The sequence below is a fragment of the Anopheles stephensi genome, chromosome X (assembly GCF_013141755.1).
Source record: "Anopheles stephensi strain Indian chromosome X, UCI_ANSTEP_V1.0, whole genome shotgun sequence".
Lineage (NCBI taxonomy): Eukaryota > Metazoa > Arthropoda > Insecta > Diptera > Culicidae > Anopheles > Anopheles stephensi.
The window spans coordinates 18,581,432-18,725,610 of record NC_050201.1 but is presented as its reverse complement, the minus strand read 5'-3'; the positions used below and the strand labels follow the sequence as shown (position 1 = coordinate 18,725,610).

The 144,179-nt window shown below is 42.0% G+C and overlaps 7 protein-coding genes and 3 long non-coding RNA genes across 20 annotated transcripts; 5 read left to right on the top strand and 5 right to left on the bottom strand.

Annotated features, from left to right (window-relative positions):
- Positions 1-34,070: 34,070 nt before the first annotated feature.
- On the bottom strand, positions 34,071-36,189 carry LOC118513161. Its single transcript, XR_004906424.1, has 2 exons — positions 35,616-36,189; positions 34,071-35,533 (listed from the first exon to the last, which is right to left on the bottom strand). It is a non-coding gene; the product is annotated as an uncharacterized LOC118513161 (long non-coding RNA).
- A 1,901-nt stretch (positions 36,190-38,090) lies between these two features.
- LOC118512907 (microsomal glutathione S-transferase 1-like) lies at positions 38,091-40,362 on the bottom strand. Of its 2 annotated transcripts, none has more exons than XM_036058038.1 (3): positions 39,960-40,362; positions 38,492-38,577; positions 38,091-38,414 (listed from the first exon to the last, which is right to left on the bottom strand). In XM_036058038.1, the coding sequence occupies exons 1-3, from the start codon at positions 40,083-40,085 to the stop codon at positions 38,168-38,170; spliced, it is 459 nt and encodes a 152-aa protein (XP_035913931.1). In that variant the 5' UTR covers positions 40,086-40,362; the 3' UTR covers positions 38,091-38,167. The 2 variants fall into 2 exon arrangements, with proteins under 2 accessions (XP_035913931.1, XP_035913941.1); XM_036058048.1 differs by lacking the exon at positions 39,960-40,362 and adding an exon at positions 38,693-39,132 and having other exon boundaries at positions 38,096-38,414.
- An 11,893-nt stretch (positions 40,363-52,255) lies between these two features.
- LOC118513078 lies at positions 52,256-54,920 on the bottom strand. Of its 3 annotated transcripts, none has more exons than XR_004906398.1 (3): positions 54,618-54,919; positions 54,107-54,554; positions 52,256-53,148 (listed from the first exon to the last, which is right to left on the bottom strand). It is a non-coding gene; the product is annotated as an uncharacterized LOC118513078 (long non-coding RNA). The 3 variants fall into 3 exon arrangements; XR_004906399.1 differs by having other exon boundaries at positions 52,256-53,143; XR_004906400.1 differs by lacking the exon at positions 52,256-53,148 and adding an exon at positions 53,854-54,041 and having other exon boundaries at positions 54,618-54,920.
- A 714-nt stretch (positions 54,921-55,634) lies between these two features.
- LOC118512689 (zinc finger protein 91-like) lies at positions 55,635-57,094 on the top strand. Its single transcript, XM_036057483.1, has 4 exons — positions 55,635-55,859; positions 55,930-56,457; positions 56,542-56,693; positions 56,760-57,094. Exons 1-4 carry the CDS (start codon positions 55,722-55,724, stop codon positions 56,977-56,979), a joined length of 1,038 nt encoding a protein of 345 aa, XP_035913376.1. The 5' UTR covers positions 55,635-55,721; the 3' UTR covers positions 56,980-57,094.
- LOC118512913 (microsomal glutathione S-transferase 1-like) lies at positions 57,077-59,141 on the bottom strand. Of its 2 annotated transcripts, none has more exons than XM_036058060.1 (3): positions 58,984-59,141; positions 58,706-58,886; positions 57,077-57,556 (listed from the first exon to the last, which is right to left on the bottom strand). In XM_036058060.1, the coding sequence occupies exons 2-3, from the start codon at positions 58,829-58,831 to the stop codon at positions 57,227-57,229; spliced, it is 456 nt and encodes a 151-aa protein (XP_035913953.1). In that variant the 5' UTR covers positions 58,832-58,886; positions 58,984-59,141; the 3' UTR covers positions 57,077-57,226. The 2 variants fall into 2 exon arrangements, with proteins under 2 accessions (XP_035913953.1, XP_035913963.1); XM_036058070.1 differs by having other exon boundaries at positions 58,706-58,883; positions 58,984-59,132.
- A 6,556-nt stretch (positions 59,142-65,697) lies between these two features.
- LOC118512569 lies at positions 65,698-72,158 on the bottom strand. Of its 5 annotated transcripts, none has more exons than XM_036057210.1 (5): positions 70,724-72,153; positions 70,032-70,122; positions 68,522-69,164; positions 66,761-66,907; positions 65,698-66,632 (listed from the first exon to the last, which is right to left on the bottom strand). In XM_036057210.1, the coding sequence occupies exons 1-5, from the start codon at positions 71,123-71,125 to the stop codon at positions 66,554-66,556; spliced, it is 1,362 nt and encodes a 453-aa protein (XP_035913103.1). In that variant the 5' UTR covers positions 71,126-72,153; the 3' UTR covers positions 65,698-66,553. The 5 variants fall into 5 exon arrangements, with proteins under 5 accessions (XP_035913103.1, XP_035913094.1, XP_035913085.1 ...); XM_036057201.1 differs by having other exon boundaries at positions 65,698-66,635; positions 70,724-72,148; XM_036057192.1 differs by having other exon boundaries at positions 65,698-66,907; positions 68,522-69,152; positions 70,724-72,158.
- Positions 72,159-77,349: 5,191 nt separating this feature from the next.
- On the top strand, positions 77,350-83,354 carry LOC118512702 (lipid storage droplets surface-binding protein 2). Its single transcript, XM_036057537.1, has 3 exons — positions 77,350-79,718; positions 81,571-82,008; positions 82,097-83,354. The coding sequence occupies exons 1-3, from the start codon at positions 79,532-79,534 to the stop codon at positions 82,435-82,437; spliced, it is 966 nt and encodes a 321-aa protein (XP_035913430.1). The 5' UTR covers positions 77,350-79,531; the 3' UTR covers positions 82,438-83,354.
- Positions 79,725-81,455, top strand: LOC118513150. The gene is made up of 2 exons (XR_004906422.1): positions 79,725-81,145; positions 81,227-81,455. It is a non-coding gene; the product is annotated as an uncharacterized LOC118513150 (long non-coding RNA).
- Positions 83,355-99,905: 16,551 nt separating the features above from the next.
- Positions 99,906-139,370, top strand: LOC118512446 (frizzled-3). Of its 2 annotated transcripts, none has more exons than XM_036056914.1 (3): positions 99,906-100,752; positions 136,121-136,360; positions 136,426-139,370. In XM_036056914.1, the coding sequence occupies exons 1-3, from the start codon at positions 100,519-100,521 to the stop codon at positions 138,343-138,345; spliced, it is 2,394 nt and encodes a 797-aa protein (XP_035912807.1). In that variant the 5' UTR covers positions 99,906-100,518; the 3' UTR covers positions 138,346-139,370. The 2 variants fall into 2 exon arrangements, with proteins under 2 accessions (XP_035912807.1, XP_035912815.1); XM_036056922.1 differs by lacking the exon at positions 99,906-100,752 and adding an exon at positions 128,610-129,007.
- LOC118512693 lies at positions 122,226-127,520 on the top strand. 2 transcript variants are annotated; one of them, XM_036057508.1, is made up of 2 exons: positions 122,226-125,112; positions 125,200-127,520. In XM_036057508.1, exon 1 carries the CDS (start codon positions 122,370-122,372, stop codon positions 123,402-123,404), a length of 1,035 nt encoding a protein of 344 aa, XP_035913401.1. In that variant the 5' UTR covers positions 122,226-122,369; the 3' UTR covers positions 123,405-125,112; positions 125,200-127,520. The 2 variants fall into 2 exon arrangements, with proteins under 2 accessions (XP_035913401.1, XP_035913392.1); XM_036057499.1 differs by having other exon boundaries at positions 125,184-127,514.
- Positions 139,371-144,179: the final 4,809 nt, after the last annotated feature.

The window sequence follows — 144,179 nt, the reverse complement described above, 5'->3', positions numbered from 1 at the left end:
TGAGTATATAAACTTAATTAAACTATTTTTTGTTATTTATCAAAAAATGTAAACCTATAGTTAACTAGCCAATAGAACTGAATTCATACAAGATGCGCTAAAGAAAATGAAGAATGTTTTAGAATTGTTGCGAATCTGGAAGGCTAAGATGTTTCAGGTGATATTGTAACGAGACATAACTGGTTCGTGTACCAAGAGTCTTAAACACTTAAATTCTCAGGACTTCCTAAAACTACAACAGGTAGCTACAACCACAACCGGTCACCCAACTCAATAAATGCCTCTTTAAGATGCAACATGTGCTAAATGTACGGGCGTGCCTGAGCTGTTAGGAAGCAGTAGATAGTTACGAACAAATGTCGAAGTAAATTATTTGTTGAGAGAACACCAGAACCAATTTGAGGCCCTAATTGGTGCTGGAACATTTATGATTATTTCGCTAACATTCATAAAAGCTTTTTTTTACAACAAAAATGCGTCTTGACAATATTTATAAAGAGGCAGGAAATAATTAATGAAAATATGAATAATCCTACCCATTCTTAACGCTTTTCTCCTTTAGAATTAATGAATATGGATACAATTTGTAGATGCCATAATTAACCTGCAACTGACATTAACAATTAAACCACTTTAGCTTAGCTTTTAGTAATCTATTTGTAATCTTATATCTTCTAAAATTATTCATTACAATTTTGAACCATGACAACTTTTACATCTAAACAGATTATTGTTTTAATTCAAGATGAGGGATTTTTGAAGTTTTATTTTCAATAAGACTATTAAACTGTTGTTGGTAGATATTTTTTATTTGTAATTTTCTTTATCAAAGGTCTGCCAAAGGTTTAATAATGTTTTTTTTTCTTCAAATTAATAATAAGGGAAGATTAAGGGTTACGCATCAAACTGGGGAAAACACATAAAGCATTTTGACATTTGAGTTGTAAAAAATACGGCGAAGCTAGATTGCGCGTTTTCTTCTTCTTCCTTGGCACTACAACCTTGTAAGGTCTCGGTCTGCCATTTTTGGCTTTCTGTGACTTGATTTTACCCATAGTAAAGTAGTCAGCCCTACGTACGGGGAGACGGTTGGGATGGGATTTGAACCCTGATCCTACCGTATGAAGACCGGTGCCGCTGTCGTCTCTGCCACCGAGCCGCCCCAAACAAAAAGACTTATTTCTTAAATATTAACTTGATAAGTTCTACCACGAAGATAGGATGTTTACCAAGCACTATTCTCTTATCTAGCATCATTTCGCTATTTTTTTTTAATTTTAGCGGGTGGTTAAAGTGTTAAAGATAGTATCAACTAATACTTCGCGGACATATTCATAAAGTAATCTTACGACATTTGTTAAGATTGACTTACTTTCTTTTGTTGAATAAAGGGCTGGATATAATTACTGCCTTTCAAAAAAAAAATTTTTTTCCATCTTGAATGGCATGGCGGTATTGCATAAAATAATTTTGTTCGAGATATCACTTTCGCATAAGCTTCGCTCGAGCAATCGCGTGGAGGACAGGCATGCCATAATGGTGTGACAAAAGGGTTAAAAGCTCAGAAGAAAAGGAAAACTAATAAAAAGAAAAGCTCAGTCTGAAACCAAAAACCGAAGCAACACAACTTAGGAAATTGAAGGGCAATTGAAATAAAAATCCAAATCTTAAAATCGGAATACGTGCCTCGCGTAAAGAGGTTTTGTAGTTAGTGCAAAACAAATTTATATAATTCAATAAATAACACAGAAGAGAACGATTATATTAACCTAACATTAACATATTTCTCTATGGTAAAAGAATAGACATTGCCGACGATTTTAGATACCTAGGAGTTTAGTTTAATTCGAAGCTTAACAGGAATAAGCACATCAGATATTTAGTGCAAAAATTGCATTAAAAGAAAAAAATTCTTAAGAACTATTGCTGGATTCAGGGAGGGTGCACATTCAATAGATGTGTTACGTTTATACAAAACCACAATACGATCCGTTTTGGAGTATGGAAACATATGTTTTCATTGGGCACCCAAAACGCATCTAATAACATTGGATAGAATTCAGTATCGAAGCTAGAGGATCGCCATGGACAGCATGAAATCAACTCATAACATGTCCTTGGAATTGATGTCTGGAATGATGCTCCTAAAAATAAGATTTTTGTATCTTTCGCTGCTCCTGGTTATTCGTTTCGTCGTATCCAACCCTTTGGTAATCAAAAATTTCAAACCCCTGCTAGAGCTACAATCCAAATGCAACATCATGAATGAATATCATGATATTCTTTAACTACAGGCATACCCTAGCGCAATAACATATTCAAATAACATATTCGTGCCGTGCTCCCAGATTCCTACAGTTCAATTTTAAGTGTCGATTCCTCGATGACGCAGGAAATTAGGACTGTCCCGGATAGTCTTCGCTGGATAGTAGTTCCCAGTATTTTTGTGGACAAGTACGGTTATTTAGATAGTAATAAACAATACTTCACTGATGGTTCGTCATCACAGCATGGCATAGGCTTCGGGGTATACAGCACAACCACAGAAGTTTTCCATAAATTGAGGTAGCCGTGTATTATTTATACTGTTGAGGTAGCAGCAATATTTCTTGCGCTACTGCTCATTAATGCCAGACCACCAGATGAGTACTTTATCTTCACTGACAGTCTTAGTGCTGTCGAAGCACTCAAAACGGATAGGTATGTGAAGAGTTGACACTATTTTATGCAACAAATTATTAATGTCCTAAGCTCCCTGTTTAACAAGGCGTTTCGCATTTCGCTTATATGGATTCCGTCTCTTGCTGGTATATATGGTAACGATAAGGCGGATGAATTGGCAAAAAAGGCGCTTATGAAGGAGACTTTTACGAGAGACCTATTCTCATCCACGAGTACGCCCGCTTTCCACAGCAGTTCTGTCTAACTCGTTGGCACAATTCGTGGGACACGGACGATCTTGGTAGATTTCGCTACTCGATATCTCCAACAGTATCCCTACGGCCCTGGTTTAGCGGACTCCCTGAGGGTAGAGCGTTCATACGTATGATGTCAAGACTCCTCAACTGCCACAAATGAAGCTTAAACGACTGGAATGAATGTCCATAAAAAAATAAAAGTTTTAGATCTTCAGTGGTTTGATCACTAGATGGCGCCCTCTCGTTATCCCCGAGTCAAAAAGTCCATATAAAAAAAATCAAGATTCCTTCAGAGGTTTCCTCTCTAGATGGCGTCTTTTCGTTATCCCAGAGACATAAACTCCATATAAAAAGAATGAATGTTTCAAAGCTTCAGTGATGCGCTCAGTAGATGGCGCTTTTGCACTATCGAAAAGCTAAATGATCGAGATTGTTTCTGCTATCCTCCGTTTATATACAGGTTTGCAAGAAGCAAACCTCTTGGCATGAGAGTTTTTTTTCGTTCATATTGAGGTATGCGAGTGTGAGCATGCACGATCGAGCACGCGCTCGTTCTTGAGTGTGAGCTTGCATAATGGGTGACTGCGCGAGTTAACACATCGGTCGAACATCCGATGACCCGGTAATTCCTGCGACGTCAGCTTATGTTTCGTACGGAACCGCCAACAGTGTCGTCAGCTTATGCTTCGCACCGAACTTGCACCAACATCGTTTGCATCGAATGGCTTAGCAACCGAGAAGCTGAATCAGCATCACCTCCGTTTCCTGTTCCAATCCAATTCCCCCAATCCACATACATGTATCAATAGTTCAAATAAATCACTCTTAATTTGACCAGCAGTAAAACCAGACGTCTTAAGTGTATATCCGCGTCCGAACCTTTATAAGTGTAAAGCACAATTTTTAACTGGCGCCCGAATAGGGACCTCTACGTTCAAAGTGAGGTGACAAGTTATCAAAGGAAGCCTACACAATAACGATTAGAGGTACTAGCTAATTGTTCTACGTATACTGAAAAACGAAAGTGAGACGAAAAACAATACAAAAACTCTGCACAAAGTTTTAAGTGTCGTGACAAGCTAGTGAAATCAATATAAGACGTGGACGTACAAGTACCAAAAAGTGAGGTGAACCAAATGAATATAAAACCTGCACAAGTGTACGAGAAGTTGCTGTATTCGAGACTCTCATCCCGAACGACACCGAAGACCCCTAGTAGAAAGACATCCCAAAAGGACCACCTGAAGTGTTACATCAGCCTTCTATCTCGAGACGTTACGAAGACATCGCTACGAGTACAACGCTACGTGGACATCTCTTCGTAGACATCACTTCGTTAGCATCGCTACGTGGACAACGATGAGCTGCACTCGCTTCAAAGTCTTCATGGTTCTACTGTAAGTCATTTTGAGTCAATTGTTATTATTAGTTGCCGTATTTTTTTCCTTCGTAAAATTTTAAATTGTGAATAAGTGAATAATTAGAACTATTAGTGAACAATTAGGAAAAGTTAGAGAAGTGAGAATCTTGTCTGTTTCCATCAATTAAATTTTCAAATCACTAAATCGTTTAAGGCGACGAATTTTTCAAAATTTTCCGTAAAATCAAACGTTTTGAAATACGATCTAGAAACCGAAAAATGAATCCATCAGATCAGTCTCATATTGTGCCACCAGCACAAACTATGACTCATCAGGAATACGTTGAATTAGGTAAAGTGCCAGATTTTGTGAAAGATCTTCCAGAATTTCACGGTCACGGAGCAAGCCTTCCTAGATGGTTTTTAGAAGTCGAAAATGTATTGAAAATCTATGAACGTTTTCCTCGAGATTCAATTGAATACCACATTATCGAGTCAACTATCAGAAGAAAAATTAAAGGTGAAGCTGCTGACGTTTTAGATTTCAATTGTATCGCCCCCGATTGGCATACAATAAAAAGGACTCTTCTCCTTTATTATAAGGATAAAAGAGATCTGAATACATTTGATCATGAATTAACCATGATACGAAAAAAATCGTCAGAGTCACTTAGTTGCTATTTTGGTAGAGTAAATGATCTACTAACAGCGATCGTGACGCATATTCAGTCAGATCCAAAGTATGCCGAAAATCATACAGTACACATCAATTATTTTAGAGAAAAGGCGTTGGACAGTTTTATAAGAGGACTTGAAAAACCATTAAGTTTCCTTTTAAAAAATTATAACCCAAAAACGCTGAGTAGTGGATTTCAATATTGCCTTGACTTCTACAATATAGACATGAGATCTGCTCCATTTAACGATATACCCTACAACAATATTCCTAAACCTAGGGATTTACCCACAGTGCCAATAAAGCATAGGCAACAACCCATACACCAACAAAATTTCTACCAACCTAGACATTATGTTCAACCTAGACCAATTTTCACACCGAACAGAAATCAATTTGTGACAAGGCATGGACATTATCAAAGAAATAATTATCCAACCCCACCACATCCACAGAAATTTCATCTCCCTCAAAATTACAACAGAGTGAATAATAATCTCCCAGTTCCTATGGAGGTTGATCAATCATTGCAGTCAAATGTTAGATCAAATTATAATGCTAAACGCCCCCGTTACGGACATGCAAATGCTATGGATAAAGCAACTGCAAACAATACTAATATGTTTAACACCCCTCTAGAGAATGTAGAAGGTTCACAACCATTAAACGAATCTTATCTAGATAGAAATGAGCAATCCTCTCAAAATCAAAAGCCTTACACAATTTCACAAAGTGTAAATGATCAATATCAAGCTTACGAGAGTCATTTTTTAGAGTGGAACGCGAAATGGTGAGTTCATTCCTCCCTTTCGTCAATTTGCCAACCACACAGGGAGAGTACCCATTTTTGATCGATACAGGCGCTAATATTAATGTCGTATCATCAAAATTAGCAGCCAGTTATGGAGGTAACCGACCTTACAAAATATGTGCAAAAAATATAAGTTCAGTATGTGGGAAATTCAATACCACTCTTGCAATAGATATCAAATTTTTTGCTCCAAAATGCATGACCCCATTTCAATTTCTGGTACACGATTTTCATTCGTTCTTTGCTGGAATAATAGGCACCAACATTCTTGAAAGCATTTGTGCTGATATATCATTTAAAAACTGTGCAATGACAATTAATACTGACGATAGCATACCGTTTACGATACCCCTCAGACGATACGAAAATGGAAAAGCAAGTGACCATATGACCGATTTTCGTACTGACCATTTAAGCAACAATGTGAAAAAAGGTTATGCAAAATTCTCCGCATGAACAAATCAGTTTATTACGAACCTGACACGAAGCTAACCTGTGCAACAAATGTTAAATGTTTTATAAATACCACTGACGAAATTCCAGTGCACCAACGAGTTTACCCTTATCCCGCTGCTTATGTTGAAGAAGTAAATCTTCAAATAAAAAAATTTTTGGAAGATGGTGTAATTAGACCATCGAGATCAGCTTGGACATCTCCTGTATGGATAGTTCCAAAGAAAAATGATGCATCAAAAGAAGTTTAGAATGGTTGTAGACTATAGGAAAGTAAATGAAAAAACAATCAGCGACCGATACTCAATGCCTGAAATTTCATACGTATTAGAGCAATTAAAGGACCACAAATATTTTTCAACCTTGGACCTTGCATCAGGATTTCATCAGATAAAGATGCATGAGCAAGATATTGAGAAAACCGCTTTTGCCGTAAACAACGGAAAATATGAATTCACCAGAATGCCATTTGGCCTAAAAAATGCTCCAGCTATCTTTCAGCGATCTATAGATGATGTTCTGCGTGAATATATAGGAAAAAAATGTTACATCTATATGAACGATGTAATTGTATTAGGAAAAACTCTAGATGAGCATTTCGAAAACTTAGGAATAATTTTAAATATATTGAATTCTGCAAATCTTAAAGTGCGGCTTAATAAATCGGAATTTGTTCACCAAGAAGTAGAATTCCTTGGTCACATTATTTCCCATGAAGGAGTATAACCTAATCCGAAAAAAATCGAAACGATTAAAAAGTTTCCCAAGCCAAGCACAGTAAAAGAATTAAGATCATTTTTAGGTTTAATGAATTATTACAGAAAGTTCGTAAAAGACTTTGCGAAAATTGCAAAACCGCTTACTAACATATTTAGAGGAGAAAATAATCCCGCATCAAATAGAAAAATTACACTAACGTCTGAACAAACGGAATGTTTTGAAAATACAAAATCGATCCTTTCTTCTTCGGATATTTTAATTTATCCTGATTATAATAAACCATTTTTGCTTACAAGTGATGCCTCAAATGACGCTATAGGTGCAGTTTTATCACAGGGCGAAATTGGAAAGGATAAACCAATACATTTTGCTTCTCGATCGTTAACGAAAACTGAAGAAGCATATTCAGTTTCAGAGAAGGAAATGTTAGCAATAATTTGGTCATTGAAAATCTTTAGGAATTATTTGTATGGTAGTAAATTCAAAATTTTAACGGATCATCAGCCGCTTCCTTTTACACTTTCTCAGAGAAATACAAATGCTAAACTAAAGAGATGGAAATCTTATCTCGAAGAGCATGATTATGAAATCATATATAAGCCAGGAAAAGCAAATGTTGTGGCTGACGCATTAAGTAGGATTTGTTGCTCCATGACAGCAACTCAGCATTCCGCACCCGACTGTGGTTTGTTATATATACCCTCTACTGAAGGACCTCTGAATGCTTTTCGTCATGAAGTCATAATAAGAGAAGGTAAGCAAAACGTAGAAATTAAGAATCTCTTTTCGAATTTTAAGAGAGTAATAATACATACAAATGATATGACTGAAAATAATATACTGAATATTTTTAAATCGCACTTTGATGCATCAAAACTAAATGGATTATACACATCGGAATATATTATGGGACAGATTCAGGAAACATATAAAAAGCATTATGGACGACAAAATATGTTAAAAATAAGATTTACACAAAAGTTTTTGGAAGACATTGGATCTCCATCAGATCAAATGGATATAGTTAGTAAAGTACATTCAAGAGCACACAGAGGAACAGAGGAAAATAAACAGCAAATCATTCGGAAGTATTACTTTCCAAAGATGACCGCTATGATCAGAAACTACGTGAAATCCTGTATCACGTGTAATGAATGTAAATACGATAGGAAACCAATTAACAAAGCAATTCAAGAAACGTCCATACCAACAAGACCTTTTGAAATTATGCATGTTGACATTTTATTTTTAGAAAAGAATTATTTCCTGACATGTGTCGATAAATTTTCCAAATTTGCACAAGTCAGGAAAATCAACTCAAGAGCTACCGTGGATGTTTTTCCACCACTAAAGGAAATTATACTCAAACACAAGCCTCCAGATATTATTGTTATGGATGGAGAAAAGTCATTCAATTCTGGCAATATTTTAGAATTTTTCAATGCCTACAACATTACACCTTATGTAACCCCTACTGGTCGCATTGAAGTAAATGGAATCGTAGAAAGGTTTCATTCAACATTTTTAGAAATCTATCGAATAACTAAATCGGAAAATCCTTCTAAGGCACTAATTGATCTTGTAGACCTTACAGTTAACCATTATAATAATTCAATACATTATGTTACAAAATTTACCCCTTTTGAAATAAATACACCTTCAGAAAAAACTTCTGCCATTCTGTTTAAAGTATTTGAAAATTTAAATCGAAAACAGAAACAAGACTTAAATTTCTTTAACAAAAATAAGATAGAAAGAACAATATCGAACTCAGCCCAAGCTTTTATGAAGACGAAACGAAGAACAAAACAAGCAAAACCATACAAAAAACGCTAATACAAAATGTGAATAGAACTACAGTCTTAACAAAAAACGGAAGAAAACTTCATCAAAACGATCATAAAGTAATCAATTCCTGATATTGTATTTTATTACAGATTTTTTGCAACTGTTACAGCACAGAACATGACAATATCAAGTTTATATAAAATTCCACTAATTGCCTTTGACAGAGGTGTTGCTAAAATAGCTATTGCCAAAACATACTACATTCATCATTTTCAAATATCAGATATCCAACGTGAAGTGCAATCACTATTTACCGAGTTTGAGAAAATTGAAGAAAACCAGTTTACTCATGTTGTAAAAGAGGAATTCAATCATGTAACAAAAAAGCTTCAAACTATTTTGACCGATTCGTCAAAAACTATGGGATGCTATTGGAACGGCTTGGAAATTCATTGCCGTGAATCCAGACGCTAACGATCTTAGTATGATTAATTCAACTTTAAATGGACTTATAGCAAAAAATAATGCTCAAGTCAAAATAAATAAAGATATGACACTTCAATTGAATGATAGTCTTGAGAAAATAAAGCAGGCCATTAAAATTTTTAACAGTTCTTCAATGGAATTTTACTCTTTAAACATTTTCTTAAATTTGAAATACCTAGCAGATAGAATTGGAATTATTATTGAAAGTATCACACTAGCTAAATTGGGAATAACGAATATTCAACTCCTTAATCAAGAAGAAATAGACATTGTAGTAGGAGATATGAAACGAAATAATCTTTCAGCTAACACAACTATTGAATTATTTTTGTATACAACCACAAAAGCTGCTGTAAGCAATTCAGAACTCATATTAATGATTATTGTCCCAAAACTCAAAACAAAATTGTATAGGAAAATTCAAATCCCTGTAACCAATAGAAATAAGACAATTCATGTTCCAAATCCCTTTTTCCTATCCTACCAAAACGCTATCTATTCGGTTCCGTCGATGGAGAAAGAAATATACCAATCAGAGGAATTGAAAGAAGAAGAAGAGACGTCGTGTGTTGCAGCAATCTTAAACGGAAATCATGCAGAATGTGACGTTGTGGAAAACCCAACGAAAGAAGAAGTAATACGTTTGGACATGAACCACATATTGAGAAATACCAACATCAACTTTACTTTAAATACAAACTGCGGAGTAAAAGAGAGGACATTAAACGGGCCATTTCTCATAACGCACTCATCCTGTACCATCTCTATGAACGGAAAAATAATATCAAATAATCCCATAGATCTACCAGGATCGATCATACATCTTCCTCTATACGATGCACAGATCAACCTGAAGAGAAACCTAATCAACTTGAGCCTGAATCACCTACACGACCTACATATAGGTTTACGCAAAGAAATGGATCAGATAAAATTACAAAACAATAGTTTATCATGGTCATGGCAATGGTCGTTAACCAGCTCGATCTTCACACCAATTGCAGTAGCTTGTATCATAACTGTTTACGTTTGTTTGAAACGTAAGAAGACCAACGTTAAAGTCGAAGTAGCCGCACAACCAAACCTGCCTACACAGCTGAATAACACAGCTACGCCATATGACATAATCCACCAACAGGCGTTCCACCAACCACCAACATACATGCATACTTTTCGTACGGAACCTCAAAATTAGGGAAGGTCATGTTAGCACATCGGTCGAACATCCGATGACCCAGTAATTACTGCGACGTCAGCTTATGTTTCGTACGGGACCGCCAACAGAGTCGTCAGCTTATGCTTCGCACTGAACTTGCACCAACATCGTTTGCATCGAATGGCTTAGCAACCGAGAAGCTGAATCAGCATCACCTCCGTTTCCTGTTCCAATCCAATTCCCCCAATCCACATACATGTATCAATAGTTCAAATAAATCACTCTTAATTTGACCAGCAGTAAAACCAGACGTCTTAAGTGTATATCCGCGTCCGAACCTTTATAAGTGTAAACCACAATTTTTAACTCGTGCGTCGATCCTTCTCACTATGTGTGCGTGCGTGTGTGTGTGAGTTTGAGCCTTTGCGTATATGTGCATGTATGTTTTTGTGTGTGTCCTTGAAATATGTTTCCGATCGCATACGCATGAAAAAAAAAACTTTCACAATTCCCATAAGAACGGAGGTTTTGAGGAAGAGATCTGAAATATGCGAGTTAACCGATCGTGGGAACAGCGTTATGCTGACAATGCGTCGCGACCAGGAAGCGGACACCATCGGGTTCCGGCCCGTCTGGAGCAACGAGACACCGTGACAACGCGACAACGCAACCCCGGGGTGTGTACGTGCATTCTCTCTCTCTCTCTCTGATTGATGCCGAATAGTTTGTAATAAATAAATTAGTCCGAAACAAAACTCGGTGTTGGTCAGTCGCAAAAGTATTAGAACGAACCCTTAGGGAATTACCCCTCATAACTGGCGCCCGAATAGTAGTAATACCGACAGACCAAATAGTTTGATAACGGGAATAGTATAAAGTGTTTATAAAAACAAAATTTCCTCAAAACAAGATAAAAAAAAAACAATTTCTCAGTGGTGGTCCAAGGAACCATCAATATAAACACCGAAGCGGTGATTTGGACGGAATTTACCTGTATGCTGATTGGAGGACCGCAGTAACCCCACCGGTAAAAAGGAACATCCCCCGCCAGCGGCCAAATATTCCCCCGTGAAACCAACTAGAGTGTAATGGACTCAAAATTAATATTAATGATACTGCTAGTCCTCGGACTAGGCCACGGCAGAACTATATCGATAAAGAAAATTGGAGATGCCCCGTTATTCACTTACAACAAAGAAGAGTGTCGTATCCAAAACGAGTTTAAATATCATCTACATCATTTTAAATAAGATCTGTTGAAAACTAACTTAGACGGATTACAGAATAAATATAATTATCAATCTAATCAATTGGAGCTAATCAATTTACTTCGCTAATCTTAAACAAATTCGATGAAATTATTTCAGCCTACAACATATTACACCAATAGGTAGAAATAAGAGATGGGACACATTAGGAACCGTATGGAAATACATAGCTGGAACTCCAGATGCAAATGATTTAAAATTAATTAACAATTCAATGAACGATTTAATAGCCAACAATAAGGGGCAGATCAGAACTAATACAGAATTATAATACCAAATTAAACAGACAATATTAAAAGCTAAGGAATCTTTATCGGTCATGAATTTGCATACTACTGAATTATTAGTTATCAACTTTTACTTCAATCTAAACATTATACACGAAAAGATAAATTAGATCATCGAAACAATAATGTTAGCCAAGATAGGAATTCTTAATCAAAAAATTTTAAGCGAGACAGAAAAGTATTGAGCTAACGAAGGCGATAAGAAAAGAAAATATTATTGTAAATTCTATAGCAGATGCATTAATCTCGACATCTAAGTTATCGCGGAATGCAGAGGTAGCATGTGCACCAAAGACAGTGCTTGTACCGTCCATCGACTCCACCAGCACGTGGTTTGCAGTGTCACCAAAATCGTCTACCGTGAGAACGCGTAACGCACCATCGGTAATATCGGCGTAACAGGAACCGGCCAGCAACCGTGAGAAGGCGCAACGCACTATCAGCAATATCGGCGTACCCGGCAACCGGCCAGCAGCAAAACGTTACCTGGATTCATCAGTTCTAGTTTAGCAGCACTTGGGAACAGTTCGGTTCGGTACGGTTCGGTTCGTTATCGGTTAAAGTACGAGGGCTGACAATAAAGTAAGGTCTCCAATTTTTTTTTCAGAGAAAATTACATTTATTTACAAATAGCGATACACCGTTGGAAAGGCCAAGTTCTTGGCTTCTTTTCTACAAAATCACAATTTTTTTCCAACACCTTGCACATCCGCACGATAAACTTGTCTTTGCCGGCAGAATACCACTCTCCGTCCGCCTCGCGCAGCCAGGTGTTGACCACTTTCTGAACCTCCGCGTCACTTTCATGTGGTCTTCGGTCAGCTGTTTCGGCACCCATCGGGCAGAAACTTTGTGATACTGCAAGTTGTTCACAAGGATATAACGAATTGTTTCGCTGCAACACACTCCTCCAAGCTTCTCTTCCAAGTCCCTAATTGTCGCACGGCGGTTTTTGAGCATTTCTGCCTCCACTGCTGGAACAATCGCATCCGAGACCGACGGTCGGCCACTTCTCTCCTCGTCGTGAACATTACTGCGCCCGGAATGGAACTCGCGGCTCCACTTACGCACGTTTTTTATGTCCATACACTTTTCCCCGCAAACTTCAACTAGTTGACGATGGATTTCAATACTTACTTACTTATCAGGCGCTACAACCGCTTTGCGGTCTTGGCCTGCTGCAACAATCCTCGATACCGCTCACGGTTCAGCGCCGTCGTCTGCCAATCCGTTATCCCGGCCGTACTGGCGGACGCATCAACGCCATCACTCCATCTCAATTTGGGCCTACCACGCCTCCTCTGTCCGTGTGGACGGCCTAAAAGGACTTTACGGGCTGGGTCTATCGGTGTCATTCTCATGACGTGGCCAGCCCACCGGAGCCTGGCGAGTCTAATTCACTGCGCGATGGTGAGATCATCGTACAGCTCGTAGATCTCGTCATTGTAGCGGCTCCTCCATTGTCCTTCCACACATACGGGGCCAAAAATCCTTCTGAGCATCTTCCTCTCGAACGCGGCTAAGAGGGCTTCGTCAGTTTTGGACAGAGTCCATGTCTCAGAGGCGTATGTGAGTACTGGGACTATAAATGTTCTGTACAGTCCCAGCTTCGTCCGTCGCGACAGGTATTTAGAGTGGAGAAGTTTCCTCAGGCTGTAGTATGACCGGTTGGCAGCCAGCACCCGTGCGCGTAACTGAACATCAATGTTGTTGTCGGTGCTGACTTTTGACCCCAGATAGGTGAAGTTTTGGACGACTTCGAAGGTGCGGTCACCTATCTGTACATCACCTCTGCGTAAATCAGTGTTTGTTAGCAGGGCCGCTGGTGGTGCCACCATCATTTTGGTTTTCGCCTCATTAATCTCCAACCCGAGGTTCTGTGCCGCACGCTCGATCCTTTGATAAGCTTCTGCTACATAGGAGAGCCTCAAACCAATGATGTCTATGTCATCAGCGTATGCCAGGATCTGGATTGACTTATAGAAGATGGTCCCCAAAGTTTCCACCTCTGAGTCACGGATGGCCCTCTCTAGCGCCAGATTGAAGAGGAGACAGTTAAGCCTATCTCCCTGGCGCAGGCCTTTGGTGGGAGCAAAGGGCCCTGAGAGTTTTCCATCCACCTTCACCTGGCATGTGATGTTGGCCATTGTCATTCGTACAAGCCTGGTAAGCTTGGCCGAGATTCCAAAAGAGCTCATTGCGTCGTACAGTTTTACCCTGGCTATGCTGTCATATGCGGCTTTAAAATCTATGAAGAGATGGTATGAGTAAAGTCGCTGCTCCGCCATCTTCTCCAAGATTTGCCGCATCGTGAAGATCTGGTCAGCGGTTGATTTTCGTTTCGGAATCCTCTCTGATAGTTTCCGACTATCTCTTCAACGAATGGGACAAGTCAATCTTGTAAGATTAGGGAGAAAATCTTGTAGGCGGTATTCAACACCTTAATACCACCGTAGTTACTGCACTCTAGCCTATCTCCCTTCTTGTATATGGGATAGATGATACCAAGATTCCAATCACAAGGCATCGATTCGCTATCCCATACCTCAGTAATAATTTGATGAATTTCCTGTTCGAGTGCTGCACCACCGTTTTTGATCAGTTCGTCTACTATTCCGTCGGTGCCTGGTGCCTTGTTGTTCTTGAGCCGACGGATAGCCATTCGTGTCCTTCGCAGTAAACGTATAAGTTCACGGTAGTGAAAAAGCCAGCTTCAGCTGTCCCTCAAGCGGAATTTATTGCCCGGTCCAGAGCACCATCGCCGTATAACCAGCGACTTGTGACAATAGAGCGCGAAGAGCTGCACTGCAACGAAGGTTTCCAGCATCCTCGTTTCCCGCATACTACGAGGATACAAGCTCAACAGCGATGCGAAAGCATTTCCTCATCGTGGGATTAACTTGGTAAATATAACTAACATACTAACTTGATCCGAAAATCAAACATCCGAAAAAGTGTTTACCACTGCGCTTGATTAGATACTCACCCCAACAAAAAAATAACAAACTAACAAGTTCAATCGAAAAAACTGGCTAATCCAGATAAACACAATCCTCTCATAAATCTCATTGAACTGTTTACAAAAAGACAGATCGAAATGAATAGCGATCACGGAGAAAGCTACAACACAAATGGACTAGCATCAGAAGCTGTCCCGAACGGAATGAATTACGTAGTGAATCCAAACCTATCTTTTCACGATACAGGCAAGATCCCAAGAATAGTGTCGAATTTACCCGAATTCAATGGAAATCCGAGAAATCTACCACATTTCATACTTGACGTGGAAGAAATTTTAGAATAGTTCAAAGATTACTGAGAATCTTGTGAATATTACTTGATAGTGAAAACGATTAGAAGAAAGATCAAAGGTGAAGCTAATGACATTTTAGTCACCAATAATACGCCGACAAATTGGTTAGCTATTAAAGAAGTGCTTTGTCTTTATTATTCAGATAAAACAGATCTAATGACATTAGATCATCAGTTGAAGTCCACCACACGAATGCGTGCTGAAAGTATTGTTAGTTATTACAGTAGAATTACATAGTTGATCACTCTAATAAGCTCAGCCATCGTGATGGACGAAACGTGGAAAGGCCACGAACACATGATTATTAAGCTATACAACAAGATAGCTTTAGACACATTCGTCAGAGGCCTAGGTGACCCGCTGTCAATGTTCTGTAAGAATTACAAGCCAGAAAGTTTAGAAAAGCTTACCATTATTGCATTGAGTTTCAAAATGTGAATGCAAGAAATGCACCATATAGAGGACGATCATTCGATCCTGTACTCACACCACGTTGTAACATACCACAACGACCGCCTAAACCAATGCATTTAAATTTTCCGCCAAGACAAAATCCTGTAGAAACTACACCTCAATCCTATCAAAAGACTGCGACACAAAATGTTTTTGTACCAAATCGGACATTCGTGCCGAAACAGAGAATCGAACCAATGGAAGTTGATCGTTCCATTAGGTCTAAACAAATTGATTATGGTAACAGACCAAAATTTGCAAGACCAACCTCATCGTCGATGCAACGGAACATTCCATTCCCGAAAAGAATGGCACACACTTTACAAGATAATTTTGAACTGCATGGAAATGGTGAAGAAGAAACAGAAGAAACCAATTGTGAAGAAGCGGACTATGAAACAAAAGCTGCTTATTTTTTAGAGGAAACAACGGAGTGGAAAAACAAATGGAAAGATTGTTTGAAATTTTGTGTTTAAAAGTTTCTCCACTTCCTTATATAACTGTACCAACTTCAAAAGGCGATATAAAACTTCTTGCTGATTGTGGTGCAAATATCAACTTAATATCTAATGAATGGGCAAATAAGTCCGGAAGAACTATTAACAATATTATGCCACAAACTGTGCATGGCATCGCAGGAAAGGGCAATATATCGAAAGTGACCCAATTAGATATTTTCAAACCAATATTGAAAGAAAATTTTGAATTCCTTGTTTTTGATTTCCACCCATTCTTCGATGGGATAATTGGAACTGAAATAATATTTCACGAAAATGTTAAACTGGTCTCTAGCAAAACAACTCTTCACGTTTTTGGTGAAGAAAGAAATTTGACAATACCACTTGAATTCTATCGGCCCAAAGCTGCAGTACGCAAAGTGAATAATTTAACATTTCAAACTACTGTCCGAACATCGCATCTGGACAGCCATGAAAACGAAACACTGTTAAATATCTTAAACCCTTTTCAACAAATTTTTCACGATCCCGATAAAAAACTTACCTGTACGACGAAAGTAAAATGCAACATTCGTACAACCGACGATGTACCCATTTATCAAAAATCTTACCCATATCCTATTTCATACAAAGATGAGGTAGAAAAACAAATACAAACGCTATTGAACGATGGAATAATGCAACCATCTAGATCCCCATGGAATTCTCCCGTGTGGATTGTACCGAAAAAAAATGGACGCATCAAAAGAGAAAAAAATTCGTTTCGTAATTGACTACCGTAAGTTAAATATAAAAACCATATCGGACAAATATCCTATGCCTAAGATTTCAAATATACTTGATCAGTTAGGAGGTAATGAATATTTTATAACCCTTGACCTAGCTTCAGGGTTTCATCAGATTAAAATGCACCCAAAGGACATTGAGAAAACTGCATTTTCCGCAAATTTCGGGGAAATTAATTATGTGTAAACACCATTTTGAGAGTCTTCGTATTGTCGACAATACGGCATGACCGTACTAACGAAAATGAACAAATAAATAAATAAATTTCAATAGATATGTCTTTTATCCAAATTAATTTCCTAGTGAATTGTTTGAGGCTTCCAGGAAAAAAATCTGAATCTCTTTGCAAGCAATGCAATAAAATCAATAATATTCTCATGGGGACAGCTAGTACAGAGTGTATCGGGTGTAACAGAGTATTGGTCTAGAAATAATTAAACTTTGTACGCGTTGGCAAATTTTCAAATAATGGCCTTTTTTGAAGACTTTGAGGATACTTGTAATAGTATCATTTGTTTTACAAAAGGTATCATTTGTTTACGTAATAGTATCATTTGTTTTACGTTACATTCGACGCCGATTTCCAATAATAAAATATTAAGTTTGAAAACGAACTAGGAAACATCTTGTCTTTTTGAATAATTTTAACAAATTTTGCATTTGAAATGATCAATGTTCAAGAAGGAGCATATACATGATCTAGATGAATCATGTAAATGTCAACAGTTTTTAACGGACAATTGTCAGTGGCAGTTGGGACATACATTTTTTTTATTCATAAAGAACGGCTAGGCCGTATTGCTTACATGCATTTAAAATCCTAAACAATTTCATTTTCTAAAATGCAGTTCAAAGGATTTTCCAACAACTTAGATGTCTTCAGCTTCGAGAACTTTTAGAATAAATAGATGGAAAATAGGAAAAAAGTAGTAAGAATTGCACTCGAAAAAGTCGTTGATGATTTGCACATGAAATGTAATGAGGCAGAACAGCTTAAACGACATATGCCAACAATTATTATTGAATATTTAATTTATGGGAAAAAACATTTAAGTTGTCTGTTCTAAAACGTCCAATAGCTTGCTTAGATATGTTTCGAAATGTTGTAAGTAAAATTAGAAAGATAGAGTTACAGGACAGGTTTATTTATTTATAATTTCAGTATGACGGCTTGAAGCCGTATTGTCAACACCGCATGTGCTGACGATTACAAGTTCACAAATATTAGCAAGGCATTTCCTCTGTTATTTTACCATACCCCGGGCATGCTCGGTTGTGGAGGTGTAGCGATTGCAATGTGGATAACCAGGTGTGGTGTGTAAACGGATCATCATTCTGTGCATCGGATCTGGAATATGAAACAAAAACCAAACCAAAAAAAAAAATAAAAATACAGCGATTAGGTCAGCAAAAACATTTGCCTGCGCACAGTGTTCCTCAAACTGCCCAACAGTAATAGGCCAAGCTCGACCAGCCCGGCACGGAACTCAGAAGCTATCGGCGAGCTACAGGACTTAGATGTTCCAAAAAATATTAATTTTGCGCCGGTAATTGTGAACACTTTAAACAGATGTTTTCTTACGTATCCAGCTCTACAACCGTTTTTTGAACTTACCGACCTGCTTCAGAAGTCATCGATATCGCCTGCATCCGAACGCCGTCGTCTGCCAATTCAGGGAAAAGCGGGGGTCCTGAGTGCAGCTGGGGATCTGATGATCCTTCTGACTTCTAGGTTCTTTCTTCGCTTTCCGTAACCATTGAGGTACTTCAAGGTGACTGGTCCTGCTTGTCCCAGGACAATTCTAAAGACAATCGTCTACATCTTCTTCTTCTTTCTTGGCCTAACGACGGCTTAGGTTACGCCTGCCACTTATGGCATATTAGACATAATGATACCACGTAGTTGGATAGTCAGTCCTCACTATGGGGGTACGGCCCAGATGGGTTATGAACCCAAGTTACCGGATCTGCCATTTACATATGAAAGTTCAATAAAAGGCATCAGCATTGAGACGCCTTGAGTCATAATATCACCGACCATCGATGCTACCTAGAACTGAAAATTGTGAAAGCATATCATTGATACCTGCATATACATCTCACGTCATACCTTCATTTGGCATTAACCATATTCAATCATCTTCATAGTCTTCCTTATTGTTCTGACATGTCGTAAATTAGAGTATTAAAAAAACTAATTCCGCACTTTTAAAAATCCCAAACTCTTTTGGTTAAATCTTTTAAGCCCTCAGGTACTACAGGAGGGCTTCGAGGCATTTAAGTTTATCATTTAGTTACACCTCATCTTCTGTTTAGCCATGCTCCACTATTTGACCAACGGGTTTAGAGCAACCTATATAACCAAGCTTGGATTTTGAGTGCGGTAAATTATCGCTTATAGGGCGATGGCCGATGCGATTACGGCGCCGATCTTCACACGGCAGGATCGGGGTTCAAATCGCTTCCAGACCGCCTCCCCGTACGTAGGGCTGACTACTTTACTACGGGTAAAATTAAGTCACAGAAAGCCAGAAATGGCAGGCCAAGAACTCACGAGCTTGTAGTGCCAAGGAAGAAGAAGAAGAAGTGTTCCTCTTCTCTGTCTAGTCTTGATGGGGCGAGCCCGGCCTGGCTGGCGTTGGGTTTGGAGATGGTCGGCGAGTGCAGCCTCCTGATTAGCAGAGACCCTGGTGTTACCGGATGAATCTCGCCGATAGTTCCTAAATTCGATGCTGGCCTGGTTGAGCACGGGCTATCACTGCTGGGCAGTTTGAGGAGCGCTTTACGCAGGAACACTGTTACTCAAAATAGTCTGTCTCCCTTTTTACCACAGTGCCGGCATTGACCCCGGATGCTCTTGCTTCGTCAACGGATCACCCTTGGCACTACAAAAACGCATACGGCACTACAACACTTAAGACAAAGACAACACAACGAATAAAAAAAAGGAATGGCGGATATGGATTGGAAGGATAATGAGGATGCGGAATCAAAGGATGAGACTGTCGTCTCTGGCGAATCGGAAGATGAGCTTCATGTAAGCGAGGTCTCTGGTCGCCAACACTTCTCTAATTTCTAAACCTGGTCGTCTGCCAATGCTCTCGACTGTGCCCATCAAGGAGGGTCTTGCGGTTTCAAACTCCACGCAGGACCACAGAAGGTGATCCACATCGTGAAATCTGTCACCGCAGCCACACACCTTCGTCTGAGCCAGAGTTATACACTGCAGATGAGCATTCAACGCGAAATGATTCGACATAAGTCGAGACATCATGCGTATGAATGCCCGGTCTACAGAGAGCCCACCGAACCAAGGCCGCAGGGACACTTGCGGAGAGATCGAGAAAAGGAATCGCCCGAGATCATCCGCCTCCCACATGCTCTGCCAGCGAGACAGGAAAAGTTTGCTGTGGTAGACGAAGAAACTCTCGGGCCGAAACGACGAAGAAACTTCGGTCGTAAAATGCGCCTTGTCGGACGCCTGTTTTGGCCAGTAAGTCTGCCTTCTCGTTGCCGGGAATTCCACAATGAGAAGGTACAGAAATTAGAAAAAACCTGAACGCCTTGTCAAATATTTAGCCAATCAATTCTATGATTTTGATGGTAAGGTAATCCTGACTCTTAACAGCCTTCGGGGATCGTAGTGCTTCGATAGCGCTAAGGTTATCTGTGAAGAAGAAGTATTGATCCGAAGGTCTCGCTGCTATAATCAATAGTACGTACAAGATTGCGGCTAGTTCTGCGGTGTAGACACTACACGGAACCCGCAATTTGAAAAATGCTTCGGCGGACTCAACACCGAAGCGGGTACCCCCCTTAGAGGACGATCCATCAGTGTAATACTGGCTCAATTGGTCTAAATGGCCATACTTATCCCTGAAAATGCCCGGAACTACCATCGGGCGAAGATCATTCGGTATGGTCTTAATTTCCTCGTGCAACGAGGAATCTGTTGTGTTAAAAGAGAACTGTAGGTCTCAGGAAGGGCAGCACGGTTTAATGCCTGTGGAGCGCTAGGATGCACTTGTAGGGCAACAAAATCTTCATAGATTTTCAAGATCTTGCTCTTAGAACTTGTCTCTAGAAGCGGTTTAAAATTTTCTTCGATCAAGGGATTTGATACTGAAGAACGGACTAGAAGGCGAAGCGACAGCATTTCAAAACGTAGTTTTAGCGGCATCACTCCGGTCATCACTTCTAGGGACATGTTGTGTGTTGATTTCATGCTCCCTAGTGCGAGTCTAAGACAACGATACTGTAGCCTCTCTAGTTTGAGGATATGCGTGTTGGATGCCCAATGGAAGCATATGCTTCCATATTCCAACGCGGATAGTACCGTTGTCTTATACAGTCGCAGGACGTCTGTTGGATGTGCGCCCCACCAGAATCCTGTGATTGTCCTTAGAAATTTGATTCTTTTACTGCATTTTTACACCAGGTGGGTGATATATGTTCTCCAGTTTAGCCTTGAATTGAACCAAACACCAAGGTATCGAAAATTGTCGGTAGTTGATATCTTTTCACCGTACAAAAAGACATCAATTTTCGTGTCAAATAGTCTTTTCTCCCTGTTTTTCGTCGTGTCGCTAAAAGGAGAAAAGTCTACCATCTCAGTTTTCTTTGCAGAGAACTTGATACCAAGGTTTTCAGACCACTCGGCAAGGTTGTCCAAAGTGGTTTGTAAAGCCAGTTGTATTTTGACGGCGTCCCTGGTTGCAAAAGATATGACGCCGTCGTCAACCAATTGTCTAATGCTGCAGTTCGGAGCTAGGCAAGACTCTGTTTCACTGACATAGAAGTTATATAACAGGGGGCTCAAGCAGCTCAAGGGACTCCTCGGACACGACAGTTACGATATTGGCCGATACGAGTCGTGTCTTGATGGCGATTTGCCAGGCTTCAAGATAGTGACAACTTTCACTTCTCTCCACTCTTGCGGGACGCTGTTGACCTCCAACATATTGTTAAAGATGCTTAACAGACGTTTCCTCCCTACGTCGGGAAGATTTTGAAGCAATTTGCTACCAATCTGATCCAGACCCGGGGAGGAATTTTTGCTTGATAGGAGAGCAAGTGATAGCTCTGCCATTGTGAACGGTGAATCCATCTTAGGGTGACTACCAGGCGCGTGTTGTGTGAAGCTTTGCGCAGGAACGAAATCGGGGCGAAGCTTGTGGGCAAATAAATACAGCCACTCCCCAGGAAAGCTTTTGCTCTCATTGATGTTGTTGCTGTTTCGCATCCTTCTAGCCATTCTCCAAAGCGAATTCAGTGAAGTGGCAGGGTTTAGATTATTGACGTATCTACGCCAATAACCCTTTTTCTTCGCCTTCAACAGGTTTTTGCACGTTCTCTCCAGTCCTTTATATTTTTCATATAAGGACCTCGAGCCCGTGTCCCGGAAGGCTTTAAATGCCTCACGCTTCTTGGTAAAAGCCGCTTGGCAATCCTTGTCCCACCAAGGAGTGGGAGGTTTTTTAAATGTCCTTGCTTGGTGGGAGCGCCTTGTTTGGGCCTCAAGGACGCACTTGTTTATCAGTGAAACAAGTTTTTCGTACTCCTTGACAGGAGACAAATCTTCCAAGTCAAGTGAAAGCGAAGCGGCTATTAATTCGCCGTATCTCGTCCAGTCGATGTTCCTCGTTAAGTCACATTTAACGGGGATTCCTTCTACTGGACATCCTCCCTTGATGTAGGAAATTTCTATCGGCAAGTGGTCACTGCCGATAGAGTCTTGGATCACCTTCCAACTAAAATCCAGGTCCATTGCTGACGGACATAGAGACAGGTCCAGTGCACTCGCCCTACTTTGCAGTGTCCGCATCCTAGTTGCCTCTCCTAAGTTAAGAATTGAAAAACCAAATCTGTCGCACGCCTAGTCGATTCAATGGGAATTAAAGTCTCCCAGGATCAAAAGCGGTCCAGGCAAGACCGCTGCTAAATTTCCGAGATCCTCTTTGAATTTTTCAATTATTTTCCTTTTCATTGTTGGCTATTTGGGGGATATAAATAGATGCAATTGTCACGTGAAGATTATTTCCAAAATAAATGTGATTGAGTAGTAGTAGTAGTAGTAGTAGTTTTTCTATTGTGGATAAAACACAGTTATATGTTTTAACAACAGGTTAAATCATTAACTATATATTTCTATATATATTTCTATATATATAAATATATTTATTTATTTATTTATTTATTTTCGATTATGACGGCTTGACGCCGTATGGTCAGTACCGCATGTGCTGACGAAGTACAAAATTCAAAGACACAAAAAATTACCAAGGCATTTCCTCCCTGATATTTTGCCTTATCCCGGGCGTGCTCGGTTGTAGATGTGTGGAGGTTGTGGTGAGTTTGTCCAGTTCTATTGTTGGTCCGGGTCTATTGCTGTGTAGAGTGTGTTGGTGGTTAAGATGTGTACACACGGGACTCCATCCTTCCGTGTAACGGGTCTGGACTGAAACAAAACAGAAGGAAAACAACAATTGTGACAGCACAAACATTTGCCTGTGAACAGTGGACCTCAATCTGCCCAGCAGTGATAGCCCGAGCTCGATCAAGCCAGCACCGAATTCAGAAGCTATCGGCGAGTTCCATCCCGTAACAGCAGGGTGTCTGCTAATTACGAGGTTGAACCCGCCGACCACCTCCGAACCCAACGCCAACAAGGCCTAATTCGATCCATTAAGGCTAGGTAGAGATGAAAAACACTATTGCAGAAAAGTCTGCCTCCCTTCTTACGATAATGTCGACTTTGGCCCCGGATGCTGTTGCTTCGTCAACGGATCACCCGTGGCACTAAAAAGAACAATTAAGACATAGACAACACAACGAATCACAAAAAACGAAAGAAGAGGAATGTCTTAGGATTGAAAGGATAATGAGGATGCGGAATCAAAGGATAGGACCGTTGTCTTTGGCGAATCGGAAGATGTATGCGAGGTCTCTGGTCGCCAACACTTCCCTAATTTCTATATCCGATTGTCTGCCGATGCTCTCGACTGCGCTTAACAAGGAGGGTCTTGCAGTTTCAAACTCCACGCAGGACCACAGAAGGTGATCCACATCGTGAAATCCGTCACCACAGCCACACACCTTCGTCTGAGCCAGAGTTATACGCTGCAGATGAGCGTTCAACGCGAAATGATTCGACATAAGTCGAGACATCATGCGTATGAACGCCCGATCTACAGAGAGCCCACCGAACCAAGGCCGCAGGGACACTTGCGGAGAGATCGAGAAAAGGAATCGCCCGAGATCGTCCGCCTCCCACATGCTCTGCCAGCGAGACAGGAAAAGTTGCTGTGGTAGGCGAAGAAACTCTCGGGCCGAGATCGGACGGTCGTAAAAGGCGCCTTGTTGGACGCCTGTTTTGGCCAGTGAGTCTGCCTTCTCGTTGCCGGGAATTCCACAATGAGCAGGTACCCAAATTAGCGAAATCCTGAACGCCTTGTCGAACATGGAGCCAATCAATTCTATGATTTTGATGGTAAGGTAATCCTGGCTCTTAACAGCCTTCGGGGATCGTAGTGCTTCGATAGCGCTAAGGCTATCTGTAAAAATGAAGTACTGATCCGAAGGTCTCGCTACTATAATCAATAGTACGTACAAGATTGCGGCTAGTTCTGCGGTGTAGACACTACACGGAACCCGCAATTTGAAAAATGCTTCGGCGGACTCAACACCGAAGCGGGTACCCCCCTTAGAGGACGATCCATCAGTGTAATACTGGCTCAATTGGTCTAAATGGCCATACTTATCCCTGAAAATGCCCGGAACTACCATCGGGCGAAGATCATTCGGTATGGTCTTAATTTCCTCGTGCAACGAGGAATCTGTTGTGTTAAAAGAGAACTGTAGGTCTCAGGAAGGGCAGCACGGTTTAATGCCTGTGGAGCGCTAGGATGCACTTGTAGGGCAACAAAATCTTCGTAGATTTTCAAGATCTTGCTCTTAGAACCTGTCTCTAGAAGCGCTTTAAAATTTTCCTCGATCAAGGGATTTGATACTGAAGAACGGACTAGAAGGCGAAGCGACAGCATTTCAAAACGTAGTTTTAGCGGCATCACTCCGGTCATCACTTCTAGGGACATGTTGTGTGTTGATTTCATGCTCCCTAGTGCGAGTCTAAGACAACGATACTGTAGCCTCTCTAATTTGAGGATATGCGTGTTGGATGCCCAATGAAAACATATGCTTCCATATTCCAACACGGATAGTACCGTTGTCTTATACAGTCGTAGGACGTCTGATGGATGTGCGCCCCACCAGAATCCTGTGACTGTCCTTAGAAAGTTGATTCTTTTACTGCATTTTTGCACCAGATGGGTGATGTGTGTACTCCAGTTTAGCCTAGAGTTGAACCAAACACCAAGGTATCGAAAATTGTCGGTAGTTGATATCTTTTCACCGTACAAAAAGACATCAATTTTCGTGTCAAATAGTCTTTTCTCCCTGTTTTTCGTCGTGTCGCTAAAAGGAGAAAAGTCTACCATCTCAGTTTTCTTTGCAGAGAACTTGATACCAAGGTTTTCAGACCACTCGGCAAGGTTGTCCAAAGTGGTTTGTAAAGCCAGTTGTATTTTGACGGCGTCCCTGCTTGCAAAAGATATGACGCCGTCGTCTGCTAATTGTCTAATGCTGCAGTTCGGAGCTAGGCAAGAATCTGTTTCACTGACATAGAAGTTATATAGCAGGGGGCTCAAGCAGGACCCTTGTGCTAGTCCATGGAAACTGGTCCGCTTTAGTTGCACATGACCATTGTTGAAACTCATAGCTTTTTCCGACAAAAGGTTGAACAGAAAGTTGTTCAACTTTGGACCCAGCCCCACATTTTTTAATTTTTGACTCAGCTTGTATGGTGATACTGAGTCAAATGCCCCCTGTATATCCAGGAAAATAGATGCGTGCACGAGCAAGCTCTATTTCTGTTACCAGAAGGGCTAAGCAGTCATTAGTACCCCTGGCTTTACGAAAACCAAACTGGGTATTCGAGAGAAGGTTGTTTGATTCCAACCATTCTTCTAAGCGAAAAAGAATCATTCTTTCAAGGAGTTTCCTCAGACACGACAGTAACGATATTGGCCGATAAGAATCGTGTCTTGATGGCGGTTTTCCAGGCTTCAAGATAGTGACAACTTTCACCTCTCTCCACTCTTGCGGAACGCTGTTGACCTCCAACATATTGTTAAAGATGCTTAACAGACGTTTCCTCCCTATGTCGGGCAGATTTTGAAGCAATTTGCTACCAATCTGATCCAGACCTGGGGAGGAATTTTTGCTTGATAGGAGAGCAAGTGATAGCTCTACCATTGTGAACGGTGAGTCCATCCTAGGGTCACTACCAGGCGCATGTTGTGTAAAGCTTTGCGCAGGAACGAAATCGGGGCAAAGCTTGTGGGCAAATTCATACAGCCACTCGCCAGAAAAGCTTTCGCTCTCAATGATGTTGTTGCTGTTTCGCATCCTTCTAGCCATTCTCCAAAGCGAATTAAGTGAAGTGGCGGGGTTTAGATTATTGACGTATCTACGCCAATAACCCTTTTTCTTCGCCTTCAACAGGTTTTTGCACGTTCTCTCCAGTCCTTTATATTTTTCATATAAGGACCTTGAGCCCGTGTCCCGGAAGGCTTTAAATGCCTCACGCCTCTTGGTAAAAGCCGCTTGGCAATCCTTGTCCCACCAAGGAGTGGGAGGTTTTTTAAATGTCCTTGCTTGGTGGGAGCGCCTTGTTTGGGCCTCAAGGGCGCACTTGTTTATGAGTGAAACAAGTTTTTCGTACTCCTTGACAGGAGACAAATCTTCCAAGTCAAGTGAAAGCGAAGCGGCTATTAATTCGCCGTATCTCGTCCAGTCGATGTTCCTCGTTAAGTCACATTTAACGGGGATTCCTTCTACTGGACATCCTCCCTTGATGTAGGAAATTTCTATCGGCAAGTGGTCACTGCCGATAGGGTCCTGGATCACCTTCCAACTAAAATCCAGGGCCATTGCTGATGGACATAGAGACAGGTCCAGTGCACTCGCCCTACTTTGAGGTGTCTGCATCCTAGTTGCCTCTCCTGAGTTGAGAATCGAAAACCCAAATCTGTCGCAGAAATCTCGGATGATAGGAGTGCGAATGTCATCCTTATCGCATCCCCAGTCGATTCCATGGGAGTTAAAGTCTCCCAGGATCAAAAGCGGTCCAGGCAAGACCACTGCTAAATTTCCAAGATCCTCTTTGAACTTTTCAATTTTTTCTTTTTCATTGTTGGCTATCGGGGGGATATAAATGGATGCAATTGTCACGTGAAGAACGCCCAGTTTTGCCTTAACTGCGACAGTTTCTATCATTTCTTGTCTAGGGGTAGGTATTCTGGTGAAAGTGTGACTCTTTCGAACACCAATCAGTACCCCCCCACCCCTAGTAACGCGATCTACACGGATTATATTATATCCCGGGAAGGTTAATTTAATTTCATCCGATAGCCAAGCTTCACAGAGGGCAAACACATCGCAGTTGTGTCCGCCCACTAATGCTTTAAAGGAGTTTAGCTTGCCAAGCAAACTCCTACAGTTCCACTGTATGATAGTAGCCGTAGGAGCCATTAATCATCCAAACGGACCATCATACTTAAGCATGGCCATTGAGCCAGCCACTGTTTGATCATTCCCTTCAGGAAAGGAAGGGCCCAAGTAGCGATCATGTGCAGATGCTGCGGGAGGTTAAGGGTCATTAGGAGGGACTCAAGGATCTCGGAAAGGGACGGGGTGGGAGTTCTCGGGAAGCTCGTGGGCTCCGTCGGAAAAGCCAGGCTTTCCACCGGAGCTTCGGTCCGAGAAGATCGCTTCTTCTTGAGCTGCTTCCTGGCAATTTGGGGGGCTGGAGTTTTGGGATCAGCGTCACGTTTTGGACCGGGGGAAGAAACTTTAGCGTGGCGCTGTGGTGCCAAAGGTTTACTTTTCGTCTTTAAAACCTTCCGCTGTACCTTTTTGTAGGGCACTCTCATGATCTTTACCGATCTCAGTGGCACCTGTTCGGGTGCAGTCGGACTAGGCTCGCCATTTGCAGTTGTACCCAAAACTGCAAAAGGGTTCGATGCGTTTGCTCCCTTGAGAGCATCGCTGTACGAGCCGCGTGCCCGCTCGGCTACCGTTTTGGTCTGCTCCTTTTGCAGTTTATATATAAATATATATCTGTATATTTTTATATTAACTATATATATTAGTGCTATATATTTCTTGTATGAATAATCGTTAGTTGTAGACGATAATGTGGGAAAAAATTTCAACAAAAAAAAACCCACTAAAAGAGAAATGTTAAAACTATAACTAAAACATAGGGCGAGACCTAATACTAACAATCGTTTAAAAGCAAATAAGAAAATAAAACGTTACCTAGCCATAATAATCCTAACTTACAGTCGAAAACCTCTTCCTAGGAATAAATAATTGAATTAGGTGTGTTGTGCTAATTGTTGCAAAATCGGATTTACGCTTGAAAAGTACTTATTAATGTATCTCATGCATATTTGATCTATGTGAGATTCTATCATAGGGATATTTGTACGTATGTGAAGTGATCTGGTGCTGTACCATCAGGGCAAATTCATTATTCATTATATTTTTAGCATTTTGTTTTTGGGGCTTTTTAATGTGTGTTTTGGCACAACTTTTAAAAATAGGCGCGGCGTACGTGAGAATTGGCCTGAAGCAGGCTCTATAAAGTAAAAGTTTATTTATTGTGTTCAATTTGGACCTTCGGTTCATGAAAGGGTATAATGCTTTAAGTGTTTTGCTTGATTGCATGGTTGTGTTTTCAATGTGGTTTTTAAATGTTAACCTTTTATTTAATGTCAAACCGAGGTATTTAACGGCATTTTTTCATGGAATCGTATTTGAATTAATGATAAGATTGTTTTGTGGAAGCCTGCGTGAGCATGTGTATCGCGTAAAGTATATAGCTTCTGATTTTGAACCATTAGTTTTCATTTTTCATGTAGTGCAGTATCTGCTGTATGCTTTATATCCTCTGTATAAGGTTCTGATGATGCGTTTGGGATGTTTAGAAGATGAGGATATGGCAAAATCATCTGCATATAAATATTTCTCACAGTTTTGAATTGTTGGTATTTCATTTGTGTAAATGTTAAACAGTAGGGGAGAAAGTGTGCTTCCCTGAGGGACACCCGCCACGGGAACAAAAGTTTCTGATTTGGTTTGTCCAATGTAAATATTATGTTGCCGATTTTTTAGGAAAGAGGCTATTATCTTTATGAGGTGTGTAGGAAATTTTAAAGTAATCAGTTTATATAGAAGGCCTTTGTGCTAGATGGTATCGAAAGCCTTTTCGCCATCGAGAAGGACCAATCCGGTAGATTTTTTAGTCCCTCTGTTACTCTTGATGATTTTGATTAGCCGATCTAGTTGATGTGTGATCGTTGGAACCCGAATTGATATTTTGGGATGATACTTTTACTGTCAGTATGCTCACGTAACTGCACTTTTATATTTTTTTCAAATGTTTTTCCTACTCAGCTCAGCAGCAAATTAATCGGCCTATAGCTTTCAGGATTGGTTCGGTCTTTGCCATGTTTGGGAATTTCAATAAATTTTGACTTTTTCCAAGCTTCAGGAAAATATCCAAATTTTAAGCAACTGTTGTACACAATGCTAAACTAAACTAATGCTTTGTTTGGAAGTCTTTTTAATATCTTGTTGCTTATTCCATCGCATCCAATCGCCTTTCTGTTTTTGAATCTTTTCAATATGTTTCTTATTTCCTTAGGCTTTACTAGTTTTAATTTACTGATTTCTATGTCATTGTTAGATGAGAAAAAAGTATTATTGACTGCGATAGTTTTACACTCTAGCGGATTCGAAGAAAAAAAGGTGATTTTGTGTGCACATTGAAATTGCTGTTTCAGAGCTTCGCATTTTTCAGAATTTACAATTATTGTCTGATCATTAATTTTTAACGTAGGAATTGTTCTTTATCAGTCTCACAAATATCCAAAGTTTATTTTTGTCTTTATTATCTCTATTTATATCCTCGAGAACTTTGGACCAGGAGCGATTAAATGATATTTAATTTGTGATCCAAGATTATAGTAAGCATTTTTGAAGTCTGAGCAAAGCCGGTGTCTTTGCCACTTACATCTAAACATATTGCGAAGCTTTATCAATTTCAATACATATTCAGGGATAATTAAGTTGAATTGTCCTGGGATGATGGTTGGGACTGATCTGTTATGAGCCATAGACAAGATTTCGTTTAGCTGTGCAATCATTATGTTAATTTCATTAGTATTGTTAATGTCAATATGATTGATGTGGTTGATATTTAAGTGACTATTTACATATTCTCTAAATAAGTTCCAATCAGCAGCAGCATAGTTATATATTTTGTTTGGGGGCTTTACACAGGGTACGGAATTTTTAATTTTTAATTGTACAGGAAGATGATCAGAAGATAGGTCTGTGGGCGTTATAGGGATTGACAATTCGTTCAGATTATTTGAAAGGACTATGTCAAGTGTAGAAAGGGATCGGGATGCGTCTGCCGAGTAGAAAGTGGGAGTATTTGGATAATGAACCGTAAAGATACCTCTTTGTATATGATCATAGAGGGTCTTTCCAGCAGAATTTGTACTAGCGCAGTTCCATGCTCTGTTACGCGCGTTGAAATCGCCGCAAATTATTGTACTAGATTTATAACTAGTCAATGTTACCAAATCAGATAAGAAAAATTTCATATTTTTGTTTGACCCCGGGTGGTATGCAGCGATCACTTTTATACTGTGTCCCGCTCGAGTGTTCACATTGATCTGCAATGTTTCTATTGTTTTAGTGACGGGATTTTTCCCTAACGAATGAGCAATATCCGATCTTACTACTGTAGCGACACCGCCTTTAGGGCCTGTAGTTCTATCTAACCTATGAAATACATAATTGATTATTTAAAATGTGACTTCTGGCTTAAGGAAAGTTTCGGTAATGACCATTATGTCAGTATTTGTTGATCTTAAAAAAATACTATTTCTATTTTTTTTAAAAAAGCCGTTGGCAGTCCAGTTTATAACATTTAAAAGTTCGGTTGAGAGTTTCATATTGCAAAGCAGAATTTAGCTACTACTTCAAATATCGCTTTGATTTGATATTGTTTGGTTTTACAGTTTTGTAGTTTGTTGAACACTTCTCCTACTATTGGTATAATCTCATCATGATTAAAAAGGCCATTATTGCCGAGGCTTTGCTTCTCTTCTAATAACGGAACATGATTCTCCGAGGAAGTTTTTTTTTTTCGTATGAGCAAACCATTCGTTTGCTTTATGAGCTTGTGGAAGAGGTGGGAAATGTTACCGTGACAGATTCAGATGCGTTAGCCTGGGTGTGGGCGTCTTTTTAGATTTCGGTTTTTGTATGGGTCTTTTCAGGAACCCATAGTAACCGGCTATGTGGTTTCCCTCGCAGTTAGTACATTTTAATTAGTGTTGAGTAATCTTACCATCACCTGAAGATGGCCCTGCTGTTAGTGGGCAACACTTGAAATCGTGATCACCCGCACAATTGTTGCACTTAACTTGCCGGTTGCAGTTAGCGGTGCCGTGGCCGTATACTTGACACCTCGCGCAACGCATTGGACCAGATTTTTTTGAAAAATAGGTATAGTTATTAATGCCATATTATAGCATGAATAAATTAAAATTCGTTTTTTGAGAACAACTATTCAACTCCTTTTGAGCTTTTTATTTCATTTAAACATTCAACGCTTCTTCGGTTTTTTTATTTGATTAACGATGCCATTTTGATGGAGATTACTGTTTTAAGATCGACAGCGTTTTGTTCAAGCGAAAAAAAAAGAATTTTTAAAACAAAACACCATTATGGAATTTCTTATTTTGAAGCAATAATTTTGATGCGTTGCAACAAGTTAGGACGTGTTGTGCACAGATCATCATTTACTGGCTACGATTAATTCCGGACAGTAGGCGCTCAGCGAGTTAACGTTTTTACCAGATGTTCACTCGTCAATTCATCGCATGCCATAATGTAACTCAAGCATTTCGCGTGCCGATGAACACTTGCATCATCGAACGAGCAAACCGCTGCGTCATGCGGTGTATGGTTCATTGGTCAGATGCAGCATGGAAACTGCGAGCGTAGCTCACCTTGTCCGGCTTCGTCAGTTCTACCGGAAGGGATGGAAATGGCGGGAGTGTGATGAGGGGAGAGCCTTATGGTCATCCTAAATGACAAATCTATATAGGATAGAGGTCGAATCTTAGTAAATGTCATATCCGGCATTTTGAACCCGATTTTTGACGATTAGATCGAATAGAACCCACAATAGAAGCAGCTGCATCGCACAAATCGCATACCAAAGTCTACATAGGACAGAGGTCGAATTTTAGCAAATGTCATGTCTGGCATTGTGCACCCGATTTTTGACGTTTAGATCGAAAACTGTTTACAATCAACAGAAGCAGCTGCATCGCACAATAAGTTTCCCCGGATGTTTTAACGGTGCAAAACGATAAATTTTATCTAAAAAAGTCTTAACAAGACTTCAAAGATCATCAAAACTTCACACACTAGCACTGGAGGTGCTCAAGGATCCGGTACCAACAGCAGCATCAGCTAAAAAAAAACAGTAAACATTTCCTACCTAAACTTCCAGAACATTCCCACAGCATTCTGTCAGTTTGTATGGGATGCGTCGACCTCTGTCCTATATAGACTTTGATGGATACGCTGGTGTTTTCACGGTGGAAAACAATAAATTTTTATCTAACAAAATGTTAACAAGACTAAAAGGATCATCAAAATTTCACACAATAGCAACTGGAGATGTTCAAGGATCCGGTACCAACAGCAGCACCAGCTAAATAACAATAAACATTTCCTACCTAAACTTCCAAAACGTTCCCACAGCATTCTGTCAGTTTGTATGGGATGCGTCGCCCTCTATCCTATATAGACTTTGCTAAATGATGCCGGTATGCGCACACCCGGGTTCACTCCGGAGCGCGTGCTGAATCATCATCGCTCATCGATACCGGGAAAGTATCATGACGTGTTCAACGTTGTTCGATGTTTTGCAGTCCAGCTAGTGTTTAGACGCCACAGTCGATTCACGTAGCTGACCAACCGCTTACCTGGCCCGTTCTCCACCCGTGAAGCGAAATATCACTTCATCGAACACATATACGGCGTCATCGGTGATAAGCCTGTGGGTCGCGTCTTGCTAAATCATGCCCATTTCCGCCTTAGTCATGCTAGTCGGTAAAGTGACTGGTTGAAATATGTATTGCATTATAAGATGCAAGCTGGAGTTGCTCGTAATTTAGTTTCGATCATAAAAAACACCTCACCTAAACCTATTACTTAAATAGTAAAGCTGTTAAATGTTAACCTTTTACGAGGTTGAACATTAAATCCTACTTAAAATGGCAATGAATCCTTACAAAAATGACGAAACAAGGCCAATAAAATAAAACGTAACCAGTGAGTGGTTTTCGTTTGGAATTCTAGATAAAGAAATCATTCGTCTGAATTGTATCGTCGGTGTGATGATTCACACGTACTTTTGCAAATTTTACCACTGATTCATAGATGCCAGTGAAGTATGTCGAAACTATTGCAATAACGTCAGTTATGGCATCAGCACGATGGAGTTACGAAACTTTGCTATCTATTGCATTGTATTGTAATTTTTCTATACATTTTAAAAATAAATTTTTATCTATTTCAGAAATTTAAACTCAACACATGAGTAATCATGTAGGATTTGCTTTTACTTCCTCTTTTTCCCATACACATGAATGTGCAAGAATATCCATGTGTAACAGTCCGCGTCCATAAGTTCGGTAGTCGCTTGAAACTTTCAAACATCCCTTCGAAAACTACGCTAAGCCGCACGCAACAAAATCCGAAAAGATGCTTGTTAGTTCGATAACGAACCGTTTTTGAACCGACCACGCGATAGAATGGACGATTCGGAAACCTCCACGCAGATTCCTTTGCTTTGTTGGAATCGCTAGAGTGAGGCGGTTAACCTGTTGTACTGAATAACCAGGAGAAGTTTTTAAGGGCGGACTCGCGCATCAACTAACGCAGTGTTGGACAACGGGAAGTGCCGTTGCGTGATCAGACGTTTTTTTCTTTTTTTTGGCTTATTTCACCTAATTCTTCCGACGGAGTGGAGAAACACCAAAGTGCGGGACCAACATCCGAAGGGAAGGCAAAGGTGAAACGTTTCCCGGATCTGTAAAAGAAACCCTACTAATGAAACACACAAGCTTCTTTGTTCAGGTCTGAATTACAAGTCGCATTTATTCTCAAAAATCCTGTCTCATATACTAAAATAATCCCGATCCCGAAAGTTCGATTGTAAGAATGAAAAAAAAAAGCTTCGAAAGAGATAGAACCTCTTTCGGCTTGAAGTAACATAAACCTACAGTGTCGGGCGTATGCCGACCATTGAAGCGACGTTTCCAGAGCGTGAAATCGTGTGGGTGACCTTTTTTATGATCCTGGGTAATGCATCGCGCATTGTCCTATGCGTATTTGATAGGCTAAATCTGTAGCTCAAGTGCGTATGTTTATTTTCCTATCTTTTGCCTGTGCGTCGTTTACGCTATTCGTTGAGTGGTCTTTCCTTCACTGCACTACGGATAGTACGATCGCGCCTTGATCTTCGCGTTGATCCCTTTTTCGTGAAACTGATTGCGCAGCGATAATGTATGCGCTGGGCTCTAGCGTTAACCTTTTACGGTCCATGTTCTTTACTCTCGTATTTTGTCACATGGCCTGAGTTTATTTATGATTTCCATATGTATGAATATTTTCAAGCCATTTTATGACGTACCCTGATGCGCTATCATTGTTTGCCATAGTTTCGTTTTTCCTCATGGTATGGTAGGTATTATTCCTAAGATAATATTTGCCTGTGAGAATTTATCCTATACAAAAGATATTTACTTATTTCAAGGTGTTTATGTTTAACTCTTGCATGCCAGTTAGTACAGTTCAATTTTATTTTGTCGCGTTGGCAACAATGCTGTTTGTGCGGGTTTCGTGTCAAAATAACATCAACAAGCACGTGGTGCGTCCCTAGCGTCCGGTTTCGCACGTCACAAGATGAAGAAGGTACCGCAACACGATGACGAAACAGTTACACACAAAATGATCAGCTGTTTTACCTCACCGACTCGATTCATCTTCTGCTGTTGTAATTGCAAATGGTGATGTTTTGAATGCATTTGCAGTTGATCGATTGATTGCTGCATTTGAAAAGTCCGATCCCGCCTTCACTACTTCCGAGTAAGCATTCCGATGAGTAATGTGTTTTTCATGGAACGGTGAATAATCAGCCCGAATGATGGAATTTCCGTCCCCAAAGCTATTGACACGCACATACCCACTTTGCACATTATTCTGTGCAATGACGCAATCTAGCTGCCTGTTATAAACCATTTTTCTCTCTCTCTCTCACTCTCTCTTTCTCTCTCTCTCTCTTCTCTTATAAAGTGTAATAAGCACGCTCAAATTGTTTTGTTATTGCACAGAAAACAATTGCACAATGCCGATGTGTGTGGTAGCGCTTGTTTTGGTAAACTAAAGCAGCAGAGTTTGGAAAACAATTTTACGAAAATAAGAAACAATAATTTTACAATACCCACTAACAGTTGCATCCTACCAGGGTTGCTGCATGTAACATCCGCAATAGCCCGAGGACATCTCACTCCAAGCGGATAGTTTGATAGTGGCTTTGAAAATGAGCGCCATAGCTTCCCGTACTACTGTGCGGAACCTGTACGAACACGTTTTGCACCATGTCGGACTATAGCTTTCACGTGCGAACGCGATGCCGGTTAGTTCCACCGAACGGGCCAATTGCGCAATGTTGAATGTCGCGGATGCTCCAAAGGACTGACGGTGTGGTAGACCACAAACAGTGATTTATCTCTCTGTCGACAAGACTTCTGATAATTCACTTGTTTCGACAGACTAGATAAACCATTGCAGGCAGTAGGTGTTGACAGTCTCTGAGATCACGCTTCTTACATGTATCGTACTCTCGTACGTCACAGTTGCATTACCGTTTGATTGCAGAACACATGCACTCCACACAATAATCACGGTAAGCCTAGTCCTGGCCTGGTACACTGAAGCACTACACGACTGCACTTCACTATTCACCTTGCACGGTTTGAAACTATTAACTTTCGGATTTGTACCGGGCCGGATTGTCCGTTCGTTGCAGATGCTCCCGGAGCTCGCGATGAATTAAATGCAATAGCTAGGCGAAGCCGCGCTTTTATCAACAACACTTCGTAGCGCGTTTATTAGGCACTCACGTACTGCCCATGGGTTTGGAATCCGATGAATACGATGATTCATCCGTTTTGCCCTCACAAAACGCGTGCTTTAAATCGTGCCTTGAGTTCTCGCACGCCTCTGATTCATCTGGTTCAGTTAACCCTGCCATGTCTAATGATGCACAAGTTTTTTTCAAAACCTACCCTAATAAATTTCCTTTTCCTTATAAAAAAATATTTATAATTATTATAAATCATTATTACAACAATGTTTAACACTTTTGCTTAACTTTTACCTAAATTTAAGGTAACTCAGAAGCGAAAAGTGAGTTCCGTGAGTGGGGGGGGGGGGCATCTATTCGGACTTTAGCCCAAAAGTCTCTCGATAGCGGCTCATTTGTTTCTCTGTTCCCCTAAGGGTTAGGTTGGGTTTCCCTCACCAAAGGAAGGTGAGCTGTTTTTCCTGCGTCTGGCTACGTAGCCATTCCGATGGCACTTTCCCTGTGAAGTACCGTACCGCCGGTTCACTCATGGACCCATGAACATGCTGTTGCACAAAGGGAACCCATGATTCGGACGACATGTAACGACACGTTTGGGCACGTTTCTTGCACGTAGCCCATCGCGGCTATGGGAACTACAGCATTTGTATCGTTCCCTTTTTTATTTAGTTTCCACTCTTTGCATGATTGTCTGCAAGACTGCTTTAGGAGATTTCGTTTCGGAATAAAACAAAGCAGTGCGATACTATAGCACATCCCTGCAGCGACGATCGTTTTGCCATCGCTGTTTGTGTTTCAGTCTGCAGCTGTGTTGATTGTCCGTTTCTAGCGAGCAAAAATGATCGCCATTTCCGAGCGCGTAGTACCGGTATTTTTATTAGCGGGTTATGTTTAGAAGCTGTTTCCAGCTTGATGATTAAGCCGGGCATGAATTATGCTTATTGATCGCTTTATAAATTAAACCGTTTTAAAATCATTGTTTGCTCTGGACCTTTGCATTGTTTTAAAAACACGTTTAACCACAGACTGAGAGGCCTTTTTAGTTATTAAGATATATTTATTTATTATTTATTTATTAAGTATTACGGTCCGATGCCTTATTTTCACCACCGCATCTGGTGACTGTGAATTAAATTTACGAAAAAAAAACAAAAAATAATTAACAAAATTAACTAGGCATTTCCTCCTAGTTATTTGCCATATCTCGGGCATGCTCGGTTGTGCAGGGAAGATGGGTGATTGTTGTTCATTTCTATTGTTTGTGTGTGTATGTGTTATTATGATTTACTTTGAATATAATAATAAATAATAATAATCTTAATATATAGATTTTGTTTTAATTTCTCCCTGCTTGTTATAATAGAGAAACATTAGCAGGAGATTAATATTTCACGAAGAAATGTACTAAACACATTATTGATAGCACACAAATAAAGTAATCTTTTACGGAATTAATAAAAGGTAGTACATGTTTGTCACTTGCAATATGCAAGTGTAGTATGTGCACACGGAGAAATCCAATTCCCAGCAAGTTAGTTTAACCGACCAGCATGAATGTGGTGTGTTCTGTGTGAGGTTTGTTTTTTTTTCTTTCCATATGCACTTTTGCATTACTCATCAATGGCGAGCTAATGGAATGCTATGCGTTTGTATATTTTACAACCGTGTCATTCCAATATTATGGTCAAGATAGTTTTTTTTAATCTCAGAAAAACTTCAACGCTGTATCACTACTGACGGTTGGCTCAACAGTAAGGCTATTAATTTAAGTAGTTTTTCTTAATATTAGTCCATTTAATCAACTTACACTTTCTCATTATTGCGTTTCAAGAGAATAATTCTGAACCTATCACAAGTTGCCCCGACCAGTGCCTTAACGGTCGTTAAGTTTATTGTGCGTTTCGAAAATACCGCTTCCAGTAATCACTTTAAATCATAAAGTACAGTATCGTTTGCAGCGTCATGTATACAGTTGGCACCATGCCACCCATGAACGCGAGAAACCGTGCTGGCTGTGGGACGACAACAACGGCATACACCAGCGTATGTAATATCCGTGAGACTGCTACCGCTCGGAACAGATTGATTGCCAGGAACGGTGCAGGATTGGTCAACAGGTACAGGAAGCCAATGACAAAGAATGGCAGAATGTTTTCCAGATCGTTAAGATGTGCCCTAAAACGCGACAGAAAGAAACTGTTTAGTAGTGGTTCGATATGTGTTTAAGAAGCTGGACAAAAGGCACGACTTACCTTCGAACACGCTCAACATCGGGATCGTCCAGTTTTGGCTTTAACTTCTTGCTAACTGCACTTGCATCTTCAGGATTAGCAAAGGCCTGTATACAAGAGTTAAAAAGTAAAAGCGTTAGTTTCAAAGAAAAAAAATGATTACGCAGATAGCACTGTTGCATCATGCCCGCCCTCAGCGTATCTTTTCTATCTGTCCCGTACCATCTTTCGCACACGGGTCAGTGATGTTAGCGGTGACATGAGTAACATTTTCATCACCAGCACCGACGACCAGAAAAGGTACGTTTGGAACACTTCAGCATCAATACTGTCGAATACGCTCGTCATAGCGAAAAAAATTGTACGATCGATTACAAACTGCAACAACACACGGACTATTTCAAGAGCAATCAGCCGAGCTCTACTCTAGGACCTACGCTCTTGAACGGTACACAAAAACTAGTTTTTCTCCCAAAAAATCGACAACACCTGCACATCTGCTTTCCCTTTCCGGTGCGTGTGTGCTCTCCTTGTCCGAAACGTTAAGGTATACTGGCGTTAAATTCGGGGTCGTTCCGCATCGTGGAGGAGAAAGTTTGTCTATTAGTTTCTTTTTCACCGACCGACCGTTATCGCATCTACCACCGTACCACCCCATAGTGAATAGTGAATAGATCGTGAAGATTACATGTATTTCTATCTCCCGTTTAACTCACCACTCTATCGAATGTCAATTGACTTAACCCTGGCCGTCTACAAAGCCGTTATGTACTCAATCGTGCGCGTTGTTGTCTGTTGGATTGGTTTGGTACTCTTGTGACTGGTTAGCGTGTTCCCTATAGGCCTATAAGCAATAGAACACACACAAACAACAACCACGAGCATTAGTAAACAATCACCTACTTCAAAAACAACAGAAAGCTCAACACGCCACTTCATGGACTATTACTGGTAATTCAGTTGTATCGACTTTTTCTCCTAACTCGAATCTTTATGCAACAGTATTTTATATTTTAAAACTGGCGACTACAACCAAGCATGTAAATCGGCTAACATGAACAAGAAAACCATGAGTATGCATAAAATACAATAAGACCTTATGTAACGCAAATACCCTTTTTCCTGATATTTGTACTGATACAGCTCCAAGAGCTGTATACGCGTTTGCTGCTATACGCAACGGTTAGCTGCTTATCGGTTATCGTTTGAGGTGTGTGGTGTTTCTTTTTTCTTTAGTGATAAAAGGATTTTATCACTTTTGAGAAAGGTTTAAAGAAGCACAATGAACCGAATCGAAATATGTTGAACGATAATTAGCGATTTATACAGTTTCCACATTACATGACTTAATTTATGAGACACGAAAGTTTCCCGTTTCAACTAAGTTGTCTAAAATCGTCAGGGCTTGTTGGATCAATCACTGAAACTGGTCCCAGTACATCGATTTGATTGAAAAATACACTTGGCTCGTAACTGTTCCGATACGCACCTTGTTCTTAAACCTCTGCAAAGCCGTCAGTGGGGCCATTAGCAAAATCTTGGCCACCAATACTGCCGACCAGAACACGTACGCCTTATACACGTCTGGATTGCTAGTGTTGAATAGGCTGGTCATTTTGAATTTGATCTGCAGTTGCACTTCGGTACTATACTAACACCACTCTAAGGTTGAAAGGTATAAAACGGATCAATTCACGGACGACACACTACGCGGTAATCGCCAACCGTGCACTGGCCCTTGCCGAATGTTACTGATTGTATGAACGCATTTGCTACTTCATTATTACCGTCACCCCACCTATGGACGGGCAGCGTGTGTACATCGTCCCATATCTCCGCGTTATTCCACCAACAGACCCAAACAAAAAATCATGCGATCGAAGTGGCTTTGATATTCATTGCTGATTCGCCGCTCGGTCTATGAAACGTTGATACGCCGCTTGCTACTTTCAGACCGCTGTTGTAGTTGTTATTAATAGAAGTGAGTTTTACAGTCGGTGTGTAAATAACATCATGCAGTTATGATAGACGTCGCTTTCTAAATTCTTTGTATGTGTTGGATTTCATACGAATTCATACCATCTCTTTTAGGGTTTTCTGGCAGCACTGCCATTACGTTGCGTTTGACGTTTCGAATGTCATTTTGCGGTATGTGTTAGTTCTGTCGCGCCAAAACTCTCCATAGGAAAGGTACAATAAAAGGCAGTTCCAATTGTACGCATAAACCAGCAGAGTGTTTTTCGTCAGAGCTTTTTCCGAAATTACAACAGGTTATGGGCCCAGTATTTGCCCAGCAGAGTGAAGAATGAAAAGTAAAGTTTTGCTGGAATAGAAAGGACAGTTCCCATGATGGGCCAGGACGGCATTAATTTCGACAAATTGGACAGGCGGTCTAACTTCTCGACATGGGAGAAGAAAATGGCTGCATTTTTACGTACAAGAGATTTGTACAAGTGCGTTCTTCCAGCACCACAGACGGAAACAGACGAAGATAAGCTGTCGCGAGCTGCAGGATGGATCTTCCTTGCGTGTGAAGACCATATACGCATCATTTCGGAAAGGATGACTCGCCGCTGCAAATATGGGAAGCGCTTCGAAAAACTTTTGCAGAAACCGGTCAAGGGCTACACCTACAGGCGGTGATGACACTTTCGCACACATACAGGGCCGATTGTGTTTCGAACGATGAATATGTGGGGCGAATGATGGAAGCCTGGAAACGCTGTACCGAAGTGGGCATTAAGTTTGAAGACAATATTGTGGCGTTGTTTATGATCGGAAATTTGGGACCGCAATACGAAGCTTTTCGGCAGAGCCTTATTGGAAGTGGCCAAACCATCACGGTAGATCGAGTAAAGGCAGGGCTTTTGGAATTGACTCCTCTCCAAAGCCAAGTTCCAGACACAGCATACTACAGTGGACCGCGACCGCATAAAGAACAATCACAAAAATACAAATCCCACATAAAGTGCCATAAATGTGGAAAAATGGGACACTATAAGAACAAGTGTCGAAGTGTTAGTGATAGATCGGGAGGTAGCAGCGGTATTAGTGGTAGTGTCAGTGGTGCAGACGCGAACAAAACAGCAGAAGCAAAGTATGCAAGCGCATTGTCTGCTAGTTTCGCAGAAATGTCCGGTGGATGGTACCTGGATAGCGGAGCATCTTGCCACATGACGTCGAGACGCGACATTCTCAGTGACTTTCGTGCTTCGGAGAAGCAAACAATCACTGTTGCCGACGACAGGAAGCTAAAGGTGGAAGGTTGTGGATCAGCCGTCGTAACGATTGGTGGGAAACAATTGCTTCTTAGAAACGTTTTGTTTGTTCCTCAACTTAAAGCTAATTTGATTTCGCTTGATGTGGCATCGCGCATGGGCCATCGGATTATTATTGAAAATGGCGTTTTGAAAGTGATCAAAAACAGTTGTGGATCCGTCCTGATTGAGACGCCGTCGAGTGGAGGTGTTTTCAAAATAGAAGCAAAGCACGTGAAATGTTTGCTTGTTAAGGACGACGGAGTAATCGAATGGCACAGGAAGATGGGTCACATGAGCTACCAAGGTTTGAATAACCTTAAGAAAGTGTGTAGTGACGTTCAATTCGAGGGTACGCAGGAAGACATTCGTGGTTGCATCAGCTGTGCTGAAGGAAAGCAGACCAGAGCGCCGTTTCGCAAGAAAGATGCCATCATCAAAACAACGAGGATTTTGGACCTAGTGCACACTGACGTTTGCGGACCAATGAGCACATCATTAGGTGGATCCAGGTATTTTGTTGTTTTTATTGACGATTTTTCTCGAAAAGTATTTGTTTACTTCTTGAAGGAAAAATCAGCAGTGGTTGAGACGTTCCGCAGGTTTAAGGCGGAAGTAGAAAACCAAACAGGCGTACATATAAAGCGGCTTCGATCGGACAACGGCACAGAGTTCGTGAACAAAGAAATGTTGGAGATTTGTCAGGCATCCGGAATCATCCACGAGAAGGCTCCGCCATACACACCAGAGCTGAACGGTGTATCTGAGCGGATGAATCGGACATTAATTGAACGAGCACGTTGCATGATATCGGATGGTAATCTTGATCGAGCACTTTGGGCTGAGGCTGTACAACACGCGGCGTTCATTGTAAACAGATCGGTGAATCGTTCCCTAGGAAATCGGTGTCCGGAAGAAATTTGGACGGGAGAGAAACCAGACCTCGCATCACTGAAGATTTTCGGAAATCCGGCAATGGTTCTTTTGCCCAAAGTAATGCGTAGAAAATGGGACCCGAAAGCAGTGGAAATGCAGTTCGTAGGTTATTCCGATAAAGTATTTCGATTCTATTGGCCGAAGATCAAACGAGTATACACCAGTAGGGATGCAACGTTTCTGCCTCAAACACCTATGAAGACTGGTTCTTTGTTTAAAGTAGATGAGGACGATGATGTTGAAAGTGGAACAACTTCAGTTGGGGCATGTAGTCGTAGAAAAACTGGAACAAAGACAGATTCCGTAATCAAGACCGAAACAGTAAATCAGCTTGATTCTTCTTGTGATGAGGAATATGAAGATGCCGATGGCGCTGATAATCACGATTGCGGTGAAAATAGGATTGAAGATCAACCTATCTTAAGACGATCGCAGCGGACAGCTCGTCCTATCGTACGCGAAGATTTCGTCTCCTATTTCGCTAGAGATTGTAGCCCAGAGGATCCAAAAGATCGTGAAGATGCATTGAAGACGCATGATGCTCGATTCTGGGAAAGGGCAATGCAAGAAGAGTTGTCTTCATTTGAAAGCAATCAGAGCTGGACATTAGTGGATCTTCCACCGGGTCGTAAATCCATAAGAACGAAATGGGTGTTTAAGAGAAAGCGCGCAGAAGACGGTAGCGTTTTGCGACATAAAGCGCGCCTGGTCGCCAAGGGATGTAGTCAAAAGTACGGCGTTGATTATGCTGAAACCTTTTCACCAGTTGTGCGTTATGGCTCGCTACGGTTATTGATCGCTATGGCTGCCCAAAAGGGTATGAATATTGACCAGATGGACGCAGTTACCGCGTACCTTCAAGGAAGGTTGAAGGAGGAAATCTACGTAATGCAGCCGGAAGGGTTCGAAGATGGCACGGGCAGAGTTTGCAAGCTGAACAAGGCAATGTATGGCCTTAAACAAAGCGGACGTTGCTGGAACAAATGCCTAGATGAAGCATTATTATCATTCGACCTAAGAAGATCTGCCGAAGACCCTTGCGTCTATTACAATACCGACAGTAGTTTGGTAGTTGCTATATATGTCGATGATATACTGATATTTTGGTCTGACGTAAAAGTACGTGATGAGCTCAAGGCTAAACTGTCGGAAACTTTCTTAATGAAAGATTTGGGTCGAGCTCGTACATGTGTAGGTATGACAATAACCTATGGTGACGATATGATCAGCATCGATCAGACCAAATACGCAACAGAGATAGTCCATCGCTTTGGCATGCAAGATTGTAAGCCAGTGTCTTCGCCGTGTGATGTTTCACACAAGTTAGCCGCAGCATCTGGAGATACTAATGATAACGTGCCGTATCGTGAAGCTGTTGGAGCTTTACTTTACCTGGTACAGGGTACCAGACCGGATTTGGCCTTTGCAGTCAGTAATGTTAGCCGCTACAACGATCGCCGTGATAGTACACATTGGATTGCGGTGAAGAGAATTTTGAGATATCTCAAAGGGACCGTTGATTATAAGATCAGTTATCGTCGTGGATCGGGTGAATACATCAGCGGCTACGTCGACGCAGATTGGGCCAGCGAACGAGACGATTGCAGATCGTATTCTGGTTACGTCTTCAAGTTAGCAGAGGGAGCTGTGTCGTGGTCGTGTAAACGGCAGGCATCGGTCGCGGTTTCCAGCACTGAAGCGGAGTACATCGCAATGACTCATGCAACCAAGGAGGCGATTTGGTTGCTTCGCTTTATGAACCAATTCAAAAAGCAGAAGAGGATTGAGTTGTACTGTGACAATCAGAGTGCGATGGTAATGGCTAGTAGAGAAGCGTATAGTTCCCGTGCTAAGCACATTGATGTAAGCTATCATTTCATTCGTGAGCATGTATGTAGCGGTTTATTACATCTTCAATACGTTCCATCAGCAAATAATATCGCAGACGGGTTAACGAAGGGTGTGAACGGAATTAAAATGAAGTTTTGTGTAGAAGGATTCGGGATGTACGCTTCCTAGTGGATAAGGGACAGAAATGGTATGATCCGAGTTGGGGTGTTGGATTTCATACGAATTCATACCATCTCTTTTAGGGTTTTCTGGTAGCACTGCCATTACGTTGCGTTTGACGTTTCGAATGTCATTTTGCGGTATGTGTTAGTTCTGTCGCGCCAAAACTCTCCATAGGAAAGGTACAATAAAAGGCAGTTCCGATTGTACGCATAAACCAGCAGAGTGTTTTTCGTCAGAGCTTTTTCCGAAATTACAACAGTATGTGATATGAAGATTGGATAAAAATTGCAATTATAATATCTGTTATAATATAATATCCGCAGTTATTGCTGAAATGGGACAGCAAATAAGATCACCAGAGAAGAAGTTTTAGCAGTTTTCAAGAAGAGAGAGAAGTCATAGTTTTTTGAAATGAAAAATGAGCCGTGTTGGTCACCGAGCTGATATGTCCCAATCGGGTATTTAAATCCGTCCGTAATATATCTTGTTCACATATATCGCAAAATAAGTAAGCCAGTAGTAGCATACCTCTCGAAGTTTTTAAGCCAAAAAGAAGTATAAGAATACGAAAAATATGTTATTAATAATTAGGAGTTTTGTAAAACTAATTTTACAACTTTTTGCCTATTGATTTTGCTATTTAAAGAAATATTTACGGAAAGTTTAATAAACAAGTCCCTCTTGACGATATGTAAACTTTGATGAAGGTATTCTTCGTAGGCGAGGACCCATGGACGTGTAAGATGCCACTGACAACACCCACCATTGGACTAATTAATTTGACATTCATTATCCAAAAATCCCATACATTTTTGTAAAAAATTCGCGTTACCAATACAGCCGTTAGGAATATAAAAAAAAATTACATTACATTTTAAACATTCGTTCATATTTTGTATCTGAACATTTTTTTTTAATTAATTATGCGATCCTTTTCACGGATCAAATCGAATCAATTATAAACCCAATCGAAATCGAGTTCAAGTAGTGGGTGCAATAGTGGAGCTTCTTTCCGCGTCCCATATATACAGAAAAGCTTATCGAATCTCATCCGGATTGTTCCTCCGTTACCATGACAAACATCAGGCTATGTGGTATTAATAAGTCTAGTAGGCAATTATATTAATAGTATGATCAGTATCAGGTTGTTGATCCAAAAAACCTTGGGAAATAAATAAACTTAGGTGGACGAATAAAAGATGGGCTACAAAAAATAGCATAAACTCATTATACATACATATGTTTTTAAACTTTAACTTACTTATAATGTTATTGTTCTGGATTATAAACATAATTAACATAACTGTAAGTTAAAATAAGGGGTAATTCGGTCGCTGCGACAATTTAGGCGTTAATCTTCCTACGTCAAGGGTCTCCCCGAATGCAGGACTGACTCTCCAGTTACGGATGAAATCAAGTCAACGACGTCAGAAATGGTAGACCAAGACTGCTCGAGGTTGTAGTGCCAATGAATATTCAAAGCTATACTGTCTGGCCGTTCTACAAGCATAGTGTACATCTACATAGAAATTGGGATCGAAAATATCCTTGAAGTGTATATCGGCGAGTAATGCAATAAGTTGCATCGAGGATTGCATCTGCCAATAATTTTGATGTCATTGCGGATAGTGTAAAACACAAATGTATGAAAAAGACGGTGAACTGATATACTTATGGGTTAAGTATAAACATGTTAAGAAATAGCGATGCACTTTTTTTTTATTTGTTAAAACAGACCGTATTGCTTAAAACTAAGTTTCAAATTATTACATAATTCATGTGCGTGAGGGTCCTGAATTTGGTGCAGAAGGTTGTTCTATTATTTATTAATAAATTATTAAGGATTGATGCCGTATTGTCATCACCGCATGTAGTGACTGTGAATTAAATTCACGAAAACGAAAAAAAAAATTGTTTGTATGTGTGCGTGTTTGTTTTTTTTTTTTGACAAGGAGTTTAAAATCTTCTTGACACCCAGCGGGCGCAATGGGATTTTTATCCATGTAAAAAAATCTCCTTGGCCACGCAGTGTCTCTGCCACCACTCACGGCATCACCTCGCGGTATTACTTCATGAGTGGGGCTCTGCAATGGACTTAGTCAATACACACACGGAAAAAATACATATTACAAAGTTGGTAACAACACATTACAAGAACACGGCACTATTCACGAAGCACAGATACACTTATGAGGGACCAACACGTTGGTCTTCCTTCCACCGTCGTTGGAGTCTCGTCCCGATTTGCCGCATCATGGTTGCCACAGCTTTTCACAGGTCAGCGCTTTGCAGCATCGACTCCACCAGATTTGCACTGGAAACTTCTCTGCCACACTTGCTGTTTAGCTGCTGTCGCTCTTCCGTAAACCTCGGACACTCAAACAGCACATGCCCTGCTGTCTCATCCTCGTCAACGCACGTCGGGCAACGAGGCGATGAAGCGTGCCGAAACCGGTGTAGATAGGCTCGGAAGCAGCCGTAGCCGGAGAGAAACTGCGTAACATAGAAGTCGACCTCTCCGTGCTTCCTCCCAACCCAGTCTGCCACGCTAGGGATCAGGCGATGCGTCCACCGTCCCTTCTCGGAACTGTCCCACTCAGCTTCCGTACGTGCATTCCAGAAGCTCTCCAGATCTTCTGCCAATGTGATGCAGATAGGCACCATGCCGGCGATAACACACGCTGCTTCATAGGAGATCGTCCTATATGCGCTGGTGACACACTTAGCCAACATCCTATGCACTGTGTTGACAGCAGCTTGGTGCTGTTTCTGCACCAGGATGTGTGCCCACGCTGGGGCTCCGTATCTCAGCACAGAGGTAGCTACGCAGGCGTGTAGTCGTTTGGCACTTCTGCTAGGTCCACCGATGTTGGGCATAAATGAAACGAGTGTGTTTGCCGTCCTTGATGCCTTTACGCAGACCTGCTTCAGGTGCTCGTCGAACTTCAAGCGATCGTCAATGGTGACCCCTTAGTACTCAATGTACTCTGTTCCAACCATGATCGATGCCTTCTGGATACGTTTATGACTGCTAATGACGATAAACTCAGTCTTCGCATGTGCTATCTGCAGTTTCACTGTCCTCATCCAAGAGTCGATACGTCCCACGGCGTCGGTCGCTTACATCTCGATCTTCGCTAAGGATTCGCTGGTGATGGTGAGGGCGATGTCGTCCGCGAAACCGATTACTTCCGCTCCTGGAGGTAACGCGAGGGTCAAGACATCGTCATACATTGCGTTCCACAAGGTGGGACCAAGTACTGATCCCTGCGGTACGCCAGCCGTGATGCTAGCAGTCTTGATTCCCTCCGCTGTGTCGTACTGCAGCATGCGTACATCGAGATAGTTCCTCAGCAGCCTGCACAGGTACGGGGGAACCTTCATTCGCTCCATTGCTGCCGCAATTGCCTCCCAGCTGGCACTGTTGAAGGCATTTTTCACGTCTATCGTGATGATTGCGCAAAAGCGTGCTCCACTCCTTTTCCGCTGGAACGCGGCATTGCCCTTTTCAAGCACTGCCAGTATCGCGTCGACTGTTGATCGCTTCCTCCGAAAACCGAACTGTCGTTCTGAGGGGCCGTATTGCCCTTCGGCATGGGCAGTCAGGCGGTCCAAGATTGGTATTTCCTGAACTTTGGCCAGGCCGTCTATCAGACCCAAGGGTCTTAGAACCGACGGGTCACCCAGAGGTTTACCTGGTTTGGGTATCAGTACCAACTTCTGTTTCTTCCATATCGACGGGAACTGACTAGAAGCTAGAGTGCTCTGCAGTATGGCCTAGAACACTTGTGGGTATGCCTTCATTGCTGTCTTGACTGCCTCGTTGGGGCTCCCATCTGGTCCGGGGGCTTTCCCCAGTTTGAGGCGCTCGGCTATTTTCAGGACCTCGTCTATGGTTACCGGTTCCGGTACGGACTCAGGGGTACTGAAGGCAGAGCTCAGCTGTGGGGGCTCGTGTTAAGGGAATAATTGCGCGATGATTCCCTTCAGTTTCTCGGGGCATCTCTCAACGGGCGCCTTGCGAGTTTTGGTTTTTCGCATCACCGTCTTGTATGTGAAACCTCAGCGATTCCTTCCGGCTTCCGAGCGATTTCAGCACAAAGCTCGAGGAAGCATCGTCTTTTGCTGGCTTTAATTTCCCTCTTTAAATCCGACCTTGTCGTAACGTAGGTTGCCTTCAGCTGTTCTCTGCTCGCCAAGCAGCTGTTCCGCTGTAGTCGCCTCCGAGCTGACATGCACTCGGTCCGGAGCCTCGCAATAGCAGCGGTCCACCAGTATACCGGTGGGCGCGTGTTTTTGGGGGACTTCCTCCTGGGCATCGTAGCGTCACATGCTTTGGAGAGTGCATCTCTCAATTCTAACGCACTCGCAACGTTCTGGAACCCACCAGTGCGTAGCGCACTTAAGAATATCTCCTCGTTATAGCATTGCTTTCTCCAGCCGCGAACTGATGCCCGAGGTGTCTGCAGTGGAGTGTGATCTCTGCCGATGGTGTACCGAAGCATGCGGTGGTCGCTGAAGGTACCGAAGCATGCGGTGGTCGCTGAAGGTATACGCCTCGCTCACTCGCCAATTCAGGTGTCGTGACAGCACTGGGCTGCAGAACGTGATGTCAATGACAGAAGTTCTGTCATTTCTGCTGAACGTGGGAGTGTTACCAACGTTGTCCAGCACCACATTGAGTTGGGAGAGGCTCTCGAGTACCGCTTCCCCTCTGCTGTTGGTACTCGGACTACCCCACTCAACGCCCAAGCGTTGAAGTCCCCGGCAACGACGACTGGGTTGCACCCTACAAGAGCATCAACGAGGTTGTCCAACATTGTGTTAAATCTCTCCAGTTCCCAGCTGGGTGATGCGTAACAGCTGCAGAAATAGACCCCGTTCACAATGGCGATGGTGAAACCCTCCGAGTCGTGCGAGACTACTTTCTGTATGGGGAATCTGCCCACCGTCCAGATAGCAGCCAGGCCTGTCCGGTCTGTTACACAGCAGCTGTTGTCTCTCGGGGTAAGATACGGCTGGGAGATTACCGCGACGTCGCCCTGTTCTTCCGCTATCGCCTGCCACAGTAGGTCTTGCGCTGACTCACAGTGGTTTATGTTGGTCTGCACATTCTCCATGATTTCGCTTTTGTCACTGCTGAGCAAAAGGGACCACTGGTTTGGTGTGCATTTACGCCAGGGGCACAAAGTACACACTTCGGAGCGTTGTGGCAGCTGCGCGCCTGGTGGCCTTTCTCTCCACAACGGAGACAGAGATCGGTTCGATCAGGTCCCTTACAATCGCGGGAGATGTGGTCTGTTGCCCAACAGCGGAAACATCTCCTGTTAGGCGGTGTGTGTGTGTGTTGTAGGTTTTTTGGCCCGGTTCTATTGCTGTAGCTATGGCTTCGATGGGGGTTGGTTCGCTCCGGTTGTCTATTGTAGTGTGTGATGTGGGTCTGGACCAAGGTATATGGATATAGGAAGTAGAGTTGTTTAGAGCAAATTGACATTTCTTGACCTGACATAACAGTTCTGTAGTGATCGAGGGGAAGGGTATTGAGAAGAGTAATGGAAGCGTCGGAGGAGGCGCCGGTGGTGGTATCGCTTGCGATTTTTTGACGAAAAATGCAACCAAATATCGTCAATCCTCTGTGGGACAACATTTGATATGCGAAGATGACCCATAAACTAGCGAAATTGCTCAAAGGACTGAGAATCGAGGCTGTTTGTTCATGTTGGTAGCCCCATACCATATGATTTTGTAAACAAACTCTGACATAACTCGACTAAAATGGTGGGCTGTCAAATCGACGAAAAATTCACCTTCTAAATACATACACCTTGGTCTGGACTGAAACAAACAAGCACAGTTATTTGGACAGTACAAACATGAAATTTCTGCGTGCAATGTTCTCTAAGCAGCCCAGCAATGATACAGCCGGTGATCGACCAAGTCAACATCGAACTCAACAGAAGGTTGTTCTGTTGAACACTTTTCTGTTGCCCAAACTATGGTTCGCTACGTTGGTCTGTGACGCACGCGCAATGGACATAGCGAAGGTGATCTGGCATTGCCCCGCAACTCAACGTCCACTTCCCAGCCATCAAAACCAAGGCGCTGCTAACGAACCGATATGTTGCGGAACAAGAGTGTCTACGAGTCGGAGCCCAGCATTTAGCGTGTGCTGGAAACCCTCCGAACATCGCCCTCTATTCCGTCTACATACCCTTGCCTGCGCATTGTCATCCAGCAACTGGGATATGTTGAAACGGCATCAAACCTCACGACGCACCTGATTCGATAGACACTGACGGAGAGATTACCTGAGCAGGTAATCTTGGAGACTCCGTCAGTAAACTGGCGAAAAATATGGTGTCATATTCACTGCTCCAACATGACGTCCTTTCAGCGCAGCACACTATACCTCCTGGCCAATGGGAAAATTAAGCATGGAGCGTGTGCCATCCTCATCATGTTTGTGTTGTCCCGCAATCACCTTGTTACTTACTTACTAATGCTTGTTACTAATGATTGGTAGATTCTGCAGCAATGCATTAGCCTCGTGATTTTAAGGTGTTCGATATCGTCTCGTTTTTCGTTCGATATGCTGCGTTTGCCTGTACTAAGTGGCATATGTTCAGAAAAACGCAGTAAAATCCTATATTTGTTTGCTAACTATGTCATCCACATCACTGGAAACAATGATTCTGCGATTGACATTGAAATCCTTCGTCATTCTTTGTTATTGAGTGTTTAAATGTAATTTTGTACATTGTTGTCCCTATTGTAAATAAAAGTGTTATAAAAAAAATCACTTGAACACATAATTGCATAAAATAAATAAAAATCCATGGATTTTTAGCCATTTCTTTCTCTAAACAGTGACTACTTTTACGGGTATTTTTTTAAATAATAGAAAAATACTATTTATTTCTGGATTTTTATCAACACTGATATCATTTTCTTTCACTAGCTTTTCACTATTTCGGCCTTGATGTTTAGGCACAAACTATTTTTAATTCATTATTGAGATAGTTCTGCGATGCCAGAACCCAATTTTGGTTTTATGTCAATATTCATTCAGCAAATTATTGGTTGCAAGCATATGTGATCATTTTTTCACACTTTACCCTTCATAAATTTTGAAGAAAACGTGTCATATTTCAGAAGTTTTAATTGGAGTATCATTCAACGTTCATCAGGTCTAATGATTAGGTACCTACTTAATTTTACAAAATTCTCTGTGCTCGTACTGAACTAATGAATTTTAGTGTGGTAAGGTATAACATGACAAAAATAATTTTTCCTCCAAGTAAATTTGTAGCTGCAATATTAATCTATCATAGTCTACTTTTTCTCGGTCTTACGTTTTTTGTCAAACTTCATGCTATAGTGTGATTGTACCAGTTTTCAGCAGGCTATTATAGGCCTAATACACGTGGTAATTTTGGTTCTAATAATACTGGCATTCCGCTGTAATCGTCTTCCTGGTCCTCTTATCTATATCATCAATACTACTACATTTAAAAGATTTATATTTGGGTTAGGAAGTCAGAGTCAGAGGAAATATATATTAAAATTTAGCACATAAGTATAAAATATGAAACCATTTGACTGTTTTTATTTGTTCAGTTACAGTTACAGCTAAGTAACATACACTTTACAAACCAAAATATCGATTGCTTTGTATTGAATTGTACGTTTTGTGTATAGTTTTGGGCATGACAGAAAGAGATAGAGATAAGAGGATAAGGAAGACGAGATAACTATAAAAAATCTTTCAGGAAGATCGATAGTTTCGCTAGTCTTGTTCCTAAACAGTTAAAAGCGCTTTTGTTGTAGTAAAAGAGGGGTGTGCGTAGCAGCCGCTGACCGAAGGAAAAACCTGAAAAAAATATTTCTAATATTCTTTGGTGTTTCACATTATGTCCAAATTTTTGCACTTTTATCTTTTATTTTCGAAATTCATGACGCTCTCAAAGCAATTTGTGTCGCAAAAAGACCCATTTTCCCCAACATTTATTTAGCTCCCGTCCATGTTATACAAAGTGTACCAGGGATGTTTATACATATTTTGAAAGATAATTTAAGTAGCATTATTTTAAATAATGGGACCATAAAAAGCCAAACTAAAAAAAACTTTAAATCATATTAATTGATATTTTTTTAGTAATACGGCCAGGCCGTTCTTCATGAATAAAAAAAGAAAACTGTTATTTTGCATTTTGCATGTGGTGACTGTGAATTACATTCACGAAAAAACAAGTATAACAAAAATTAACAAAAATTAACTAGGCATTTCCTCCTAGTTATTTGCCATATCCCGTGCATGCTCGGTTGTGACGGAAGATGGGTGGTTGTTGTCCATTACTATTGTTTGTGTGTGTGTTGAAGGTTTTTTGGTCCAGTTCTATTGTTGTGACTATGGCCTCGATGGGGGTTGGTTTATTCCGGTTGTCTATTGTAGAGTTGTGGCGTTGATCTGGACTGAAACAAACAAGCACAGTTATTTGGACAGTACAAAAATGAAATTTCTGCGTGCTATGTTTCCCAGAAGCCCAGCAATGCCCATGCCCAAAGCCCATGATCGACCATGTCAACATCGAATCCAAAAGCGATCGGCGAATTCCGTCTTGCAACAGCAGGAGTTACTCCACTGTTTACAAGGCTGTACTCGCCGACCACTCATGAGCCCAACACCAACACAGGTGGACCCGCAGTATCAAAGCTGGGTTGACTTGGAGCACATTGCCACAGACTAAAAAATCCTGCCTCCTTTTTACGGCACTATGGAAATCGCCCTCGGATAATATTGCTCCGTCAACGCATCACCCGTTGCTCAACTTAAAACACTTATAACAAAGACACCACAACGGATAACAAAAAAAAAAAAAAAGAATGGCGAATATGGATTGGAAGGATAATAAGGATATGGAATCAAAGGATAATGTTTTTAGATTATTTGGAACTTATTCTTACTAACTTTAATTTTTAACTTTTTTTAACTTTAACTTTAATTTGTATAAAAAACGATGTATTTTCGTAAGTGGCCATATAGTTATGATACATGAAGCGATTTTCAATCCAAAAGAAAAATGCATTATTGTGCGATAAAAATGCAAATTAAGTGAGAAAACGTATTATTCACTCCATTTCTCACGAGAAAATTTAATTAATCAACAAAAAGTCGAAGAAAGTGTCCGATACTTGCTGGTTTAATAGGACCGCAATAGATTGCAACTATCATAACTGGCACTTTCGGCATTCCATGGATGTTTATTAATATAGACCAAAATTAAAGGTTAATGCTTTTGAATATCGGTAACCCATCGATTGAAATACTGATCGAAAGAGTTGCATCGGTTGGAACTTTTAAATTGCTATAACGGAACAAAGCAGTACATGTAAATGTAATGAACCATAAAGTCTGTACAAAATGAATTACCTCCCCGTACGAAAAGCATTTTTGGACTCCATCATACCAATACTGTCCTCCTTGTACCCTTTGTATCTCCGCAGAAGGGTTGCGGCTGATCTTTAGCAAGGTTCTTGCATCTTTCGGTAGCTTGCAGTCACTTAGTTTCCGTATTATCTCCATTACTTCCTCGATCGACTCGTACGTTGGGTTTTTGGATATGGCTCAGCGATGTAAGGCATCTTGTACCGAATATTCTTTTGTAGATAGCTCATCTTCTAGCTCTTCATCAGAACTTTCAGTTAGATAATCGACAACGTGGTCAATGCTATCATCAAGATCGTCATTGTCATATGCTCCATCACCGTATTCTGTTGTTAGAGTATTTCCATTTTCTCCATATTCGCATTTTGTGTGAGATGATTATCATCCAGCTCATACGTGGAACCATCATGAACGTTAGGCAATTGAAGAGTAACTATAAATAAACGATAAATTTGTCACAAGCGAACTATAAAGATATCTTATATCTGTCTCTTACCATTAGCACTTCCGCAAGGTAGGAGCTCATCATCCTGTTCGGCTTTTAAGAGCCGATCGAGATTGCGATAGAGATGAGAATTGTACCTAATTCGTTTCGTGAAAGATTTCCCCATGATATTTTCTTTATGAATAACAACAAATCTTTTCAATTCATTTAAAATATCACTGAAATATTAACTGGTTTTAATCACAGTTGTTGCTTTTGGCTGCTGTTTTGCTTTATTCGTGCGTCCTCTTTCGTATGACATATAGAAAAACAACAACAATGACGGCCAAAGTACCAACATCAACAATATTAATGAACACGATTTTTGATACAAAACATAAAATTAGGGAATAAACAAAAGAATGTTAGGAAAACGTAGGTAATAAATTAATAACTTTGTATGAAAACTAGTTTCTGATTAATTTTCAACTTATTTTCAATAAAAAATGATTAAAAAGCATGTGAACTCGTCAACCTAGTAGTGTAAATAGACAAAGGCTGCCCGTTCGCGTGTCGATCAAGGTGTATGTATTTATAAGGTGAATTTTTCGTCGATTTGACAGGGCGACATTTTAAGCGCCCCGTCAAAGTGAGTTGAGAGCAAGGTGTATGTATTTAGAAGGTGGATTTTTATCGATTTGACAGGGCGACATTAAAGTCGAGTTATGTCAGAGTTTGTTTACAAAATCATATGGTATGGGCAACAAACATGAACAAACAGCCTCGATTCTCAATCCCTTGAGCAATTTCGCTAATTTATGGGTCATATTCGCATATCAAATGTTGTTCCACAGAAGATTGACGTTATTTGGTTGCATTTTTCGTCAAAAAATCGCAAGCGATATCACCACCGGCGCCTCCTCCGACGATGCCATCACTCTTCTCAATACCCTTCCCCTCGATCACTACAGAACTGTTATGTCAGGTCGAGAAATGTCAATTTGCTCTAAACAACTCTACCTTCTATATCTACATACCTTGGTGTCGATTGCTACCGCTATAAGCCTGCTATAAAATGTCAGTTGGGGTTGGGAGCTCTTCTGTCAAAGCGACCGTTTGCTTAGGATTGACATTCATAAATGTTCACAACTGTTTTACATTTGTTGTATTTACAACATGGGCACGCCAGCACGTTTAATTCCAAACATTTGCAGATTTTGTCTATGCAAGGAGCAAGACAAACTTTTCCCTTTTTCAATTATGATCGATGATATACTTACCGCCCAGGTTATCGAACATTTGTCTGGTATACAGGTAGGCTGCTGTTCTCTTTTATTACCTTGCCAGTGCCTATGTGTTGTAATGTTTACATTGTTCTTTGTAGGATTTAGTTAATGAAGCTTCCCCGTACATGGTGTGTGAAGATTGCGATGTAACGTTCAATAAGTTTGTAACTTTTCGAGATGTGTGCTCCAAGAATGATATAATCTTTTGGCAAATCTGTAAAGGACTTAGCGGAGCTTCAACCCACAACGCAAGCAACGAGGACGGTTGTGACGAAGATACAGATGCGTATGTGGATAGCGCTGTATACGTAAGCAGCGAAAATGATACAGAAAATAACACAGATACAACTAGTGAACTTTTGAAAAAGAAAAGAAGAGTACGAACCAGAGATGAAGATAGTAAGAGGCTTTGCGATATGTGCGGCATTTTCGTATCGGAGTTAAATGCACATAGACGCGTACATACCAAGGAAACTCCTTACACCTGCTCTTACTGTGGCATTAGTATGGGACACAGTTCTAATTTACTGCGCCATATAGATTCCGTGCACCTGAAGCGAGTAATTAAACGTTGCGAAGACTGTGACAAAGGTTTTACGAGCTATTTTTCGTACGGCTCACACATGGTACGTTTTAATGTGGATATACTTTTGAAAAGACATAGCACTAGTTATTGAAAGTTATCAATTGGATGTACTTTTTATTTACAGCGATCTCACCACTCTACCGGAAAGCATTACGAATGTAAAACCTGTCACAAGAAATTTAATCACAACAGCAGCTTGTGGCTGCATAAAATACGCGTGCACTCTGACGAAAGAAAATACGAATGCACTGTCTGTGGTCTATTGTGGAACACAAAGTAAGCTGTACTGTGGAACCTTTTTTAAAAATGAAATCTGAAATCATTACTTCGGTTTGTTTACAGGGAATCACTAAAAACTCACGAAAGGTCACATTCGGCAGAACAACCGTACGCTTGCAAGCATTGCCCAAAGCGCTTTAAAACTCGATACGGATGGAAATCGCACCAATTGACGCACACCGGTGTTGTATTTAGTTGCCAGTTCTGTGACAAAACCTATCGGTACAAAACCCTCATAAATGCACATGTTCGTAACGCTCACCCGAAAGAAAAATCAACCTAGCTAATAGAAATAAGTAGAAAAATGTTTTACATGAAATGCGTATGTTTTTTTTATACGTAGCAGTGCTGTGAAGTAGTAAAATGAACTATTAAAGATGTTGGATATGAACTATACACATGATGGACAATGCGTATTGCACTTCCTCGAAAGAACGTTTTATTTTTCGATGCGGGAGGTAGACAATTGCACTGGTGATGATTTTGCATCCGCTGGGATGAATGTTTATGCTACACAGTGAAAACACCATCTAAAGGAAAAATAGAGCGGTTTTGACTGCCATGTAAGCAGTTGCTCCGTAGGCTACTCCCCAAGAAAGGCCACGGGCTGGCTGTGGAATAACGACCACTGCGTATACAATCGTGTGTAGAATACGAGAAATAGCCACTGCACGGAATAGATTAATTGCAATAAACGGCTCCGGGTTAGTCAGCATGTACAGCAGACCAACAGTGAAGAAGGGAAGAATATTCTCCAGATCATTTCTATGGGCCCGACGCACACGCTCTACGTCCGGATCGTCGAACTTCGGTGCCACACCTTTCTTGTTGGGCTGAATGTCTTCTGGGTTGGCGAATACCTGTCGAAAGGAAAGTAAAGGAATATGTATGATAAAGATGTGTAGCATTTATAAGACATTCCTCTGCTTCTTTGGCATTACAACCTCGAAAAGTCTCGCACTGCCATTTCTAGCATACTCATCATTACGCACAGGGAAACGGTCTGTACGGGCTACGATACCCGATTATGCCGAGAAAAGATGGGTGACACTACCACCGTGGTCAACAAACCGCCCGATTAAAATTGAGAGTAAAAAAAAAACACATGACCGGTAGTTGCATCTAATAATCATAACGTAACTATCGCAAATTTATTGGATAGAGATACACCGTCACTACCAATTACTGCTGCAAACGACGCATCATACGAGCATAATGTTTACGGTACGTTTTTCTTCAAGGTCAGCCTGCCTTGAGATGACGACACCAGCATATGTGCAAGTCATGCTGATTGGTGAATTGTAAACATTTTCACGCATGCCGTGCCTATTGCTAAATGTATGTACGGACGTGTGGTGTGTTAGTATTGGTTTCATTCGCTCGCTACGGGGTGAACTTGAAAGTCATTTCCATGTTTTTCTCCCTTAAATTTTCCCCCATGATGATGTTTCATCTTTGGGTGCATGATAAGTCGGAAATAGATAAGGTTAAATACTGCCAAATCGAAAACATTTTTGATTTTGTGACACGACACGTTAGCTTATTTTATGATCGCAGGCCTATAGTATTTGTAAGGTGTTTTTTCATACGTTCAAAATTCCTTTCTCTTTGATACAAAATCAAAAATCTATTTTTCTATAGGTAGATTCACGCCCTACGGTTAGTTCAATTACTTTCAATCGATGGTTTAATAGACTTTCATTTCTCACGTACACCTTATGCATCACATTAGGATATGCATGAAACAAAAAATATTAAATTACAATAATGCTTTAAAAACACCACAATTCATTCTCGAACTATAGCCAAAACACAGAACGTTTGTTTTAAAAATTAATCTCGCTCTATGTAGGTTCATGTAGGAGAACTGTATCAAACACATATACGCAGGCATGCACATCGTAGTAAACTAAAAGCCGGCATATTTGGAATGTTGGCACAAAACAATATGTGTTGCGTAACCAGGGTGCGGACCTGTCGGTATGGTTTGGAAGCAATTTAATTCTTACCTTCTTCCTGAATCGCTGACGGCCAGTCAGTAAAGACATGGCAAGCATCTTCACCACCAGCACAGCCGCCCAAAATATGTACGTCCGGAACACCTCATCGTTGATGTTTCGCAACAGGGTCGTCATGTTGATTGGTGGAATAGTTTAATTGCTGGAGGCAATCCTGTGGATCGTGCTGCTACTGTAACGAATGATGGGAGTGTAAATGTTCAAAAGCGTTCGCTTCGGTTAATGTTGGCACACAATCGGCGACTGGGCGTTATGCTGCCTACCATTACCTGCGTTTAGTTTGCAAATGAGAATGTTGCCGCCGGGGCCGAACGCTGAATGTCAAGTTCCGTACGCTGTCGTGGGGATGTGGAAGCGTGTTATTTAGTTCGTTGCTCACGACTACACTGCCAACGTACCGGAACACGCACACTTGATTGAATGTACACTCTGACCGGCGAATGCCGTGAAGCCTTAATAAAAAATGAATTTTGTATATCATTTTATGTCATAACAGCGCTTGTTTTCTCTTCGCCCCTTTTGTCGTATAAGTAAATGCTCATATTTACTTTTATTTTATCTTTTACGCGCTGAGATTCGTTTTCATAATCCGGAAAACTTCTTAAACCAAAAGAGTATTTATTTTGTTATATTGTTAATTTTCATTATCTGATTTTTTACGGTCATAGGGCAATGCATTTTTGTGAAAGTACGCAAACCGTAAGAAATATATAATCCAAAGTATATGCAAAGCTCTTGCTGTTACACAAGGCTATACTCCACACTGTGTTTTTATTTTTAACATGCTATTCTGGTGTTGCTTATGAAGAAATTAAATAAAAGAAATAAAAAATATGGTGAAGCGTCAGAAAACTTCCTTCAAAAATCCACCTGGAATCTCTGTGGTCTAGATGGGAATTTAGCAGGAATAAATGGGGTTAAAGCAGCAGTGAATTTTGATTATAATAATGGATTTAAGATTCTCGAAAACAGCTTTGAATTTTCATCCTAGCCATTTCATATCATACGCAGGAGGTAGACTTAGCATGTGTTGCGATGTTTTCTTTACCATATAATGGGACAAATTCTTAAAAGGATTACGTACTTAAGATGGTATATAGAACATTCCAAATTTCTCATTGCCATTCAGTATTTGAAGAGATCTTGCAAGCAATGCTGAAAGTATAATTTTACTATACCCAAAACCCGTGAATACAACCTAAGACTCGTCAAGCTGTGTTTTTAGAATAAAAAAATAATTTTAGTTGAAGAACCATCATTGACATCATTTAATGTTAGGTACTTTGTTAGTATTGAATCTTATCTTGAACTCTTATAAAACGTTAAAACCTATTTAGTTGCAGCCAAATACAGTCTTCTTCGCGGGCCTTGGGCACCGTCTTAGTGATAGTAAAATATTTGTCAAATCATTTATAGTCACCTCGCGACTTACGCGGATAATGTGTGGATAATAAAAATGGTTAAGTACGTGGAGCGTATTTGTTTTAGAGTTTCAAAATCGTTTAAAGTAGTCTTGAACTTAAAACAACACCCATTTGAAATAAACGTGAATCTAATTATCAGAGAGGATTCCAGAACTAAAAATCAACTATTGACCAGATCATCACGATGCGGCAAATCTTGGAGAAAATGGCGGAGCCACAGTTCCACTCCTCTCTAAAATTGATTTTAAAGCCGCATATGACAGCATAGCCAGGATAAAAATATTCGGTGCAATGAGCTCTTTTGAAATCCTGGCCAAGCTTACCAGGCTTGTAATAATGTAAATGGCCAACATCACATGTAAGTTGATGCTGGGTGGAAAACTCTCAGAAATCTTTGCTAGCACTAAGGACCTGTGCCAGGGAGATGGACTTGCCTGTCTCCTTTTCAATCTGGCGCTAGAGAAAGCCATCCGTGAAACTTCGGATGGAAAACTCGGGGACGGAGGTGGAAACTTCGGGGATCATCTTCTATAAGTTAATCCAGATCCTGGCATATGCTGATGACATAGGCATCCATGGTTTCAAGTTATTCTAGGTAGTAAAAACTTACCAAAGGATCGAGCGAGCGGCACAAAACTTCGGGTTGGAGATTAAAGAGGTGAAAACCAAAATGATAGTAGCACCACCAGCACAACAAACACTGATTTTCGCAGGGGTGATATACAGAAAGGTGACCGCACCTTTGAGGTCGTCCAAAACTTCACCTATCTGGGGTCAAAAGTCAACACCAACAAAAACATTGATGTTGAGTTACACTCAAGGGTGCTGGCTGCCAACCGGCCATACAGCCTGAAGAAACTTTTCTACTCTAAATACCTGTCGCGACGGACGGAGCTGGGACTGTACAGAACCTTTATAGTCCCAGTACTCACATACTCCTCTGAGACATGGACTCTGTCCAAAACTGACGAAGCCCTCTTAGCCGCGTTCGAGAGGAAGATGCTCAGAAGGATTTTTGGCCCCGTATGTGTGGAAGGACAATGGTAGATCCGCTAAAATGATGAGCTCATCGGGTATCGGTGATCTGTACAAGTCATGAGAATGACCCCCGGCGATTCAGCCCGTAAAGTCCTTTTAGACATTTTGGGCGAAGGCGTGGTACGCCCAAAATGAGATGGAATGATGGCGTGCATGCGTCCGTCAGAACGAACGGGATGATCGATGGGCAGACGACGGCGCTGGACCGTGAGTGGTATTGAGGATTGTTGCAGCAGGGCAAGACCGCTAAGCGGATTTAGCGCCGGATAAGTAAGTAAAGCATACGAAAAATAAAAAAAGGTTTTTTGAATGTTCGTGAAACATGTAAGATCCCTACATTTTATTACAATCGATAATTTTTTTAAGTTATTTAAAATGTGCAAATGAGAATTGGAAAGAATTCGAAGTATCAAGAGATATCAAGCAATTTTCGAGTTATGTAGAGATTTAAGGTTCGTGAATTTCTTTGGTTCACGGGGATTTTTTTTCGTTTATTTATAGAGGATTTGGGTCTTTGAGACCTCATTCGCCTCTTGACCACGGGGGATCGACTGGAATCTGGATGTGACTGGAATATTTAGGCATACTGTCTGATTTATCTTTGTCTGAACTATGGTATTGTTTGTGCTCCGTAATGCTGGATGCTTTGTTGTTTGTTTACTTTTTTACTATGAATTGGAGACATTATTATTATTTATTTAAGTATAACGGTTTGACCGCCTTGAACTCCAACTCAAACCACAACTCCAGCCACAACTTCTGCGGAAGACCTGTTTAGCCCGGAAGAACTGTTCGCTATATTTAGCAGAATGCTCCCCAAGATCCGCCTTTGCCGCAACAAGGGAGAACAACTCGCCGTTATCGCAGAACTACTGATGCTCCTTCACTGACCAGGCACTGCGAGTCATCACATGGAATGCTCAGTCCGTCCGGGCTAAGCCACTTCCACTCGGTGACTTCTTTGTCCGGCACAACATTGATGCAGCGCTTATAGTGGAAACTCATCTCAAGCCTGAGATGAGTTTCTTCTTAGGCAACTTCATCATCCATCATCTGGATCGCACCACCTCCCGAGGCGGAGGTGCTGCTATCGCGATCCGACGTGGAATCCGGCACACACTACTCCCGCACTCACCATAGAAGTAATAGGCGTCCATCTCCATACAGACACCGGTCCACTGCAGCTTACGGCAGTCTACTGTCTGCGGCAGTGCACCCTGTCGCGGAGAGCTTCGTTCCGACAAGAGCTCCACACATCATCACCAGCACTCATTGGGGGTGATCTCAACGCCAAGCACCAGTTGTGGGGCAACGTACGGAACAACACGAACGGAATCACCCTGGCGGACCTGTCGCAGCATGATAATTTCATCGTGTAGTTCCCCGATGCTCCAACACACGTCCCCAACCGAGGTATCCAATCATTAATAGATATTTTTCTTTCTAATTTCATCTGCAGCAAACCAAGCACCATCGATGAGCTGAACTCTGATCACTTCCCGGTTTTAACGGAACTGAATCTGAATGCAACCCGACATCCACCTCTACTGCGAAAGGACTACTGCCACACCGACGGGGCTCGCTTTGGGAGAACCGTGGACCGGCTTATCTGCAACACCGACGTGGAAGCCGCGATACCTGACGTTGACGCAGCAATCGCCCGGTTCGAGGGTGCCGCCAAGCAGCTGAAGCGGAGTGCGTCCCGGAGAGGAGTGTTCGTGGTGTGGTTCTCGTTCTCGATGACCACACGCGCTCACTCATCGCCAGACGTAATATGTTGAGGCGGCAGCACCAGCGGACTGGAGAATTTTTGCTGAAACGCCATCAGCGTATCATCCGCGAGCGAGTACTGCCTATCCGCAACAACAGCTACGAGCGTATGGTCCAAAGGCTACCTCCCCATGCACCCAGCTTCTGGAAAATTGCAAAAGTCCTTCGCACCAGTACCACCACTCACCATAGCCACGAACCACACAGCACACACACCAGCAGAAAAGTCCGATGCACTTGCCCTCCAGTTTGCCAGTGCTCACCAGATCGATCTGTCGATGCCCAGTCCACATCATCTGTGGCTGCGACGATTGACCGACTCGATGAGGACGACCCACCCTTTCCACCCGAAGACCATACCACCATAGCAGAAGTGAAGGCTGCAGTCAGAAGAATGAGGAACATGAAGGCGCCCGGCTTCGACGGCATCTTCAACATTCTTTTGAAAAAAATGCAACCAAACGCGCAATCACTTCACTATCTATAACCGTTGTTTTCAACTTTTGTATTTTCCACAGTCCTGGAAGTGCTATAAGGTGATCCCGATCCTGAAGCCAGAGAAGGATCCGACGCTGCCTGCAAGCTATCGTCCCATCAATCTGCTGAGTGCTCTCGGTAAACTCTTCGAGAGATTAGTTTACTGGAGGCTTCGCGATGCAGTCGACGAGCGGCAACTCATCCCAGCGGAACAGTTCAGTTTCCGGACCGGCCATTTCTCCATACTACAGCTTCTTCGGCTCAAGAACACTATCCATAGAAACAAACGAGTTTCCAAATCCACCGCTGTCGTTCTGCTGCACATCGAGAAGGCGTTCGACAACGTGTGGCACAACGGGCTCATCCACAAGTTGTGCATGTTCGGGGTTTCAGCTCACCTGGTGAACATCCTGCACAACTATCTACAACAGCGAACGTTCCGGGTCGTCGTCTCTTCGACTGCTTCTGGTGCTACTACAGTACCAGCCGGTGTTCCGCAAGGCAGCATATTGGGGCCTTTGCTCTATTTGCTGTACATTGCGGACCTGTCGGCCCTTCCCATCGGTGCGTTCCTGTTCACAGACGACATGGCCATCGCGACGAAGAGTAGGACGTTGGCAGAGTTGAGAAACGGCGCTCAAAGTTCGCTGACCATCATCGGACAGTATGCTTCCAGCTTGAAGATCAAAATCAACCACTCCAAGACCCAGGCGATGATCATCCCCCATCGCCCGTCAAAACAGCTCATCTATCCTCAAACCCATCACATCACCATCGACAGCATCCGGTTGCCGTGGAAGACGACGGTGCGACCATCCTCAGGATCACCATCGACAACCGTATGCTGTTCCATCACCACACCTAGGAAACATCCACCCGCTTGCTCATCTTACTGAGGAAGTTATACCCACTTATCAACAGACCCTCCAAGCTGCAACCCATCCAACAAGATAGCCATCTACAAACAGATCGTCCTGCCCACAGCAACGTACGTCATTCCTGTCTGGAGTACCTGTGCAAGGACAAACCTGCTGAAGATACAAACCAGTTGCAATAAAATTCTTCGACTCATCCTGGACGCTCCTAGCTGGACACGGCTTGAGGAGCTCTACGATGCAGCGAACACAGCACCATTCGACGTGATAACAGACAACATCATCAACCGGTTGCAGACTTCAGCAGCGGTTTCAACACACCAGCAGGTGAAAACCCTGATTTTTAGAGAATAAGGTAGTTAGCTAGTTTTAAATTAGTAGTTTGATTTAGTTCCTAAGTTGTTGATTAGTATGTAAGTTTAAACTAACAATTAGCCTTAGTGCATTCAAAACCTGGGGCATTCTGGTGGCCGAGGCGATAACGGCGCCGGTCTTCACTCGGCAGGACCGGGGCTCAAATTCCATCTAGACCGCCTCCCCGTACGTAGGGCTGACTACTGTGCTACGGGTATAATTAAGTCACAGAAAGCCAGCAATGGCAGGCCGAGACCTCACGAGGTTGTAGTGCTAAGGAACAAGCATTCAAAACCTAACAATTTACCAAAAGAACTGCCTCTTGGCATACACCACGACAAGAGCGCTGAAAAGCTTTTTAGCTGCGTCTCGCAAAATATATAAATAATGTTAATTCTAAACCATCTACCAATAAATTCTTTAAGTAAGCAAGTAAGAATAAATGAGACTTGCAATTCCGACCTGAACGGAGAAGTTTGTGTGTTTCATTAATAGGGTTTCTTTTACAGATCCGGAAAAGTTTCATCTTTGACTTCCCTACGGATGTTGGTTCCGCACTTCTTTGGTGTTTCCCCACTCCATCGGAAGAATTAGGCGAAACTAGCCAGCCTCGGTCCACGGTTAAATACTTCTCTTGATCATCTAGGAAAAAAAGGCTAACCCGCTTGACCCCTAAAACTGTACCTTCCAGTTGTCCAACACTGCGTTAGTTGATGCGCGAGTCCGACGTTACAAACTGCTCCTGGTTATCCCGAAAAAAAGGTTAACATTCCGACTCTAACAGCTCTAACAAGGGAGCGCGGAGGTTTCCGAATCAACCATTTCTTCGCGTGGTCGGTTCAACAACGGCTCGTTATCGAACTAACAAGTATTTCTTGAACTTTGAGGGAAAGTTTACGATGAATTGTACACTTTCAATACATTTTGCTACAAACAAAACCTTTTTGAACATAAAGGCCACGGCAAAAACCCATAACTTTTTGGGAAGGATTATTAATCGTTGCTTATAAATTTAACACATTTTTAACCCATATTCGTAACGGTATTTTTATTATTTTATTGTTTTTTTTTTGGGGTAAAATCATTCAGATAAACTAACCACAATTATTGTGAAGTTTAATTTATAATGAGGAAAAAATTTTTTCTGTATCATGGTAAAACTAAATCGTAATCAGGCTTCTTTCTATTGCTTAGAGAGTGTCAATAAAAGAATAATCTTTTTTTTGCTTTATTTTACTGTGAAAACTTACATTAGATGAATTACTATTACAAGCGTGATTTTATGGCGATATTAGTACGATTAGGGTGTTGCTTTTAACGTTCCTTGTTCTCTCTTAAATGTTCGGTTTCTTCCCCTAAATAACTCAATTAACTAATCAATTTCCTTTGTTTTTTGTTATTGTTGTTCATGCATTTGATGCATGAGAGTAAGCTTAGTAAGCCGAAATAACTAATTATTCTACTTCCTGAGCCAGCCAATCAGTTTTATTGATTTTAAATTGAATAGTGAACTATGCGCGTGCCCAAGGGACGTTTATTTTCGCGAAAAACGATGTTTACACCACTTCCCTTCACGCTGTAGTTATGCGCTTTGCTTAGTGTATGTTGTAAGCCGGTCGCGCTTTACATCTAGCTTACTCGACACGGTACGGTGAACGACTCGTCTACGTAACATGGTTGCCCTTAATGAAAACGATTTTGGTAACGTTAACTTTTAAAATAGACCACTCCACAACATCGCGATCGGTTTGGGGGACGTTATGGATGGGGCAGGAAATGGGGTGAAATGGTTGTAACGTACTTAAACCTCTTTCGTCAGACTGCGTAGGGTGTCGTGAAACACAGTACGCTTGGGATCCATATTTTACCAAATTAATGCATTCCGTATGCAAAAAAGAAGGTTAATATATGAGATTATCGAACCACTGCCACTGCTTGCTCTGCTTTTCGTCCACGACATACGATAAGCACTTGCCTTTACTTCTGTGCGATGAAAAAAGGGTTTAAGGGAAGGGAAGAAAAAGATCGAAATATGTAAGCAAAATAAGATGTTTAAGCTACACAAATTGTTCGTCGAGAACTTTGACGCACAACGCACGACAGGGTACCTTTTGGTGCAGTTCAGCTTGGGATGCTCGAAGCGGAAGCATTGTGGTTTCAGGAGATTGAAGTACGTGTAGCCGATCTGCCGCGAAACGAGGGTGTTGGCGTTCTTCAGACAGTTATAAAATTGTTTATCACAATCACAGTGCGATCTGTTGTACAGAGGGGAAAAGAGAGAGAGAGATAGAGAGAGAAAAAAATCAAAATCGATCGAAGGGCAAAGACCATTATTGTCTGTTGTTCGATATGAAGCACAGTTACGGAGCAGTAACTTTGCTGCTCACGCACGCTTGTCGATACAGATATTGCTTAAATGAATCGCTATATCCGTGTGTCATAATGCGAGACTGGGATTGACATTGAGCAGAATTCACATCAGCGAGCTGGTCGGACGCACCGATTGTTGGCCGATCAGGTGTGCCAATATCCGGGCAATTGGAATTCGTTGCGGTTGGAAGCATTGAATAGGGGAAAAGCAAGAGATGCCCAAATTGCATCGGTATTGAGTCATTGCAATTAAGTTGCCTACCATATATGTGTTTGTTGGAGTATACCCAGTTAAGCTATGTTTAGAATTTAAACTTACGTTCAGCTTTCTATTTGGTAAAGTCGGAACAAATGTTTTTCTTACGATGAGGTTTCAAATAAACTGAAAAATCGCCGGTATTAAAACTGTGATTAGTTTCATCACAGTAAGATCATTTAGCAACTTAGCTTATCAATTACAATATCACAGATTAGTAGTGAGGTCAAAAGACAACAGTTATTGCACTGCAAAAAGATACTTCCGATTGCTTGAATTTAAATAATCTGTATCTTCATTATCGAGTAATGAATTTAGACGTCGTTGCTAAGCTACAGGACTTCCCTCGATGCAACGAAGTATAGTGATATTCAATGTTCTATAACGATATTTTACCTTTCATCGTTATCATTATTCTGTGTAATGATTAAATGACATTACAGACCATTCAACACGTTTACAGTTAGAGTAAGATGTATATTTTCCTGGTTTTAATATATGGTCCTCAATCAAGAGCTTAATTAAAGAGACGAATGAAGACTAATGTCTCAAAGTCCCTAAAAACTAACCAACCATGAAAAGTTGAACAATCGTATTGAGGTTCTTCGATTGTATTGCTGCCGTTTTTGTTGAACGAATCAACTTTGCCTTTAAGGCATAGTTTTTGAAACTGTGTAAATTATCTTTTGTCAGACTATTGTTGACTTATTTCAAATATTTCTTCTTCTTCTTTCTATGACTTCTTTTTACCCGTAGCAAAGTAGTCAACTCTGCATATATTTTCAATAGAAATCAGTAATTTGGTACTTGTAATGTATACACTGGCGTACAATAGATAAGACCACCTAATTTGTAATTCGTAACATTAAAGTTATGATGCCTATTTTCAACGACTGGATAAAGTTTTTCTTTGTATAACTAAGCTGGTGGCGGTGGCAGCAACGCAAGCTTAATGCTGTTGACGGCTATGGTATTGAAAATATCTTTGACCGAGATGTATAACCTTCAACTTTCTACATTAGACTTTCAAGATGGTTATTGTTTGTTCCGGTTCAATTTAAAATGCAGCAGTCATGCTTGCCACATCTGTATAGTTCAACTGTGAGAACCTTTAAAAAAGGTTAATAATCTACCTGGAAAAATACAGCTCTATTTGACTTTAAAAATTATTGAATAGCAAAGGCGAAATGACATTCCAACTAATAAGAATCCTTAAACGTCCTATTGCAAATCGAATACATACCGAGTAAAGTAGCCATTGTTTTTCAGCCGGTTAAACTGTTCGCCTGCCGCAATGGTGATGGGACAGAGATCGTGGGCTCGACAGCAGCTGTCAGTCAGATAGAAAAACCCAATATCGTTCTCACTCTTTGCTTGGTTGCCGTCTCCGCACCAAACGGTTCCCGGATATATGGCTTTGACTTTCCGCTTGAAGGTGTTGAATAGTGAACTGATCGTACCGGAACTTCCGCCGGACGTTCCGGGTGTTTTACTAGTGCCAGTGCCACTACTACTACTGCTACTACTTCCAGTGTTCTGTCCCGATAGTCCTCCGGTGTTTTGTGTTTGGTCTAATCCATCTGCAATATGTTCTGGGGCCGGTTGCAACTGACCGTCGTTGAGCTGTGCCGGAATGTTACGTAGACCCTTGGCTGTGTTGACAAAGTGGGGCCGAAACCGGTGTGGTATGATTCGTTGCAAATGCAATGAGAGACCGGATGTGCCAGGGGTGGAACTCTCACTGCTACTGCTACTACTGCTACTGCTGCTGCTCTTGCTCTGGTACGCCTCAATGTACTGATACACGCCAAATCGCTGCAGCATACTACGAACGAACTCTGAAACACGTGACAAAGACGGTGTCTTCGCCATCACTACCGGTTCATCTGCATAGATACACAGAGTGCAGTTGCCAGTGCGTAATTTGCGTACATCGTAGTCCTGCCAGATGTCGTGCGAAGTATAAAAGGTAGCCATGATTGAAGTGCCCAACAAAACCGGAAGGACAGATTTTTTTTTACAACTTACCGAACACGACGGAAGCATCCAGTGTGACGACAAAGTGCATCATGCATTGTATTGTATGAAGAAGTAGAAAGAAGGAAAAGTGCATGAATGCTTTACCGTAAAGGACCATAAAGAAAGAATTGTTTAATGCTATTTATGTGTCAATTGTAGCCCTTTCAGTAGTTATCATTGCGTAAAATTTGTTGTGCATCGATTTAGGGCAAGGAATAATCCTCGACGAGTCTTTCAATAAGCAGAGCATAAAGACCGGTATACATTTACAAAGCAGCTAGTGTTAAATTGTTTCGCGCCGTTTGCAGAAGTAGTTCAGCAATGACCAGTGCAAGAAAAGCAAGGTAAAATAAAAAAGACCCTGTTGTAATGCAGTGAAAGGCCAGTTGATTGAAGGGATAGTGTTGTTTCGGTCAGCATGACGATCGGACGTCACGAACCGCTGAGGGGACAGCTTCAAACGGCCCTCGAGGCGTGTGGTATATGGGGCGCGTGATGATGTGACACCAACGCACGCCTTCACCAGCTTTCAAACTCGTTCAGGTGCAACGGCTTTTTTGCAACGCTACCAATACTCGGCGTTACCAATCCAATACAGGGTTTGTATTATGTGCCGTGCCATTTGTTAAATTTTGTCCATTGTGCGTGTTGTTTGCTGGTGTCCACAACAGTGCACCGTACAGGTAGAGACGCATTATGCCAACAACATCATAAGCTTAAGCCTCTTAACTCACCTTGCGACTGGAGGGCCGCCGCGGTCGGATAGAAGCTGTCACCTAGTTCACTGTTAGAAGCGAAGTGGAAGGTGGTGTCCAACGGTGTGCGCTGGAATGTGTATTGATAGGGTAAGTTAGATGAACGTGTTTTGTAGATAAAGTACTGATGGAGGTAAAGGTGGCAGGAGAAGCTCTGGGCATAGTTGTTCGATGATAAGGTTGGATCATTGTCGCCTGAGAAAATGTCAAATACTTATTGATAATGCCAATCCGGTAGCGTTGTTGTTCCAACTGCACACCGACAGCTTCAATCAGGATTGACTGATGTGTTTTAATTTGCTATGAACGACGAACTTTTCATTTAATACATGCAAGAGTTTTAGTTGAGACAATAATGTCATGTGCAACTTGTTGGAGAACAAAGTGATCGCCTAAAGTTAACCTACAGGCTGAACTTCATAGCTTTACAGAGACAAAGACAAATGAAGAATGCAGATCCAATGGATTGGTTCAAATGATGCTTCAAAAACATTTAATATTCTTCTTTTTTGACATTTTAACCACGAAAGGACCCGGACCGAAATTTGTAGCTTCCTGTGACTTAATTTTACCCATAGCTGGAAAGTCAGTCCTGTGTACGGGGAGGACATAACAGGACATGTAGGATAAACGCTCAAAAGACTGTCATATAGTCCACCAACAGGACTTACCGGGATGTCACCGCTAGTTAACTTCTGGTAAGCACTTGCATCTATGTACTTGCTCGTAGTGGTTCCATAGCGTCCGTAACCGAAGGGTTTCACCTCTATCACTTCATAAGGGTCTGGATTCAAATCCGAACCACCTTCCACAAGCCGCACTAGCTCACCACCATCATCGTATCTATCAGTAGTCTTTCCATCATCGTTCCACTGCACAGGATAGAGACTAAACTCCTCGCTACCAAGCCCCTCACCGAACGCCAGAAATCTTGCATCTCGCGATCCGGTACTTGCTTCCGACACAGAATCATTGAACGTTACACCGTCTACAGGTGGGTCATTGGCAAGAACCACCGTCAAAGCACACAACAGTAAGCGCAGTCCTAGGGACTTCGACAACATACCGCACATCGCGATCGAATTGAGAACCCAGCAACACTGTCGTCGACTGTTGGAACGGGGCAAGAGTTTGCAAACAACAACAGAACGTACGAGGGATCGTTGCGCTTTATTCTCATTCTCGCACGCTCAATCCTCGGTGATCACCAGGTGGTTAATTGCAGTGCACTTGCACACACAGCCATGAGTTGCGAGAAGCGATAGGCGCGTGCCTCCGCTTCGTCTTTTTGTTTCCGCCGACGTCAGAGGCTGCAAAAGCTTTGCAGAATTAAGCGAAGGAAGTGATGGGTAAACGAATGAATGGATCACGATGGTGTGTAGCACATCTTAGTGGAGGGATACCCTCATTTGCCAATCACACCATTCCATCGTTGACATGGCTGCCCATCAACACATATCAAGCTCGAGCACGTTTAAAACCAGCCGCATAAACCGGAAAAGGTGCACACATCCTCCAAAACTCAACAAAACACTTTCCTAGCGAGACACTAACTTGTCCAAAACAGCGGCTTTAACGCAATGGTTCTAGTTGATGGTGGTTTCCGTTTTCTTTGCCGCCATAAGCAATCTTTTTTTTTGACACTGAGGTTGATTGTTGGCTAGTGGTACGTTTTTTTGTTGCTTGTTTTGCAAATGTAGTAACCACCTGTCACGGAGATTCTTGAAGCGGCTGGCCAGACGTCTTGAAGATGGGCGCACTACGTTCAGCAACAACTTAACGACCACTGTTGACTGCGTTCTGACTGAAGCAAAGCGCCACACTGATGACGTTCACTATACAACAGGCCACCACAACAACACTAGCCTCGTACAACCGCTACCGAACCAAACAAAAACGTAACTGACCACTGTGAGCCGCGTGCTCCAGAGCGTGCGGTGGTGTGAAAAGTGCACGCCTCAGTGAAAAAAGCTTTGCATTTTCGGTAGAAATATGTGCGCAGACCCTTACGCATCCGAGTTGCCCGCCTGTCTGACCTACTGAGCGACTACACTAGCCCTAGGATACCGCAACGTTAGGGATCCACCACGAGCCCGGCCCATCACTTCCGGATCAAGCACAGCCAGTGAGAGCACACCTTTGTTTTTCTCCTTTGGTGTTACATTAGAGAAATATTAATGCTTTAGCCTCCCTTGCGTGACAGTCTAGCCATACTATGGCGGTACTGCGTAATCGGCTAACTGTTGCCTGCGCGTGACCGATTCGTGCCTTCACAGTATTAACAAAACTTCGATCATAGTCATAAGCAGCAGCCCAAAAACCCTAAACCCATCCTGGCTGCATGCCCCAGTCGGTTTGTGGCGAATAAGAACAGACGCCCTGCTACTAATTGACACGCTCCCGGATACAATGGGAGTTGTAAAGTTTCGCAACGGAAATAGTTAACCGTTTACTCAGTTGTTTGGTGCCAACTTTCGCTTTAAGGCAACCTGTGTTATTCGCTTTGCTTTTTAATGACTTACGATTTCTATGAAAAGGTTTATTTTGAGTAAGTTCATGTAACAGTTGTAACGTACAAGTTACATGCACATGTAAACCGCGAATAACGGAGAATAACGGTCGCCAACGATGCATTTGAAATTAATTTGAAACTCGTTGCATCGCATGCATACTGTCAGGCGTTTTTTCTTAGCTGAAAGCTTTTAAGTGACGGCGGATATTTGTTAGAATGTTTCGTATAAATCTAATATAAATTGATTTGATTTTTAAATATTTTTATTTTTATTTATACAAAAATATCTTTTCAGGACTTTTCGAACATTACCGGAAATGACTAGCGCTAATCAGTTGTAATTTCAGGCTTGCACATTTAAAGCTTACGAAATCACATCTGTTATCTTTTCCACCACAACAAACACATCGTTAATTTTTGTACACCGAGCAAAGTTCTTCAAGCCCGTCCGTCTGAAACGGTGTGGGCAAAAAATGAAATGTCATCAACCACAAACATCATATCGCCATATCAAAACCCGGCGTGACGCTAGTAACGCTAGTAACAAACAGTGAACCGTTCGGGTATGTGTGTTCTACTCGAACTAGAAGCCGTACAGATGGCTTACTTATCGGGCTCTCAATTTTTCCATGGGCCCAGTAACGATAAGCGACCGTACTACGGAAAGCACTGATTCGGGGATTTACGGAAGATCTGGAATATCGTTTCAGTCCGGTACGTGGGTGCTGACTTTTGACCCCAGATAGGTGAAGTTTTGGACGACTTCGAAGGTGCGGTCACCTTTCTGTACATCACCCCTGCGTAAATCAGTGTTTGTTAGCAGGGCCGCTGGTGGTGCCACCATCATTCTGGTTTTCGCCTCGTTAATCTCCAACCCGAGGTTCTGTGCCGCACGCTCGATCCTTTGATAAGCTTCTGCTACATAGGAGAGCCTCAAACCAATGATGTCTATGTCATCAGCGTATGCCAGGATCTGGATTGACTTATAGAAGATGGTCCCCGAAGTTTCCACCTCTGAGTCACGGATGGCTCTCTCTAGCGCCAGATTGAAGAGGAGACAGGCAAGCCTATCTCCCTGGCGCAGGCCTTTGGTGGTAGCAAAGGGCCCTGAGAGTTTTCCATCCACCTTCACCTGGCATGTGATGTTGGCAATTTACATTATTACAAGCCTGGTAAGCTTGGCCGGGATTCCAAAAGAGCTCATTGTGTCGTACAGTTTTACCCTGGCTATGCTGTTATATGCGGCTTTAAAATCAATGAAGAGATGGTAGGAGTGGAGCTGCTGCTCCGCCATTTTCTCCAAGATTTGCCGCATCGTGAAGGTACATATTAGGTCTGCAAATAAATAACTACCGTTTTAAAACCTTTGGGGCCAGTTACATCATTTGAGGTTTCTGCAAATAAATTGATAGATTAGGTCTGAAAATAAATAACTACCATTTTAAACCCTTTGAAGTTAGTTAAGACATTTGAGGTTTTACACCTTACAATAAATGAGAATGGCTGATTTTGCTCCTAATTAGTGTCATTTAAGGGAAGTTTTTCTTTGTTTGTTGCACGCCTACAATGAAAGTGAAAGGTATCCAGAGTGGTTTCAACGTGCTCGAATCGGTGGTTCTAATGTTAAGGATTATGTTTGAGAAAAAAAACCTAACACGTTATTAGAAGATGAATTCTTGACTTTGCTGCAAGAAAATTGCATTCAAACTCAACATCATTGAGTTACGATGCTAGGTGTGACTCGTCGAGATTATTATTATTATTTTGTTTTATTCGCAAGGGACGGTTTGGCCGTATTGCTAGATATTATTAATGAAATTGTATATTTGTTTTATTTTATTTATTAAATATGACGGTCCGATGCCGTATTGTCACCACCGCATGTGGTGACTGTCAATTACATTCGCGCAAAAAACAATTAACAAAATTAACTAGGCATTTCCTCCTAGTTATTTGCCATATCCCGAGCATGCTCGGTTGTGACGGATGATGGGTGGTTGTTGTCCATTTCTATTGGGTGGGTTTGTGTGTGTTGTAGGTTTTTTGGTCCGGTTCTATTGCTGTGGCTATGGCTTCGATGGGGGTTGGTTCGCTCCGCTTGACTATTGTAGTGTGTGATGTGGGTCTGAACTGAAACAAACAAGCACAGTTATTTGGACAGTACAAAAATGAATTTTTCTGCGTGCAATGTTCTCCAAGTAGCCCAGCCATGACACAGTTTATGATCGACCAAGTCAACATCGGACTCAAAAGCGATCGGCGGGTGTGTACAGACGAAAAAGCCTGCCTCCTTTTACGGCAGTATGGACATCGCCCTCGAATTATATAGCCCCGCCAACGCAACACCCGTTGCACTACATAAAACTGGTAAGTGTTGTAAAGACAACACAACAAATAACAAAAGGAGTGGCGGATGTGGATTGGAAGGATAATGAGGATGCGGAATCAAAGGATAAGACCGTTGTCTCTGGCGAATCGGTAGATGAGCCTCATGTAGGGACCTAGTCGCCAAAATTTCTCTTATTTCTGTACCCGTTCGTCTGCCGATGTTCACGACTTGACACGCTCCCGGAAGCAATGGGAGTTGAAATGTTTCGCAACGGAAATAGTTAACCGTTTACTCAGCCGTTTGGTGCCAACTTTCGCTTCAAGGCAACCTGTGTTAAGGCAATCTGCCGATGGGCGCCATCAAGGAGGGTCTTGCGGTTTCAAACTCCACGCAGGACCACTAAAGGTGATCCACATCGTGAAATCCGTCACCGCAGCCACACACCTTCGTCTGAGCCAGAGTTATACGCTGCAGATGAGCATTCAACGCGAAATGATTCGACATAAGTCGAGATAATGAAATTGTAAATTAATTAATAAATTTGGCTGTCGTCTGGCTACACAAATTTGACTTATTAACTAATTAACCATTCCTAACTGCTAACCTAACTAAACGGGAAAGTGGAAACGGAAGGAGGATAAAGAGGTGTGGAAGTCGAAAACGTAGGCCGAAAGATTAAAACTACCCATACCACGAATAAGATAAACTGTGCAACTATCCACAAACCGCCTAGTGAAGAGATTTTGAACGCCGGCTCGTGCTGTACGAAATGTTATTTCTTCACCGTTTCGTCACATGTAATAAGAAGTATATTGTTTTCGAAAATTCTAAGCTTAAAAATTATGACCACTTCCCGGTCATACTGCAACTTCATTACCTCAACCAAACTTCCATAGCCCAAAGATGCTGATCCACGAAATCGAACGCCGTTGATTGGGATTTTTTGCGCATGAACTGGCTGACCAGTAATTCAGGACTCATAAGAAGATCGTGGATAGAGTCTATTAAGCCAGAAATGGCATGACCTACCAGGTCGATAGGCCAAAAAGAGGGAGAGAGAGAGAGAAAGATAGAGAGAGATATATAGAGAGAGAGAGAAATATAGCAGAACTAGGCCTGCATTTTGTATTATTTTATTGAGTATGGATGGGTGGGCGTATTGTCATGACGCACCCTAATATCTACTGCATGAAAATAATTTCTCTCAAAATAAGGTTGGCAAGCAGTTTATCAGATAAAGGAAGGTTTCTCGCGTGAATATCGTACAGTTTTTAAGTCTGAGTTGCGTCATACGTATTCGAAGCATTTTCCCATTCTACCACGGAGTATCGATTGCGTAATGCCTTTCTGGAGGTTCTACACACTGTCAGCGCTTGATCCTCCAATGTTTCTGTAGCTAAACCAAACAAACGGCATAACAAGCGTTTGTCTAAAATCCGAAATGACAAACATCAAACCCATCTACAGCGAGGGCAACGTAGCGCAGCTGGTTATCGCGCGTTGATAACGCTATCTTACAACCACTCGATACGGTTCCCCATCCAGAACGAAACGTATGGCCCATAGGCCTTCTCGTTCCAGCGTACGGTGCTACACCATAGCACCATAGCTCCCGGACAGTAGGAAATCGGAACAAATCAGTTGACGCAGCTGCGCACCATACGTTGCTCACATGGGTTCAAAGTCCACGGCAACGGCGACGACTTGTGTGCCACCATGTCGCGTCCATCTGATGACTCGTCTATCACTGTACGGCATCTCGGGCTTCGTGCCGTTGTGTGCGTACGCATAGCACACGAAGGCTCTGACTATTCCACTGTAAATTGGTCCAACCGGCTATACACACACACGCATGGCAGAAAACAGTACGTTTTACTTCTAGAACGTCTGGCACAATGATAGGAATGGGAATGGTGTGGAATGGCAATTAGCATTTAAGTGTACATCTGCCCGCTCTTGTGGTTTTCGCACAACACTTCAGCATCAAAACACCACCAAGAAACGTGGTACACTGGATAGACATTGGAAGCTCATGAACAAATTTATTTAAATTGCCTTCAATTGACACCTTCATGCATCACGTTGAAGCAATCAACGAAATCCGGTACCAGCGATATAAGCAATCTTGTCTACCGTGGCCGGTATCGTCTCACGTTTAAACAAGTAAATCAAACATCGATAGACCGTACAAGCAAGCGTATCACAGGCTATTATTACCATGAGCTGGTGGTGAGCGTAACTTAAAATACGTTTTCCATGAGTTGTTGTGCCTGGCGCGGAAAGATTTTTGATTGTCACAGCAGCGAAAGATGATCAACATACAACGATAGTATATAACGAAGGACGGAACACTGTGAAATGCCCTTGCAGATAAGAAAGAAATTGTCGGATGCATCTTACTGCTTGTTCTGAATATAGAACACTTGAAAAAAGGAATTCGTGACAAAGACATGCAGCACAGATGTACGTACTCTCTTTATATTATTATTTTTCATAGACATGTAATACAAGCAAATCCTTACTTCTGTAAAGTAAATCGATAAGACTCTCAAACTAAATAAACTAACTCAGCTTGATAATACACAATCAGACGTTATCAGAATTAGTCAGATCGCACGATCATTCCATGCATGCTCATATTAGCTACCAAACGTTCGTCACTCGGTGTTGTTAGCGTGTGCTCACGGGAGAAAGACTCTATCTTCTTTGCATCATCTTAAAATTGCTTTTTTGGGGATATATTTCATCGCGTTGTTGACGCCATTACTATCCTCACTTTAAACCGCAACCGCTCAGTAATTCGTTTTCTTTTTTTCTTACGTATTCGTTCCTTCAATTCCTTTTCGCAAATGGCTAATGCATAGCCACAGTATCAAAGGGCATTTTTTTACTCGGGTTTTGTTACCAGCGGTTTGGAAATTAGAATCATTAATCAGATTACTCATGCCATCTTTAGCATAACAAACGACCGGTTCTCCGATGTGACCCTCGAACCTAGAGCGTTACGGTGCCTTGCGGTACAGCTCACGTTGCTAAAGCAGCGCACCGTAAATTGCTACGTTTACTACTCATAATCAGTCCGGGTTTCGGAACAAATAAAGGTCCTGTGCTGTAGCATCTGAGACACACAGGATAAAGGCGGACTTGGGCAAAACTTTTTTGTAATATACTCAACTATACTAAATCTCATCTGCATCTGCATGCAACACACATATGTCATCTCTGGCTCACCCTTGCCCGTCTCAATTAGGAACTGATACACGGGGCCATTTCTGGCAGTTTCTTCACATGATGTTCAAGAGCAAAAAACTGACCCCGTGCTTGCTGTCACACGCCGTAGAGTCATGCTCCATGATCAAGGCAAAATGGCGCACCAAGGTCAAAGGTTAGGCCCACACGGAGCTTGTCGTCAAGCCGCTGGTGTTTGCAGCGACCAGGTTCACATCCAGTTTTGCGATGTGTGATGGTGATGATGGCTGCCGAAACGTCCCATCCCATCCCACCCCTCCCCGCCGTCCTACCATTAGGTGGTTCGAGGTTGGGTTCAGCTTAAGCTAAATAAGTTTAGCACAGGCGGGGAGATAAGGCGCACGAAATAAGGTGCAAAGTACTAATTATCTAAATGAAGCTATATGCCAAAAGGTGTTCAGTTGGTGTGCGTGTGAGCGTATGGGTTGAGGCTAGATTTCGCACTGTATAATTACTACCTCGCTCACTTTCCCAGCAATTCCCTGGTCTTATAGAGGGCAACCGATAAGACGGTTGCCGGTCGGTGTATACACGTCAATATTTAAAACCCTGTATCGTATAAAAAGCACACACGACACGACGAACCTCCACTGTAAGGTATGGACATGTACGCGCGTATTTAAGAAGCTCGCAAATATTTTTGACTAAAATCAGGCCGCCACTAGTTTCGTCTAGGGAACTCTCGTCCGTTCCACTGCTGTGGTGCCGTGAAAGTGTGTAGTTGTGACCCTCTCTTCAGCGTTCAGCGATAAGCCGGGATAGCCCAGTGACGTCAGTGGCATTCTATCAACCATCGTATCTTCATCTCATCTGCAGCGAATACCCCTGTGTACGCTAGTCAGCGCTGTACGGTATACGAACTGTATCGTGCATACGCATACAGCTCCACCGCTGTGAGTCGCCTTGGCGCAGTATAGTCAAGAGAGCTCATCAACCTGATCGCAATCACTCGTTCCCGTTCTCGCGCTCACACTCAGTACCCTCTGTGTCGGTACGTACAAGCTTAGGGTAGTGTGTGTGTGCGTCTACGAGCGTGTGCTATCTTGCTCTGTCCGGCTAGCTGGAACCGCGGTGCGGTTCGTCAAGTGCCTAACGTTCACGCAGCAAGTGGGTAGAACGATCGTTTGGGTTCCCTCGGTTCGTTCATTCCTTCGCTCGCAATCATCCGATACGGTGTGCAGTCAACTCTGAGGACCCATTTGCGCTTACACGGTGGCAAGCGCAATTTTATTCGTTCGTTACGTGTCTTCTAACTCTCTAGTGCATCTTCGTTCCCAACGTTACGAACAGTGTGTAGTTTTCGCTTTTAGTGTGGTGCGTAAACTGTGTAGTAGCGATTCCTTTACTGCTTTCAAGCTGCGTAAAAAGAAATCACATACTTCGTGCAACATGTCGTCCAAAGTGCAGGAAAATGGCAGTGCCACCACCAACACCTCCGCACCAACCAACACGGACACTGCGGTATCGAACAACAGTGCCCTTCTGCCACACCTCGAATCGCTCGACCGAATGCTCAAGCTACCGGTTGTAGATGCGACCTGGCAGCAAACCCAGAACGTGTACGGCCGCGTGAAAGGTAAGCAGAATTGGGCACCACCGCCATCACAGTCACCGAACGGCTTTCGATGCAAAGAAAAAAGGAGGAAAAACCGATCGATAATTCATATGACATTCGGGGGTCATTTCACTTGTGCGCTTGTTTTACGGAACTACTGTTTCATGCTACGCGTACACACTCTATTGCTCCCTTAACTTGTGAATTCTATTGGAAAAATGTAACCTACTCTTAAATAAGGAACAAAAGAAATGCATTCAATAATGGTGGCCGCCCCAATTAATGGCTCCCCAATAATGGCGGCCTGTACTTTGAAGCGATTTTTATGGCGATCGACATGCGCACAAACGACAAATGGCGACGTATGGGAAAAGCGAAAAGCACGTGTTTGAAATTATTTATTCACACACGGACTATGCGTTCACCAACAGAGACAGACCTTTGTAACGCAGATGATGACGATGCGGAAGATGTTTCATACGTTACGAAAGACCGTGTCCGGTCCAAAGTTCATCGTACGTCCCAAAAAAAACAAAAAAAAAAAAACCGGTCCCAAAATGACGTGGATGACGACGACGCCCGACGTGCATTGTGTCGGGTGTGTTCAAGCTTACGTTTGGGTTGCATGTGCTAGCCTGGTACTTGATTCTTGAGCTATGAAGCATTTATAGAGCATCCCTGCCTAATGGAATGCTATACTCAAATTGCTAGCTTAAAGTTACCTCATAAGCCTGTTACAGAACAACTTTTTGCTACATAGACTTTTCGCCTGGGACGGTTCGCATGGTTGCATTTTTCTTTTGCCTTGAGAGTTCAATATAGCAATGCAAAAACTTCTCACAACACCGTAGAATTTATCGATGGAGGGGGATGATGTCTGCTATATTGCTAAGCGGCTGATATGTTATCAGCTAAGTTAGGGGGAGATTTGCGATGAAAATTGGTCATATTTTCCACCTTTTTGCAACCCTTCTGAACCACACCTCACAACACACACATGGAAATTTTTAATCTTGTAACGACAGCCGAAAAGGGCTGAGATCAAACAGGTGCAATAACTAGCGCAATATCGCGTCAGTATGACTGTTGTACTGGGCCACTTCTTCAAAGATGATTGCATTACTGAAAAATAAGCTCTCTGACACCATTCGTGATTTACGTTTGTGACACGTGACCGGCGTTTGGCCAGAACACCGTTTATTAGTCTGTAATGGGATGACGATTTACTCACAAACGCTAAAACGGGGGCCACTTAAGGTGCAACAAAGCTCCAATTACTGTATACTTCGTATGTGTTTGTCAGTACTATATTATTAATTCTAGGTCTATACACACACATCTCGCATCGAGCAAACCACCCGGGCCCATTACAATGTTTTCTTTTTGCCATTTAATACTACCAGCGAAAGGCAGCTAGAAACCGGAAAAGGTATCTCCAAGAAATGGCGGTATGTAAAGCGGAGCACCGCAAATAGTACGTGCGCAATAATTGAGCCTTATCACGGCGCGCGTCTCATTTTTGGCCTTAGTTGACTCGCGGTGCATTCGTTGATAATGTAAGGAAGACACCACTTGATAAAGGGAGAAGGTTCAACAATCGACTCAGCGCGTTGTATCAAAACTCGAGATTCTTTCTTATCGCTGTTGCCTGCTTGCGGCCATCTCTACAGATAGACAAAGGTCTATTTTCTTCGACTATGATTTCGAAACGGACCCTTAAAGGAAAATCCCGAGTAAAATGAATGCATGAACGTTATATTAATCGTAAAGAGGTGAAATAAGTCGGCTAGTCTAGCATTGTTTGATTGCAAAACATTTAACAGTTCAATCGTACGTGACATACTCAATGGGTGTTTCTCTTTTCGTTTTGCAGACTATAATCCTCTGTTGACGTGGGCACTAGGAACAGCTGAAGATGTCGTATGCCGGGCTGTTACCATTTCCGCGCCACTCGTACAGAAACTCGATCGCCCGTTGCAGCTGGTGGACCAGACGTTGGTCAAAGGTATCGACAAACTGGAGGTGAACGCACCGATCATCAAGGAGCAACCGGCCGAAATTTACCAGCAGGCACGTAGCAAGGTCATCGAAACGGTGAAACCACACATCGAGAAGGTGTGCGAGTTGCGTTCCGCATCCCAGCAGCGTGCCGCATCCTTGAAGGATTTGTCGTGGCGCAAAGCGAATGAAGTGCTGGCCACGCAGTACGGTAGCCTGGCAGTGAACGGTGTCGACACGACGGCTCAGTTGGCCGAGCGTCTGCTCGATTATTACTTCCCCAAGTCGGATTCGGATGCGGATGACGATAATGGTAATGGACTGTTCACTCATGCGGGAGCGAAACTCTCCTGCTTGCAACATCATGTAAACTAATTTCAACTTCCCTCACATCTTTACAGTCCCCATCTCTGCGAAGGATGATCCGGTGCTACACACGGTGCAAACGGTTGGTCGTCTATCAAACAAGGTTGCCCGTCGCGTCTACCGTACCGTGTCCACGCAGGTGAAGTCTCTCCGAAAGGAGGACGTTCGCGACTACGTTGCGACCCTTATTGCCGTGCTGCGCCTCACCCAGTACCTGAACTTTATCAACGAAAAGCGACAGGCGGTGGAGGGCAGCACCAAGGATGTAACGCCCAGCACACCTAATACCGTCACCCCTGTAACCAACACCGCCAGCACCTCTGATGTGGTTGCCACCACGAAGAGCAGTAAAACTTTGGAGCAAAAGCAAAACTAGATCGCAAAATCATTGATCGATAGTGATCGAGATGGAAAACCGGGGTAAGGGAAGTGAGGATTGGGTGTGGGAAGTGAGGAACGGGGGGGGGGGGGGGGAATGGATAATCGGATTATGGAACCTAGGATGTTTCGACAACTCTCTCCCCAATATGCACTCACACACGCCATTACATACACTCAGGCACACACACGCAGATTCTTGGTAAACGTAGAACTAGTTGCATGTAAGAAAGGGAAAAGAGACAAAGTCCTTAGCATTGACGCTACAACATAATTCTATTCCATTAGCATTTCCACCACAACAGAAACAAAGAAAAAAAACGCGTATGACAGTATCGTATTAAACTGGGAAAGCTGTTCGCTACAGCGAAGGATAAACCGAGAGAGCACAAACGATTGCACGACCTTTTCAACCGTAGTGTCATCGAATCAGCGGTCACGCATAGCTAGAGTGGAATGCTACGGGGTGTGGAGAGTTGTGTGGGCAGATGTTATAAGTGTCACGATGGTGTGATGGATATTTAGAAAAATAAGCCTCGCACCGGAAGCAGATAGTACAGCACAGGAATGGAATCCGCTCTGAAAACAAATGGAAGCTAGTCTTCTGGTCTCTCTAACAACCTCTCCCGCCCCTCCAATTGTTTCCAGGGTATATATATGTGTGTAAATATGGGTATGTATTGGCGTGTGAATTTGAGAGTGTGAGCCAATCCAATCGCTAGCTTTCGACTTTATACAAATTATTCGATAATAAGCTTTATCTGCGCACATGCCACCGTGTGCGCTTGGCGTCTTTATAGGTTTATATGTGATGATATATGTATTTGTAGACATATGCATGTATACTATGTTTTCATTGTTTCTATCATTTTTTTGTTTATAAAAAAACATGTTAATAAAACTAATGTGATTTAAGATGCTTTTGTTTTTTTCTCGTACACTAATTTTAAGCTATGCATAACATGTACATCAGTATCAGTATATGAATTGATTTTACAAACAATGGTATTAAATTGGTAGTTTTCGTAATGATAATTTCCAATCATTTGAATAAATGATCAATTATCAAGGTGCGTTGTCTTCAGCACAGTCAGCTCGTTGAGGGTTTGTTGGGCCAATTGACGATTCAAGTAGTTATATGAATTCGGATTCTAGCGTCGTAACATGGCAAATTATTAAAAATCAGTAGAAAAAATAAATGACGAGAACACGGAAAAAACTGCACAAAACCACAACACATTCAGCTGTTGCATAAATAAAACTTTGGTCATTTTAATTTGATTGACCTAATGGCTCGTGGTGGTAGAAGACGAGCTTAAAATTTGCTTTCAGCTCACAATTGTTTATTGTTTAAGCAAATTAAGTAGCGCCCTCAAAACCATTCCATGCCCAAGTCAGGTCACCTTAGTCTGGGTGAGTAAACCTACTTGGTTGTGTTTTGTGCGTAGCTTCCAAACAAAACTCCTCACCCCATGAGAAGCCTGCCCATCATCACCACGGTGAAGCCTGCCTTCTAGGGGCGCTAATCAATCAACCCACGTTGTAAGAGGAGAAGAAGGATGGGTAGAATCAGTTGGTGGAGTAGGATTAAGAAGGAGGGTACCCTATAGGGCGGAACCTATATTGCGCATTCTCCCTGGAAGTGATAGTGGAGAGTGGCGCATGCAAAACATTTCTGCAACTTGACCTGAAACACCGTGACCTAAGAGAGGCGTGCTATACTGCACATGCATCGTTTTGTTACTTCGCATTCAGGTGGACAGATATTGGTGGTGAAAAGGTTCGAGCAGAAATAAGGATATGGGTGCGATATGTATATGGGTGACAGATAGTCGCCAGATAAAATGTTAAAAGACAACAAAACAGATATAGATATGGAATTCGCTTCATATCACAGTCTTTAAGTTCGTTGCCAAAGAACACATGCCGCGACATGTCTAAATATATCAATATGTGTGTGTGGTTCTACTATGCTGCTCTCACCTACCAAAAGAATGCAGCTCCATCGAGTTAACGTTAAATTAGCGATCGTGACACAATCAGGAAAAAGGCATCAGCGACGACGACTTTCCGAATTCGACTAACTCTGCAGCAATACTGCAAAGTTGATTTTACTAAGTTGAATCAAAGTAGCAAAGTAGAATCTACTAGGCTACCTAGAGTAGTGTAGCTTACAGTCCAGATGTATAGAAGATGTCACAAATTCTCGTAGTACATCCACTAATCACCGCAATGCTCCAATAACGATGCGCACGAAGTACGATGTGGTGGTAAAAATAAACACCGTCTAGCGTAGCTTGATTCATTGGCTATAGTATGTGTGGCTGAATGAGTCGGTACAGTGTATACTTTACCCGTGGATCACGCCACTTTTGCACTTTGATCGTTATGAAAAATCAAAAGCCTGCCTCTCCCTCCCCGGACACACCCGCCCAGTAACACATGTCTTCCCACCATTCGACCAATAGGTGACTTTGCGTCAATCGCATTTGTGAGCCAATCGTAAAACGCGCTGTCACGCAGGGCAGGATAAGGGAGGCTTTCGCTTCCAATCGCTAAAGTTTGTTTGTTTATTTTATTTGTTTGTACATTTGCTGTGGTATGACGACTTCACATGTGGTGTCTTTTCATTGGAGAGAGTGAGAGCCTTTGCATTTATCACGGTTTGCAGCACGGAGACTCTCTTGTATCATCATCATTGTCCATTCTAGATCTCGACCAATGGCGTCCAATACTGATGCGACGTTTTGCTTACTTTTTTGATTAAACTAATTTAGCGAACAAAAGCATTGAAAAAATCGCATTGAAATGAGAACAATGGAAGTGCTTTGTTGGATCAGTAGCTGCATCTAGACACTGGCATTGTTGTTAGTATACAAAAATTGTGTAATCTTATCAAAAGTGATAAGACTATTTCGGTGGAATAGCAAACGAACAGGTGTCGATATGTAGTGCTAATTGTTACAATGAATAAATTACAGTTTCAGTATTTCGTTTAGAACAATTTTAATTTCTTTTTTGCAATTTTACATAGAAATCGTTATTTAGAAACTGTCTAACGCTTCGCATTCTCGCAAAGAGTCTACAACACACGACACTAACACATCGCTATAGTTTAAATTTAACACAATTAAAATAGTAGTTATGCTGATTGCATACTGTAAGGCGCATTCAAGTCACATACATGCCTACACGTAAGCACAATTAAGCTACCCTTGTTTTGAAAACTTTTAGCATCTTGCACAGCTAGCAATAAAGCTTTAACAGAAGAATTGACTTTAAAGCGTAACGAAATTGAAATAATGTATTTAAAACAAAAACAAATCTTGGTAAAAGACTCGAGAAGGCCCCCCCCCCCCTGACAAAATTTGTTCGTCACTATACGTTTTACGTCTAACAGTATGCAAGCCTCAGTACACGTTGCGAAAGCTTCACCATGTGCTTTCAGTGTGGTAAAAATGATTGAACAAAGTCGAACGAATATTGCTTATTATTCGATTAAATCCCCCTTTCTCTATCCTGACCATTTATATTGGATTACAGGAGCTACGTCATAATTTTTGGTCACGCTGGGAGGGGTCCCTCCCAGGCTTACAACATACACGGTGTTCCCGGACTGTAACGGAACATTGGTTCGATGGATACTTGTTAACGGGCATAGATATTCAGAAAAGGAGGAAATATAAGAATAATAACATTTCAAATCACTTCTTCCAATGTATATTATCTTGCTCTGCTCGCTGTCCAGTAACAGTATTAGGGAACAATGCACAATGTTTATATGAAACTTGTTATGACCATACAAAAATCCAATTGTGCAATAAAATGACAGGCCACAGTGCTGCACACAAAAGATTCTAGGTGCGGCCTTCTCGAGTCTTTTACCCAAATCTTAAATACAGGTTAAAAATATTCAATGCATTTCGGCAAATAAATTCCGGTGGCAAATCATTTGTCTTCATTGGTTTGACGAATCGAACGAAAAGAAAAAGAAGAAGGGTAAAATCTGTAAATAAGAGAGTTTTTCAGTTGATAAGGCAATAGCATTCATTTTTATGGCAGGCTTCTTATATGGAATGCCTAACTAAGCTATTTATTTATTTATTTATTGATTAATGATGACGGACTGATGTCGTATTGTCACCACCGCATGTGGTGAATATAAATTACATTCACAAAAATAAACAATTGAAGAAAATCAACTAGGCATTTCCTCCTAGTTATTTGTTATATCCTGGGCAAGCTCTTCTGTGCAGTGAAAATGGGTGGTTGTTGTCAATTTTTATTGTTTGTGCATGTGTGTGTGTATGTTGTAGGTTTTTTGGTCCGATTCTATTGCTGTGGCTATGGCTTCGATGGGGGTTTATTCCGGTTGTCTATTGTAGAATCGGGTCTTAACTGAAACAAACAAGCACAGTTATTTGGACAGTACAAACATGGACAGTTCTGCGTGCAATGTTCTCCAAGTAGCCCAGCAATGACACATCCCGTGATCGACCAAGTCAACATCGAACTCAAAAGCGATCGGCGGATTCCATCTCGCAACAGCAGGAGTGACTCCACTGTTTACGAGGCTGTACCCGCCGACCACTCCCGAGCCCAACGCCAACCCCGGCGACCCCGCTGTATCAAAGCTGGACTGACTTGGAGCACACGACTACTTGCTTACTACTTACTAGCACACGACATAACTTACTTATCAGGCGCTACTACCGCTTTGCGGTCTTGGCCTGCCTCAACAATCCTCGATACCGCTCACGGTTCAGCGCCGTCGTCTGCCAATCCGTTATCCCACACATACGAGGCCAAAAATCCTTCTGAGCATCTTCCTCTCGAACGCGGCTAAGAGGGCTTCGTCAGTTTTGGACAGAGTCCATGTCTTCCTCAGGCTGAAGAAGTTTCCTCAGGCTGTAGTATGACCGGTTGGCAGCCAGCACCCGTGCGCGTAACTCAACATCAATGTTGTTGTCGGTGCTGACTTTTGACCCCAGATAGGTGAAGTTTTGGACGACTTCGAAGGTGCGGTCACCTATCTGTACATCTTCTTCTTCTTCCCTGGCACTACAACCTCGAGAGGTCTCGGCCTGCCACCATTTCTGGCTTTCTGTGACTTAATTTTACCCGAAGTAAAGTAGTCAGCCTTACGTACGTGGGGCGGGCTGGATGGGGTTTGAACCCCGGCCCAGCCGTGTGAAGACCGGCGCCGCTGTCACCTCGGCCACCGGACCACCCCATCACCCCTGCGTACATCACCCCTGCGCAAATCAGTGTTTGTTAGCAGGGCCGCTGGTGGTGCCACCATCATTCTGGTTTTCGCCTCGTTAATCTCCAACCCGAGGTTCTGTGCCGCACGCTCGAACCTTTGATAAGCTTCTGCTACATAGGAGAGCCTCAAACCAATGATGTCTATGTCATCAGCGTATGCCAGGATCTGGATTGACTTATAGAAGATAATCCCCGAAGTTTCCACCTCTGAGTCACGGATGGCCCTCTCTAGCGCCAGATTGAAGAGGGGACAGGCAAGCCTATCTCCCTGGCGCAGGCCTTTGGTGGTAGCAAAGGGCCCTGAGAGTTTTCCATCCACCTTCACCTGGCATGTGATGTTGGCAATTTACATTATTACAAGCCTGGTAAGCTTGGCCGGGATTCCAAAAGAGCTCATTGCGTCGTACAGTTTTACCCTGGCTATGCTGTCATATGCGGCTTTAAAATCTATGAAGAGATGGTATGAGTAGAGTCGCTGCTCCGCCATCTTCTCCAAGATTTGCCGCATCGTTTCGGAATCCTCTCTGATAGTTTCCGACTATCTCTTCAACGAATGGGACAAGTCAATCTTGTAAGATTAGGGAGAAAATCTTGTAGGCGGTATTCAACACCGTAATACCCCTGTAGTTGCTGCACTCTAGCCTATCTCCCTTCTTGTATATGGGATAGATGATGCCAAGATTCTAATCACAAGGCATCGATTCGCTATCCCATACCTCAGTAATAATTTGATAAATTTCCTGTTCAAGTGCTGCACCACCGTTTTTGATCAGTTCGGCTACTATTCCGTCGGTGCCTGGTGCCTTGTTGTTCTTGAGCCGACGGATGGTCATTCGTGTTTCATCTATACTAGGTGGCAGTAGCATGATATCATCTGCTAGTGGAGCCTCTAGCTGTTCGTAGAACTGATCATTTAGCAATTCATCAAAGTACTGAGCCCATCGTGAGAAGACCTCTGGCTGGTAACTGACCAGATCCCCATCCTTATTCCGACAGCAGGTCACCTTAGGTCTAAAGTTATTTCGGCGACCTGCTATCTCCTGGTAAAACGTTCTTCCTGGTCCGTGACGCCCTCTGATTTCTTGAAGTTTCCGCACCCGCTGCTATTCCCAAAGTTGTTTTTTGGTGCGGTGTGTTGAGATATCAATTCAACCCTGTGTACTATAATCCATTGCTATAAATCTGTATGTATACACCCGTCCTGTAAATACCTTGAGCTAGAATAAAAGTTCTGTTGAGTTCTGCCAGCCACCGAAGCTAGACGCTGTTTCTGCACTCTGCTCAATAGGTTATGGGCCCAGACCCGAAAAAATCAGAACTGCGAATATAGAAAACCGGCTTCTATTGTGAAGTGTTTGTTAAACGGTAGTGCAGTGAAAACTGGTTTTGAAATGGAGGAAGAAAAAAATGATGTTGTTGCCGATGATGGACGGCACTAACTTTGCCTCCTGGAAATATCGAATGATGATTCTGCTTGAGGAAAGAGGACTTATGGACTGCCTTACGAAGAAAAGAAAAAAAGGAGCAGAGCTTAGCAAGAGTGATAAGAAATGCAAGCTTTTGTTGATTTCTCGTATTGCGGACTCTCAATTAGAATATGTGCGTGACAAACTAACTCCAAAGGAAATGTGGGACACACTTTTGAACATATACGAGAGAGAAAGCTTATCCTCGAAAATGTACTTGAAGAAAAAGCTCCTAGCTTTGAAACACGAAAGTGGTCCTCTACGAGAGCATTTTCTGGTATTTGATAGTTTAGTGCGCGATTACCGGGCGACCGGAGGTTGAATGGATAATGACGATGTGATCTTTCATCTCCTTCTTACGTTGAACTCGTCTTATGCTACGTTCGTTACGGCGCTGGAAACAATGCCGGAGAGTAGTTGATTATCGAATTCGAAAAAAGTCGACTTTTGGACATTTCAAAATCGGAACCAGCTGCTTTTTCCAGTGCAAAAGGATGGCAGCGTAAACCTCAACAGCAAAGAGTGGTAAAGTGTTACGCGTGTAAGAAGGACGGACATAAGGCGAATATGTGCCCAGAAAGGAACAAAATGAAAAAGAAGTTTCCTAAGAAGTCTAACGCTTATCTTGGTGATGATGACAATACGCGTGGTGCATGCTTTCTAAACAATGAAAGGTTTCCCTTGAATGCAGGTGGAACGTGGGTAGTTGACTCTGGTCCTTCGGAACACATATCGAATAATAAAAACGTGTTCAGCGTGTTGAGGGAATTGAACAAGCATGTTCAAATTTCCGTCGCCAAAGAGAACCAATTTATTACCGCTTATTATGAAGGGGATATAGTGTTTGAAAGTGTGGGTAATGACAAAATTCTAGTTACACTTAAGAACGTTTTGTATGTACCGGAAGCTCCTACAAATTTGTTATCCATACGGAAGATAACAAATGCTGGATTTGAAGTGGTATTCGATAATGAGTGTGTAAAAATATTGAATAAACGTGGAAAACAGATAGTGAAAGGTGAATTGTGCGGGAAATTGTATTGGTTGAATTTCAACGATGCGAACACACATGAGGCGTATTATTCTTGCGGACAGATTCCACGAAACCTGGAACTATGGCATTATCGGTATGGCCATCTGAGTGCTAAAAATTTGGAAAAACTATTGAAAAGCAATATGGTTCGCGGTTTGGAAGTGTCGGATAAAAGAAGCCTCGGGAATGATAATATTGTGTGTGAAGCCTGTAACAAAGGAAAGCAAACTCGAAAGTCTTTCAATTCGCGAGAAGAAAAACGATCAAGTCGTGTGGTCGAGTTAATACATTCTGACGTATGTGGTCCAATCAGCCCAGAGGACAATAGCGGTGCGAACTATTTTGTAACCTTTATCGATGATTGGAGCCGTTTCACGATGGTTTTTCTTATGGAAAGGAAAAGTGAAATGAATAAATATTTTCAAGAATACGAAGCCATGGTAAGCGCGAAGTTCGGTAAAAGAATATCAAGAATCCGATGCGACAACGGCGGAGAATATAGAGACAAAGATTTCTTGAATTTTGTTCAGCGAAAGGAATCCAAGTCGAATTGACGGTACCGTACACACCGGAACAAAATGGCGTGAGTGAGCGTATGAATCGAACACTAGTAGAAAAGGCTCGTTCCATGTTGCATAATAGTGGTATCGGTAAAAGGTTTTGGGGACCCGCAGTACAGTCAGCAGCATATCTGACAAATCGCAGCCCTTCCAGTGCGATCAACAATGAGAAGACGCCGTACGAAATATGGGAAGGAGCCAAACCTGACGTCCGTAACTTGCGTGTATTTGGCTCCATGGTACACGTGCATATTCCGAAGGAGTGTCGCAGAAAACTGGACGAAAAATCTTGGAAAGGAGTTTTCGTCGGCTACAGTCACTATGGCTACCGTATATGGAACCCGATGCTTAGAAAAATAGTCGTGGCACGAGACGTCATTTTTGATGAACATCCGAGAACAACATAATCAAAGGTGACATCAAACTCAGTAAATAAATTACCAGTTGACATTTTTCAGAACATTTCTGACAACGAAGAGGATGACCATGATGAACGTAATGACGAATCAGGTGTAACATCTGAAACTGGTAATGCAGACGAGTGTTTTCGGTCGTGCAACGAAGAAGAAGCGAATGATTTATCGGGCGGACGAGTGGAAACTGAGACAACGGTGCGTCGATCTAATCGGAAACGGAAGCCACCTGGATGGCTTGAAAACTACGATGTAGATTATGTGGGTTATGCATTAAGCGCAATAACGTTCGTTGATGATTTACCGCGATCTCTAAAAGAAGCTAAAAACAGGACTGATTGGGATAAATGGAAAGTAGCGATCCAAGACTTAATGAACTCGCTTGAAACGAACAACACGTGGTCGTTGGTAGAATTACCAAAAGGTAGAAAAACGATTTCATGTAAATGGGTTTTCAAAATCAAAAGAGAAAATGAGATAGTTCGATATAAAGCACGTTTAGTGGCTTGAGGTTTTTCTCAGAGACATGGTTTTGATTATTCGGATACCTATTCCCCAGTCACAAAGCTAGATACAATCAGAACGGTATTTGCAATAGCAAATTATAACAAATGGCTTATTCATCAAATGGATGTATGTACAGCGTTTCTGAATGGCGAAATAAGCGAGGAAATTTGCATGGAACAACCAGAAGGTTTTGATTTGGGAAGAGATCTTGTCTGTCGTTTAAACAAATCTTTATACGGACTAAAACAGGCTTCTAGAGCTTGGAATAGAAAATTCAATGAATTTGTTCAAAATTTAAATTTCTTGCCTAGTGACATCGATCCTTGCCTGTATACAAGAGGAAATGATACAAAAAGAATATTCATAATCTTGTATGTTGATGATTTACTCATTGTATTTTACTCGATCAAAGCCGTAAAGAATATTTTTTCTGAAAGATTCAAAATGACCGATAGCGGAGAAGTTAAAAATTTCCTAGGAATGGATATAAAGCGATGCAAGGAAAAGAGACTGCTATATATCAATCAGGAATTTTTTTTTAGAAATTTGCTATTGAGGTTCAATATGAGTGAATGCAAACCTGTAGCGACTCCGATCGATTGTCAGTTGAATTTAGAAAAGGGCATAGAAAACAAGCGAATCGATAAACCTTATCGGGAATTAATAGGTTGTCTTATGTATGTTGCATTGACGTCACGTCCCGATCTTTGCGCGGCTACAATTTACTTTAGTCAGTTCCAAAGCTGTCCAAATGAAGAACATTGGGTGCATCTGAAAGAGTGTTACGATACATTAAGGGAACACTGAATTTGAAATTGACGTACGATGGAAACAATTAAAACGAAATTTTAAGAGCATTCGCTGATGCAGGTTGGGCTAGTAATAAGATTGACAGGAAATCTCTATCAGGATACATATTCAAAGTATTTGGAGCAACTGTTAGTTGGCTAACAAGAAAGCTATCAACCATAGCATTATCTTCTACAGTAGCTGAATTGATTTCCCTCACGAATGCTGTATGTCACGGAACATGGTTAGAACGATTGCTTGAGGATTTAGGATATGAAATTGGTGATCCAGTTCCTTACTATGAGGATAATCAATCTACAATACGCATAGCCGAAGATGAGCGTAATTTAGGACGGTTGAAGCATGTGAATGTAAAACATTTCTTTGTAAGAGATAAGATAAAAAGTGGAAGGATTATTTTAAAGTACATAGCATCAACCGAACAACAGGCTGACATAATGACGAAAGGATTACCTAAACACAGTTTCATAAAACAAAGGATGAACTTAGGATTATTAGAAATGTTGAATTGAGGGGGAGTGTTAAGATATCAATTCAACCCTGTGTACTATAATCCATTGCTATAAATCTGTATGTATACACCCGTCCTGTAAATACCTTGAGCTAGAATAAAAGTTCTGTTGAGTTCTGCCAGCCACCGAAGCTAGACGCTGTTTCTGCACTCTGCTCAATACGGTGAACTCTTTTCTCTTCTCTCCTGAGCCGTGAGTATTCCTCTGCGCATGCCCGCGTTCTATGCCGCTGCTGCATTACTCGGTATGCGCAGTTTTTACGTTCTGTCACGTGTCTACATTCTTCGTCGAACCAGCCAGATCTGGTGTTGCCCCGACGTGGTGGGAGTGTGGAATTGGCACAGCTTATTATTTTTGTTTTAGAGCGTTCCACCGTTCGCTCGTAGTTTCATATTCGTTTTCTGGTAGTAGAGCCTCACCTAAAGCGGATATGAATGCCTATTGGACGTGACTGTCCTTTAGGGAGTCCGTGTTGAGCCGAGCCTGAGTGTTAACTTCGCCCCCATTGACGCGGGGACGGGCGATTCTGCAACGAATCACTAAGCCAACCAAAAAGAGATCGGAATCGATGTTGGCCCCTCGATACATTCTGACGTTCAACAAGCTCGACTGTCTTCGGCGGCTAATCAACACATGGTCTATCTGATTGGAAGTGGCTCCATCCGGAGACACCCACGAAGCTTTGTGAATGTCTCGGAGCGCAAACTTGGTACTTCCCACAACCAGATTGTTTGCAGCTGCAAACTGGACCAATCTACTACCATTGCCGTTACTGTGCTCATGTAGACTGTGACTTCCAGTGTATTGGCGGTACATTGGCTCCCTACCGACTTTTGCATTGAAGTCCCCCAGGAGGATTTTAACATCGTGCCTGGGACACTGGTCAATGATTTTTGTGAGGCGGCCATAGAACAGGTCCTTCTCCTCTTCATCCTTGTCTTCGGTAGGGGCGTGAACGTTGATGAGGCTGATGTTGAAGAATCTGCCTCGCATGCGCAGGGTGCTTAGCCTATCATTGATAGCCTTGAAACCGATGATTTCGGATTTCAGCCGCGGACCGACGGCGAAACCCGTTCCGAGCATATGGTGAATAGTACATATCGTATATATGAAGTATATATCGTACCGCTGAAGTATATATCGTAGCGGCTACTGCCACGCCTGTTATGCACACCATTCCCTAACCAACGGATCTCTTGTAGAGCTACGAGGTCCATGTTCAGTATGGCTAGGGCGTCATCAAGTTGCTTTAAGGCTCCGGCTCTGTAGAGAGTGCGTACGTTCCATGAGCCCATAAGAATATTATTTTTTGGACGGTGCGGGGGTATGTTATCGTGAAATCCGGGTATCGTATAATTGCTTAAGCTTTCTCTAGTCGCTAGGTTACTTGAGGCAGGGTGACTGGCCCTGCGCTCAAGCCCCCAGGTTCGGTTTTTACGTCTGGTTACCCCCCCGACGTACAGATAGACCAGTTGCCTGGCCTGCCCACCCCCCTCCTGTTTATCCCAAGGGTTTGAGACAGGCTCGTGTACCCAAGCTTGGATATGTGGTGGGGAAAGTTACCACTCTGTACGACGAGGACGTGACGGAATACGAGTTGGGTAGGAGAGCCTATGTAACCCCAAGAGGAGCCTCGGTTCCTACCCCATTAACAGAGTAACGACTACAGACAAAAAAAAAAAAAACACAAACCTGCCTCCTTTTAACGGCAGTATGAAAATTGCCCTCGAATGCAATTGTTCCATTAACGTATTCCACGTTGCACAACATAAAACACTTAAGACAAAGACAACACAACAAATAACAAAAAAGGAATGGCGGATATGGATTGGAAGGATAATGAGGATGCGGAATCAAAGGATAAGAGCGTTGTCTCTGGCGAATCGGAAGATGTATGCGAGGCCTCTGGTCGCCTACACTTCTCTAATTTCTATACCCGATCGTCTGCCGATGCTCTCGACTGCGCCCATCAAGGAGGGTGCCCATCAAGGAGGGTTTCAAACTCCACGCAGGACCATAGAAGGTGATCCACATCGTGAAATCCGTCACCGCAGCCACACACCTTCGTCTGAGCCAGAGTTATACGCTGCAGATGAGCGTTCAACGCGAAATGATTCGACATAAGTCGAGACATCATGCGTATGAATGCCCGGTCTACAGAGAGCCCACCGAACCAAGGCCGCAGGGACTCTTGCGGAGAGATCGAGAAAAGGAATCGCCCGAGATCATCCGCCTCCCACATGCTCTGCCAGCGAGACAGGAAAAGTTTCTGTGGTAGGCGAAGAAACTCTTGGGCCGAGATTGGACGGTTGTAAAATGCGCCTTGTTGGACGCCTGTTTTGGCCAGTGAGTCTGCCTACTCGTTGCCGGGAATTCCACAATGAGAAGGTACCCAAATTAGCGAAATCCTGAACGCCTTGTAAGACATTGAGCCAAGCAATTCTATGATTTTCATGGTAAGGAAATCCTGACTCTTAACAGCCTTCGGGGATCGTAGTGCTTCGATAGCGCTAAGGCTATCTGTGAAGATGAAGTACTGATCCGAAGGTCTCGCTGCTATCATCAATAGTGCGTACAAGATTGCGGCTAGTCCTGCGGTGTAGACACTACACGGCTACCGCAATTTGAAAAATGCTTCGGCGGACTCACTAAAAACGCCGAAGCCGGTGCCTTCCTTAGAGGATGATCCATCAGTATAATACTGGCTACTTTGGTCTAAATGGCCATACTTATCCCTGAAAATGCCCGGAACTACCATTGGGCGAAGATCATTCGGTATGGTCTTAATTTCCTCGTGCAACGAGGAATCTGTTATTAGAAGGGAACTGTAGGTCTCAGGAAGGGCAGCACGGTTTAATGCCTGTGGAGCGCTAGAATGCACTTGTAGGGCAACAAAATCTGCATAGATTTTCAAGATCTTGCTCTTAGAACCTGTCTCTAGAAGCGCTTTAAAATTTTCTTCGATCAAGGGATTTGATACTGAAGAACAGACAAGAAGGCGAAGCGACAGCATTTCAAAACGTAGTTTCTGCGGCATCACTCCGGTCATCACTTCTAGGGACATGTTGTGTGTTGATTTCATGCTCCCTAGTGCGAGTCTAAGACAACGATACTGTAGCCTCTCCAGTTTGAGGATATGCGTGTTGGATACCCAATGGAAGCATATGCTTCCATATTCCAACACGGATAGTACCGTTGTCTTATACAGTCGCAGGACGTCTGATGGATGTGCGCCCCACCAGAATCCTGTGACTGTCCTTAGAAAGTTGATTCTTTTACTGCATTTTTGCACCAGATGGGTGATGTGTGTACTCCAGTTTAGCCTTGAATTGAACCAAACACCAAGGTATCGAAAATTGTCGGTAGGTGATATCTTTTCACCGTACAAAAAGACATCAATTTTCGGGTCAAATAGTCTTTTCTCCCTGTTTTTCGGCGTGTCGCTGAAAGGAGAAAAGACTACCATCGCAGTTTTCTTTGCAGAGAACTTGATACCAAGGTTTTCAGACCACTCGGAAAGGTTGTCCAAAGTGGTTTGTAAAGCCAGTTGTATTTCGGCGGCGTCCCTGCTTGCAAAAGATATGACGCCGTCATCAGCCAATTGTCTAATGCTGCAGTTTGGTGCTAGACAAGAATCTATTTCGCTAACATAAAAGTTGTATAACAGGGGGCTCAAGCAGGACCCTTGGGCTAGTCCATGGAAGCTGGTCCGCTTTAGTTGCACATGACCATTGTTGAAATACATAGCTTTTTCCGACAAAAGGTTGAACAGCAAGTTGTTCAACTTTGGACCCAGCCCCACATTTTCTAATTTTTGACTCAGCTTGTATGGTGATACTGAGTCAAATGCCCCCTGTATATCTAGGAAAATAGACCCCATGTTCTGCTTGCGTGCACGAGCAAGCTCAATTTCTGTAACCAGAAGGGTTAAGCAGTCATTAGTACCCCTGGCTTTACGAAAACCAAACTGGGTATTCGAGAGAAGGTTGTTCGATTCCAACCATTCTTCTAACCGGAAAAGAATCATCCTTTCAAGGAGTTTCCTCAGACACGACAGTAACGATATTGGCCGATACGAATCGTGTCTTGATGGCGGTTTGCCAGGCTTCAAGATAGTGACAACTTTCACTTCTCTCCACTCTTGCGGAACGCTGTTGACCTCCAACATATTGTTGAAGATGCGTAACAGACGTTTCCTCTCTATGTCGGGCAGATTTTGAAGCAATTTGCTACTAATCTGATCCAGACCTGGGGAGGAATTTTTGCTTGATAGGAGAGCAAGTGATAGCTCTACCATTGTGAATGGATTTGCCTGGATTTGCGTACGTAGGATTGACTACATATATGGTAAAATTACAGGGTTTTTCAGTTGATAAGACATTAGCTTCCATTTTAATGACAGGCTTCTTAGATGAAATGGCAAAGAAAGCTAGTTGATATGGAAACGGCTTCAAATGACAGGGAAATCAAATACCTTTGTACCTGTTGTGCAGCAACAGCACACACGTCGTCATCGGCGCGTGACAAAAGCGTTAGGCGTCATTTTTTTCTCCCCACGTATCGTTCTGCCCTAATACCAACAACATCAATCCTCTTAAGATCGTAAACGAAGATCACGTCGTGCACGACGTGTTCGATATTCTTTCTTTTTTTTTCCTTTCGTTTGTTGCTATCGTGCAGTGGAACATGTTTTCTTCTTTAGTTCTTCCAGCTTCATTGAATTAAAAAAAATTACGATGCCTGATTGGAATCGCTTCGGCCGAGCAATCCAACAACAACAAGCCCCGATGGCACTCATCGCATACGGAAGGCAAAATTCACTCAATTAAAGCGAGATGAAGCGATGAAAAAGCAAGAGGTCAATATAGCAACTTCGTCAGTAGGGTATGAGAATATCATCTGAGGACATCACACTAAAAGGCATTTGATTTCCCTGTCATTTGAAGCCGTTTCCATATCAACTAGCTTTCTTTGCCATTCCATCTAAGAAGCCTGTCATAAAAATGGATGCTAATGCCTTATCAACTGAAAAACCCTGTAAGTGAAAACTTAAATTTTTCCTTATTTATGATAATTTCGTGACCATTTTCTGTAGCTAAAGTTAAAGTATTTTGATGAAAAACATAGTCGTAGTTTATTATTGTTCCAAATTTAGATTTTGTCTTATTACTCAAATTGTAATACGCATAATATAAAAAATGAACCATATTCTTGAAAAACTATGGACCAGTTTTTCCGTAAAAAATTACTGCATGTCCATTAGAATAGCACTTCTAATCAGAACTGTTGGAACCTGGTTGTCGGAATATCATATAGGAATGCAACTTGTTTTATCATGCTGTTCTTTAAAAAGGCCCTCAAATTGAAAAAAATCTTTAATGTTATTCATAAATGACGTGCTAAAGGTAAAAGGCTAAAAAAGGAAGTTATAAAATTTACAAAACGTTAAAAAATAAATTGATAGGAATCATACCTTTTTTAATAAGCTTGCAACTTGGTTGGTGTAAAATCAGAAGTCCGTCAAATTAACGGGTACCATAAACCTTGTGTTACTGAGTTGTAGGCCCTCAATTGGGTCCATTCTATAAAACATTCAAAGCTCTCAATGAACTCCGAACCGTTTCTACACCATAAAAATAATTTAAATACTATTAGCTGCATAATCACTTTGATTGTCCAGATGCAACACATTTTCGTCAAATGAGGTCGCCTCCAATTGAAACAGAAGCATTTAAACAGTAAATCCTCATTAAACAGGGTTCAACGTCCCATATGTTAAAATTTGAATAACATGAGAGCCATGAATTATTTGTTCAACGATCGTTTCGTTTCTTTCGTTTCGAAACTATTGATTGTCTTTGTTAAATAATGTTTGGATTTGTACGTCAAACTAACGTAAATTGTTTTTAGCGTATGTTATTTTAAGTAATTTAAATTAAAAGTTGTTTGTATTTTTATCAACTGAGGAATGGAATTCAAGAACTTTTATGATAAGAGTAAAACCATCATTATCTTTCATTTTCGTTCACTGATATCGCCGTTTAGGAGTTTTCTCTAATCTAAATTCTAAATCTCTAAAAGTATTTAAATGATGATTTTTTAAGTTTACGGCTGATTTATGTTCTGGCTGCCCCTTCTTTCTTATATCTTTTAAATCGGTCTTGAGGGTTTTCTGACTTTTTGTAGATTATATTTCTTAATTGTTTAAGAGAATATGTTGTAAACCTTCCTTCTATAGATGTTATTCCAACGTAAAATACAGAAAAGGTGATAAACATCACTATCTTAAAAATCGGAAGGATGTGAAATCGATGTTTAAAGCTTCATCATCATAGCAACTTTCAGAGTAGAGCACAATTATTGTAGTTGGAAGTATTATTCGATAGTTCGATAGATAGGCATATACGCCTGGGTGTCAAACTACTTTTTTAACTGTTGTTAATTATTTTCTAGTATCAAATGCAATCAATGCACTGCAATGCAGAGCACTGAAGGGAACGGTGCAAAGACTTCGAGCATACAGAAAAAACAGGAGCTTAAAGCGAGTTTTACCATAACTGAGCGTGTTATTTACTTGGGCTAAAGTCTGAATAGATGCCCCCTCCCCCCCACTCACGGACACTCATTTTTGCAACTGAGTTACCTCAAATTTAGGTAAAAGTTAAGCTAAAATGTAAGAAATCGTTTTAATAATTATTTATAATAATTAAAAATAATGAATAAATAATAAATAAATAAATACTTACACCAAAAAGTCTGAAAAATATATCATTTAGGGTAACTCAATTGCAAAAAGTGTCCGTGAGTGGGGGGGGGGCATCTATTCAGACTTTAGCCCTATAGGAAAACTATAAACTTTTTCTGCCGAACTGTAACGGAAATCAAAAAAGAGATTAAATTGCTTTTTGACCAAATTATACTGCCCAGCATCCCGCATGCGCCCGTAGTTCGTTTGCCGAACACGACCCGAACCGAGAGCCGAACGCGGGTCCGTTGCGTACGCATTGTTTGTTATACTTTGGTATATACACTGGTGTCGGGGACCGAAGACAAGTCAGTCCCAGAGATAGTCGAGCGCAATGCACGAGTAGCCCGGCGTGTCGTGCCGCACTTTGTGGAAGCCTTTTTTGATCGCGTTACTCCGCGTACTGCAGCGCATTCACTTCCCGGCTCAGTCGACCACGATACACGGCAACAACAGACAACAAGACATTGCAAAACATAGACCGTGCTGCTGGTCGTCCAGCGGTTGCATCGTGTGCAGGCGAGTGTATACGTCCCGTGATCCGTGGCTTGGGAGCGTGCTAGTAGTGCAAAATGCCGGAACCGATTGCAGAGTTACTGGTGTTCAACAACCTAGTGTCGATTAGAAAGCGTACGGCTTAGGGCAGATATTACGGTGCAAAAAAACACAACAGAAAAGTGTAGCATTCGCAAATAAACAGCCAGCTTGCGTGAAATTGTTTTGTTGTTGTTGTGGACGACTTTGTGTTTTGGTTTGAAAGTCTCCGCCATGCTTTCGGAAGTTACACTCGTTCTAGTGGCCGTGTCCTTCGCTGCTAGCGAAGGGTTACGCTGTGAGCGCATCATGGTTGGCGCCTGCCAGAATCTAGTGTACGATATGACAATTGCATCTGCGCCGGAAACAGCTCTACAGTACCTGTCGCACGGTACGGCATCGGCAAATGCAGGTGCCAACTCTACGACAACTGGCGCCGTCCGGACGTGGCTCGACGCGGAACGATTGGTAAGTGAAACTGTGGAATAGATCATACGAATTAGAGCGGCAAATGGCACACGACTCTGCAATCAATCGCATAAAATCAATCAACCAGAAACTTGTCATCCTGCACCAATCATCAACATTTATGTTTACAACGCAATTTCTTGCATACTGGCTTAATGTAGATAGAAATCGTTCATTGCTTTTAAGTAACAGAATATACCACCAATGGGAAAGAAGTTTAAGCTACGGAATCCTCACTTTTTTAAATGTCTTTAAATCTTAAGAAAACTGGTTAATGATCATCACGAAGACTAGTTTTAATAACTTCATCATTCAAGCTACACACTTTGGGGTGTTCTTTGTTTCCCTTCAGATTTTTCTGAGTATCGGCTTCTGGATCTAAAATAAATCCAAGATCGTATTATATATGCCTGAACGATTTTACTTCCAGGGTTTTTTGACGTTTATTATCTTAATATAATTTACCTGGTATAATTATAATGAGCTGTAAGGACAGTGAGAGCGATGTCCAGGTTATCATTGTTCATCATCGCTTTGTAAAATTTTGCCTTCAGTTTTTACAATTATACATCCCTATAAAGTACAAACTAGTCGTGAACGTCCTAGTGTACCATATCATGAACGAAAGGAACCTAAGGATAAGTTGATGTTTAAATATTGGGTTACGAAAAACCAAACACTGTGCAAAGCAAAGCACCACTACGGCATAACTTTGAGCGCCTTTGTGAAGTTGTTAAGAGAAGGCCTGAGATGATATGATCTTTTCTTCGGTCGTCTATTTGGCTCTACACATACTCAGGAAAATTTGGCCTTGCTTTTTTTTTTTTTTTTGATTTCTGTGTCTGTTTGTTTATACGTAACTTGATAGTCATTTCTGTTTATATGAAATCTTGTCTTGATGGGATTAGATACTAGTCCTGAGGTACGGTACGGTATGGGTATGATTTAATGAGCTAGATTTAATCATTGTAAACTAAGTCTTTGTTTTCTTTGTACAAATTCATTTCATGAAATTCGTTTTAGTTCTTCTTGTCCCATAAAGAGGAGGTTATCATATTGACTGATATGGTCAGGGTTGAATTTTTTTCTTGGAGACCTCAAACATGCTTACGAACAAACTATTTTGGTGTTCTGAAACGCCGTCAATTAACAGATCTGCATAACCCGCGCAGCCAGCGCGAATGAATGAGAACGCAAAATTTTTAATGTATTAGTTGGCATAAGCAATTTCTCGTTTTTGCCCTATCGTTTGGCTACCGTTTTTGATTATTCTTGATTGTTAATATTTCATCGATAAATGCGTTGCAGCTGGCAGCAAGAAAAGACCCGTTCCTGACGCACCAATTAAAACAGGCCACCGTTGGCAGACCTTTGCGAGCGCTAAGGTTCTGCTGAGGAGTTGACGGCTCAATCCTGGCTGGCGGAACGGGCCTCGGACCGCCACAATTCGCATTCTACTTAAATTATTCCTTAACTACCCACCGAACCGGTGTGGAGTTTCAACATTTTAATGCAAAAAATTTAGCATCGAACAGCCGCCATTAAAACACAGCCACCATTAAAACCATTTTTGCATCTCTCCCTAGCGGGGTCGGATATAGCGTAAGCATTGCTTACCTATCCGCTGAATGATTATTAGATTTTAAGTGCACCAGCATATGTGTGGGATTAAATTTTAATTGACGCTCCATTGTGCGTGCATATATAATGCTAATGTTACACGTTATACGACTTTGCGAAGTTGAAATAATATAAATCGTTTGTTTTTATCCTCGTCTCATCTGAACAGAATAATGTTCTTGCCCTCCACTTTAACATCTATACAACCTTAGCGTATAGTGGTCGTTTATGAGCTTGAATAAATCATGATTTTATGGAAACTTTAGATCTTTTAAAGTAGATCAAGCCATTTTAATGTCTCATCTTATTGTACATGTACTACTTCTTCTTGTTTGGCTCTTTACAACCTCCCGAGGTCTTGGCCTGCTTCTCCTGTGTTTTGTGACTAGGTTTAGCTTGTTGATGTAGTACGGCGAAGAGACGGTCCGGATGAGTTTTGATATCCGGTCCTGCAGTGTGAAAATCGACACCGGGCAACTGCTTAGTCCAACCGGACCGTCGCTCAATATACTTGTACTCTTAACATAAAAAACTGGTCTCGATTGCTCATTCACAGCTTTAGCTCAAAGCCTATTCATACATCAAACAGTGAGATTACTCACGTAACTTCCAGCCGAAGATATCTCATTGCTTCTCTCGGGCACGTCACGTGAAAATGTCACTTTTGCATATGTGATCTAAAGTCATTAGCCTTTTGCCACACACTCCGAGATGGATTATACCCACCTCTGCCAGTCGCATTCTTTCCCGCCACACCGGCGAACGCTACCTTTCTGTATCTGTCTTTTTTGACGTTATTATTGTACGGCAGCTTACGGATTCATTTGAGCTGCTTTGGTTTGTTTTTCCTTTTTTGTTGTCTACCTTTCCCCTAGCCAGTCCATGTGCTACCGTCATCAAGCGTTCGATTTGCTTTGGCCTGAACCCTTAATAGTGCGGCTTCTTTTATCCGCTCTACTCTTTCTTGCTCATGTTGGCAGCATATGAGCCGTTCGGCCGTGCCGGTCTGTTCGAAAAGCGGCAGAGATCAAACGAAATCATTAAAGTTCGTTAGAAGCCGTTGTGGCAAAGGTTTGGGGTGAGCACCTGCGATATGATTTTTGCCGTTTGCTACCCCTTTTGGCCTGACTTCCCTTCCACACCTGATGCTGGCCTGGTGTTGGCATGGTGTATGTATAAGTGTATACACACGCTTTGGACCCAAATATACGCCATCCATTGAATCCGGTCATGCTAAAATCTTTTCGTGTCGGGTGTTCCAATGATAAAGCGTTTCGCTTTCACTCTATCTCTCTCTCTCACACACACACACACACACACACACACACACTCTTCTCTTCCAATGAATTTGTTTTCGATCACTTAAATCGGATCAATACGCTTCTTCTGCGCATGTGTGTGTGTGTGTGGGAGGTGGATCGTCTATTTGACTCGTCTCAGTCTTTCATCTTCTCCACTGATGACAGTCGTTTTCGCTTGTCTGGTGGAACAGAGTTTGACCACTGATAGCAAATGTTAAAGCCGTTGTTTATTACCGCGCCTTTTATTGTGCTGTGAAATCATAAACCTAATTTTATGGTGGCATTTAAGCGTTCAAATGATGATATTAAATTCCATTTTACATACATTTCTCTACCTAGAACATTAATCTGATGGGATGGCCGGGAATCCTTGTGTGTGTACGAGACAATTGTTTACTTCAATGTTTCATTGCTGGTTTGTACGACAGCGACACACTGGACTCTGGGACGGCTGAGCTGAACCCATTCTACTATATAGAACGCCTTGTTTACACAGGCGATCCACCCGGTAGAATGATTCCAAAGAAAGAAAGAAACATCACGCATTTGGCGGTGGCTGCAGCAATCGCCCAATAAGTCCCATAAAACAGAGCCGCTTACGATGAAACTGTGAAATTTCACAAGTTCTTCTTTGGCGAGCCACGCTAAACGGCATATGCCGGTTATTTGCTTTCTTTGCCCGACACGTTTGTTGGGCACGCTAACAGAACGGACCAACCCGTTAGCACATCGAGTCGGCAAACATCCTGCTTCTTCAACAACGGTGGGCAATGTCTGTCCGCCCGCCCATATATCCTGCTGGTAATGATGCTTTGATCTTCGCTTACCACCGCCAGTGACGAGTTCCAAGAGTAGAGAAAATTAGCACTTGCAGGCATTATCCTGTTTCGCTGGTGTCTGAATGATTATTTCCGCATAAATTGCATCCTCTTACCTTAGTATGTACTCAGCAGCTGTTCTAGACTTCAAACTATTCTGGACTCCTTACTTAGGGCCTGTTGTTAGGAAATTCGATAAGTTAAAATATTTTACTTCCTTATCTACCAAAATCTATGTTAGCTACAGTGATCAACAGAAGAAAAGAGTATAAAATTCGGGTTTACAAATTCTGCTTGCGATAATTATTCTACTTCATTGGCTATAAAGCTAAGGGGGTCTTGAACTGTCATTTCTAGCTTCCTTGACTTGATTTTACCCGTATCAGGATAGTTAGAACACGGCAGTCCGGGTTTTCACACGGCAGGACCGGGATTCAAATCCCATCCAGACCCCCTCCCCGTACGCAGAGCTGAATACTTTGCTACGGGTAAAATAAAGTCACAGAAAGCCAAAAATGGAAGGCCGAGACCTTTCAAAGTTGTAGTGCCAATGAAGAAGAATAAGAAGACTTATTGTTACCAAGTAGTTGGGTAGTCAGTCCTCACTACGGGAGGACAGTCCCCGCATGGGATTTGAATCTCGATCCTGCCTTTCGAAGAACGGCACCTTGGAATAGTTTACGGGATATGATAGTTAAAATAGTTATAACTATTCCAAAATCGTGTGAAACATCTGTAGTTTTGATTTTGTCAATAATTAACCAAATCATTATTGTAGCATAAAAAGTCAGAAGCTCTTAAAAAATAGTAGCATAAATATAAAATAATACTTCAAAAATGAAAAGGTAACCTGTGCAGTTTATTGATTATTGTTTTATTGTAGAATAGATGCTAGAAAGACTATAGATATGTGTTTAGATTTTTGATTAGTTTTGAATTTGAATAATACTGTTATTAGGTTGTTCTCATATTTTAACTATATTTGTATCAAAATAACAATACACAAATACAATACAAAATACAATACAAATGATATCCACGTTTTTGTAAGAACTCAATTAAATAAAAAAAAACAAACTAAGTTGATTCGTTAACATATCATGTTTACGTGCTCCATTTTTACAAAATCGAGTGGTTTTATTCTATTGTCCATCAGTGTAGAACATTAGAAAGAGACGCAACACTTATCTTGGATTTGGCAATACAACCTCTGGAAGCCTTCTAATCTTACTCAGAGAACTACTAGTAGCTGGGTAACTGAACCCGGATAGGATTTCTGGGAGAAGGTGGGAAAGGTGGCTATTTCCTAGCGTACGTGTCAGCGCCTGATGTCATCAAATATCGCGCTAGAGCTATCAACAGATCGTGTCAACAAGACGCATTAATGTTAATGATTTGACTAAAAGTCTTTGCGAACAATTAAAAACAAACTACATCAACGATAACTAAAGTGTTTGTGGACAAAAATTGTGAGCAAAATTTTTGTATAAACTGCATCAGAAATCAAGTTTCTTCCATACTATCAGTCCCTTTCTATGTCATCCCTTCCATAGCGACTTTCGCCCTCCCCAAACTCGCTCACCCCTCACTCTATCTATCCCAGAAGGCTTGCTATCTTATCATCGCGTCTGGACGATCCCTCGTACCTCCGTTGTGCCCCACGCGATCACATTGATGCTCGGTCCACCGATTAATTTCTTTTTCAAATTTATCTTTACATTTTCGCACGCCAAATCTTCAGTCCTCCAGCCTTTTATCTGCCTTTTTCTGCTTCTTGGCTTGAAGCACTTCACTCGATGTATGCCGGCGCAACCACGGTACGGCCGCAATCCGTACATACATCAAAAGGTGTAAACTACCGGCGTCGGCATGAAAACGATACCGACAAAAGCCCCCCTGCTCTTACAGGGTTGGGTGCCCTGGGAGTGTAAGGATGGGAGGGAGGGGGGGGGGGGGTGGGTGGTGGTTTGCACAATGATGGCAATAGATTTTTCCCGGTGCACGTAACACATACTCGTGTCGTTTGGTCATTACGGATTGATGGCAAATTTTTGTTTATGTATTTAAACACCACGACAGCTTTCCGATTAACTGTACTAGGCACACAGTATCGCTATTTCTGTTAGGTTGGTTGTGATTATTTGTTGTATTGTCTCTATTTGAATAAAATATGTTTAACAAATTGAGTCAAAAATCACATTTTCTATTACTTTTTATTATATTGTAATAGATCGCTTTTTATGTGAATTTTAGAAAAATTACTTTTTTTTTTTTTAATTACTTCTAGACAAAAGCACCACATAAATGCAATTAGTGTGGGTGTATATAGTAATTAAATTTTTCATCCTGGCTTAACAACAACAATACACTGCTGAACTGAGTCAAGATCCTGAGCACTACCGACCTGTCGTGCTAGTGATCGTCACGCGAACGATCGTACCATACTTGCGCTTGCGTCGGAGAGTATTAGTTCCTAATTTTGTCGTTACCTGATCTTTTATTCTTTCTTTATGTAAATGGGCGAATGAGGTCTCAAAGTCCCAAAGCCTCATAAATAAACTCCTCATAAAAACAAATTCCTCCTTTAAGCTACAAAGAATTTGTGCTATTACGATCAAAATCGTATCCGTTTGGCAGAAGCTATCACATAGTTTTACAACAACTAACAAACTGTAAGTAAGTAGTAAGCCATAAAAGAACTCGATCCATCGGCTCAGTGTCAATTCGAAGCTCACTTATTAAAAAAAAACTAACTAAGATTCAGTTACCATCGCCGTGGTTTGATACACACACACATTCACACCCGGCATGCCCCTAAGAGAGCTATGGTTTAAAATCAGCGCGGTAAGTTCATTGAAGAGAACAACAGTAAAATTATTTCTAGCGCAACCGATATCTACTCCGTCGTGGTTTTTTGCAGGAATACGACCCCTCAAAAGGGTTCGTCCCGTTCGGGTTCTGGATAGGGGGTTCCAGGGGTTTGAACCCTTTTCCGTTTTGGGGGAAAGGCTACAAATGAACAGTTTTGTAGCTAACGCGAGTCGAAGTGCAAAAATCGGCAATCTTGCATGTGCCTGCTAAACTTTAAACAAAAAGAAGTATAACAAAAAACGGGACGTTTACAGACGAAGACTCTCCGTGATCCGTGACGCCAGCTAGAACAAAACAGAGAAGCAGCAGATTACGTTTGAACACACACACACTTATATATTCGCACATACTTGGCCGGCTCACCTTTTTCCTAACCCCCCCCCCCCCACCTTTTTTTGCCGGTGCTCTATTATCTGCAGTACTCAAAACCCAGTCGTGCTTGGAATCAGGCGGAAAGTTCATCAAGCTAAAGTGGGAAAGAAAAATCCGCCGCAGCAAACCGAGAAGACGGGCAAAAAAACGCGTCTTTGCATGACTTCCTCCCATCGTTGCTGCGTAGCGAATCGAGCGGGAGGCTAAAGGATTGGAAAGGAACAGGGCAGCAGGGAGACGACCGCTTGAGCGGCAAAGAATGAATAACAGTACACGGGAAAAGAAGTGGAAGAGAGAGAGAGTATATGAAATCGAGATACGTGTGTGAGAGAGAAAGAGAGAAAGAGACCGAGAGAGTGAGAAGGAAGCAGGCAGCGATCATAAAAGGTGCCACAGTGTCGGTTCGTTCTTTGATCTTTTAATGCTCTCCGACCAGAGTGCCCTGTTGCTTCTTCTTCTCTACCCGTTTATCCCTCTCTCCCCCCCTCCCCCCCTTCTAACTCCCTCGGATTAACTATCTTTCCGATTCCCATTGGATTCCGACTCTTTCCTCCTTCCCCGATCATAAATTGCTTACCTTTTACCGCCCGGGATCCACTAACCGTTCCCGACGTTCGTCCGTCGTGTCGCGTCGTGCGACAGACAGCCACACAAACCCCTGGCAACCTATCCTTCCACTTTCCGGCCGTATCACCGATCGTTGCGTCTGCAGCCAAGGTATCGAGCGTTTTGCTACCTTGTTTTTTCAGCATTATGGACCCATATCATGTCGCACGTGTGGACAGAATTTGTTGTTGGTTGTGTGATTGTCCTTACGAGTGTTTGCAGGGTGTGTGTAAAAAATGTGTACATTTATAACGTTATAAATGAAATGAAGGTTCTCCAGAAATGATGTTCAAAACGGACGATCGTATGCGCACTGCGATCCTTTAATGAGTGGAAGCCGCGTAAGTTATTAACATTTATTGCTTTTCATTATATGTTAATTAAATTGTGCATGAATATTGTTATAGACGATGCAAATAAAAATTGCTGTAAAGGCATGGTAATACCACCCAAGCATCCTCAAACGAGTAAGTCAATCATGTCATCATCACTACCCTATTATCTGTGGTTTATTTGGATTTTTTGGGTGGTCCGGTGGCCGAGGCGGTAGCGGCACTAATCTTTAGACGGCAGAATAGGGCATCGAATCTGGTCCGGAATCGTCTCCCTAAGATTGACTACAACTAAGCTAGTAAAGTCAAGTAACCCAGGAATGTGTGGCAGAAGAAGAAGAATCTGGTTCAAGCACAAAGAATTTACCCAATTGCCCCACATCTTGTTATAGCGATTTTATTTAATTATTTATTCAACGGTCATTTTTGTGGATTCATGTTTTCGATTTACAGCAGCAGTTCTTGATCTTTAGTAATAAGATCGTTCTTACCAGTCGATCGTAGTTAGCCGTTTATGTTTCTCCCGTTTTTGCTGGTGCACTTGGTACATTTACAATACAAGTGGATTGTGCCGAGTAACGACCCCGTTTTTTGACCTGTTCACCTGTCCTCACGCAAAGGACCACTATTCTTCACCATGCGAAATGTCATGGCGTACAAATTCCCTCCTCTTCACCTACACCATTCTTCCTAACACATTCCAGCTGGATGTTTGGCTCTGGCTGGGTTAGCATGTTTTTTCCCCTTTTCTTTCAATGGTTCTGCTTTGGTCCAAAGCGTTTGCTAGCGTTTGAGTGTTTTGTTATGGTGTTTTTTTCTTCTGTTCTTATATCTTCCTCATTTTGCTCGCATTTTGAACCAGGGCATTGCTTTACTCTTAAGAGGCAAATAAGGTCTCAAAGACCCAAAGCATCTATAAATAAACGAAAAAAATGCTATACTCTTAATTTTTTTCTCGATCTTAACCTCACGTCACTTCTCTACTGTCGCTCCAGCATCCTCCAGTATAGATGCTTTTAACCGTTTCTCTTTGCTTATTCAATTCCATTACAATAGTGTTGTCGGAGGCTACATGAGGTGAACAAAAAATATATACAGTGATGGACAGTAGAATAAGACCACCTTTATATTTCATGTACAAGCTACTGCTTTCGATACTTTTAGTGCGTATAATCATATCAAAATTTATAAAAACAAAATCATCAATATTCTAATTTTTTATTAAAATCTTTGTAAAACAGATGCTTGATTTCTTACAAAACGCCAATTGACTAAATAACCATAAAACGTTTTTCAATGTCAGAGTTTTCCTATAGTTAGAAAAAAAATAAAAAAGAGATGCTTAAGACTGTGAATATTGTTTTATTAATTTTTTTCATTGAAAAAACGTCATATTTTTTTTTTTATTTATTCGTAAAAAACGGCCTGGCCGTATTGCTTTCATATTTTATTCTATAGGCATACAAAAGAACCGTGGCTTGAATCTCTTGAATCCGGACTGTTCTCTTGTTGTGAGAACTAACTTACCAACTACGTGGCACCAATAATCTTGTAAGACAGATAAATAAAATGGGCTTAAGTCTGAATAGATGTCACTCCTCATCACGGACACTCATTTTTGCAACTGTGTTACCTAAAAGGGTATATTTTTCAGACTTTTTACTGAAAGAATTTATTGATTTATTATTTATTTATTACTTTTAATAATTATAAAGCATTACTACAATAATTTTAAACGATTTTGCTTAACTTTTACCTAAATTTAAGGTAAGTCAGTAGCGAAAAGTGAGTACCGTGAGTGGGGGGGGGGGGGGGGGGGGGGGGCATCTATTCAGACAGCCAAAAAATGATATAAAAAATAACATAAAATGATGGCCGTGGGGCTCAGGCATTTCCAAACATTTGAAATCGATTTCGAACCATAAAATCCTTTCAAAAATTACGATTACGGTGATTTCTCCTTTGTGCTGGTAGTCTTCGTCTCACACCGATTCCCGTGGCGTCATATCTCGTCTTCATCGCTGGCATTTAAATAAAAAAGTAATGTTATTGTTATGACTCTTGCGTTTACGATTGACCTTGAAATACTTCCATAAATGCAGACAATTTATTGTAGTGTCAATGATATAAAGTGGAATTACATCATTATTTTGCTGTCAGGAGTTTAGTTTACGTGGTAAATAAGGTTTAAAAGTTAAAATTAAACAAAATTATCTATTTTTTATGCAGCACATTTTCTCAACACTGTGTGGTTAAAACAAACGTCGCCATTGAGTTGAAATGAACCTATCTTTTTTTCTTATAAGATATTTAGATATTCTTATAAGGCTATTTCACACACATGAGTCTATGTAATGCTGAGCTCGTGGGCCGAGGTCTTAAAATGTGTTTTGATCATATTTTCATCAGAATGGAGGCTCAGAATCAGTTTCATAATTCATATAGTGATAAGAGAGATTTCTTAAAACAGCCAACTAAGTCGATGTCATAATCATTTTTTTTTATTAAATTTTAAAAATTTTCGGTTGTCCTATTCTATTGTCGGTCACTGTATTTATGTAGTCCGCGAAAATGCGATGCATGGAAATGATGGCATGCATATAAAGAGGAAAGAAGAGCGAGAGAGGAAACGGTAGACCAGAAACCTCTTGCACCGAACCTCAGAATCCCACTTTAGCAGTCGTGCAATGCAGTTCAAAACCAAAGGAACAGCAAAACATAATTGCGATCTTGAACGAATGTCGAAGATGATGCAGTAGCAGTACGGGTACTGCGGTAACAATGATAATATTGTTCTCCTTTTGCCTGCTCAGTTTTATTACAATGTACATAAAGTTATATGAAAGGGGGTAAAAGAGTTAGGATAGGATAGGTAGGATTTTTAATTTTTTTCTGCTATGTTGCTGCGATAGTTATAGATGAATTCGTACATTTTGAACAGATTCTATGTCTCAGAGGCGTAAATGAATAATACGACTATAAATGTAATTTTAAGTACCAGCGCCGTGCAACGTTACAAGTAGATTTTAATGTAGGTGTCTTCAGGCGTCAATATGACTGGTTTGTAGTTAGCACCCTTGACCGTTTCTCATCATCTGTTTTATTGTCGGTTCCAACTTGTCACCTCAGATCAATGAAGTTGAAGTTGACACAGAAGCCATTTCTTGCAAAAAAATAATTTGAGTTTTAAAATCTTAAGAAATGAAGCACACGAAATACAAAACATTTGACCTATATTGTACACCAGAAACAATCATTTTTCTGTGGGTTCTTCAGGATCAGCTCAAGATCTAGAAGACTCAAAGACCCTGCAGGGAACCTGAATTTAAGGTTAAATTCATAGTTCGTTGCGACCAACGTAATCTGAACCGCATGGCCTGTAGTAGTACTCAGAACTTAATACAAGATACGTAATACTTCAACGTTCAAGCTCAGTTGGAGATTAATCTATAAAAATAGCTCATATCATCCATCGTACATATTCAAAAAGAATAATACAGTTTAAAAATTTATTACTAGCATCTTAAATACGCTTTTTAATTAAACACGAATTCCAAGCAAAAGTACCCTTTAAGACAATGCAATGATATCCACATTGCCAATTATGAAACCTCTCATTAATATTCTTTTTTTTCAACTTCGCAACACTCGAAGCGCACCGTTGAGGGATCTGATCCATTCCATTCCCATCGCCGATCGGGCCGGAAAATCGGAAACGTCCGATTGCATGATTGCTTTTTTGCTTTATCGCGCTTCTTTGGTGTTTTTGTTTTTACTCGTCCCCTTAATATAACATTTAAAAGTTTTTCGGTAATCGTTCTATTGGGACGCAAGAACTTCTTGACGTGTTTTTTTATTGTAGTTGTTGTTGTATGAGTGCAGGAGGGACCGACAAGATCAAAGCCGATTAAACCGCCAATTCTTGGGTCGCCCGTCAATCGCACGATACATTGATGTCCCCAACGGACGGACGGACGGACGGACAAACGCTATTTGTACACTTTTTGGGCGATTTAATTTCGCCAACGATTTTCGGCGTACCTTCCGCTAATTATCCGAAACAATGCATTCAGCTGGTCGCGGAGAATGGCAAAGGGGTGATAAGGGTGCAGTTTCCACCCTTCCGTTTTGTGCTTGTCATTCGCGTTTCAGTGTACAAAAGTTAAAAAAGCTACAAAAACACACATCAATCATTCCGAAGCGGTACGTTTCGTTTGACTGGTCGGGCGAGAATTGTTTGTGTTTACGCGAAGCCGTACCGGGTACAGAAGAACTACTCGACCGGTCAAATTCAAACGGTAATCACGAATCGAGAGATGGGGAGCATGGAACGAGAACGCGATCGATAGATAAATAAAAAGTACACACATATGGTGGATTTGGGAGGTTTCCTTCAAGTGTGCTTGAGATGCATCGTTTTCCCATCTTGAAGATGCTTGTACTTGCCTTAATATAACATAATTTTTGCAGGGCGAAAGCAGCCATGGAAGATCAAATAGCGAGTGTTCGACGCAAGCCTCAGAACGATACAACTAATAAATAAATCTGACACATAATTCTAACGCTAGCATAACTAGGAACAGTTAAAAATGTCAAAAAAAATTTTGATGATGATAGTATGATTATATAAATTTTTTGGGTAAATTGTCTAGCCACTATAAACACCGTTCTAACATAAAATGGCACTATTTTAGAGTTCTGATCATATCACTCCTGGTTTCGGTTGCTTTTAAACTTTTTAAATGTTAACAGATACTACCTACCAGTGTAACAGTATTTTTTGTATCGTGCAATACTGAATTACAGGGCATTATCAGCGAAAACGAATATTAATTTTGTGGCTTAATATCCACTTTGATGTTGCTAGATATTCTATACGAATATTTTTTTATCTTCGCTATAAAGAAAATAGTACAAGGGTCTCAGTTCAGGGTAGTTGGGAAGCCTTTTAATGAAAAATTCGACAGGAATGCGTCGGCCGAACGCAATCCGATCGTCTGACTTTCGTAAAACCACTGTTGCATATTTCCATCTCACTTCGATTATATTTCACGGTGTTCAAGGAATACTGCGAAACCTTCATGATGTTCCGATTCAGTTGTCCGGGCACAAACCATAATTATAAACGTGTCTTCTTTTCTCAATGCAGGCGCGTTCCGCTTGTTTGAGTCACATTTAGAGACATTTTTTTCACTGTTAGCACACGTTGTAGGATTTCTAATGAGGTATCGTTTGTTTATGCTAATGGTTATACGTTAAGCCATTTATGAGTTTAAAAAAACTGTCAATTTTGTTTGAGGATAGGTATCATCTATATCGGATGCGTATTATTAATTGACTTTTTTATGATATTTCGACTGTATCGCTATATCAAATCACAAAACAGTCATTCACAAGGAGTTTTATAACCTGTATAGAGATGTTGAAGGGTAGCTTATAGACACAGGATCAGAACTTTACAAAACATGAAATGGCATGCAAATAGTGTTACTTTTACTTTGATGTTACTTTTTAAAACAAAATATGTTTTCATCCTCTCGCATTGCTTGTTTTCTCCAGTCAAAACGCGTATCCACATCCACAAAAAAGCGCAGTTTAAAGCACAGAAGTATCGAAGTGAAACAAAACAAAACAAAAAACCTCCAAACGTATCTCGCAGGGGGAGCTCTGCTTCTGTGGCATCCAATTTTGGAAGTACGAACTTGTCGGAGGAAGGTGGGCAGTTGATGGGCAATACGAAGTCCTCCATATAGTGGCGGCGCTAGTTCTACCGGTTAGATTAGAGTGAGTGCTTTTCGAGGTTCTTTTGGCGATGTGCGTCAGATAAGCGAAAAAGTGCCCCTTGGTCCCGGTATTGAGAACCACCCCAGTTCGAGCGGTAAGTGCTCTACTGCTGCGTAGTCGGACGCAACAGACAAGCAGAAATACACACCAAAGCACATCGGGAAGCGCATTCACGAACGAATTAACTTGTGTATCGAATAGTTGCGCCATGGATTGCTTCTCCGGCGTTCGTTAATTTTTTATTCATCTTTCTACTTCATTCGGTGTACGTCCCTAGTTCCTACAACCGCACAAAGCGTTTAAGCTGTCTCGTTTCTCGATTTTTATTCTTCCCGTCTGTAGGCTCCAACATCGAAGCCGTTCGTTGTCTTGCAGCTAGAAATGATCCGGATTTATGCACCTTTTGGGAAGTTTTTGGTGCGAGTGATGTGTTCGACGGAAGCAACACACAAGATTCCCCAAGCGTAATAGCAGTGAAACTATAAACTAAACCCTCCAAATACCCATTGATCGCACTATCCTCAATCGATCGGTAGTTGCAGATTTTTATTATTTTACTTTTTACGTGTCTTATTTGTCTTGCTTCTTAATCCGAATGTTAATTAAATACAGCGGAGGTACAGCTCGGTATCCTGCTCTGTTAGGATTTTCTAACCATTTTCCGACTGGCAATCATTAAGATCCGGGCGAAGCGGTATGTTAAGTGGAACATACTTTGGTACACGTTTCTCCTACCGATTCCCCCTCCCTTTTGCACTCCTCGCCCATTCCCACCAGCTTTTTCAAACAGTGAGACAACATATACCAACGCACGTTCCTATATTGTGAGATGGTTGGGATAGAAGCGAAAGCAGGTATTCGAAAATATGTGAGAAACCGCAAAGACAGCCGGCTAATGGAAAAACATACTCTTGCTGATAAGATTGCTGCACGTGCGTGTATCTACGCATGTGTGTGCGTGTGTTTTTTTACAAGGTGTTTAAAATCTTCCTAGACACCCGACTTGGGCGACTTGAGATTTTTCTTCTTTATCTTCTTCTTCATTGGCACTACAACCTCGAGAGGTCTCGGCCTGCCATTTTAGGCTTTCTGTGACTTTATTTTACCCGTAGCAAAGTAGTCAGCCCTACGTACGGGGAGGCCTCCACCGTTTCTGCAACTCCATCAGTATCAGACGCAACGTCGTTGATGTGGCTTCCCACTGAACACTACTTTGTAGCATCAACTGCACCAGGTTGAAGCGCGTCACCTCCATAACGCACAGGTTGTTCAGCTGTTGACGCTCTGCTCGGAATCTTGGGCAACTGAACATGTTCCGCTGTTTCCACATCCGAAGGACATGCAGGACATTGAGGAGACGAATTGTGACGAAACCTGTGCAGGTAGCTTCTGAAGCAGCCTTGATCGGAAAGGCACTGCGTGATAAGAAGTTCTCAAGATCCTCCCCGAGGATGAAGCATAGAGGTACCATACCTGCAATCACACACACAGCTTCGTAGGATATAGTGCGGTACGCATTTGCTTCGCGTTTGTTTTCGCGTGTGCAATAACCAACTTCGCTGATTTCATCCATTCGTCAATCCTGCCGACAGCATCCGTGGCTATCATTTCGATTTCCCCAATAAACTCGTCTGTTACTCTCAGGGCGATGTCGTCAAGCTAGGCTCCTGGAGAAAGTGTCAAGGTTAGTACATTATTGTACATAATGTTCCACAAGGTGGGACCAAGTACTGATCCCTGTGGAACACCTGCTGTCATCTTTATCATCTTAACTTCGTCCTCCGTGTCGTATTGCAGCATGCGGCCATGCTGTTGAACGCGTTTTTGACGTCTATGGTGAGAATGCCGCAGTAGCGGGAACCGGACCTTTATCGTCGAAATGCTGCATAGCTCTTCTCGAGCACCGCCACGGACTGCATCAACCGTGGAGCGTTTTTTTCCGAAAACCGAACTGTCTCTCGGAGAGACCATGTTTGCCTTCCATGAATTGAGTCAACCGATCCAGAATCGGTATGTCCTGTGCCTTTTCAAAGGTAGCGACAAGGCCTAATGGTCTCATGGCTGACGAAGTCACCTGGTGGCTTACCCGTCTTTGGTATTAAGACCAGCTTCTGCTTTTTCCACATCGACGGAAACTGGCCAGAAAGTAGAGTAGCCTGGAATATCGCCTGTAACACTTAAGGGTACTCTTTCATGGCTACGGCGATGACCTCGTTGGGAATACCTTCCGGAACGGGTGCTTTTCCTGTCTTGAGGCGTTCTGCGATTCTCAGGATTCCGTCATGGGTTATCGGCTCAGGCTTTGACTCCGGGACGCTGAAAGCGAGGCTCAGTACCGGAGAGTTACGCGTTAGGAACAACTGCTCAACGATGCCTTTGAGCTTACTGGGGCAGCGCTCGATAGGTTCATGGGTTTTTGCTTTGCCCATTAGTATTTTGAACGCAGACCCCCATGGCTTCTGAGCTACCGCTGCATAGAGTTGGAGAAAGTATCGCCGTTTGCTCGCCTTAATATCTCTTTTCAAGTCGGATCGGACCTTAATATAGGCGTCTCTCAGCAGTTATTTGTTGCTCGGGCACCTCTCATGCTATACTTTTCTGCGGGCTGCCATGCAATCAGCCCGGAGTTTTGCAATCGACGAATTCCACCAGTAAACTGGAGCTCGGGTACACCTAGGTGGTTTTCTTCGAGGCATCGTGACATCACATGCTGTGGACAGGGCAGCTACCAGCTGTGGAGTATTCTGGACTTCTCCAAAAACCACCCAATGTTAACGCCTCCTTAAACAGTTCTTCGTTAAACATTTGTGTTTTCCAGCCTTGAATGTTTGTTGACGACAGTTGCCGTGGTCTTTGTCTTTCGTCAATGGAGTACCGGATAACTCGATGATCGCTGAGGGTATACGCCTCACACTCTCGCCGATTCAGATTTGGCGCCAGGACGGGGCTACAGAACGTAATATCAATAATCGACGTCCTGTTGTTCCTGTCAAAAGTGGGAGTGGTGCCAAAGTTCCCCAAGACTACGTCCAGTCGAGCAAGGCTTTCCAAAACCGCGTCTCCCCTATGATTCGTACGCTTGCTGTCCCATTCAACTGCCCAAGCGTTGAAGTCTCCAGCGATGGTTAAAGGATTCAGCCCACTGAGCTGTAAGACGAGGTTGGCCATCATCCTATGTAACCTCTCTATCTCCCAGCTTGGTTATTTCCGCTATGACGAAACCCTCGTACGCACAGGACACTTGTCTTTGAATTGGGAAGCTTCCCACGGCCTAGATTGCAGGTATGCCTGATTTGTCAGATACCCAGTTATTGTTGCAGTCGGATGGTACGGCTCTTAATTGAGCACGACGTCGCCCATTTCCTCTACCACTACTTGGCACAGGAGGTCCTGTGCAGCTTCACAGTGATTCAGGTTTATTTGAATTACTTCCATGTCTTTTGTGCTGCTAGACAATACGGTCCTCCAATTTGGTGAGTGTTGCTTCCCAGAGCACATACAAGGCATACCGCTGGATTGGTACAAGTGTGAGCCTGGTGCCTTCTCCTATCCGGGCCCTTAGAGTCACGCATGACATGATTAAACTCCCAGCAGCGGAAACACCTTCGCGTTTGCGAAAGAATGCGAATTCGGCAAACTGCCCAGTCGATCTCTATCTCGCTCGATGTCGCTACAAGCAACGCATGCTTAGCTGCCAATTAAATGCTGGCTTCATTTTTATATCAAGGCGAGCTGTGCCAAGTTCTAAACGTGCTTGCAGCGCACGTTCAACTACTTCCGGAGTTGTCACCTCATTTATGTCGCGAACTTCTATCATCACAACATTTCTGCGAACATTGACATGGCCGGCCTCAGCCCTTTTTATGGCTAAAGTCTTAATAGATGTCCCCCCCCCCACTAATGGTTCTCACTTTTCGCTACTGAGTTACCTTAAATTTATGTAAAAGTTAAGCAAAAGTGTGAGAAATCGTTGTAATAATTATTTATGATAATTAAAAATAATAAATAAATAAATACTTACACAAAAAAATCTGAAAAATATACCCTTTTGGGTAACTCAGTAGCAAAAATGAGTGCCCATGAGGGGGGGGGGGGGGGGGCATCTATTAAGAACTTAGCCTTATCTAGTTCACTCATTTTCGTGTGCGTGTGCTTAACGGCAAACGTAAGCACAAGGAGAGCGCGAACTCTCTTGTTTCTTTGAGAGAATGAGAGATGGTATACTACGCGATGTTTTACCGGATCCACTAAACCAATTGCGCACGTTAAAGGCAGCCGCTGATTTGTGTTCACTATTACACATAACGGACGAAAATTACAGGATCATATTGAACATAAAGAACGCCACTTCTCCATGCAAGGACGATCACTTTTGTTGTTGCTAGCACGTACGAACAGTCAATTATTCTACTTTACACGAAACGCAAATAGCCAGCCTTCAAACACAGCACTATTGTGTATCACTGCTGATTCACCGAGTCGACTCTGGTACAAGCCCGTTGGGGCTGGCTGCCGTAGGTGTGTGTGTGTATGTTTTTTTGACAAGGAGTTTAAAATCTTCTTGACACCCAGCGGGCGCAATGGGATTCTTACCCATGTAAAAAAATCTCCTTGGCTACGCAGTGTCGCTGCCACCACTCACGGAATCACCTCGCGGTATTACTTCATGAGTGGGGCTCTGCAATGGACTTAGTCAATACACACACGGAAAAACTACACATTACAAAGTTGGTAACAATACATTACACGAACACAACACTATTCACGGAGCACAGATACACTTATGAGGGACCAACACGTTGGTCTTCCTTCCACCGTCGTTGGAGTCTCGTCCCGATTTCCTGCATCATGGTTGCTACAGCTTCCCACAGGTCAGTGCTTTGCAGCATCGACTCCACCAGATTTGCACTGGAAACTTCTCTGCCACACTTGCTGTTTAGCTGCTGTCGCTCTTCCGTAAACCTCGGACACTCAAACAGCACATGCCCTGCTGTCTCATCCTCGTCAACGCACGTTGGGCAACGAGGCGATGAAGCGTGCCGAAACCGGTGAAGATAGGCTCGGAAGCAGCCATGGCCGGAGAGAAACTGCGTAACATAGAAGTCGACCTCTCCGTGCTTCCTCCCAACCCAGTCTGCCACGCTAGGGATCAAGCGATGCGTCCACCGTCCCTTCGCGGAACTGTCCCACTCAGCTTGCCACTTCCTCGTCGAGTTCCTTTTCGCGGTGTTCCTTGCGTTACCGGCGTTAGGTTCCCCCGTACGTGCATTCCAGAAGCTCTCCAGATCTTCTGCCAATGTGATGCAGATAGGCACCATGCCGGCGATAACACACGCTGCTTCATAGGAGATCGTCCTATATGCGCTGGTGACGCGCTTAGCCAACATCCTATGTACTGTGTTGACAGCAGCTTGGTGCTGTTTCTGCACCAGGATGTGTGCCCACGCTGGGGCTCCGTATCTCAGCACAGAGGTAGCTACGCAGGTGTGTAGTCGTTTGGCACTACTGCTAGGTCCACCGATGTTGGGCATAAATGAAACGAGTGTGTTTGCCGTCCTTGATGCCTTTACGCAGACCTGCTTCAGGTGCTCGTCGAACTTCAAGCGATCGTCAATGGTGACCCCTTAGTACTTGAGGTGTCTGACTGACTCAATGTACTCTGTTCCAACCATGATCGATGCCTTCTGGATCCGTTTATGACTGCTAATGACGATAAACTCAGTCTTCGCATGTGCTATCTGCAGTTTCACTGTCCTCATCCAAGAGTCGATACGTCCCACGGCGTCGGTCGCTAACATCTCGATCTCCGCGACGGATTCGCCGGTGATGGTGAGGGCGATGTCGTCCGCGAAACCGATTACTTACGCTCCTGGAGGTAACGCGAGGGTCAAGACATCGTCATACATTGCGTTCCACAAGGTGGGACCAAGTACTGATCCCTGCGGTACGCCAGCCGTGATGCTAGCGGTCTTGATTCCCTCCGCTGTGTCGTACTGCAGCATGCGTACATCGAGATAGTTCCTCAGCAGCCTGCACAGGTACGGGGGAACCTTCATTCGCTCCATTGCTGCCGCAATTGCCTCCCAGCTGGCACTGTTGAAGGCATTTTTCACGTCTATCGTGATGATTGCGCAAAAGCGTGCTCCACTCCTTTTCCGCTGGAACGCGGCATAGCCCTTTTCAAGCACTGCCAGTATCGCGTCGACTGTTGATCGCTTCCTTCGGAACCCGAACTGTCGTTCTGAGAGGCCGTATTGCCCTTCGGCATGGGCAGTCAGGCGGTCCAAGATTGGTATTTCCTGAACTTTGGCCAGGCCGTCTATGAGACCCAAGGGTCTTAGGGCCGACGGGTCACCCGGAGGTTTACCTGGTTTGGGTATCAGTACCAACTTCTGTTTCTTCCATATCGACGGGAACTGACTAGAAGCTAGAGTGCTCTGCAGTATGGCCTGGAAAACTTGTGGGTATGCCTTCATTGCTGTCTTGACTGCCTCGTTGGGGATCCCATCTGGTCCGGGGGCTTTCCCCAGTTTGAGGCGCTCGGCTATTTTCAGGACCTCGTCTATGGTTACCGGTTCTGGTACGGACTCAGGGGTACTGAAGGCAAAGCTCAGCTGCGAGGGTCCGTGTTCAGGGAATAATTGCGCGATGATTCCCTTCAGCTTCTCGGGGCATCTCTCAACGGGCTCCTTGCGAGTTTTAGCTTTTCGCATCACCGTCTTGTATGCGAATCCCCAGGGCTTCCGAGCGATTTCAGCGCAAAGCTCGAGGAAGCATCGTCTTTTGCTGGCTTTAATTTCCCTCTTTAAATCCGACCTTGTCGTAACGTAGGTTGCCTTCAGTTGTTCTCTGCTCGCCAAGCACCTGTTCCGCTGTAGTCGCCTTCGAGCGTTCATGCACTTGGTCCGGAGCCTCGCAATAGCAGCGGTCCACCAGTAATCCGGAGGGCGCGTGTTTTTGGGAGACTTCCTTCTTGGCATCGTAGCGTCGCATGCTTTGGAGAGTGCATCTCTCAACTCTAACGCACTCACAACGTTCTGGAACCCACCAGTGTGTAGCGCATCTCCTCGTTAAAGCATTGCGTTCTCCAGCCGTGGACTGATGCCCGAGGTGTCTGCAGTGGAGTGTGATCTCTGCCGATGGTGTACCGAAGCATGCGGTGGTCGCTGAAGGTATACGCCTCGCTCACTCGCCAATTCAGGTGTCGTGACAGCACTGGGCTGCAGAACGTGATGTCAATGACAGAAGTTCTGTCATTTCTGCTGAACGTGGGAGTGTTACCAACGTTGCCCAGCACCACATTGAGTTGGAGAGGCTCTCGAGTACCGCTTCCCCTCTGCTGTTGGTACTCGGGTTACCCCACTCAACCGCCCAAGCGTTGAAGTCCCCGGCAACGACGACTGGGTTGCACCCTACAAGAGCATCAACGAGGTTGTCCAACATTGTGTTAAATCTCTCCAGTTCCCAGCTGGGTGATGCGTAACAGCTGCAGAAATAGACCCCGTTCACAATGGCGATGGTGAAACCCTCCGAGTCGTGCGAGACTACTTTCTGTATGGGGAATCTGCCCACCGTCCAGATAGCAGCCAGGCCTGTCCGGTCTGTTACACAGCAGCTGTTGTCTTTCGGGGTACGATACGGCTCGGAGATTACCGCGACGTCGCCCTGTTCTTCCGCTATCGCCTGCCACAGTAGGTCCTGCGCTGACTCACAGTGGTTTATGTTGGCCTGCACTATCTCCATGATTTCGCTTTTGTCACCGCTGGGCACAAAGACCACTAGTCTTGTGTGCATTTACGCCAGGAGCACAAAGTACACACTTCGAGGCATTGTGGCAGCTGCGCGCCTGGTGGCCTTTCTCTCCACAACAGAGACAGAGATCGGTTCGATCAGGTCCCTTACAATCGCGGGAGATGTGGTCTGTTGCTCAACAGCGGAATCATCTCCTGTTAGGCGGTAGGATCCGTACCGGGCAACTGGACCAGTCTACCTTCAACGTACCAGCACGTACCACCTTCGCTGCTAAATCCCCAGGCATTTTTATATATGCCGTCTGCGTACCGTTGTATGATAGTCTTAGCTTCGCCCCCAAGAGGGTGCTTCCACAATCGAATTGCTGCCTGAAGGCCGATACCACCTGTTCTGCCTTGGTCTCAATGTCAACATCGCGGCACTCTACCGTTTCCGACCGGTTCAGCACCCTCACTTGTCCGGTTGTGCTTACAGACTCCTCTATGAGGCTCCTCTATGTGGACTCATCTGCATCTGATATCTGTAGGTTCGCCGTGGCAATAGTACTTGCAGCGTCCGCTGTGTCACTGTTTGCTACTTTACCCATACCAGCTTCGCTTTTTACTCGCTTCTGCTGCTCCTCAAGTACTTCAGGGGAGCCGAGATTTCTCCCCCTTTTGGACGGAGCCTGGGGTCCCGATGCCACATTGTTTCTCAGCACTCTTTCAGTTCTCTCTGCCCGCAGTTTCCAAGAAAGTAGCTCCCATTCAACACTGCCGAGGTCTGACAGTATTTTCACGGCCATTTTCTTGATGGGAGCATGTACGTTGTGCTGGTTCTTCGTGTACAAATGCAACTCTCTCGCCGTTGCTAACGCAGCCTGTAGTTTCGCTGCTGTTTTGCGACGGTTCGAGCATCATCAGCGTCGACTCTTGGGGGTTGCGGTCCTTCATGCTGTCTCGTTCTTCTGCGACATCAGCGGTTACGCTCGGTGTTTCAACCGCATTTTCAGGGGTAGGTGCAGCGGGAGGGGAGGGAGGGGATCTCGGGGTCTTGGAGCTCCTTGGGTGTGGCTGTATGTGCAGAGCCATATGAAGATCTTGCCAAAGCAAGGTGTTGCTGGCATTACCAAAGCCGAAAAATCATTATCTGCCCATGTTAAACAATCAATCAGTCAAAACTTCATAATAGAAAGTTTCATAATCAAAATCATTTAAAGGTTTATGCACCCAAACAAATTTACCACGGCCAGACTATCCTGTAAAACAATCTGTCACGAATGTACTGCAAAGCGGTGTGCGCATGTATGTGTTGGTGCGCTATTACAAAATAGAAGAAAAAATTGTAACGTTTACCGAGCAAGAATAGAAAAAAAGATGTGCAAAGCCAACGACGAGTAAGCAGCCGCTGCAAAATGAAAAAGAAACACAGTAAGCGAAAGTAAGAGAAAATCTCCGGCGTCTCCAAAATTCTACCCATAAATTATACCACCAAGCAACCGTCTGGTAAGGACAAAGAAGAGAGGAGATAACGCAGAACAGTGTGCACGACATACATTTGCAGCAGAACGGGAATCTGGAGCGCGGAGTCAAAAATGAGTCCGGAACCAAAATGAGACCGGAACCAAAACGAGTCCGGAACCAATTCGACTCCGGAATCAAGACGATTCCGGAATCAAAACGAATCCGAAACCAAAACGAGGTCTTGGTCTTGGGTTCATAACATCCAAGGTACATTGATGATCCCGTGGACTCATGCTTAGTGTTCGGTCCTACACACCACAGTACAGGAAGATCCACAGTTTGATAGAAGAAACGTTTCTAGAACATACAAAGGTCCGAATCAACTAATATACAAACGTCTAACAAATATTAATTCGAGTTTCACGAGGATTCCATGTGTGTCCATACAGTTTTACATAGGCTTAAATCTTCCACGGTATAAAAATCTCGCTCAGCATTGTATTAATCGTTTTTTTATACACAATATTTGCCTCCGCGTGAATCTTCACGTCAACTCTGCCAAGACTTTTGGAAGTAGCTTATCCCGTGGGAAACCTCCTCGAAACTCTTATGATTTCTGTTTAATCTTTTGGGAATGTGGGGGTAGCATCGACTGATCGGAATTAAATGAACCCCACGAGCAGTGAAACGCTGCGATAAGGGAACTGCTTGAGAATGTGAGGGCAGAGGGAGAAGCAGCAAGACAATAAACCATAGGAAGAACTATTGATTAAAAGGGTTGAAAAAATACACACAACCCATCAGAAAGCAATCGGAGAGAAATGCCTTTGAAAAGGACCGCAAGGATGCGAGACTGCAGCGAATCGGTGAAACGTGAACGGTGCATGAATCGGTGGGGTGCTGGAAATTACTAGGTGGCGGGAAGGGAAGAGTTGGGGGGATCAATGAGCACTACACCAGGGGTCGGCAACACTTTTCTCAAAAAAGGTCAGATAGTAAACACGCAGACGCCATAGTTTGTCATTAGTTTTCAATGAAGAGACTTTCTTGCATATATTTAAATTTTATATGCTTGCGTGTTAAGCAAAGCTAATAAGCTCAATAATCTCAATAATCAAATCGATCAATTTATATTGACCTTAGTCAATAAAAAAATTGTCCGATTTTAAATAATCGGACAATCGAAAAATTTTAAACAAAGATTGAGTCTAAAAACAGTCGGTGAACCCTTGATGACGATATCTTGGGTTTTTTTTTTTGCGAGTCCCACTAACATCTTCTTTCGGACCAGATGAACTCAGCCAGCGGGTTGGATATTGCCCACCCCTGTCGATCAACGATCGAGCCGCGAGAATGGAGCGAAAGGCAAAAATCTGTTTTCCCAACTCCCGGTTCATGCACCATTCCACCCAACAGCAACCACAGCAACAAAACTTCAAAGATGAATTCCATGCGAAAGAAGGTATAGAAAAAGTATCAAATAGGTGGAAGCGATGTAAGATCATTATTTTATCTCTTTCATCTTTCCCTAAGGGCAATTCCTCGACAGCGATCCGTTCTATAAGGAGAAAAGATAAAACGAAATGGCCGAGGAAGCAGGAAGCAGACACAACCGAAGATACACACGTAGGAAAGTCTAAATGCGAACGGTACAGAACAGCACTTTGCAAAGAAAACGAGCAAAAACGTAATAGCACAAACAGCCATATATATACACATATATAGAGATGTAGATTACATATACAGTAACGGACAAAACAATAAAAATATCATGATATCTGTTTATTTATGGAAAACTATTATTTAAATTTTTGTAATATGTGTAATATTGCTTCTAGACGGTTAGCCATTTTCCTGCTGAGAATCTGTTTGGCATGATTTTCACAGTGTCACTTTAACATTTTCATACAAAAATATAAAAAATCAAAACAAAAAACGAAAAACAAAATCAATGTCGCGTACGATACTGAATGAGAGAGTTAATGGAGAGCGCGATTGTTTAAATCACTTTAAAATTTATTTTTTCTCTGAATTTTAATCATATTGTGATTTTAATTGGTTATATAGAACGGCCAGGTCATATTCATATTTAATGTTCTTGTTATCAATCAATAAAAATGCGAAAAATGCGTCTACTAGCAATCCAGTTGAGCCAAACATGATTCGTTTTTTTCCGAAAGTATTTTAGTTAGTCGAAATTTTTTCTTTATTATGTAAAATTTATAAACCTTTGCATTAAAATCAAACTTCTAAAAGTAAACACTTTAACAAAAAAACATTCCAATAGAACCGCCTGGTATGTAATACATTAAATTATACATTAAAAAGTTGACTTTTTTAATAATTTATTTAACTCATTTGAAAGATTGATATGAGATGAGTTTGATAGGATTATACACTGAACACAAAAAAAGTATATAATCTTTTAATTTGATGAATAATCTTAGTTTTTATTCATGTAGGACAGGCTGGCCGTATTGCTTAAAACTAAATTTTAAAACATATACCTTCCATCGTAAGTTTAGAGACATTTCCTTCTGCAAACCGTGAAAGGACACTTTATCCCTGGTGCGCTCACCAGAAATAATCTTACTTTGTTGTTTAACGCATTTTTGCTATGAACCAAAATAGTTAGACAAAAGATTATTCGGAGCCGCTTTGATTGATGCAGTGATATCCTCGTTTAAAACAACATCTTCAACTAAGTTTTACAAAAAAAAAGCTTTGTACATTCGTTTACTATCGGTACCATAAACCTAAATTTTTCCATTGTTACAAAATATTGTTAGTTTTCTTTAATCGTCCAGCACTGTAGGCTATATATATATATATACAACGATTTGCTACACACAGAATGATTTTACCTCAAGGAACTGGAAACCGGTTGCAGAACCGATCTCGAATCCGCTGGTTGGTGTTATAATAATTGAACTTAATAGACCATCATCTCATCATCATTACACCGCGATCAGGCATCTAAAAGGAAGGCATGAGTCATGACGACGGCGTCCACGATCATAGCGATACAGAGAATGGTGAAGGAGAGCGGCGGATCGGGTGCTTCCCGGTGTGCTTAAGGGTAGGGCGGAAAAAATTGACACCGGAGAAACTCTCGTCACAACCGTGCAGATCGGCACTCGGGAATACTGCATATAAAAGATTCATTCCCGACATGACGAAGTTGACGTGAGAGTGCCAGCAATTACAGAAATAAATTTCGTATATTGAAGACTATGAACTATAGGCGTTTCTACCTTGCAAAATTGTTTGAAGTCATCAACTCACACTGGAAAGGATGATTTGCGCTTAAGTGTGTAGTATGTCCTGCGAACAGCCACAACTTATGGCTTTCATGAGTGGTCACCTTCATTAGGAACTTATTTAGTTAGTTGATGTAATCGGGAAGCGTAGTCAACCTGCAATAAAAACCAACCCCTTCTACCGCACGAAACGAATCCTGCTACGAATAGAGCCAGTTTTTTTTAATTTTCAATGATTATCCGCAGAATAATACTCAAATAAAAATTACGGGGTTTTCGTTGTGAAAATCTATCCCCACTCATATTTGGCTCTTGCACCGGTGGGTCAAATGCTTTGAATTACTACTCCACTCTGCCCGGGAGTGCTCCGTGCGGCCGTACGAAACGACGAACGGTCGTCGGGCTGACCTGAGACAAGGTTGTGAAGGTAGAATGCGGTAAGTCCTCCGGCAAAAGGAGAATGACGGGAATGATGGAACAAGATGAAAGAATTGTGCCGCCGACGCGGTGCCGCAACTCAGAGCACAGGCATTATCATCAACTAGTCAGAGGACTTGGGATAGCTGGTGTGGATGAGAAGCTCACCGCAACCGCAACGGTTTCATCCAGCCTGCGTTCCCCAGCTTACTTATGGGTCTGGTTTCTCGATTCCATTTTGCTGTCTATAGACGGGGCGAGAATTGAGCATTAAGGCATGGCTGGCTCGGAGCAGAGACCATCGTCTGGAGCAGCCCCGAAGGGTTGGGTTTCTTTTTGGTGGGGGTAGGGTGAAATAGCATTATTATAATACATCATTCTCCACCTTTCGCTAAGTGTAAATTAAGAAGGGAAAGGAAAAAAGGCGCTCTGTGCCGGCCCAGTGTGGCCATGTCTGAGACAGACGTCTATAGTTCGAGTCGGCTTTTTTGCGGTTATTCTGAAGCCCGTCAGAGCTTAAGCGTACGTCCTGCATTCAATGACGCTAATCATTTAGACTAACGTTGAAATTAGCGCTCTTACTTGCTCATGGTCAGAAATGATTGTCCAGCGTGCTTGCATGTGCATTGCACACATACAATTCAGACAGCAGTGCGAATCTAAACGGAAAATGCGGTAAAGATGCTGCTGTTGAAGGGGGATTGGAAATTTTAAACATCTTATTCTTTACACCATAACAATATTAAAAAGAATTAAAAGAAAGAAAGTTCTACGTTAAGGAGAACAGTAAGAAAGAATCCTGTTGAGTGAGTGACCAGTCAAAATGCGGGGATGCTCTGCTCAGTTGCAGTAATAATGTTATTCAAATATCTCAACTTATTTAGTGTTTATTTTATCTGTTGAAGTTGAAGCGTATATGTTTTGATTTAGAAAATCCGATTAAGGCATATACTTGGTTTTGATTTCACTGTGAGCGATACGCGATTTAATTATTTTCGCGTAGTTTTTACACCAAATATTGAACACATAATCTTGGAATAGAAAAGCGGGAATTATGTAACAAATGGACGTTTTGCTTTTCTCATAATAATGTATTGTTTATGCCTCAGAATGTACTAGTCATATCATAGCAGATTGTAAATTCAAGAAGAAATGCTTGCATCGTACTAGGGTCATCGTAAATATTCAGTGAAACTTGGGACATGTTTTTATCACCCGATTCTAGACCATCAGGCGTTCCTGTATCCTAGATAGTTTATTTTTGATTTCATGTAATAATTATATCTACACGGTGCTGATACATTGATCTTTGTCAATTAGTATTGAGTTGTTTCATTTTCTTATCTTATAACGGATTCGTATAACTTGTTTTATTTATATGCATTGCTCAGTCGACTGCGAATCTACGTGGCTAACAGACGTACTTTGGATAGAGGAGCACTGAGAGAGAAAGTGCGTGATCAATAGTTAAACTCTCAGCGCATTGAACATCAGTGTAGTAGTGGTCTATAGTGTTCAGTATTCGCGAGTGAAAGAGACACACAGAGTGAATCTTAAAGTCAGAAGAGTGTTATATTTTTTCAGCAAAGGAGATACCAACTTTTGGCGCGAATTAAAACTATTGGGTTCGGACACAGACGAAGGAAATCGGGACTTGCTTATTCTGCGATCAAAATCGGAGTGAGTTTATTAAGTTTGATTTACATACAAGTTGCTTTTTGGGAATTGGATGGGGAAGGGGAAGGTATTGACGATTCTTGATGACTATTGCTGATTCGGCTATTGCATGTTTTGCAATCGTTAACTAGGTCAGACGATCAACACGGTTTGCTGATCGGTGCAATTTATCAGTGCAGTGGCCGGTGGTGGTTGACAACACTAGAAAATGCTGTGTTGACAACGCAGGTTTATTAACTCGCGCAAACGCTAGCATTTGTATAATCATAATGAATACACATATTTTGGAACATATTGTAAGTGAAATACAGTAAATTAGAGTTAAGGGCATCCCATTAACCATGGGAGGGCCAGGCCCGGCCTGGGGAGGCCATCCACATACCCCATCCAATATTCGAGAGCGTCAAACACCACCATGGATGGATCCTGACAACTCAAGGGGACAACTGCTCTTCTAGATTTTGAGCGCAAATGAGGGCAAATTGTGCCCAAAAACCCATTTATAATTGAGAAAAGCCTTTGTAGCCACGCAGGTAGCATAGAGCCCTGCACACCGTTAGAGAAAGGGACAAAACTGCTGATCAAAACCCGGAGTCGTGCGCAATTCGATAAGCTACAAAGTTTAAAAAAACTAACAAATGATACAGAAGTAACTAACGCACCACACCCACACCTTAACAGTGTTCAATGCCTAATCGTATGTAACAGCTTGGACGGTCCCTCTGATGATGAAATTTTGAGCGAAATGAAAGAGCAGATAGTAATCTCTGTGGAGCGTTTTTTGCAAAAAGAGAATGGAGAAATCAAGCCCACCAACTCTTTCCTAAAATTGACTCTGTTGCAGTATCCAGCGAGATACGAGTCGGGTGTTTAGTTACAAAAACTCGAACCTACTATCATCGATCGATGATTTGCACAAACTGCTTGATCATTGGACACACCAAAAACAGATGCACTGAGGTAAATTGCTGCATCAACTGTGGAGAGAGGGAGCATGGAGAATGTTCATCTCTTACTAGATGCAAAAATTGTCTCGGTAATCACACCTCTCTGAGCAGATCCTGTCTATCCTACATAAACGAACAAACAATTATCAAAATAAAATCGACAACTGCTCAAGCCAAAATCATTTTCAAAAATGGAACCAAATCAATCAACTAATAACTGCAGCACGTGCAGCAAGAATCGGCGAAAGACCAAGCGAAAGATAATCGAACTGACAAAAGCTGTTGCATCACTACAAGCAAAGATGGAAGAGATGAGCAACAACACAGCAAAATTGCTGAAAGAACGCGATAACCTACGTAGAATATACGTCAACACCATTAAACACAAATCTAACACGCATACAGAATCCGTCAACTCCGATAGTTCAGATAACGAAAATCAAACTAACGAAGCAAACACACACAAATTATACCATAACAAAGACTGTCATAACGGTTAACCGTCGCACAAAAAAAAGTAGACACAGCCTATTCCACTGAAGAGAACATCACTACCGAAACAAAACCAAACACACGCGCAGATACTGAAACCACAAAAGTTAAAACGAGAAAACGATAAAAAAAAACCGTAAAATCCATTATTTTTTCTCTACACGGAAAGGACCTCTGATTTGTGCAACTTTGCTTTACTCCTCTTTAATCTATAACAAATCACTTAAGTAATAATCCGAATCACTCACCTAACATTATCTCATGGAATATCAGAGGTATGAACAACAATGTTGACGAACTTAAAATTATTATTTTTAAATACAATCCCTACTTCATTGCTTTGCAAGAAATCAATCATATGTCCTAAATTTTACATCACAAAACTTAAAATAATTACGATTGAACCTTCAACAAGAAACCAACATTACAACACAGCGTTTGTCTCGGGGTTAGAAAAGATCTTCTTCCTTGGCACTATACAACCTCCTGAGGTCTTGGCCTGCCATTTCTGGATTTCAGTGACTTAATTTTACCCGAAGCAAAGTAGTTAGCCCTACGTACGGGGAGGGTGTATGGATGGGATTTGAACCCCGGTTCTGCCATGTGAAGACCGGCGACGTTATCGCCTCGGTCACAGGACCGCCCCGGTTATAAAAGATATCCCATACAAAAATCTCAATTTTTCATCCAGTTTTCCACTATAAGCAATCTCAACTAAAGTACCTTTCGATATGACAATAGTCTGTACATACATACCTGCAAGTTGTTAGATCCAAATAACGAACTTTCTGTTTATCTAACACAAACCCTTTATCAAATCAACGGTCCTATAGCCTTTGTAGGCGATTTAAATACCTCTAACACAAGATGGAATAACCCGCGTAACAATAATAGAGGAAAAATACTGGAAAATATATTTAACTTAAACAACCTGCAGACTTAAAGCAACAGGACTCCCACCAGAATATCTCCAAGTGATGATACCGGATCCTGCATCGATCATTGCGTTCAACTTGCTCTGCTTCATCATTTAGTGTATCAGTAGAAAAAGATTTGCACGGTTATGATCACTTCCCTATCCTTATTTATAATGACCTCAATGATGTCCATACGACCAAGGTGGAAATATAGTAAAGCAGACTGGTCGAGTTATACATTTTTATAGACAATATTATTACCGAGCCGACATTGCTATCAGTTGAAGCCTTCTGCAGCATACTTATTGAAGCAGCCGAACAGAGCATTGCACGATCGACTGGTAAAATCCAACAAAAAAAAAAAACGTTCCATATTGGAATAAATCAGTCGAAAAGGCAATTACAGATAGAAGAAAAGCGTTAAGAAAACTCAGGAAAACTAGCAAAATACAGAAACATCCAAATGCCCCATATCTTGCATCACTGTATCGAGAAGCAAATTAGAAAGCCAAAGTAGAAATAGAAAAAGCAAAAAAAAAGAAAGCTGGGATAATTTTGTCAAATGTCTAAACCCATCATTGTCTTGCAAGGACGTATTGAAAAAGGTCAATAGCCTATCAGGAAAGAGACAATTATCTTTTTCAACTCTTGTGACAAATAATGGCCCAATCACCAATCCATCAGGTGTAGCAGAATTTTTTGCACAGCATTTCTATGAAGCTTCTACTACATCCAAATATTCTGCTTCCTACATTAAAGAACAAACCATCAGGCAAAATGTAAGATCAGCCAAAATTCTTGGAATTGTAACAGACTCTCGTTTAAACTTTTGTCAGCACTACCTTCACATAAAAAAAGTATCAAAGGAAGGCTACACCTTCTGCAGCTAGGTTGCGGAAGAATGCGATCGTCTAGAAGAACTCTTATCAATATCTTCAACTGTTGGTTCATACCCAAGCTACTATATGGTATTGAATTTTTCACCATGGGCAACAATAACTTTGGCTGCAAACTGACTCCTTTTTACCAATCCGCTAAAAAAAAGTAACAGATGCTTTTATAACGAGCCCAAACAATGCTTTTTTATATGAGAGTCGTCAGTTACCTTTGGTATGTGTTATAGCATTAAAAATGGTCAATGCAGCTGGCAGGTTTTTTGAAAAAGGTCTGAAACCAGAGTCCTTTCTTGAACGATCCAGCGATCTGTTAAAACAGCTGACAGGTCAAAACATACCAAAAATCACTCACCTCATCAAAAACTCCGCCAGATATTGGTTTAGTAACAGTCCGCACGTCGACTGGACTAGACTTAGATAGACTGCTTGGAGCGGGAGGTAACAAACAAAAAGCAATGCAACACCTCCGAAAGCTCATAACTGAAGAATATGAGATCTTTCACAAGTTTTATACAGATGGTTAAAACAGCTATAACCATCGCCATAGCATCAGAAGAAACCACAGTCACCGACAGACCTAACGTTATTTTCACAGATAGCGCTAGCGTTTTGAGGGCTTTGGAGAAAGGCAGTATACGGAACCCCCACTTGGAGGCGATTGATTCGGTTTCGGAAAACCGATCGATCGTCTATTGTTAGATACCGGGACACTGTGGAATAAGAGGTAAAGAGACAGCAGACCAACTTGCTAATGAAGGTAGACGTATTAAGGAACTTGTCGAAGTACCCATCTCCAGAGCCGATGCATCAGTTTGGTGGACAAGGTTGTTAGAAAAACATTGGAAAAACAAGTGGAACACCTCACCACTCACGAACTTCAAAATCGTCAAACAATCTACAGCACCGTGGACCGATCCACCGGAACCAAAATGATCAAAGGGTGATCACGAGACTGCGAATTGGCCACACGCGTCTGACTCACAAGCACAGATTGAAAAAAGAGTCTCCTTTAATCTGCTCGTTTTGTGGAGTGGAATTAACAGTACAACATCTTCTTATTGACTGCTACGGATATAGCGCTGGAGGAATAAACATGTCATTGGACATCATATCGAGGTGGTACTGTCAAACAATCAAAATGAAATAGAAAAGCTGCTGAGTTTTCTTAAAGAAACTGGAGTTAACATTGAATGACAAATTCTAATATGCCATCATTTTTTTATTCTCTTTTGTATTATTGTTATTTATATTATTATTATTATTATTATTATTTAAAATTTTACTTTTTATAACATACTTCTGTTATGCTATTGTCTTCCTCATATCTAGGTGGTCGTAATTTTTTATAGTATTAAATATTATTATAATGTTAAGAGAGGCAAATGAAAAACGCATCGTAAATATAACATGCAACATTACATGTATTGCTGAACTTAAAAATAATAGAGTAAATGTTCTTTTAGTGTTTCTGGCCTTCGTATTGTTTTGGACAGAAAATTACTATTCTCGATTCATCTCATTTGCACTATGAGAAAATAATTACTTAAAATGGCCTCATAGACACTTGTACTCCTAAAACGAATGACAAAAGAATTTAGCGACTCTTTATTGTAGTCTAGTACGTAATACGAATACTAGAATATTATCTGGATATATTGGCTGTTGGATCAAACCAAAGTGAGTTGAGAGGAGGTGTCGGAATAGCGATTTCTCGGTCGGACATCTTGAAAAAAATTTGACGTTTACTTGACTGAAATGTAAAGAAGCTGCGGTCAAGCATTCTTTGTTGGTCAAGCGATCTCTAGCATACATTGATGGAGCTCGATCTGCTGTGCTCTTGATGAATTTTTGCTTGCAGATCGGCAAAAATGTAGAACGATCCTATATCTCGGATCAACCAATAGTTCGGGGATGCAAATTTTTTTTCAAGATGTCTGACCGAGAAATCGCTATTCCGACACCTCCTCTCAACTCACTTTGATTTAGAAGGTGAATTTTTATCGATTTGACGGGGCGCCATTTTAGTCGAGTTATGTCAGAGTTTGTTTACAAAAACATATGGTATGGGGCTACAAACATGAACAAACAGCCTTGATTCTCAGTCCCTTGAGCAATTTCGCTAGTTTATGGGTCATCTTCGCATATCAAATGTTGTCCCACAGAGGATTGACGATATTTGGTTGCATTTTTCGTCAAAAAATCGCAAGCGATACCACCACCGGCGCCTCCTCCGACGCTTCCATTACTGTTTTCAATACCCTACCTCTCGATGACCTAGAAACTATTATGTCAGGTCGAGAAATGTCAATTTGCTCTAAACAACTCTGGACATGGACATGCCTGCCATTCTTGGCTTACTAGACTTTTTTAACGTATAGTTGTATAGTCAGTCCTCATTATGAGGGAATGGCCCAGTTGAGATTTGAACTCCGGTCCTATCGTATGAAAACTGGCGCTGCTGTCGCATCTTCCATCGGGCCGCTCAATTCTTAAAATACAGGATATGAAATTATCTGGTACTGTTTATGATAAAATAGGCGAAATAGATGCACCAAGGTTGTTGCCCAAAATGTTTATCCGTGTACCCCGTTTCTCAACCATCTGATTGGGATTGATTGTCGAAGATCTTAAAACATAGCCAACGACTCAATGTTAGACATGTCTATATTTTTGGTTTCTTCTTGGCATGCTAAAACATACATCATAGGATTGTGAGTTTCTGAAGCTATATTTATAATTAAGCAAGAAGTTTACATTGTTAAATCCAAGAAGGTGTAGAGTTTTTTATGGATTAAATATACAAATAAATATATCAGTTAGACGTTTGGGCTACTCAGATCTGATGAAAGTCTCTTCGATCACAAAGCACCTAGCATAGCAAAGTTATTTTTGACTAGCACCGAGAGCTAAGAGTGGCTTTTGTGATTGTCACACAGACAACATAATTTCTAATAAATGCCTTACCTTCCTTATCCAGAATACTTTTCATTGTCTAGATGGGCGTCCTAAAACCAAGAACCAACCATTTTAACAACAAAGCTTCCAGGTGATAAAGCTTCGGTGTGTCACATCAGTTACACTACAATGAAGGTTGAAAGTAATCTACTAACCATTGGATTTTTTCGTCTTTCTCTTGAAGTGATAAGATGTTCACCCGAATTCTCGTTGGACGATCAAATCAACAAAATGAGCTAAACTGTTTCAAACGTTTTGGCTCAGGGAAAAACTTATAGTAGTATATCTGTTTAAAAAGTGGGTAATATTTGTATTTGTATGGGACGGTCCGGTGGCCGAGGCGAAAACAGCGCCGGTCTTAACACTGCAGGACCGGGGTTCAAATCCCATCCAGACCGTCTCCCCGTACGTAGGGCTGGCTACTCTACTACGGGTAAAGTTCAGTCACAGAAGAGCAAGAAATGGCAGGCCGAGACCTCTCGAGGTTGTAGTGCCAAGGAAGAGGAATATTTGTATATTTGTATATAAATAGTTGAGAAGATCGCTCCGCAATATGTTTTAGCTCAAACATTTTTTAAATCGGTCTAATTTTTTTTCAATGCATACGTTACTTTTCTGTGATGAGCGGCAGATAGATATATTTATCGTAAGAAGAGTCTTTGTTGGAACACAATTTCATCCTCGTCACGTCATACTATATTTTACACGAAATTATTCAATCTCAAAAGCGTTATGCAAGGTTTAGAAAGCTGTTGGTGACCTCCCACGCGTGGAAATACCCGTAAAGTTTAAATTTTATTGAAATTAACATCATTTACTAACAGCTAATCAATAAATTCACTTAACAGAAAAAATCAAGCAACAAGTTAGACATACATATTTACGGTTTTTTCCTTTTAAATTTTATAGATCACTTCGTTGCGACCAGTTATAGATTCCGGCTGCTCAAAACAAGCTCTTTTCCTTTTTTGCTCGTCACTTTTCCCGCTCTGTTCACCAACTGCACCACGCCCAGTACACCCGTGTCGATCGTTGTGTGAGCAAGTGCGTAAGGACTGCTTTAGCGAACCACAACACAGCAAATTTTGGCCGGCCTATCTGGACTGTAAAGCATTACCCCAACCCGAAAAGCACGAGCTATGCATGCAGGTACGTGTCTTCTCTACTTCTCTTCACAGAATGTGTTACTTATCTTGCACTTTTTTGTTATACAGGTACCATCCGATGCAACTGGGAGCATCAAACACCGTACCGGTCATAACCTTCCGTCGTATCATCCATCGGTGCCTGCAAGTGGTGGTGCCGGTTCCCCAACACCATTCATTACGCACGACAGTGTCGAATCCGTCGTGAAGGGATGGTCCATTTCAAACCTTACCTCGCTGTTGCAACACGCTGGTGTTACGACCGGTGTTGCTGGTGTTGGTGTCGCAAATTCATCTGTAGGATCTGTCTCGGTTGGAGCTAGTCCCGGACAGAGAATCGTCGACAGTACGAGTTGGTCGGACCGGTTCAATTCTCTGCTGTTGCCGAGTGTGGCTCTACCCGGTATCACTTCTTCGAATATCGTCGGAACATCGCGTAATCCCTGCCCGGCCAACTACAGCCTCGAGTACGATCGGTGCGTGCCAAGATGCGGTCCTACCATCGATGCGCTGTACAGCCAGCGCCAGAAAGAACTGGTTGAGCTGTGGACACTTGTCCTGTCGGCGGTTTGTTTCATCTTCACCCTCACATCGCTCGTTTCGTTTTGGGCAAAAGCATCCAAGCTGGAGTACCCGGACCGTCCGGTGCTGTTCATGACACTATGTTACAATCTGTTGGGATTGTGCTATCTGGAACGAACTATATTGCATAGCCCGCGTCGCTTGGAAGCTGCCGTTGAGATGATGCTTCTGGAAACTCCCGGGACCGGTGAAGCTGGTTCCGTTGCAACCGGAACAACTACCACCAGCTCCACCCGATCCGACTGCTCGATCACGTCCCAGTGTCTGGCGTACTACATTCTCAAGCACTATCTACTGCTGAGTGCCAGCACCTGGTGGTTAATCTTCGGACTCTGCTGGTACCTGAGCACTGCCAAACAGTGGTCATGTGAGGCGCTCGAGCGAAAATCAGGTCTGTTTCATGTTTTAGCCTGGGTCGTACCGTTTGCAGTTCCAATCGGTGCGCTACTGCGGGGTCACATCCAACGCTTTGAGCTAACCGGCTTCTGTACGGCACGTGGGTTCACAGAGTTACCCGTACTACTGTTGCTATTGCTAGGTGCCGCCCTGGTCAGCTTTGCACTGGCCGCTCTCGCTCGACTACGCCTCTGCTGGAACCAACGTGCACCGCATCTGGGCCAGGTGTTCGGCCGCGTATTGATGTTTGCCGTGTGCTACCTTATTCCTGCCCTATCCGCAACGATCTGCATGATGTTGGAACGCGTGGATCATGAGCTAGAACCGTGCCCAGCGGGCGAAGCTGGAGAGGGGTGTGTTACACAGCGGCCTCCACACTTTTCCCTGCTGCCAACTGTGTTGCGCTTGGTTCTTACGCTGATAGGCGGTGGCTTCGTTGGCGTTTGGCTATGGTCTCGCCAGCCATCCGATGCGGACATTAATGCAGCGAAAAAAATTACTCAACCATCGTACTATAACACTACCAATTTGATGTTACTGAAAGGTGGCTCTAAACCTGGAGGGTCATTAGATGAGTGCGGTGCGTTATCTGGTAACGGTGTCCGGCGTACCGGGGAGGGCCGCCAAGCTCCGGACGATAGTAGCGTAATGTTGCGAGAGGCACAGCTTCTCAGCGGCCGCTATAAAGACATCAGTGATCGGCGACAAACCAATCGAGGCTCGTCCCGAAGCACAACCAGCAGTCCCTATCGTAGCCGTACAGATAAATCAAAGGCAAAAACGTCGCAGAAAGTTTGCTACACCTATCGATCTGGAAGCGGTGTTCTGTCCGAGCATGGTGTCGCTATGCGGCCACCAAATGACACGGTGGCATCAATCCAATCGGAGATGGGACAACGGTCACCTTACGCAGGCAGTTCCGGTGGAATAGCTTCGAACGGTGGTTACGTCCCAGTACGAGTTCATCGCAGTCTTCGGGCCGTCCCTATGTCTATGATTACCCGTATTTAAACCCGGTTGCTATCATTCTTTTTTGGTTCACCGATAGTGCCAAAAGTAGAATGGTGCACTTTACGAAAAGCTTTAACTAGTTTGTACGATTCGTTTCTCCGTGTTATAGTGTATGTTTTAAATCTCGATTTAGATCTAGTATTAGGTATTTCATTATTTATCATAATGTTAAACACACGTGATAACACGCCAGTGAAATGGTGGGTTTAAATCTAATTTGTTCTAAACTAAGTATGATTGCCGAACACTTTCCCACAGCCACAGGGTTGAATAATACGTTTACATAAAAAACAACATAAGGCTAGATGTAAGCCATTCAGGACCTAGTTGAAGTAGTCGTGATTGTCAATGTGTTGATGATGGACAACAAATATTGTAAGATTCTTTTGTAAGAGGCAACCAGTCGAAAGGGACTTGGTGTCAACCGAAACATGTACATTGAACAGAAATGGTAACCCGTAGAGCATAGTTTTGAAGAAGATTTAGTTGATTTTTCAATACGATATCTTATGTACAAAGTTTTTCACCGGAAAAGTGTGTATAGCGAATCTTAGATTTAGCCATTGCTGCACCTGTACATTACAACTCAACTGAAACGTTAATTAAGGTAGAGAACACTTAGCGTACCAAGCAAATAAATATTATTGCTGAAAATCAGTTCATTTTGAACCATAGTATAGTATTCTCTATAGAAAAGTTACATTTTCGGTTGGTGTTCGTACGTGCAATGCTCAATGCCATCAGGTGGGTACCCTTTGGTACGTACGACTAATCGCATTCGATATATTCTCAGCATGAAAGCTTAGTTAGTTACACAAGTAAATACACACTACATAACCTTATTAGTGAGTGAAAGATTCTAGAGGAAGGGATAATTTACGAAAGATCTCTTAGAAAGAGGACCTTTTATATGTCGCGCGATCTGTTGTAATGCGTGAGCCGGAAAGCAGAGCAAAAAATGAATGTAATTTAACATGAAGTCCGAGACTGAATAAAATAATCATTTGTAAACCTCTTAATTTAAACTTAAGATGTTCTTCTTTTGGTTGAGATTCTTTCTCAATGTCACAAAGGGTAATCACCAATCCGTTTTTGGGAAACACGATTGATGGCTGCATTCCATTTCTCACGGCCACATCCAATCTTCGATAGGTATAACTTCATTGATCCAGCTCACAACCATAGTATCATAGGCCGGCTTGAAGTTAGACGGTGAAGTTTTGGAAGGTTCTAACAAAATTTGTACATACATTTACATTACATTTACATTTTGAATGAACCCTGCTCATAAAATTAACCGGAACCATGTTCATCGAATGTAAATAAACAAAAGTTCACTATCCTCCAAAAACCTATGCTTCGATAAATTTTTCGAGGATAGCCATGCAAAAAAATGTAAACAAATTTTCGAGGATAAGTTTATGTCAATGTATTGTGTATTGTCGTGTCTCGTCTAGTGATGGGTAAAATTGAGAATCAAGCGGAACTGGTTCCGAAAGGGACCAACAAAAATTGGAACCAGTTCCGAAGGGTAGGTGCAATCGAACCGTCCGGAACCGTCCGGAACCGCCCGGAACCGTCCGGAACCATCGGAACCGTCCGGAACCGTCGGAACCGTCGGAACCGTCGGAACCATCGGAACCGTCCGGAACCGTCGGAACCGTCGGAACCGTCCGGAACCGTCGAAACCGTCGGAACCGTCGGAACCGTCGGAACCGTCGGAACGGCCGGAATCGTAGAAAACCGTATGAACAGAAACATTTGCTTTTTTTCTTCTTTTTTCCGGGTTTCACATTACGCGTCTCGTCGATAACCGGATCGACGATCTGAAATATTTCTATGGGTAAATTATTTTGATAATGAACGCCGTTGACTTTGTTGGGAAAAAAATGTTTCATAATATTGTACCATTTAGCAGAGACCCTGCTGTTACGGACGGGAACTCGCCGATAGCTTTTGATTTCGGTGCTGGCTTGGTCGAGCTTGGGCTATCACTGCTGGGCAGTTTGAGAAACACTATACAGAGGCAAATCTTTGTGCTGTCCAAAACGCTGTTTTTTTTGTTTAGTTTTGTTTCATTCCCCGGATCCGATACACGGAAGGATGATCCGTTTACACACCACACTACCATCAACACAATACCGGGGAGGAAATGCCTTGGTAATCTCTTTGTGAATTTTTTGTTTTTGACATTTGTATTTCGTCAGCACATGCGGTGCTGACAATACGGCTCCTAGCCGTGATAATTAATAAATAGATAAATAAATAAATAAAAATAATATTGTACCATTGTAAAAGTTAATAATTATGATTTAGCAGTTAAAATTAAAAAAGGATTTGGAAACTAAATCGAGGCCTCTTTGAATTAGTGCATTATTAAACTATGAATATTTCATAAAACTTTTTTTTTCGAATCTTCAAATTATTATCCTAAGTTTCTAAGTTCATTTCTTTCTTTGTATAAAAAATAAATTATAGGTCAGCTATTTTTTCTTTTGTCGCTGTTACTCAGCGAAACTAACATTTTATTAGCTTAACCATTACGAAGTATTTACATCCTATCAGTTCCTTAGCGATTATAGATAAATGTGCATTATGATGTATTCGTTCTTATCAGCTAATTACTAATCTATCTTCACTTTCACTAATCTATATGTGTAGTTTATTATAATTATGTTTAATGAAAATTATTTCTTTTAATTTTTTGACGTCAACCTATTTCTTTTCTCTGTTAATATATTTCCTGCTTTAGAAAATATACGTTCACATGGAACAGAGGATGCAGGAATACTCAAATATTGTTTTGCAAACATTGAAAGTGTCGGGTACACGGCTTCTATTTCCTTCCACCAAATAAATGGATCACTTTTCACATGCAGATTTTGTTACGAAATGTAACGATCCAGCTCAAGAGCCGAAAGAATTCTTGAGCTAGATGCATTCTGTGTACGGTGAACTTTTTTAAGGGGTTGCCAAATATCATCATCACTATCGTTATCGTTACTTTTGTCATCTGATATCTCTGTTTCAATTTCACTTTGGAATGGAATCATCTTTTCAATAATTTTGTCGTACACATCCTGGTACTGCGCGTCGCATCCTAAAAAACCATCCTTTTTAAACCTGGGGTCTAGCAAAATCGCATATGAAACTAGTTCAAGGTTATTTGTTTTTTCGAACCTATTTTGAAGGCCAACTAAAAGCTCTTCAACTAATTCTATCACCTTCGGATGTAATATTTCTCTTTCTTTTTTTATGGATCAGTTTTTGCAATAATGACCTAGATAAAAACCCCATAGTTGATATTGTTACAGATTTTTCTGCCATAATTTCTAATGTAACACTATTGAACAACTTCAGAATGTTAGTAGCCTGTTCTATAATAACCCAATCTTCTTCCTCTAGCTTGGATGCAATTTTCAATGTAGCAATACAAGATGCTAACGGAATTCTGTTCTGTTTGAAGCGATCTAGCATTTCATACGTGGAATTCCAACGGGTAGGACAATCCTGTTTTATTTTTAATTGTGGGTGATTTAACTTGGTTTGCATTTCAGACAACTTTTGGGCAGCTTTTGCACTTTTCTTGAAATGCATTACGATGCTTTTTACATTTTCTGTTGTAGATTTTATCTTTCGCAGGGCTTGTTGAACAACCAAGTTCAAAGTGTGTGCGCCACACGGAAGATGTGGCAGGTTTAAGATTGCTGCAGCTGACTTCATATTGGTGGCATTATCCGTCACCACAGCGAATAGTTTGTTGGTAATTTTAAAGGTGTCAGTTACATTCGTTATCCAGTCAGCTATATTACTTCCCGTATGGCTTATAGAAAATTCCGAACATTCCAATAAATAAGAACAAAGTTCAAATTTACTGTCCAAAAAATGAGCTGTCATTGCACAAAAATTCACATTGTTAATGCTTGACCAACAATCTGCTGTCAATGCAATATTTGAAGCTGATAGTAATTGAGTCTTCACGACCTCCACAGTCTCGTTATAAAGCGCCGGTAAGGCTCCGTTTGAAATGCTTTTTCGTGTTGGAAGTTCATATCGTGGGTTTAAGGCTTTCACAAAATGTACAAAATATTCATTTTCAACTAGTGAAAAAGGTTGATAGTCTTTACAAATCATTAGAAGTAAAAGAGTATCAATTTTTTTCTTTGATTCAGAGCTCATGGGCTTACTGGGTGCGAAATAATTGGCGATTGTGTTGGTTGCATTACTTTGAGCTGATGTACCTTCCATAGGAGAGTCTATTTCCGAATCTGTTGTCGATGGCGGGTTATTCCTTTGTAGCGGGACGGTGGGATGCTTACGATTAAGATGTCGTTTTAAGTTTGATGTTGAACCTTTGCTGTACGCCACTACTACGTTGCAATAGCGGCATTTTGCACCACTTTCGCATTTCGTGAAATGCTGCCAAATATCACTGGAAGTTTGTGCCATTGCGTCAAACTGAAAAGCATATCGTTACAATTTATTTCTAGTTTTCGAAGGCTTATACACCATCAATAATTTTTTACATACCTTTTCCTTAAAACTGGCGTGTGCAAGTGAATCCGGGTTTTAACTAACCTCAGATAATGGACGCTTTCAAGTGTTGGACAGTATGTAAACAGTGCAGTTGAATTGCGAGTTCGCCAAAAGAACTTTCTTGTGCTATTTACGAAATTGACTTCCAATGGTTATCCAAGAATTATCACTGGCACTAACAGATTCAGAAAGCAGTTGTTTTCAAGCGAAGACCAGCACGTCAGCAGTAAAATGAAGGTGTTAGCTGGATCGTTAAAAAATCAGGAACAATCAAAAAAAATCTTCCTTGCGCTTTTCACACCTCTAATTTATTAACGTTATCAAATAATTGTTGCTTACTAATTGCACTTGTAGCTTCAGGATAGCACGACACTGGTAAACTCAAGGAGATAACTGGTTCACCCGAGGATCTTTCTTGTACTGCTCACGGTTGTGACTTGCAACGCTTAGTTTCGATTTCATACTGGCAAAAACATTTCCTAAGAAATTAGGGGTATTGACTGACTCCGCGCACACTATTATCCTGACGATGTACGATATGAGTGTGGTATAGATACTGGTACATATTGCGTTGGTAAGAAAACCTCACACTACCGCACAATAAAGGAATTGAAATTTTGATGCTTGCTGTGCATCATTATCAGTGTGTGTTTTTCTTCACAAGCTTCAAGTATCAGGTATATAAATAAGTTTCGACGGTTTTTTACGGAGTTCCAAGCCCGGCAGACACTAAGATGGGATGTTTTACTCCGCATGCCATAAAGGCTAGATATTGCGCCCATCGAATACCTCTTCCGGTCGATGGAGCATGGCTTAACCGCGCAACACTTCCAGAATTGCGGTGAAATGAAAAATTTGATCGAAACATGGATTACGTCCAAACCAGATTTCTTTTTTATGAAGGAATCCACAATATGCCCACAAGATGATAAAAGATAGTGAAAAGTGACTAGGGATGGGCGCTCCGGTTCGGAATCACGATTCCGATCCGATCCAGCATATAAATGAGTCCGATCCGATCCGATAAAACGATTCCGACCAGTTCCGGAATCGTTTTGATTCCGGAATCATTTTGGTTCCGGACTCGTTTTGATTCCCGAATCATTTTGATTCTGGAGTCTTTTTGATTCCGGACTCGTTTTGGTTCCGGAATCATTTTGATTCCGGAGTCTTTTTGATTCCGGACTCGTTTTGGTTCCGGACTCATTTTGGTTCCGGACTCATTTTTGACACCGCGCTCCGGATTCCCGTTCTGCTGCAAATGTATGTCGTGCACACTGTTCTGCGTTATCTCCTCT

Excerpts from the sequence above, each read along its gene's own strand:
- LOC118512907 (XM_036058038.1), bottom strand. The coding sequence starts at position 40,085 with ATGACCAGCCTATTCAACACTAGCAATCCAGACGTGTATAAGGCGTAC. Across the intron at positions 38,578-39,959 it reads TGCAGAGGTTTAAGAACAAG|GCCTTTGCTAATCCTGAAGA; the intron begins GTGCGTATCGGA and ends TCTTGTATACAG. Across the intron at positions 38,415-38,491 it reads GATGTTGAGCGTGTTCGAAG|GGCACATCTTAACGATCTGG; the intron begins GTAAGTCGTGCC and ends GTCGCGTTTTAG.
- LOC118512689 (XM_036057483.1), top strand. The coding sequence starts at position 55,722 with ATGGGCACGCCAGCACGTTTAATTCCAAACATTTGCAGATTTTGTCTA. Across the intron at positions 55,860-55,929 it reads AACATTTGTCTGGTATACAG|GATTTAGTTAATGAAGCTTC; the intron begins GTAGGCTGCTGT and ends TGTTCTTTGTAG. Across the intron at positions 56,458-56,541 it reads TTTCGTACGGCTCACACATG|CGATCTCACCACTCTACCGG; the intron begins GTACGTTTTAAT and ends TTTTATTTACAG.
- LOC118512913 (XM_036058060.1), bottom strand. The coding sequence starts at position 58,831 with ATGACGACCCTGTTGCGAAACATCAACGATGAGGTGTTCCGGACGTAC. Across the intron at positions 57,557-58,705 it reads GTCAGCGATTCAGGAAGAAG|GTATTCGCCAACCCAGAAGA; the intron begins GTAAGAATTAAA and ends TCCTTTCGACAG.
- LOC118512569 (XM_036057183.1), bottom strand. The coding sequence starts at position 71,125 with ATGTGCGGTATGTTGTCGAAGTCCCTAGGACTGCGCTTACTGTTGTGT. Across the intron at positions 70,123-70,723 it reads TAACTAGCGGTGACATCCCG|CGCACACCGTTGGACACCAC; the intron begins GTAAGTCCTGTT and ends TACACATTCCAG. Across the intron at positions 69,165-70,031 it reads GGCGGCCCTCCAGTCGCAAG|ATGAACCGGTAGTGATGGCG; the intron begins GTGAGTTAAGAG and ends GTATCTATGCAG.
- LOC118512702 (XM_036057537.1), top strand. The coding sequence starts at position 79,532 with ATGTCGTCCAAAGTGCAGGAAAATGGCAGTGCCACCACCAACACCTCC. Across the intron at positions 79,719-81,570 it reads CGTGTACGGCCGCGTGAAAG|ACTATAATCCTCTGTTGACG; the intron begins GTAAGCAGAATT and ends TTCGTTTTGCAG. Across the intron at positions 82,009-82,096 it reads GGATGCGGATGACGATAATG|TCCCCATCTCTGCGAAGGAT; the intron begins GTAATGGACTGT and ends ACATCTTTACAG.
- LOC118512446 (XM_036056914.1), top strand. The coding sequence starts at position 100,519 with ATGCTTTCGGAAGTTACACTCGTTCTAGTGGCCGTGTCCTTCGCTGCT. Across the intron at positions 100,753-136,120 it reads GGCTCGACGCGGAACGATTG|ATCACTTCGTTGCGACCAGT; the intron begins GTAAGTGAAACT and ends TAAATTTTATAG. Across the intron at positions 136,361-136,425 it reads AGCACGAGCTATGCATGCAG|GTACCATCCGATGCAACTGG; the intron begins GTACGTGTCTTC and ends TTTGTTATACAG.
- LOC118512693 (XM_036057508.1), top strand. The coding sequence starts at position 122,370 with ATGTGGTCTGTTGCTCAACAGCGGAATCATCTCCTGTTAGGCGGTAGG.